At 45.9% G+C, this 144179-nt stretch overlaps 1 protein-coding gene across 1 annotated transcript; it reads right to left on the bottom strand.

The window, feature by feature from the left end:
* Positions 1 to 39595: 39595 nt before the first annotated feature.
* Positions 39596 to 143833, bottom strand: GRB14 (growth factor receptor bound protein 14). The gene is made up of 13 exons (XM_073645681.1): positions 143657 to 143833; positions 92026 to 92182; positions 88943 to 89064; positions 67576 to 67650; positions 64679 to 64816; positions 60722 to 60832; positions 58619 to 58714; positions 56249 to 56326; positions 55953 to 56069; positions 55206 to 55275; positions 50138 to 50225; positions 44159 to 44252; positions 39596 to 40002 (listed from the first exon to the last, which is right to left on the bottom strand). Exons 1-13 carry the CDS (start codon positions 143717 to 143719, stop codon positions 39856 to 39858), a joined length of 1356 nt encoding a protein of 451 aa, XP_073501782.1. The 5' UTR covers positions 143720 to 143833; the 3' UTR covers positions 39596 to 39855.
* Positions 143834 to 144179: the final 346 nt, after the last annotated feature.

The following is a 144179-nucleotide window of genomic DNA, read 5'->3' as shown; positions in this document are numbered from 1 at the left end:
CAGGTAATGTATGAACTAATTTATTTTAGGTAACCACTGGCCACCAATGAAATGTATTTAAAATTTATTGGGGACACAGTAGGGCAATTTAAATAGCAGGATCAGGCTGATGGGAACTACTGCTCCCATCGAGCTGATCCTGCTGGCACGAGTGGGCGGGGAACAGACATAGGCCGATGGGAGTAGTAGTGTCACATCGACCTATGTCTGCCTGCACGCACACACCCGCAGACATCGCACAGACACCGCGCACACCCGCACACACCGCACAGACACCGCACACACCCGCAGACATCGCACAGACACCGCACACACACTAATCATGACGGGCTGATGGTCTGGGAGGTGAGACTGACAAGCATGAACTCACATGAACCCTCTGAGGGCACCGCGGCTACTTCAAATGAACAGCTGATCGGCATCACCTAATACTTCAGCTGTTCATTTGAAATAACTGGCGGGAAAGCGCAGCACAGAACGGGAAAGCCGGCGGTGAAGTCTTTTCACTGCCGGCTTCCCCACCCGGGTCCTTCGCTCCCCGCTCCTTGGTGCGGTGCTCCCCACCCGGTCCTAACTTACAATCAGGATGGGGGGAGCAGAGGATCGGGATGAGAGGCTGCGGGGAAGCAGTATGGGGCTGTGTGATTGTTTAAAAGCCGGCGGCTTTTTACCTCCCGCCGGCTTTTTACCGCCCGCCGGCTTTTAAACAATCAGGAGAATTCTTTCAAGCTGGGATGGCATACTGATGACAGGCTGGATCGCAGCTGAGCACTGCCATCCAGCTTGTCATCCTTCAGAGACACTGCAGAGCGCAGGCATTATGGGAACTTCCGATTCCGGTATTCAATATTGTAAAAATATCGGAACTCAGTATCGGAACTCCGATACCGCGAATATCGGCCGATACCCGATATTACAGTATCGGAATGCTCAACACTACTCATCACTAATTATCATACAAGGAATGGGGATTGAATGATAGTAGTGATGAGCAATTCAGACAAAATTTAAATTACGCAGATTGCTTGAAATTGGCCAGGAAATTTGATTTTAATCAAAGTTATTTAATGTGAATTGAATGTTTCTTATTATGTTCTGGAGTCTCTACAGACCTCAGGGCATAATAAACATGAGGTTTAACGTGTGAAAAGTATATATGGGGAAAAAATTCAAAGGTGCTCACTAGTATCAAAAAAAATCCCTTCATTAAGGATAAAAAACTAATTTTATTAGATATGCATTAAAAAGGAAAATGAACAACATATACACACAACACCGTGGTGTATTCTAAAAACATAGATTTTCCCTCGCTGTCCCTAAAACCCTACACAAAATTCATTCATCAGCAGCCAATATAGCATAAAGAATGACAAGGTGACACAAAAAATGGGTCACATAACCAAACCTCGTGGTGATAAAGCAGGAAGAGACCTACTCAAAGCATACAAATCAATATCAATAAGTGTACAGTATATATGCATAATTAGTGATGTAACCAGTCACAATGGACATACCCAATGCGTAGATTTACTTAAAATGGGAAAACTTCACTAATTAATATAGTTTAATAAAAAGTAGTTATGGGCGAGTACTAAAATGCTCGGGTACTCGCTGTTCGGGTCGAGCAAATTGGAATGCTCAAGTGCTCGGACCAAGTAACGAGCACAATGTAAGTCTATGGGAAACTCGAGCATTTTTCAGGCGGCTCCCCCCGGCGGTCTCCAGAGGGCCTAAAAATTGCCCAAATCGATGCTAACAGTGCTCAAATAACATGGGAACAGCATGGGGAAGACCCCTGGAAGCATTTCTGACTCTTAGGTCAATGTTGTCAAAGGCACTAAGCCACTTTTACGGACTCACAATAAAACATACAAAAACGAAACCAAAATGGATTTTCCTGGGAAATATGTTAAGGAACATCCTTTCCAGGGTAATGACTTGTATATAAGGCAAAACAAATATACAAAAACAAAAATGCTCCTCCATACCTTGCGCTATGTTAACACTTAGCGTTTTTGACGCGTTTTTGCACTTTTGCATTGCTTTCAACCAAGACAAGTGCATTCACCAGGAAATGTCATTTTAACATTTTACAACCTTATCTGACCATGTGGTGTATGACACATAATCAGACACATCCTGTTTCATTTATGATGGAGGGACTCTGAAAGTCACAAAGCCTATTTTTATAGAGCCATAAGGTGGCCCTTACTATTCCTAAAGGGCCAGCAGTCGGCCTTCGCTATTGTTAGAGAGCCATCAGCCAGCTATGCTTTGTTGTTTCCATTATTAATGAGTGGGTCTCCTATACTGTTATTGCGTATGCAGTGAATGCAAGGGCTGCCAAAAATTTGGAGGCACTCCAATGCCCTTGGAAGAGACGTGGAGGAGGGCCTCATAAAAAAATGTTCCCATTAGAAAGGAGCGGGCCTCCTATACTTATTATGCCCATGCACTAAGTGTATGGGCTGACAAACATTTACCCCTGGGGAGTATACAAGAACATACTGTATAAAAAAAAATTTTTACGGGCATCATAAACGCCATTTAAAAAAATTATGTGGGTGTTGCATCATGGACCACGGTCACCCTGGTGATATGGTGGTGGAGGATGAGGAGAAGTAGAGTGTGTCACCCTGGCCTGGATGCCACAAAATGTAATAAAGCTGTGTCTGAGAGCAAGGGGGAGGTTCTCTAGTCAGGGGAACATTAGCATGCAGTACCTCCTGTCTCAGGCCAGTAGGGGGAGCAGGCTGCCCCTATAAAAGCTGGTGCTGGGGGCAGGGTTAGGGAGAACTGGACGACCTGTCTCAGGACTGAGACTTGTCCCAGGGCAGAGCAGGGACAGAAAGTTGTATTGCACCTAAGAGGAAGTGTGGCAGGAGGAGAGCCACAAGCCAGAGACAAGAGGCGAAGTGAGCCTGTCTTGGCAGATAAAGGACTTAATTTACCAGACTTTGGTGTCTGAGGCTGGGAGGATTCCACATCCTACAGCAGATAACCAGTCCGCAGGGGACTGTATGTTCCTTGGCCTAAGAAGCCCGGAGGCTCTGCCACAACAGAAGGGACCAGCACAGCCGTACCAGGCCGGGAGCAGAAAGGAGCCCACGTCGCAGGCCATACAGGCGAGAGTACACGGAAAGCTCGGAAACATGGGCTGTTACCCTATAAGGAGGAGATAGCCAGAAGGAGCGCAGAAAGCACGGTAGGCCTACACCCTCACCCTGACCAGGGCCAATTTCCCCATTGCTCTCAGACATCCAGGTCCCCTCCTAGCCGGGACTGTTTGTGGGTCAGTTTACCTGTTCTAGTAAAGACCCTGGACTGCAACCTGTTGTCTGTGTGCTCCTTGCTCCTCCAGCACTATCAGCACTGGGACTCTCACCACCATCACTCCCACCATCCACTACACTGCCCTGGGGCCGCACTCTTCCCGTGGGGAGTCACACCATCCCAGCTGCATACATCATCAGCCCCAGCGGTCTGCCTTGCAGCAGCGGTTCCTAATGACCGCAAATCCACGGGTGGCGTAGTCGGACATAATCAACAGCACATAACGGACTACCACTGGCCTGACCACCCTGAGCCACGGAACCGGTTGCCACTACTACTCCCATCGTTCCCCTACTGCCCAGATCCGAGTGCCCCACGGCCCAGGGGGCGAGTCAGGAGGACAAGAGCAAATAGCCAAAATCAGGAAGCGTATACCCATGTCTGGGTGTGAAAAGGTGCATGGGAATACACCTCCCAAGAAAAGACACTGAATTTGAGTTTATGTTACACTGCTATCATTCGGTGGTGTTGAGAAGTCTGACCCAATCCAACCCTTGTTCATTTTTATAAGAGTCAGCCTGTCAGCATTTTCAGTTGACAGGCGGATGCGCTTATCAGTTATAATTCCACCAGCGGCACTAAAAACCCGCTCTAATAAAACGCTGGCGGCAGGGCAGGCCAGGATCTCCAAGGCATAGGGAGCCAGTTCATTCCACGTATCCAGCTTGGATACCCAATAATTATAAGGCACAGAGGAATCACGGAGGACGTTGGTACTGTCGGCGAGGTACTCCCTCAGCATCTTCCCAAACGTTGCACTCCTTGTGAGAGTACCCCGCGCCTCAGGGCCTGTGCGATGGGAGAGTCTGAGAAAACTCTCCCAGAACTTTGACAGTGTTCCCCTGCCTCTGCTGGATTGAAGTTGTGTCTCGCTCGCCTGTACTCCTTGGTTGTCTAACGAAGTGTGCCCTCTGCCGCCAGCGTTTTCATATGGGAATTTTTTTAATAGTTCCGCAACAAGGGCCTTCTGGTACTGCCCCATTTTTGTAGACCTGTCCACCTCAGGAATAAGAGATATAAAGTTCTCCTTGTAGCGTGGGTCTAGAAGTGTCACCAACCAGTAATGACTGTCACCCAAAATTTTGAGAACGCGAGGGTCATGGGAAAGGCAGCGTAACATAAACTCAGCCATGCGTGCTAGACTACTAACAGGCAAGACTTCTGTGTACTCACCAAGAGGATGAATGACCATGCTCTCCTCCTCCTCCTCCTCCTTTCTGTCCTCTGGCCATCCACGCTGAACAGATGGTATGACAGCTGTGCAGGTAGTACCATCTATAGTGCATGAAACTAGCTCCTGTCCTTCCTCCTCCTCCTCCTCTTCCTCATTGTCACCCAATCCACGTTGGGATGAGATGAGGCTTGACTGAGTGGAATCACCCTGTATGGTTCCTTGCTCCATCTCATCGTGCTCCGCCTGCAATGCATCCTCTTTGATTGTGAGCAGAGAGCGTTTCATATGACAGAGAAGCGGGATGGTGACGCTAATTATGGCATCATCGCCGCTCACCATCTTGGTGGAGTCCTCAAAGTTTTGGAGGATGGTATATATCTCTGACATACATTTCCACTCCTGAGGTCTTATGTGTGGTGTCTGAAGTGAATACCGAAGGCCTTGTTGATGCTGGTACTCAACAACTGCCCTCTTCTGTGTAACGGGTCTGGGAGGTGGAACCTCTGTGCAACTATACAAGGGGGCAGTCCATGTAAGGAAGCGGGTGGCTCCCAGGGAAGACGGGCAGGTAGTCACGGCAAGTGACAGGGACAGTCTCTGGGTAAAAGGACGGGTACTCACGGCAAGTGACAGGGACAGTCTCTGGGTAGAAGGACAGCAGGCAGGTGGCTGGTGAGCGCTCCCAGGTGAGCGGGCGAGAGTCTCTGGACGGGTAGGTGGTCACGGCAAGTGACGGCAGAGCCTCCAGGTAGGCTAGCAGACAGGTAGCAGATGAGCGCTCCCAGGTGAGCAGGCGAGAGTCTCTGGACAGGCAGGTGGTCACGGCAAGTGACGGCGGAGCCTCCAGGTAGGCTAGCAGGCAGGTAGCAGATGAGCACTCCCAGGTGAGCGAGCAGGCTGGTCCATAGACAGACTGACAGGTGTAGGAAAGCAGACCGTCGGACCGCAGGCTTGCAAGCAGGTAAACGGATATCAGGCAGGTATCAAGCAGGAATCAGGCAGGTAACTGGCAGGTAACAAGCAGGAATCTGGCAGGTGACTGGCAGGTAACAAGCAGGAATCTGGCAGGTGACTGGCTGGTAACTGGTAACGGGACCTGAGGGCTGAAGCAGAGTGAAGGCTTTGCAACAACATTGCTCGGGCACCTCCATTTTGGAGGAGGTGCCTTAAATATGGGAGGTCCTCCGGCAATTGGCCCGGGGACTCCTTAGGACGGCGCGCGCGGTCCCTTTAAGAGAGGGGGAGCGCGCGCGCCCTAAGCACACTGCCGGGGAAGGAGCGCGTGCCGGAAGCAGCGGGGAGAGAAGTGCTGGAGGACGCCGCGCCAGGAGCGGGGAGGTGAGAGGGACGGCGTCTCTGCCTAGTACGGGGCAGAGACGCCGATGCTACAGTACCCCCCCCTTTAGGCCCCCTCTTTTTTTGGCCAGAAAGAAATTTTTCAAGGAGAAGCGGGGCGTTGATGTTCTCCCTGGGTTCCCAAGTTCTCTCCTCAGGACCAAACCCCTTCCAATCTACCAGAAAAAAGGTCTTTCCTCTTACCCTCTTGGAGGCCAGAATACTCTCTACCTCAAAGACGTCATCAGCGGAAACCGGAGCAGGAGGGGCACCTCGATTATTGGAAAAAGAGTTAAAGACAACGGGTTTGAGGAGAGATACGTGGAAGGAGTTGGGAATCCGTAGGGTGGCCGGGAGTTTTAATTTGTAGGCCACAGGGTTAATTTGCCTGAGGACTTCGAAGGGACCGATGAATCGAGGGCCCAGCTTGAAGGAGGGTACTTTGAGCCGCACATGTTTGGACGAGAGCCAAACCTTGTCTCCCGGACGGAATTGAGGCGGATCCAGACGTCTCTTATCAGCATATCTCTTCATCCGCTCAGAGGACAGAAGAAGAGCGGACCTGGTACTCTCCCAAATAGTAGAAAATTCGCTGACAAGAGACTCCGCAGCAGGGTTGTCCACAGAAACGGAGACAGGGAGCGGAATCCGGAGGTGCTGGCCATAGACAATAAAGAACGGGGACTTGGAAGAGGATTCGCTCTCGTGGTTATTATAAGAGAACTCGGCCCAAGGAAGGAGGTCCACCCAATCAGAATGGTGGGCATTAACAAAGTGCCGGAGATAGCTGGTAAGGATCTGATTGATCCGCTCCACTTGACCATTGGACTGAGGGTGGTAAGCGGAGGAGAAGTCCAGGGTGACGTCCAGCAGTTTACATGTGGCTCTCCAGAAGCGTGAGGTAAACTGAACCCCTCGATCCGACACGATGTGGAGGGATAGGCCATGGAGGCGGAAGATATGGCGAATAAAGTCTTAGCCAGCTCAGGTGCAGACGGAAGACCAGGCAGGGGAATGAAGTGGGCCATTTTAGAGAAGCGGTCTGCGACCACCCAAATGACAGTACACCCGGCAGAGACAGGAAGATCGGTAATGAAGTCCATAGCGATGTGTTGCCACGGGGCAACAGGTATGGGAAGCGGCAGGAGATGACCAGCTGGTAAGTGTCTGGGAATTTTGTTGCGGCCACAAGATGAACCAGGCAGAGACGAAGTCTACCACATCCTTACGCAGGGTAGACCACCAGTAATGCCGGGAAATGAGTAGGAAGGTCTTCTTTTGGCCGGCATGGCCAGCTAGTTTAGAAGAATGACCCCAGCGAAGAACCCTCTCACGGTCTGGAGGTGCCACGAACGTCTTGCCGGGTGGAAGACGAGTCAAATCCAAGGGGGCCACATTCATCACCTTGGAGGGGTCGATAATGTGCATAGGCTCCTCCTCTTGGTCAGAGGACAGGAAGGATCGGGACAAGGCATCAGCTTTGACATTTTTGTCCGCCGGGCGGAAATGAAGGATGAAATCGAAACGGGCAAAGAACAAAGACCACCGGGCTTGACGTGGATTAAGTCTCTGGGCATTTTGGATATATGCCAGGTTCTTGTGATCCGTATAGATGATCACCGGGTATAGAGCCCCTTCAAGCAGGTAACGCCACTCCTCCAGCGCCAATTTAACGGCAAGCAGTTCTCGGTCTCCTATGGAGTAATTGCGCTCAGAGGAGGAGAAGATTTTAGAGAAAAAGCCGCAGGTTACCATTCTCCCGGAGGAAGACTTCTGGGTGAGCACCGCTCCGGCTCCAGAGGAGGAGGCATCAACCTCCAGGTAGAACTGTTTGTTGCAGTCCGGACGGTGCAGCACAGGGGCAGAGGAGAAGGCTTGTTTCAGGGAAAGGAAGGCCTCCTCAGCTTCGGATGACCATACCTTGGGATTTGCTCCCTTACGGGTGAGCGCAGATATGGGCGCAGTCCGTGACGAGAAGTGAGGAATAAAGAGACAATAGTAATTAGCGAAGCCCAGGAATCGCTGTATCGCCTTCAAGCCCTCCGGACGGGGCCACTTTAGGACAGCAGAGAGCTTCTCGGGATCCATTCGCAAGCCTGTCTGGGAGATAACATAGCCCAAGAAAGGAAGAGAGGTCTGCTCAAAAAGGCACTTCTCGTATTTAGCATAGAGGTGGTTCTGCCTGAGCCTAAGCAGGACCTGACGAACATCCCTCCGGTGTGTGGGAAGATCCGGAGAGAAGACCAAGATGTCGTCCAGGTATACCACCACGCAGGAGTAAAGAAGGTCACGGAAGATGTCATTGACCAGTTCTTGGAAGACGGCGGGAGCATTGCAGAGACCGAAGGGCATCACACGGTACTCATAGTGTCCGTCCCGGGTATTAAATGCTGTTTTCCACTCGTCTCCCTGACGGATACGGACCAGGTTATAAGCTCCACGTAGATCCAGCTTGGAGAAGATCCTGGCGCCTTTAAGACGATCAAATAACTCAGAGATGAGCGGAAGGGGGTATTTATTTTTAACCGTGATCTGATTGAGTCCTCTATAGTCAATACAGGGGCGTAGCGAGCCGTCTTTCTTTTTGACAAAGAAGAATCCGGCTCCAGCCGGGGAGGTAGATTTCCGGATAAATCCCCTAGCCAGATTCTCTTCAATGTACTCAGACATGGCCCGGGTCTCGGCTGCAGACAACGGGTAGATACGCCCACGGGGAGGAGTGGCGCCAGGTACCAGGTCGATCGGGCAGTCATATGGCCTATGGGGTGGCAACGTCTCTGCTTCCTTCTTACCGAAGACGTCCGCATAGGGCCAGTAAGGAGCCGGGAGACCTGGTAAATTAGCTGGAGTAGGCGGAGGGCGAACTAGGCGGACCGGAACCAGGCAGGTCCTATGGCAGTCTGGACCCCATCGGAGAACTTCACCGGATCGCCAGTTCAATACGGGTTCGTGTGTCTGGAGCCAAGGTAGACCTAGCAACAGGGAGTGAGAAAGTCCGGACAACACATGGAATGAGATTTCCTCAGAGTGCAGCATTCCCACCTGCAGGGTTATGGGTTCAGTGACGAGCAGGATGGTCTCCGAGAGAAGTCTTCCATCCACGGAGGCGACTGATAATGGTTCAGCCAGGGACTTGGTGGGAATACGGTATCTCTCTACCAGAGACTGGGAGATGAGGTTTCCAGCAGCTCCAGAATCCAGGTGAGCAAGTTCAAAGTGACGGTTTTCTCCCCAAGCAATAGAGACCGGTAAAGTCAGAGACGGAGAGGGCTTACTTTTGTCTAGGACGACCTCTCCGAGCGGTCCTAGACACTGGCGTTTCCCGGCTTCTCCGGGCAGGAACGGATGAAGTGCTCTATACTGCCACAATAGAAACAGCTTCCCTCGGCTCGGCGAGATTCTTGGCGAGATTTGACCATCTTGGTCTGGTCGATCTGCATAGGTTCAGGCGAGGGCGCCCGCGGAGTGACTGATTGAGAGGCAGGTCTCAGGGAAGTGGGAGCAGAGCAAGAAAAGTCTTTCTCCCAGGTAGTCTCTTTGGCAAGTTCTTGGAACCGAATGCCAATCCGGGTAGCTAGTGACACCAGGTCATCCAGAGTGGTAGGAATGTCCCGACCAGCTAACTCGTCCTTAATTCGACCGGAAAGACCCTCCCAGAAGACGGACACCAGAGCCTCATTTTCCCATCAAGCTCAGAAGCGAGGGTGCGGAACCGTATGGCATATTGGCCCACGGTGAGACTCCCTTGGCGGAGACGTACCAGTGAGGAGGCAGAAGAGGTTTTCCGTCCAGGTTCATCGAAGACTTTCCGGAAAGCAGCGAGGAAAGACGGCAGGTCGGACACCAGGGGATCCCCTCTCTCCCACAGGGGATTTAGCCATGCCAGTGCCTCCCCAGTAAGATGGGACATGATGAAGGCCACCTTGGCTCGGTCGGAGATGAACTGGTATGCCAATAGCTCAAAGTGCAGGGTGCACTGGTTTATGAAACCCCGAGCTAAAGTAGGTTCGCCGGCAAAGCGTGGAGGTGCCAGAAGCCGAGGTCCATAGTCGGGTACCATGAAGGGACTGGATTGCGGTACCGCAGGAATGGGCATGGCTGGACCAGAGGTAGACATAGACAAGTCACACAATGCGCCTAGACGAGAGTTAACGGACCGTAGATAGGACAGTACCACCTCCTGCTGAGTTTTCTGACGTAAGACTTCCTGGTGCAGATCGGAGATCTGGGGGCCACCGGGTTCCATGGCCCGAGCAAACTGTAACGGGTCTGGGAGGTGGAACCTCTGTGCAACTATACAAGGGGGCAGTCCATGTAAGGAAGCGGGTGGCTCCCAGGGAAGACGGGCAGGTAGTCACGGCAAGTGACAGGGACAGTCTCTGGGTAAAAGGATGGGTACTCATGGCAAGTGACAGGGACAGTCTCTGGGTAGAAGGACAGCAGGCAGGTGGCTGGTGAGCGCTCCCAGGTGAGCGGGCGAGAGTCTCTGGACGGGCAGGTGGTCACGGCAAGTGACGGCAGAGCCTCCAGGTAGGCTAGCAGACAGGTAGCAGGTGAGCGCTCCCAGGTGAGCAGGCAAGAGTCTCTGGACAGGCAGGTGGTCACGGCAAGTGACGGCAGAGCCTCCAGGTAGGCTAGCAGACAGGTAGCAGATGAGCGCTCCCAGGTGAGCAGGCGAGAGTCTCTGGACAGGCAGGTGGTCACGGCAAGTGACGGCGGAGCCTCCAGGTAGGCTAGCAGGCAGGTAGCAGATGAGCGCTCCCAGGTGAGCGAGCAGGCTGGTCCATAGACAGACTGACAGGTGTAGGAAAGCAGACCGTCGGACCGCAGGCTTGCAAGCAGGTAAACGGATATCAGGCAGGTATCAAGCAGGAATCAGGCAGGTAACTGGCAGGTAACAAGCAGGAATCTGGCAGGTGACTGGCAGGTAACAAGCAGGAATCTGGCAGGTGACTGGCTGGTAACTGGTAACGGGACCTGAGGGCTGAAGCAGAGTGAAGGCTTTGCAACAACATTGCTCGGGCACCTCCATTTTGGAGGAGGTGCATTAAATATGGGAGGTCCTCCGGCAATTGGCCCGGGGACTCCTTAGGACGGCGCGCGCGGTCCCTTTAAGAGAGGGGGAGCGCGCGCGCCCTAAGCACACTGCCGGGGAAGGAGCGCGTGCCGGAAGCAGCGGGGAGAGAAGCGCTGGAGGACGCCGCGCCAGGAGCGGGGAGGTGAGAGGGACGGCGTCTCTGCCTAGTACGGGGCAGAGACGCCGATGCTACAGTACCCCCCCCTTTAGGCCCCCTCTTTTTTTGGCCAGAAAGAAATTTTTCAAGGAGAAGCGGGGCGTTGATGTTCTCCCTGGGTTCCCAAGTTCTCTCCTCAGGACCAAACCCCTTCCAATCTACCAGAAAAAAGGTCTTTCCTCTTACCCTCTTGGAGGCCAGAATACTCTCTACCTCAAAGACGTCATCAGCGGAAACCGGAGCAGGAGGGGCACCTGGATTATTGGAAAAAGAGTTAAAGACAACGGGCTTGAGGAGAGATACGTGGAAGGAGTTGGGAATCCGTAGGGTGGCCGGGAGTTTTAATTTGTAGGCCACAGGGTTAATTTGCCTGAGGACTTCGAAGGGACCGATGAATCGAGGGCCCAGCTTGAAGGAGGGTACTTTGAGCCGCACATGTTTGGACGAGAGCCAAACCTTGTCTCCCGGACGGAATTGAGGCGGATCCAGACGTCTCTTATCAGCATATCTCTTCATCCGCTCAGAGGACAGAAGAAGAGCGGACCTGGTACTCTCCCAAATAGTAGAAAATTCGCTGACAAGAGACTCCGCAGCAGGGTTGTCCACAGAAACGGAGACAGGGAGCGGAATCCGGAGGTGCTGGCCATAGACAATAAAGAACGGGGACTTGGAAGAGGATTCGCTCTCGTGGTTATTATAAGAGAACTCGGCCCAAGGAAGGAGGTCCACCCAATCAGAAGGTGGGCATTAACAAAGTGCCGGAGATAACTGGTAAGGATCTGATTGATCCGCTCCACTTGACCATTGGACTGAGGGTGGTAAGCGGAGGAGAAGTCCAGGGTGACGTCTAGCAGTTAGCAGTTTACATGTGGCTCTCCAGAAGCGTGAGGTAAACTGAACCCCTCGATCCGACACGATGTGGAGGGTTAGGCCATGGAGACGGAAGATATGGCGAATAAAGTCCTTAGCCAGCTCAGGTGCAGACGGAAGACCAGGCAGGGGAATGAAGTGGGCCATTTTAGAGAAGCGGTCTGCGACCACCCAAATGACAGTACACCCGGCAGAGACAGGAAGATCGGTAATGAAGTCCATAGCGATGTGTTGCCACGGGGCAACAGGTATGGGAAGCGGCAGGAGATGACCAGCTGGTAAGTGTCTGGGAATTTTGTTGCGGCCACAAGATGAACAGACAGAGACGAAGTCTACCACATCCTTACGCAGGGTAGACCACCAGTAATGCCGGGAAATGAGTAGGAAGGTCTTCTTTTGGCCGGCATGGCCAGCTAGTTTAGAAGAATGACCCCAGCGAAGAACCCTCTCACGGTCTGGAGGTGCCACGAACGTCTTGCCGGGTGGAAGACGAGTCAAATCCAAGGGGGCCACATTCATCACCTTGGAGGGGTCGATAATGTGCATAGGCTCCTCCTCTTGGTCGGAGGACAGGAAGGATCGGGACAAGGCATCAGCTTTGACATTTTTGTCCGCCGGGCGGAAATGAAGGATGAAATCGAAGCGGGCAAAGAACAAAGACCACCGGGCTTGACGTGGATTAAGTCTCTGGGCATTTTGGAGATATGCCAGGTTCTTGTGATCCGTATAGATGATCACCGGGTATAGAGCCCCTTCAAGCAGGTAACGCCACTCCTCCAGCGCCAATTTAACGGCAAGCAGTTCTCGGTCTCCTATGGAGTAATTGCGCTCAGAGGAGGAGAAGATTTTAGAGAAAAAGCCGCAGGTTACCATTCTCCCAGAGGAAGACTTCTGGGTGAGCACCGCTCCGGCTCCAGAGGAGGAGGCATCAACCTCCAGGTAGAACTGTTTGTTGCAGTCCGGACGGTGCAGCACAGGGGCAGAGGAGAAGGCTTGTTTCAGGGAAAGGAAGGCCTCCTCAGCTTCGGATGACCATACCTTGGGATTTGCTCCCTTACGGGTGAGCGCAGATATGGGCGCAGTCCGTGACGAGAAGTGAGGAATGAAGAGACGATAGTAATTAGCGAAGCCCAGGAATCGCTGTATCGCCTTCAAGCCCTCCGGACGGGGCCACTTTAGGACAGCAGAGAGCTTCTCGGGATCCATTCGCAAGCCTGTCTGTGAGATAACATAGCCCAAGAAAGGAAGAGAGGTCTGCTCAAAAAGGCACTTCTCGTATTTAGCATAGAGGTGGTTCTGCCTGAGCCTAAGCAGGACCTGACGAACATCCCTCCGGTGTGTGGGAAGATCCGGAGAGAAGACCAAGATGTTGTCCAGGTATACCACCACGCAGGAGTAAAGAAGGTCACGGAAGATGTCATTGACCAGTTCTTGGAAGACGGCGGGAGCATTGCAGAGACCGAAGGGCATCACACGGTACTCATAGTGTCCGTCCCGGGTATTAAATGCTGTTTTCCACTCGTCTCCCTGACGGATACGGACCAGGTTATAAGCTCCACGTAGATCCAGCTTGGAGAAGATCCTGGCGCCTTTAAGACGATCAAATAACTCAGAGATGAGCGGAAGGGGGTATTTATTTTTAACCGTGATCTGATTGAGTCCTCTATAGTCAATACAGGGGCGTAGCGAGCCGTCTTTCTTTTTGACAAAGAAGAATCCGGCTCCAGCCGGGGAGGTAGATTTCCGGATAAATCCCCTAGCCAGATTCTCTTCAATGTACTCAGACATGGCCCGGGTCTCGGCTGCAGACAACGGGTAGATACGCCCACGGGGAGGAGTGGCGCCAGGTACCAAGTCGATCGGGCAGTCATATGGCCTATGGGGTGGCAACGTCTCTGCTTCCTTCTTACCGAAGATGTCCGCATAGGGCCAGTAAGGAGCCGGGAGACCTGGTAAATTAGCTGGAGTAGGCGGAGGGCGAACTGGGCTGACCGGAACCAGGCAGGTCCTATGGCAGTCTGGACCCCATCGGAGTACTTCACCGGATCGCCAGTTCAATACGGGTTCGTGTGTCTGGAGCCAAGGTAGACCTAGCAACAGGGAGTGAGAAAGTCCGGACAACACATGGAATGAGATTTCCTCAGAGTGCAGCATTCCCACCTGCAGGGTTATGGGTTCAGTGACGAGCAGGATGGTCTCCGAGAGAAGTCTTCCATCCACGGAGGCGACTGATAATGGTTCAGCCAGGGACTTGGTGGGAATACGGTATCTCTCTACCAGAGACTGGGAGATGAGGTTTCCAGCAGCTCCAGAATCCAGGTGAGCAAGTTCAAAGTGACGGTTTTCTCCCCAAGCAATAGAGACCGGTAAAGTCAGAGATGGAGAGGGCTTACTTTTGTCTAGGACGACCTCTCCGAGCGGTCCTAGACACTGGCGTTTCCCGGCTTCTCCGGGCAGGAACGGATGAAGTGCTCTATACTGCCACAATAGAAACAGCTTCCCTCGGCTCGGCGAGATTCTTGGCGAGATTTGACCATCTTGGTCTGGTCGATCTGCATAGGTTCAGGCGAGGGCGCCCGCGGAGTGACTGATTGAGAGGCAGGTCTCAGGGAAGTGGGAGCAGAGCAAGAAAAGTCTTTCTCCCAGGTAGTCTCTTTGGCACGTTCTTGGAACCGAATGCCAATCCGGGTAGCTAGTGACACCAGGTCATCCAGAGTGGTAGGAATGTCCCGACCAGCTAACTCGTCCTTAATTCGACCGGAAAGACCCTCCCAGAAGACGGACACCAGAGCCTCATTTTCCCAGGCAAGCTCAGAAGCGAGGGTGTGGAACCGTATGGCATATTGGCCCACGGTGAGACTCCCTTGGCGGAGACGTAGCAGTGAGGAGGCAGAAGAGGTTTTCCGTCCAGGTTCATCGAAGACTTTCCGGAAAGCAGCGAGGAAAGACGGCAGGTCGGACACCAGGGGATCCCCTCTCTCCCACAGGGGATTTAGCCATGCCAGTGCCTCCCCAGTAAGATGGGACATGATGAAGGCCACCTTGGCTCGGTCGGAGATGAACTGGTATGCCAATAGCTCAAAGTGCAGGGTGCACTGGTTTAGGAAACCCCGAGCTAAAGTAGGTTCGCCGGCAAAGCGTGGAGGTGCCAGAAGCCGAGGTCCATAGTCGGGTACCATGAAGGGACTGGATTGCGGTACCACAGGAATGGGCATGGCTGGTCCAGAGGTAGACATAGACAAGTCACACAATGCGCCTAGACGAGAGTTAACGGACCGTAGATAGGACAGTACCACCTCCTGCTGAGTTTTCTGACGTAAGACTTCCTGGTGCAGATCGGAGATCTGGGGGCCACCGGGTTCCATGGCCCGAGCAAACTGTAACGGGTCTGGGAGGTGGAACCTCTGTGCAACTATACAAGGGGGCAGTCCATGTAAGGAAGCGGGTGGCTCCCAGGGAAGACGGGCAGGTAGTCACGGCAAGTGACAGGGACAGTCTCTGGGTAAAAGGACGGGTACTCACGGCAAGTGACAGGGACAGTCTCTGGGTAGAAGGACAGCAGGCAGGTGGCTGGTGAGCGCTCCCAGGTGAGCGGGCGAGAGTCTCTGGATGGGCAGGTGGTCACGGCAAGTGACGGCAGAGCCTCCAGGTAGGCTAGCAGACAGGTAGCAGGTGTGCGCTCCCAGGTGAGCAGGCAAGAGTCTCTGGACAGGCAGGTGGTCACGGCAAGTGACGGCAGAGCCTCCAGGTAGGCTAGCAGACAGGTAGCAGATGAGCGCTCCCAGGTGAGCAGGCGAGAGTCTCTGGACAGGCAGGTGGTCACGGCAAGTGACGGCGGAGCCTCCAGGTAGGCTAGCAGGCAGGTAGCAGATGAGCGCTCCCAGGTGAGCGAGCAGGCTGGTCCATAGACAGACTGACAGGTGTAGGAAAGCAGACTGTCGGACCGCAGGCTTGCAAGCAGGTAAACGGATATCAGGCAGGTATCAAGCAGGAATCAGGCAGGTAACTGGCAGGTAACAAGCAGGAATCTGGCAGGTGACTGGCAGGTAACAAGCAGGAATCTGGCAGGTGACTGGCTGGTAACTGGTAACGGGACCTGAGGGCTGAAGCAGAGTGAAGGCTTTGCAACAACATTGCTCGGGCACCTCCATTTTGGAGGAGGTGCCTTAAATATGGGAGGTCCTCCGGCAATTGGCCCGGGGACTCCTTAGGACGGAGCGCGCGGTCCCTTTTAGAGAGGGGGAGCGCACGCGCGCGCGCCCTAAGCACACTGCCGGGGAAGGAGCGCGTGCCGGAAGCAGCGGGGAGAGAAGCGCTGGAGGACGCCGCGCCAGGAGCGGGGAGGTGAGAGGGACGGTGTCTCTGACTAGTACGGGGCAGAGACGCCGATGCTACATTCTGCTCACAAATCCTTCGCAACATCTGCAGTATAGAGTTCCAACGCGTGGGGACATCACACACCAGTCTGTGAGACGGAAGCTGCAAACACTGCTGAAACACTGCAAGGGTGGCGGAAGCTGTAGCTGACTTTCTAAAATTGGCACACAGGCAGCATACTTTAACAAGCAGATCCGGCAGCTCCGGGTAGGATTTGAAAAACCGCTGAACCATGAGGTTGAGCACATGGGCCAGGCATGGTACGTGTGTGAGCTCACCTAGCCTCAGAGCCGCCACCAGGTTCCGGCCATTGTCACACACGACCATGCCTGGCTGTAGGTTCAGAGGCGTGAGCCACAGATCTGCCTGCTCTTTCAGAGCTGTCCACAACTCTTCAGAATTGTGTCTTTTTTCACCTAAGCATATTAGCTTCAGCATAGCCTGTTGCTGCTTGGCCGAGGCAGTGCTGCAGTGCTTCCAGCTGGTGGCTGATGTGGTCATTTCGGAGATGGAGGCTGAAGAGAAGGAGGAGGCTGAGGAGGATGAGGTGCAGGAGCTGTAGACCATGGGGGCAACTCTGATTGACCTAGAGCCCGCAATCCTTGGCGTCGGGAGGACGTGTTCTGTCCCAAGGTCCAACTGGGTCCCGGCTTCCACTATGTTAACCCAGTGTGCCGTCAGCGAGATGTACCGTCCCCGCCCACAAGCACTTGTCTACGTAGTTAGGTGGACTTTACCGGTAACTACGTTGTTGAGAGCACCGCTAATGTTTTGGGACACGTGCTTGTGTAATGCGGGGACGGCACACCGGGAGAAATAGTGGCAGCTGGGAACCGAGTACCGAGGGACGACCGCTGCCGTCAGGTTGCGGAATGCTTCCGTCTCCATGAGCCTAAAAGGCAACATTTCGAGCGCAAGCAGTCGTGAAATGTGAGAATTTAGTAGTGTGGCCTGTGGGGCGTTGGCTGCATATTTGTGCTTGCGTTCCAAGGACTGGGGTATGGACAACTGAACACTGCGCTGGGACAAGGACATGGACGTGCTTCCTGATGCTGCTACTTGAGAGTGTGCAACGACAGGTGCAGGGCAGGAGGCATCTTCGCATGCACCATGGACAGGGGATCGGCTTGCATGCACAACAGCGGAAGAAGCAATGGTGCCACCCGCAGACACTGTTCCTGGACCCTGGGGTTCAGCCCACAAAGTCGGGTGCTTTGCTGCCTTGTGCTTGATCATGCTGGTGGTGGTCAGGCTGGTCGTTTTGCCACCCCTGCTGATGCTGGCCTGGCAGGTGGTTCAAATGGCCTTAAAAAACAACCAGACTCGGGAAGACCTCCCTCCCCCTGTGTGCTGCTGTCCTCGCTCTGCATGTCCTCCTGCCAGGTTGGGTCAGTTACTATATCATCCACCACTAGTGTTGAGCATTCCGATACTGAAATATCGGGTATCGACCGATATTCGCGGTATCGGAGTTCCGATACTGAGTTCCGATACTTTTAGAATATCGAATACCGGAATCGGAAGTTCCCAAAATGCCTGCGCTCTGCAGTGTCTCTGAAGGATGACAAGCTGGATGGCAGTGCTCAGTTTACTGCACTTGTCATTTAGTGTTAAAGGATTTATTTAAAAAAATAATAGTGTTTTCATGCACCGTCTCTTTAAGAAAGCCGGCCTGCAATTCAGCAGCGCTACCCGACAACTTAGAATAGAAAGAATAGAGAATCACACATAGATTAGATAGATAGAAACATGTCAGTCACATATATAAGAAGTACAGTGATAGTGTTGATTACTGTACTTGTCATTTAGTGTTAAAATAAAGGATTTATTAAAAAAAAATTGGCGTGGGGTTCCCTGTAATTTTAGGCTCTAGCGGAGGTTAAGCAGACGGCTGGGGCAGATGTTTGAAGCCTGGGAAGGGGGTAATACCCACGGAGCTTCCCAGGCTACTAATATCAGCCCCCAGCTCAATACCTAGCCTTTACTAGCTATTAAAATGGGGGACCCTCCAAAAAATGACGTGGGGTCCCCTCTATTTTAATAGCTAGCAAAGGCTAGGCAAACAGCTGGGGGCTGATATTAATAGCCCAGGAAGGGTGCCATGAATATTGGCCCCCTCCCAGGCTAGAAACACCAGCCGTCAGCCGCCCCAGAAATGGCGCATCCATAGGATGCACAAATTCTGGCACTTAGCCTCGCTCTTCCCACTGCCCTGTAGCCGGTGGCAGTGGGGTAATAGGGCTGGGGTTGATGTCAGCTTATAATGCCAGCTGACACCAAGCCCAGGTTAGTAATGGAGAGGCATCTATAAGACACCCCCATTACTAACCCCATAGTCAAAGTTAAAAACAAAAAACATAAACACCCAGAATAAAGTCCTTTAATTGAAATAAACACACAATTTTTTAATGTTGTAAATTAAAGCATACTTACCATCACGCCCATTCCAGCTGAAGCCAATGTCTTCTGCAATAAAAGTAAAATAATAAAGCAACATCATCCTTACCTTTCCATGGTTCCCACGACAGCTTCAGCTCTGCTACATTGACATGACAGGCTGGATCGCAGCCGAAAGCTGCCATCTAGCAGCCATATCAGCTGGCATTATAAGCTGACATCAACCCCAACTCTATTACCCCACTGCCACCGCTACAGGGCAGTGGGAAGAGCGAGGCTAAGTGCCAGAATTGGCGCATCCTATGTGATGGAGAAAACAGAGTTTTAAATACCTGGCCTGTAGGTAACTAGTTTGAACAGCAAACTGCGGTGAATTGCTTCACTGACACACTAAAGGAAATTGTTAATGGAGGCCAGAAATGGCAGTATTTTCTGACAACGTATATATGTGATCCATTTGACAGAGAAAACACAGTGTTAAAAAGCTGGATTTCTAGCGCTCTAATATGGAAAGGACCTGGCTGTATTCTGCCAACCAACAAGCAAATGGTGGAGAAAAAACGGTGCTCTCTGGATTGCTTTCTAAGCAAATAATGAGGATTAAGATCCAAAGAAAAGTATTCCTGGCCCCTGAGACCTGGGCCTTTGTATAGAAATATCTAACAGCAGCAGAAGGCAGAATTGGAATGGAGCCTCTTGTGCTATATGCACTGCAGTCTGCTATATACACTGCCTGCCTATACACCCTGCCTGCCTGATATTTCTGCAGATGGATTAGTCCTCAAACGGACTGTTTGTTAAGATAGATATGTGTAATGTACGTGATTTTCTCCCTACACTACCTAATACACAATCAAATCTCTCCCTAATGCAGCAGCAGCTCTCCCTACACTGTCTGATCCGGAGTGACTGTGACGAGCATGGCGGTGCCAGGTCTGATATAGACCTGATGACGCTGTGCGGCCAGCCAATCACTGTAATGGCCACAAGCAACATGGCTACGGCATTACAGTGTATGGCAGGCAATCGCTGCATGTTCATTGGTTCTCTAAAGAGCGCAAACATGCAGGGAGGGGACCCGAGTTCCAGCCCGAGCAACCCGGAAATACTCGGCGAGCGCCGAGCATTTCGAGCAGTGAGATGCTCGGGCGAGCACCGAGCAGTAGCAAGCATGCTCGCTCATCACTAGAAGCGATACGTCTTCCTTCTAGGCCTTATCACTCCCTCCCAAAATCACATGACATCCTCACGTGGCATGATCCACCCCCTGGCCCCTCCACCAGCAACCCTGACTACAAATAAAGTAACTTGAGACACAAACACTGCTGAGTAGATGATAAAAATAGCAGGGGCCTAAAAGGTCTCCGTTCTGTACAGATGTGGTTTTCCCCAAAAAAGCATTGTTACACCAAAATGCCTATCAAAAAAATTATATGAACAACTGGATATTTCCAACAACGACATACTTGAGGAATACCTAGAGTTTCAAAATTCTAATAAAGTAATTTAGCAGATAATAGCAAAAAAGTAAGCACCGGGGCCTAAAAGGCCCCCAATATGCATTGTAGGGTTAATAAATATGATACACAGATTCAAGTTGAATGTATATAGAATCTTCTGTTTCTGCGTTCTTGAGATCTAGTTTGAGAAAAAATGGATAAAAGCAAGAAATGTACAATTTATTGTATTTGTATAATATTCTGCTGTCTATTTAGATGTAAAAAGTTCTTGCCCTTATTTGGGCTGTACAGAAAACTGCAGCAGTAATTAAGACTGAAGTTTTATGAAAGCCATATTGCAAAGTATTAAACGTAATGATAGCTGTAATAAACTGATTGCATGTTCAATCTTAACAGTACAAAGTAATCAACACAGAGTCCGTTCTAATTGTAATTTTCCCTGTGGCATTTTCTATTGCAAAAGATTATGCTGAAAATGATTCTAGTGATATGAAAATGGTCTGTCTTCTTGGAAGTGGTTGTAATTTTCATAGCGGTAAGTAATTATATTATCTTGAGAAGCATGTGTGCATCTTGAATACCCATAGATGATAAGCAGAATACAGTGTAAGGAGAATAATGGGATGAATGGGGCAATTTGCAAAAATATATGATCAAATATTTGACAAAATTCAAGCATGCATATGTAGAAACCTTTAGAGCTTAATCACGGCTAAACGGTACTTAAAGCTGAAGCTCACCTTCAGGCTGGATTCACACGAGCATATATTCTCTCGTGCGACAGAATCGGGCCGATTATGCAAATAACACTCAAATCAAATTCTGGCAGAGTTTGATCCAAGTGTAAGTGCCCTGTGCTCCAAAAGGTTAGACCAGTCTAGCCGCCCATCCATGGAGTTTCTTAATCTGTTGACGATCAACTTTTAGGGCAGCACCAATCCCCAAGCACCTTTTTATTTTCCCCTCAATATGGCCATGTGAGGGCTTATTTTTTTGCTGGACAAGTTGTACTTTTTAACAACACCATTGGTTTTACCATATTGTGTACTGGAAAACGGGAAAAAAATTCAAAGTGTGTTGAAATTACAAAAAAAGTGCAATTCCACAATAGTTTTTTGAGCATTTTTTTTTACCATATCCACTAAATGCAAAAACTGACCTGCCATTATGATTCTCCAGGTCATTATGAGTTCATAGATACCAAACATGCATAGGTTCTTTTTTTATTTAAGTGTAGAAAAAAAATACAAAGCTTGCAAAAAAAAAAAAAATCGCTATTTTCCAAGACCCATAGGGTCTCCATTTTTCGGGATCTGGGGACTGGTGAGTGTTTATTTTTTGTGCACTGAGCTGACGTTTTTATTGGTACCATTTTAGGGTAGATATAATCTTTTGATCGTCTGTTATTGCATTTTATTGCAATGTTGCGGCGACCAAAAAACAGTACATTGTAATTTGCTTTCTCGCTACGCCGTTTACCGATCGGATTAATTATTTTTTTATATTGATAGATCAGGCGATTCTGAATGTGGCGATACCAAATATGTGCATACTTATTTTTTTGTAACTAGAAGCTGCAATCTTTTGATTGCCTGTGCTACACACAGCTAAAGTGCTCACATGCTGCAAGCGCCAACCGCTTGGCAGCACTCATAGCAATGACAACCGCATCGGCGACCCGTGGTCATGTGACATGGGCACCGATAGGCAGGACTAATGACATCCTTTCGCCGCAGCCATGTTAAATGCCACTATCAGAGATTGACAGCGGCATTTAACATTTGAACAGCCAGGGGTGGATAACGATCAGATCAGCTGTCATGTGCCCGGAAACATGAGGGCTTATCGGCGAAGCCCGCATGGGGTGCAGGGATGTGACCTTGGATGTACTCATACATCCAAGGTCAGAAAAGGTGTTAAAGGGGTTTTCCAATGAACAAAAGTTCATTTTAATCAATAGATCTTGGAATAATAATAAGTTCCAAAATTTGATGTTTTTAAATAAAATGTTCCTGTGCTGAGATAATCTTATAAATGTGCCCCTGCTGTGTACTGTGTAATGGCCGTGTCTAACGGTACAGGCATATGGTCTTATCATACCACATCTCCGGGGTAGGGGTGGAGCAAAATAATATACAGACATTACTGCACGGGATCGCAACTGATTCTTTTTGTGAGGTAAAACATTTTCCTGCCTGTTTTTGAACAATGTTTTACTTGAAAGAAAGAATTATTTCATATTCCATTCTGTAATGTCTGTATACTTTTGCTTCCTCCCCTGCCCAGGAGATGTGGTATGATCAGACCATGTTCCTGTTCGGTCAGACACAGCCATTACACAGTACACAGCAGGGGCACATTTATAAGATTATCTCAGCACAGGAACATTTTATTTAAACATCCAATTGTGGAAGTTATTATTATTCCAAGATGTATTGATTAAAATCAACTTTTGTTCGTGGGAAAACCCCTTTAAGAACTCTACTGGACAGCCAAGAAGTGGAGACTTCAATGCTGCAATGGAGGATTGTCCTGCATAATAATCATGGTTTTCTTGAAATATGCAGACATTTTCCTGTACTACTGCTTGAAGAAAGTGTCCTCTAACTTACTGGCAGTAAGTTTGGGAGTTGATTTTGAGTCCATCTTGAACCCCAAAAAAGTACAGCTAGCTCATCTTTAATAATATCAGCCCATAGCAGTACCCCATCACCACCCTGCTGCTGTCTGAGTCAAAATGGAGGTGCCTGTTACTGATCTGGTCCCTCAAGAGTCCCTCATCAATCTATAAAACCTATTTGGCAGGATTTGTTAATATTTTAATAAATATGGTGATCTCTCAATATTCCAGTTACAGAAGAAGTTTGGTGGAGACTAGAGAAGGATCTGACCTGCTGGATTTCCAATGGCTGATCCTTTTGTACTCCAGGAAATAAGTCACCACCAGAAAAATCTGCAAGAGGACAGAAGAGCCTGGAGACATCTGGCATCAGCTATCTCATAGAGCACAGAGGAGCACTTGGCCAAGCCAAGTGTTCCTGCTGTGGAGTGGAGCTGGCAGAAATAGAGATATTGGTATTAATATGTATAGTTTTCTTTTTTCCTCATGACCGCTAATCCTAGTGATTGGGAGCAGCTCTGCTCTGTAATTGTGACACCATTACTGTGACATGTCAACAAAGATGGGAGCAGCAACGGAGAGTCAGAACAACCCGTTTAAGGGTGTGATGATGGTCATGACCAAGTAAAGGAATGTTTTCTGAACCTTGCATTGTATGCTACTATTTTCCCTTCATGGTGGGTGAGGGGGGTGTTATAATATCTGGGTTGATGTAGTTTGTATGCCAGGGCTGCTTTTTTTTGTAAGTCTTGCCCTGATGGTGGTAAACTCCTTTATGTTACTCTTGTATAGCTTCTGCTTTCCTGTTCTCCTATGAATCTCATTCTTTTCCAGTCCATTTCTTCCTCTGGAGTTATGGAGTCATGCTCGCTGACCTGAGCTAAGGCTATAGACCTGCAGTTCTCTGATATTGGATCTCACTGTGGTTCCAGAGTCCTAGAAATTGCCTTGTAACCCTTTAATGACTATTTTATTTCAGTTTTTCTCTTATCTCATTTGGACTTGAAATGAGCTTTCTGCAGATCAATGAGGCTAAATTACATCAGATCTGGTAAAGTTCTATAACTGCTAATGTATATAAAATGTTTAAGGGTGTGCTAAAACAAAAAAAAAATGTTTAAAATGCTAATCCCTATAATTTATTAAAACTATTATAATTTCAGCCCTGATGTCTAGATATTATGGCTGGTTCCTGTCCCTCTCTGTGTCGGCATATGACTAGTGAGATGTATAAAAGGGGTAAGCTGTCAATTTAATGTTAATAGCAAAGCCAAACTTCTTCCATGCCAGATAAACATCAACATTTTTAATATATACAGTAAAAAAAAATTACTTTCTCACCCCCTTGTGATGTGTTTTTTATGTCCTTCCTCATTCTCGGGTCCTCTACCAGAGGCCTGGGAGTTTGAGGGTTTGAGGGATCTGACTTGTCCCCAGCAATGCTCTTTTCTAGACAGAGTTCAGATGTTACTCCTGGGATCTGTTGTAGCCATTCTTCCAACTTAGGGGTAACTTCTCCAAGTTCTATCACCACTGAAATCACTGTTGCCTTCACCTTCCACATCTTTTCCATTTCTTCTTTGAGGCCCTGCTATTTCTCCAGCTTCTCATACACTTTCTTTCTGATGTCACTGTCACTTGGCACTGCCACATCTATTATCATTACTGTCTTCTGATTCTTATCTACTATCACGATATCTGGTTGTGATTGAATCTCACGATTCAATGGTAAGAAAGTTCTAAATTCATTTGAACTTTCTAACCAGTGACTGTTTTTTTTTATTTCCCAGAAAAACCCTAGAAAAACTTTTGAAAAATTAAAATTGTGTGTAATCAACACTTGCATCATCAATTTTAACCTGGGTTGTTCTCTGAATTAATATAAACATTTTGTAAAAAAACATTTATATATATATATGTAGCACCCTGAGGATTCGGCTGCTACAGGGGTATTACACCTCAAGCCAGAGGTGTGGTATTCCACTCCCGGGTAAGGATGGAGTGTGGGACTGAGCTCAGTAGGCTGCATGCACTACATACATCCCATTTCCGGGGACAGAACTACGGTACTCCCACCAAGTATATGTGCAGGTACGACAGCGTCTGTCCCTGGCTGGAGTGGGAGGGGGGTGGAACATCCCAGTAGTGTAGGGGCAGATAGGGGGAGTAGTCTGGGTAAAGCTAGGAGCTCATTGGGTGCTAGTCACCTGGGCTCACACATAGAGGGAGTATATAAGGTGGGCACCATCTTAGGACAGGGTCTTTTTAGCCTGAGGAGCAGAGCAGAGGAGCTCAGCCAGGAGGGCTGACAGGGAGCTGTGGCTCCGGCTGGGCCCAGCTCCAGAGCCAAGCCTGCAGAGGGAGAGAGGAGAAAAGAAGGACCCAGAGAGAAAGACAAGAAGGGAACCCCAAGATCCCAGAATAAAGACAAAAGGGTGAAGGGTTGGCGGACAAGGGTACCGGATCCCAAGCTGGCAGAGGCCAAAACAAACCTTAGCCAGGAACCGGAGGTCGTGGGCAGGATCTGCCACGACCCTCACCAAATCCACCAGAATGGCACACCGAGCATAGGGTCAGGGAAGCCAGGGAAGGTTCAACCAACAAGAGACCCGAGGGAGCCGGACACAGGTGGATCCCTGGTGGGAACGGCCAGAGAGAGAGAGAGAGAGTCAGAAGGGAGCTCAGGACCACGCTCCGGAATCGCCTGGGGGTTAGCCGAGTCCAGGACCTGGTGGACGCAGCACGGCTCGGGTGGTCACTCAAGGCCAGAGTGACCAAAAGAACACCAGTAAGTAAAAACCCTGAACTGCATCTCCTGACTCTGAGTCTTCTTTCTGCATCATCACAACCCCCATCATCCACACCTGCTGCCCTGAGGCCATACCCCTCCCGTTGGGGGTTATACCATCACTGCTGCACATATACCACCGGCCTCAGCGGACTGCTCTGCAGCGGCGGCGTCAAAGCCGCACTCAACGGGTGGCGTAGTCGACAATCAAGTTAACATCTACTGCCATAGACTGCCACTTAGTTTGACACCCTGGGCACGGACCGGGTCACCGCCACAAGGACTACTACCCCTATCCAGATCCAGCTCCGGGTATCCCTTGCACATGGCCCAGGGGGTGCGTCAACTTTTGGCGTAGTCGGCAGGATAACGTGCCCGCAACCACCGGGTACTGCGTGCCTGAAGAAAAGTTCATATTTACCATAAAAAGAAGTCTCCCGCCAATTCCGGAGGGTCCCCGCCATCGGACGCCATCTCGGATCGTTTCCCGCCATTTGCCCGCCATCTGCAGTCTTTTCCCGCCATCCACAGAGTTTCCCGCCACTGGGAAGCGGTTCCCGCCATTTCAGAAGATTTCCCGCCCTGGCAGAGCGGACGCCATTATGGGCGTGCCAGAGGGTGGCAAGAGGCCACCTCCCATCGTGGGCCAGGACCAAGAATGGCGCCAAAAACGAAGACCGCCCCCACCAGCAGAGACTGCAATGATTGAGATGTCCATCAGCGTGGGGGGTCTGCCCCTGGAACTGACAATCACCAAGTTGCCCCAGGACCGCCCTCAATGGGGGCGGAGACAGAACAAAAGAGAGAAGATGGGAGCAGCTTGGAGGAGTCTAGAGGAGCCGTACCCGGAGATGGGGGGAGAGGCAGGCAGCACCAACCCTGTGGTCAGGAGCCTGATGCAAGCTACCACCCCACAAGACCTGGTGGAGATCCTGGCACAGCTTCCCCGAGACCGGGAGCGTGCACAGACCGCGCTGGAGGGCCTCGCACGGAGGATGGCCCAGGTGCAGCGAGAAACGCTGACGGAATGGAGCAGGGAGATGGCCCAGCAGGCTGGAACCCGCCAGCGGAGCACACCACCTGCAACGAGGAGCACGCCTGCCCCTGAAGAGGATGCAGAAGGGACGGAGGCCGGAGACGACGCCGCAGAGGGAGCTGAAGAGACGGAGGCAAGTAAAGGGGACGTCACTACCCCAAGCCCAGCCACCGTAAGCCTACCCCCGCTCCCCGTCGCAGAGCCCGAAGTCCCACTGATCGTGCCCGTTGCCGCACCGCTACCGCTCCAGACTAGGCCCCAAGCAGGAGCCGCGACCACGCCCCCTGTGACGTCACGCGCCTCAACCCTGAGCGCGGCCAAGCAGGAGACGCCACCGGCCTGGTCGCAAGGCCGAGTGCCCCCGGGCGCCGCCGTCTTCACGGTGCCCTTTACCTTCAGGGTACCCCAAGCCTGGTCGCAAGGCCTAGTGATCCCGGGCGCCGCTGCCACCACCGCGCCCTCAACTTCCACTGTGCCGCACCTGGGTGAAGACTTGTTTGCCCAGCACACTTGCCCGGATGGGCAGCCCTTTGCGTGGCCACCGGAGTACCACCATCCCCGACTCCGGAAAGAAAGACCCCTGGATGAGCCCCTAATCCCAGTTCCGGCGCCCGTCAAGATGACCCCGCTCTCGTTAGAGGAGGCGCAGTTTGAGTGGGACCCCGCAGGAGGAGACCTCATCGGGTTCACTCAAGAGACCCGGGCGGCTGCAGCGGAGCGTGCGGAGTGCTGCCGCCAGCAGTTGGAAGCCTTTGAGCGAGAACGGAGAGAGAGACGGGTCCGCGAGGAGCGGCTGCAAGTAAAGAGTGCAGAACAAAAGAGCCGGACCCGAAGGAACCCCCGTGCAGCCCACGGTCCCCGTGCCACCGGGACTGTAATCAAATTCCAACTGCAGCACGGTTGGGGCTTCATCAGAGATCATCACACCCCCGGCGACGTCTTCGTGACCAGAAGAGATGTCGAGTCCCACCTACCGGAGGGACACAGAGGTCGTGACCTTTACCTGGGTGATGAGGTCACCTTCACCCGGCACCAATGTGCCAAAGGACCCTATGCCCTTCATGTACACCGACTGACAGAGAAAGAGCTGAGGTGTCAGGAGGAGCAAGAGGACCCGGACGGGTCTGAAGGGTACAGGGAGGAAGCATCAGGAGGACGCCGCTACTAAAGTACAGTAGGAGCACTGTAAATAGTTACCCGTGAAGGTACAATAACTGTTACCATTATAGTCCCCGTTGGGACCAGTGAACTGTTCCAGTGTGTCCCATCTCCCCACAGGCTGAGGACTGTGAGCAGCCATCCCTTTTTCCCCACTGGCCGAGGACTGAGAGCGGCCATATCCCTTGTAAATAGTTGCGCTTCCTAAAGTGCCCCCTACCGGTTTTATAGGAAACTGTTTTTTCTACCAGAGACTGTGGCACTTACCTGGTCACAATTTGCACAAGTGGCCAGAGGTCAAAAATGTTTTATATGAAGAGTATTATGCTGCTGATATATATATAGTGTTTTATATGTTTATGATGTTTTTGCAAAAATTTTGTATGTTTTTGGATATTTTGCTCTTTTACAGCCCGAGGACGTGCTGTGATTTGCCAGGGGGGAATGTAGCACCCTGAGGATTCGGCTGCTACAGGGGTATTACACCTCAAGCCAGAGGTGTGGTATTCCACTCCCGGGTAAGGATGGAGTGTGGGACTGAGCTCAGTAGGCTGCATGCACTACATACATCCCATTTCCGGGGGACAGAACTACGGTACTCCCACCAAGTATATGTGCAGGTACGACAGCGTCTGTCCCTGGCTGGAGTGGGAGGGGGGTGGAACATCCCAGTATTGTAGGGGCAGATAGGGGGAGTAGTCTGGGTAAAGCTAGGAGCTCATTGGGTGCTAGTCACCTGGGCTCACACATAGAGGGAGTATATAAGGTGGGCACCATCTTAGGACAGGGTCTTTTTAGCCTGAGGAGCAGAGCAGAGGAGCTCAGCCAGGAGGGCTGACAGGGAGCTGTGGCTCCGGCTGGGCCCAGCTCCAGAGCCAAGCCTGCAGAGGGAGAGAGGAGAAAAGAAGGACCCAGAGAGAAAGACAAGAAGGGAACCCCAAGATCCCAGAATAAAGACAAAAGGGTGAAGGGTTGGCGGACAAGGGTACCGGATCCCAAGCTGGCAGAGGCCAAAACAAACCTTAGCCAGGAACCGGAGGTCGTGGGCAGGATCTGCCACGACCCTCACCAAATCCACCAGAATGGCACAGGGTCAGGGAAGCCAGGGAAGGTTCAACCAACAAGAGACCCGAGGGAGCCGGACACAGGTGGATCCCTGGTGGAAACGGCCAGAGAGAGAGAGTCAGAAGGGAGCTCAGGACCACGCTCCGGAATCGCCTGGGGGTTAGCCGAGTCCAGGACCTGGTGGACGCAGCACGGCTCGGGTGGTCACTCAAGGCCAGAGTGACCAAAAGAACACCAGTAAGTAAAAACCCTGAACTGCATCTCCTGACTCTGAGTCTTCTTTCTGCATCATCACAACCCCCATCATCCACACCTGCTGCCCTGAGGCCATACCCTTCCCGTTGGGGGTTATACCATCACTGCTGCACATATACCACCGGCCTCAGCGGACTGCTCTGCAGCGGCGGCGTCAAAGCCGCACTCAATGGGTGGCGTAGTCGACAATCAAGTTAACATCTACTGCCATAGACTGCCACTTAGTTTGACACCCTGGGCACGGACCGGGTCACCGCCACAAGGACTACTACCCCTATCCAGATCCGGCTCCGGGTATCCCTTGCACATGGCCCAGGGGGTGCGTCATATATGCTTCTCTTACCGATTGCCCATTATTTTTGCATCACCATGCCCTCTTAACTTTTCATTGGGATGATGTGATGTTACTAGGGATGAATCATAATGGCCCAAGCCAGTATCTTAATGGCCCAAGCAATTAAAGAAGCACTGCTCCTCCCATCAACGTTTTTATCCTCTTAATATATTGCAATCATCATATTATATAGTACTGTATACTTACCAAAAAGGATACACTGCACTGGCGCTTGGCACTCAGTTCATTGTCCAGCTGCCTGTTTGGATAGCAACTTCCACGTGTTGCTAGAAAGAATAAAACCTATACAGAAAAATCTGAAACCAAATAGCGATATGGGAAGAGTACACAGGGGGCAGTATTACGTATTAATACTAGTATACAAAATTCTAGATTGTAATAATGCACAGTGATAAAGTAATTATAGTGCACAAATAAACTAATTCCAATAAATAAAGTAGATGAAAAAAAGAAGTTTCCTGGTAGATGTATCCCCAAATACAGGTAAATCAATAATGGTGGGGGATTGAGTGTACACAAAATTTCTAGGTTTGTCTAAAATGCTTTCCCAGCAGCTATATTAGTGGAATAAATACATCATATAAAGGGCCTTTCTAAAGGACCAAGAAAACAACAAAATCCCTCTGTTAGAATATAATAACATATGTTTATGTTCTTATGTTCTAACAACAGAGGAATTTTGTTGTTTTCTTGGTCCTTTAGAAAGGCCCTTTATATGGTGTATTTATTCTTTCATGTTTATCACTTTCTTATTATGTGGTATTATCACCACAGTCTTCTATACCATGCTTATTTAACACTCTGCCCATTAACACTATCACTAGAGCATTCATATTTTCTATGATGCACTACTCTTGTTACTTTGTGTTGTCATTATTTCCATGAAGTACTCTTACCTGATTCTGTGCTCAGTTACTCTAGCACTTTATTGCACTTTGCACTTTTATTGATAACTGTCACTGATAGAAGATCGTGCTCTTGTGCATTTCTTTTACCTCTTTCCCTCCTTCTTTATCCCTTTTCCTCTTCCCTTTCCCTGCCTGCCCCCTTCCCTGCATCCTTTTACCATCCTCTCATACATCCATGGTGATGGCCTAAAAATGGGCACTTATTACGTATTCCCCTAATATGGTCGCTGGGATATACAAAAAATGGCCGCTTACTGTGGACTTTGTAAATATGGCTGTGAGTGTGCGCATGCGAGCTGTGCTCCACTACCGCATCGCTATGTCCGGCCATCTACTATGCACGTGTACATGACGTCAGAGAGCCGGATCGGCCCAACACGCGTGCGCCGTTTTGATGGCAGTGGACAGTAGTGTCACAGCAGTGGGAGATTCGGCGCCAATGCACCTTCTTATCTGGCACTTGTGTACTGATTATAAATAGTTGGTATGGACACTACTATCAGACACTTCCCCCTTGAAAAAGCTACACGAGAAACGCGCGTCAGGGCCGCTGTTGGCGAGCTCAATTTATCCCCTTCACTATAGGTAAGCATACCTGCACTTATATCATTTACCCTCGTCTCACTCTATGTCATGGGCAATTTTGCCGTTCCCACTGTCCTTAGTTCTGTGAGACTTCTTATGCAGGTCCCTTTGCAAATTTGTGTGTTGCTTTATTGTATTTCTATACATATGGGATTATGTGTGTAGCCCCCCAACTTCTTTTTTCCTCCTTATTTGACAAATTTTTTGTACTAAATGGTTATTACCTTTTAATGAATTGTTCAATAAATGCTTTTTAATTTATACTGATGGTCCTTTTATACTCTCTTTGTTGTTTTGGAGTATGGTTTGGAGTATTCCATCACTTGACTTTTTCTCATCCACAAAGTGAGGAAGGACGATAAACTTTAGTCCCTAGCCTCCATGATGATTCTGTGCTATATGAATATTTTTTTAGTGATAATATGATGATTGCAATATTTTAAGAGGATAACAACTTTGATTGGAGTGTTACTTTAACTAAACACTGTACAGAAAGCAATCCATCCTATCTTCTAGCAGATTACACATTTATCCATACAATAAAGACAACAGTGGTGTCAACCATACTGTAAACCTTTCCTACATTTAGCAGTGGGGTGTTGAAGAGAAGCAGAGACAGAGAATACCTTTTCTACCTCTTTTATCAAGTGCCTCATTTATAGGGTAAGGGCCAGTAAGTCGGAGGTGACCTTCTGAGTTCTTTAGGCTTCATAGTAATTGCAATGATCTCTCACCTCGTAGTCCACCCAATTACAATGCTAAATCAAGTGATGATGTTTCTTCAACAGTGTTGTGGAAGACCTAACCTTTTAACTACATTTGCATCCCAGTGTTTCACCTATAAAAAAATAATTACTGTCACTTCACTGTATTCTTAGATATAGAAGCTAATATATAACGTCAGTAATGCAAGCAATTAATAAAAGCAGTAGGGTTGTTTATGAGAATTTGCATCTCCTACAGGTTTCTTACAAAATGCTAAGCACCTGCCTTACTACAATTTATTTGTGTCCTATATGTACACTATGGAATGATGTAAAGAGCTGTCTATCATCTTCTGATGATGAGTAATCGAAGAAAATACAAAATCCTTCAAGGCTTGCTGATGCTCATTAGCCACCCAAAATATATAATAAAATTAGTATTTAGATATAAATTTCCATGTAGAGGTGGAGAAGATGGCTGAACACCCTCTCTGAAGGCCCTTGTCGTTATATCTAATGTTCACTGTTTATTATTGTATGTTTTATCCTCATGTAGGCTTCAGTTTCCTGTTAGACATAGGTGGACAGGGTTAACTGTAGAGCCAGCCCATATTGGGGAAAAGTAGATGGGCACTAGGGGTTAGTTCCTGTTTTTATAGTGAGTGTTGGTTGAGCTAGAGAGAAGAAAGGACACCCTCAGTCAGTTCTGGTCATCACCAGGTGTGTGCAAAGAGCAGACTTGCAAGGGAGCACGTTTTCAGCATCCAAGTAACAGTCCAGCTCCGAAACACATAGTGGTTTTGCTTGTACTTTTTTCTCAATAAAATGTGAACATTACCATTTATGGCAAGTGGGACCATTTCACTATTGTTTGGCCATGAAGTCCTCAACACACTGAACAATAATGCCTATTCAGCAGATCGTGTTTTGTCACTTTGGATCTTCATTACACTTTAAAGTAACGCTGTGGGTTAAAAATATTCAGTGTCATTCTCCTAATATAGGGGCTGAGGGCAAGTTATTTTTTAAATCCCTTAGTCATTTCTTGCAAGGCATACATGAGGCATAAAACAGTAAATCAGTTTTGCATGGAGAGTGTAATAGCGCAAAATGGGCTTCAAAAGTCGGACTTTGTGCTGGTTACTCTGCTTCACAGAGTCTAAGAGGCTGCTTGGTTTTCGTTAATTTACCTTTTTACAGGAATCTGGTCTTTGCAGGAATGGACAGGTGGAGAGAGAAAAAGAAAAATCCTACCAGATGGGGTTAAAACCAGACAATCAACAGGTCAAGTCAAAACCAAATAATGTGGTTAAGAATAGCCAGGTCAGAATCCAGGAGACCAGGCAGAAAAAAAACATGCAAAGAGGGTAGTGAGAAAGTTGATTGTGAAAACAGAATGGAAAATGGAGTGATAAATCCAAAAGAATTGTCAGGACGAAAGCTTGTTTGGAAAAATAAAATCACAAGGATAGTTGTCACGGGTTTGCCGCAACAGAAAGGTGTCTGATTTCTTCTATTCCTGCACTGACTAGAAGCACTTCACCTTCATATTAAACAGTGCAGGTTTCTTCTAGAAGTGCAAGGGTTAATCTGTTCAGTTGAGAGCTCATGAAAGCTTTCCTGCCTTTGCTCTCGGCTGTTCAGTGTTGACCACTCCCCTCTCCTATATATACTAGCTTCTGGCAAGCAGTCATTACCAGAGCTAGCTTCATACTGCATGGTTTCAGGAGTTGGTGAAGTTTTGTTGTTTGAGGACGTGTTTGGTGGATTTAGCTAAAGACTGTTGCTTGGTTTTGGTTGTGTGCAAATCCTCTCCTTCTCCTACTTTGTTTTTTCCCCTTCCTTCACTCCCCTCTGTTGTTTGTGAGAGCATATTTGTATGATTGGTATTTTACTTTATCCGTATACATATTACCTTGCTAGTCTGGTGTGTGTATTGCCATACACTACTACTCCCCTCTTGCCTCGGTGGGGGAAGCGAACAGACTGAGGGTGGATTCAGGAGCTCAGCAAGGTATGTGGCCACGGCGTCTTCACCATTAGAAGTAATTGGGGGAACAAGGATAGTTAGAGTGCGCCTAGTGCTAGGGACAGGGAAGGAGCCCCTGGCCCTGAGATTCCTGGCAACAGAGTCGTGACAATAGTATATAGCAAGGGTCCCCAACTTGTGGTTCAGGAGCCACATGAGACTTGCAGGTCTATGATGTGTGGCTCGTGGTATGTCTGCCAGCTTGGTGCATTAGCACTAGGTCTAGCAACCAGTTATGAACAAAAGGTCTCCAGAATGTGACTTTTGTGAGTAGCCCCACACAGAAGAGCGGATTTAGATGTGCTTATACTGGCTTTGGGATGGAGAGATAAATATAGTAAGCTGAAGAAAGTATGATACTAATAGTCAAACTAGATACTTCAAGCTTGATGCAATAGTAAGGTGAGTGTGCATGATCCAGGAATACAGAATGGGCTTTAAGTGGGAACCTTTGGATGTAAGTTTATTAACCACAGTGAAAAGGGTCTCAGTTTGTTTTCTGTGGTGAAGCTTTGACTATCATAATGACGGTCACAGTGGGTTCTGAGTGTAACTACTTTGAGGTTAAGGGGTTCCTGGATGTGACTCGTGAGATGAATGTGGCCCTTAAGGTAAAAAAGGGTTTGGGACTGCTGGTATATAGCATACAATAGCTAGCACAGGGATGCAGAATGGAAATAATTAAATAAGGCACCCGTGAGCCGGCTTTGGAGCCCACCCCTCGATTGGTTCATTGACTCATTTCTCTAATCGATTGGTCAGCATATAAGATGGAAATTTGGTCAACAGCACCAGCAGTCATGCTCGCCAGATTACCAGGCGCATTGTGCATGTGCTACCCAACATCTCTTCCAGCTGTGCCAAAGACACTGAAGCAGCAGTGCCTGGCAGAGAGGATTTGCTAAGGAGCATGAAATGGTAAGTTTGAGACAGATTGCTTCTTTTAGAACATCATAATTTCCACCTGAGGATTTGATAAAATTATGTCTTTGATATACTTTAATTTTAGAAAACAGAACAAAGTAGAAATAATGCTAATAATAAAAACACCATTATTAATAGTACGAGAAAATAGATCATAAAAGAATTGACTAACAATAATAGGACAGATGGACATCATAAAAGATATCTACTGCTTGTAGCTACCCCATATAAACCATAACGGAGAAGCACTATGGGAGAGCAGTTCCCGCCCATGAGGACCCAGCTCACCTATTCATTACATAGTAGGCCATTTATGGTGTATTTTTGTATGATCTGGAAATACAGTGTCCCTTTAAAGCTCCCTCATCTCAGTGATATTCAAACATTTTACCAAGGACATGAGTGTAAATACTTAAATGGAACATGACCCGGAGATAGACAGAGAGGCAACCTGGATACTAATTAAACTATTATCTTCGTCACCCCATCCCTGATTTGAAAAAATACTTACAAATTAAAGCATTGGTCTGATTAATACCTGGATGGTCCCCTTCTCAAGGTTTGGGAATTAAGTTCCCAGGTGGATTCCGCGACAGGTCTCCAGTCCACTTCAGAGTCATCTCATTAAGTCGAGTGAACACATTACACAGTTCCATATTAAAGATCGAAAATTACAATTGGAAGAAAACTAAGGCCAGTAGAAATGTCACAAGTCCGGCAGGATAAAGTATGTTAGGGAGGAGAGGGTGGTCAGCTGTGTCGACTTCAATTTAAATGGGGTTTCTTTGCAATAACTTAGCTGCCTTATTTGCATCTCACCCCTTTTGAAAATTCTCATTACGCTTTAGAAAGTCTTTTCAGGCTCCTTTATATTAATTATAGAAATCATTAGAATAAAAAGTTAACATAATGGTTTTAAGAACAAGCTTCACAAGCGGAATATGTGCATATTTAATCCTCTGAGCTGATGAATTTTTAATCATTGTTCAAGTCCAGGTTTTTTATCTTAAAGCCTAACTTGATAACAAACCTAGCAATTGGTAGAACTAATTGGTACAGAATAAGTAAATAATTTATACAATTAGAAAAAAGCATGGCTGCTTAAAAGGTGTGCATACAGCGTGCGTTTAATGATGCCATTACGAGCCTAGACCGGTGTACGGACGCTGCTTTATGGTACGCTGCTGACATCCAGAGGCCAATGCTGAACATGCTCCTCTCATATTATTTACAGAGGAAACAAGCCAGAAGAAATTCAGAAAATCGCTTCCTTTAAATTAGCATTAATTGGAATTCTTTTGCATTCACTGTGTGCATCTGTAATAAGGGACAAATGCTCCGGAACATGCTCATATTTTCTAGTTTGCATGGTAGTACAATGGGGATTAAACCGCATGAAAGCAGTACAGTAATGACACCACTAGTCAGACCTTATTATGGCAATGCTAGCAAATGCATCTAAAAGGTAGAGTACTGTAAAATCCTTTTAATCCGGTAATTTTTGACAATCTTGCACTTGTGCACAAGAATTACAAAATAATCTGAAATCCCTGAAGCAAAAAGTTAACATCAGTGTTTCATTTAACATATGTTTCTGGAGGTTATGAATCCATTTTCTAAGGTTGTCCTATAATTAAAGCACCACTCCACAGTTTTTTCTTATGGCTGCGCTAGAGTGACACCACTAATGTAAGTTCCTTGCTCCTAGTCTTATATTTACTAGCCGCCGTCTTCATCTTTTATCGGCACCGCTTCAGCAGTTTGTGACCTGCCAGATCGCTCTAGAGTTTGCTGGATGATCCGGAAGTCACAATTCAGTGTAAGTCTATGGGAGCCAGAGTGAAGACAAAACAAGGATGTCATAGACTTACGTTGAGACAGGGACGGACATATCATTGGTGCGGCGGCCCAAGAGGTAAGGGGGCCCGCTACCACCTTTAAATCAGCAAGCAGCTTCTGTCATGGACACAAAGAGGGGCCCATACACTGTTCTTGCACAGGGGCCATCTTCTGTCTGTGTCCGCCATTGCATTGAGAGTTTGTGACCGTTACCTCTGACTTCCGGGCACTCAGAAGTTATGGTCACAAGATGGCGGCGCAGAACAGGAGCCGCCATGACAAGAGCTAAAGACGGCGTATGGTAATTATAATATCAGGGTCAGGGAACTTAGATTAGTATCACCACTCCAGCACTGACATTAAATAAATGCTGGAATGGTGCTTACAGAATATTTAATACTCAGTAACAGCCACATACTGTACATACTATAGAGACAGATCAAGTGTCTTATATATTCAGGAATTAATACTGAATTAAAGGAATTTTACTGATCTGTAGGACATTATGTTGTCATTATTTCGGAGAAGATAAAAAGGCTTTTGCTGTGCTTACCTGATTTTCATGCCTTGTAACTTTCTATCCACTCTTTTTGAATGAGCAGTTGTTAAAGAGTTACCGTTGTTTAAAAGTTTATTTCATAAATCAATAATATACATGAAAATAAGCAACTTTGTAATATATTTTATCAGAGAAATCTGATTCTTTCTCCTCCAGGATTTATTTTCACCCTTTGTTCCTTGGGAAAATCTGTCTTCACTGAATACAGATTTTATCATGACTGAGATAGGAGATGACAGTTTGTGCGTTCAAAATTTTATGGAGAGGGGAGGAGCTAGAGGAACACAGACATTCTATGGAGGGGAGGAGCTAGAGGAACAGACATTTTATAGAGGGGAGGAGCTAGAGTAACACACAGACATTCTATGGAGGGGAGGAGCTAGAGCAGGGGTCTCAAACTCGGCTGGATATATGGGCCGCGCATGGAAAAAATTTGAATTTGGGGGAGTGCATTCTTTGCAGGTCAAAGTGACATTTTTAGTGATACCATTTTTTTTGTATATACCATCTGAACATTTTTGCTGTGTTTATTTTATTTTTTTATAGCTTGGATCGTTATGGATTTGGCGATAATAAACGTGCACTTTTTTGTGTTTACTTTAGTTTATATATAAAACAGCATTATTTTTTTTTTATTTTTACAATTTTGTTTCCTCTAATTGGCCACATACAGTAATATTGTTTTACAATTAGCACCATATAGTAATTCTGGCAAACATCTAGTAATGTGCCCCATCATGGTGGTTCCAATTTTGTAATAATGTGCCCCATCCTGGTGGTCTCCATCTTGTAGTAATGTGCCCCATCCTGGTCCCCACCTTGTAGCAATATGCCCCATCCTGGTGGTCCCTATCTTGCAGTAATGTGCCCCATCCTGGTCCTCGTCTTGGAGTAACGTGCCCATCCTGGTGGTCCCCATCTTGCAGTAATGTGCCCCATCCTGGTGGTCCCCATCTTGCAGTAATGTGCCCCATCCTGGTCCCCACCTTGTAGTAGCGTGCCCCATCCTGGTCCCCACCTTGTAGTAATGTGCCCCATCCTGGTGGTCCCCATCTTGTAGTAATGTGCCCCATCCTGGTCCACACCTTGTAGTAATGTGCCCCATCCTAGTGGTCCCCATCTTGTAGTAATGTGCCCCATCCTAGTGGTCCCCATCTTGTAGTAATGTGCCCTATCCTGGTGGCCCCCATCTTGTAGTAATATGCCCCATCCTGTTGGTCCCAATCTTGTAGTAATATGCCCTATCCTTGTGGTCCCCATATTGTAGTAATGTGCCCCATCCTGGTGGTCCCCATCTTCTAAGTAATGTGCCCCACCCTGTTGGTCCCAATCTTGTAGTAATATGCCCCATCCTGGTGATCCTCATATTGTAGTTATGTGCCCCATTCTGGTGGTCCCTATCTTGTAGTAATGTGCCCCATGTTGGTGGGCCCCATCTTGCAGTAATATGCCCCATCCTGGTCCTCATCTTGGAGTAATGTCCCCCATCCGGTAGTAATGCCCCATCCAGGTCCCCATCTTGTAGAATTGTCCCCTGCGCTGTTCTTCAATCTTCACACACATAAAAAAGAAAAAAAGATTCCTCTCACCCGTCCTCCATTCCCTCAACGTCCTTTTTGCACATGCGGCCCGCAGGCACAGACCCCTTGATGATCCTGACCTGGTCCAGGAGGAGTCGCCGACAGCAGCGCTGCATTGACGCGCAGAGACCGGCTCTCTGCACAGCATTATCAATGCCAGCCGCCGGCCAATCAGAGGCCATTGGGGCTCACAATCTAGATTCCCTATCAGTATATCTTTGGAGTGTGGAAGGAAACCGGAGAACCCAGAGGAAACCCACACAAACACAGGGAGAACATACAAACTCCTTGCAGATGATGTCCTTGGTAGGATTTGTGCAAAACAAATGACAAATTGTTTAAATTCATTGGGTTCAACAATTTCTTAAAAACTCAACACAAATTTGATTTGCATCTGTAATGGTAGCCATAAGGTGACATAAGGTGACACATGGAAGAGAAACTTATTTTACTAACTAAGCAAGTTATTGTGTGCCAAATTATCAGTCCATGAGCAGAATTTTAATACATTTAGAGCATTGACTGGTGGTGAGTGCTTCCATTTGAAAAAATGATTCACAAACATCCCACAATGTATTTTATTTTAAATATCTACATCTAAAATTAAAGGGAATCTGTCAACATGATTTCATCACCCCCAAACTATTTGTATGCACACACAGCTTTCTGCCCAGCGCTACCTATTTCTGCTTGACTGACAGTCCCTATGTTGTGTGACCTCAGGCAAAGGAGTAGTCAGTCAAGCAGCAGGAGTAGGAGGTGCCCCGGTGGGCGGGAATAGAGCTGGAGTGACAGAGGATTCAGAGCTTCAATCTCATTAGCATATCAATTCAAACGCTGATTTCTCAGTAATGGAGGAATGGACTGGCCATGTAAAGGTATGGCTGGACTTGAGCTACATGTGCATATAAATTGTGGGGATAAATCCTGCTGAAGATTCATTTTAATGAACATATCAATTCATTCAAATAAGGAGAATAATCCATGTAACACATTACACATGGGGGAGGTTATTATCACTATATCATATTTTAATTAGAGAATTTGTACATACATTTTTTAGCATTAACTTTTTGACATATACCCCAGAGTATAATCACAGGTTCTCATAGACATGTTACTTGGGGCCTGATTGGTTTTTTTCTTCATATTTTTTTTTCATCTGTTCCCATCGTTATTTTTAATATCAACTATTTTGGGCACAGCATATATACAATAGCAATAATGTCTTAATACAGTGATAATTATTTACAGAATCTCATGAGCACAGTTACAGAGTAACCCGGGTACAGTAGTGCTTCAGGGTGCACGGCAGGATTCCTCTGTTCAGCTGATGAAACTCAACAAGTTGTGTGAGATCTGCAAACTTTGTGCGTCCCTCATCTAAAGTATAAAAAAGCTCTGCTCCATCTTCAATCTGTTGGATAGAAAGAGGGGGATAGCAAAATTATGAAAGTAATCTAAAGTCTGAAATTATTCTAAAATGCAATATGCAATATAATACAATTTATGCAATAGAAATCTTCTACTGTTTCCAGCTCCTATGCTAGCCAATGGGTCCCTATGGACTCCTTAACATCTCCCCTTTACTCCATGTTAATAATATACATATTATAAGTAGGCATGAGAGGACCTGTGGAAGTTCATGTTCTGGTACACGACCCAAACTTTATTCCAAAGTTCGGTTAGGATACCAGAACTGTACCCGAACTTGAATCAGATCTTGAACCCCATTGAAAGCAATGGTTACCTGAAAGTTTGAGCTGGAAAATTCTCTCCCTCTCTCTTTCTCTCTCTGTAACGGACTTGTCCCGGAAATGCAAACATTGCAACGGACTTCCGGTACAAGTCCGTGTTCGGCGTTTAGCACCGGACACTAACTGTCCGGTACAAACCCCGAACTGTTAAGTTCAGGAACGTTCATCCCTACTTACAAGTAAGAAGGGTGAGAGTGTACAAAATGTAACCAAGAATACAGTGGGGAAAATTAGTATTTGATACACTGCCAATTTTGCAAATTTTCCCACCTACAAAGAAAGAATGGAGAGGTCTGTAATTTTTATCGTAGGTACACTTCAACTGTCAGAGACAGAATCTAAAAATAATAAACAGAAAATCACATTGTATGATTTTTAAATAATTAAATTACATTTTATTGTATGAAATAAGTATTTGATCACCTACCAACCAGCAAGAATTCTGGTTCTCACAGGCCTGTCAGTTTTTCTTTATGAAGCCCTCCTACTCTGCACTCATTACCTGAATTAATTGCACCTGTTTGAACTTGTTACCTGTATAAAAGACACCTGTCCACACACTCAATCAATCACACTCCAACCTCTCCACCATGGCCAAAATCAAAGAGCTGTCTAAGGATACCAGGTACAAAATTGTAGACCTGCACAAGGCTGGGGTGGGCAACATGACATTAGGCAAGCAACTTGGTGAGAAGGCAACAATTGTTGGCACAATTATTAGAAAATGGAAGAAACACAAGATGACTGTCAATCTTCCTCAGTCTGGGGCTCCATGCAAGACCTTGCCTTGTAGGGTAAGGATGATTCTGAGAAAGGTCAGGAATCAGCCCAGAACTACAAGGGAGTACCTGGTCAATGACCTGAAGAAAGCTATGACCACAGTCTCAAACATTAGCGTTAGTAACACAATACACCGTCATGGATTAAAATCCTGAAGGGCATGCAAATCCCCCTGCTTACGCCAGTACATGTCCAGGCTCTTTTGAAGTTTGCTAATGACCATCTGGATGATCCAGAGGAGGCATAGGAGAAGGTCATGTGGTCAGATGAGACCAAAATAGAACTTTTTGGTATCAACTCCAGTCGCCGTGTTTGGAGGAAGAAGAACAATGAGTACAACCCCAATAACACCGTCCCAACCATGAAGCCTGATGAGGGAAACATCATACTTTGGGGGTGCTTTTCTGCAAAGGGGACATGACAACTGCACCAAATTGAAGGGAGGATGGATGGAGTCATGTATCGCGAGATTTTGGCCAACAACCTCCTTTCCTCAGTAAGAGCATTGAAGATGGGCTGTGGCTGGGTCTTTCAGCATGACAATGACCCAAAACACATAGCTAGGGCAACTAAGGAGTGGCTCCATAAGAAGCATTTCAAGGTTCTGGAGTGACATAACCAGTCTCCAGACCTGAACCAAAAAGAAAATCTTTGGAGGGAGCTGAAACTCAATGTTGCCCAGCGACAGCCCCGAAACCTGAAAGGTCTGTATAAGATCAGTATGGAGGAGTGGGCCAAAATCCCTGCTGCAGTGTGTGCAAACTTAGTCAAGAACTACAGAGAATGACCTCTGTAATTTCAAACAAAGGCTTCTGTACCAAATATTAAGTTCTGTTTTTCTATTGTATCAAATACTTATCTCATGCAATAAAATGAAAATTAATTATGTATAAATCATACAATGTGATTTTCTGGATTTTTTTTAAGATTTCGTCTCACAGTTGAAGTGTCCCTATGATAAAAAAGTACAGACCTCTCCATTCTTTGTTGGTGGAAAACTTGCAAAATCAGCTGTGTATCAAATACTTATTTTCCCCACTGTAGGTGCAGAAAAAGCTAATAGGGGTGGCTTTGATCATAAAGGCCGTGCACTGCAAACTATCTAGAAAGGCCATCAAGTGTGTATAAAATTAAAGGGATATACCCTTTTGCATATTTATTTATACCCTACAAATGCCTGTTAGATGTGGGTCCTACTAATTGTATGCACTCACTGTCTCCATAGATTTCAGTGGAGAAGTGGCAGCTCTCACCTCATTCCATGAGTCCCAAAGGCTTGAAAAGAGTGGGCCAACACCTATCTATTGATGTATACAAGTACAACAAATGCTCACAATAGGTGTGAGCTCTAGAAGTGAGTCCCTCTCTTTAAAGAGGTTCTTCCATTATTATTTATTTATTTTACTCACTTATATAGCGCCATTAATTCCACAGCGCTTTACAGACATCATCATCGCTGTCCCCATTGGGGCTCACAATCTACATTCCCTATTAGTCTTTAGAGTGTGGGAGGAAACCGGAGACCCCGGAGGAAACCCACACAAACATGGGGAGAACATACAAACTCCTTGCAGATGTTGTCCTTTGTGGGATTAGAATTCAGGACTCCAGCGCTGCAAAGCAACAGTGCCTATCATATATCCCCAGAATAAGTAAGAGCAGATCACACTAGAATCCCACCATTGGGACCCCTTTAATCATGACAATGAGGGTGCCATGTCTACCATTTAATTGAAACGTCAGGTGAGCATTCACATCAATGCTGATCCATTGAAAATCTGAAAGAATGACGAAGATAGAAAATTCCAGTGCCCCCATTTTTATGATTGGTTGGGGCCCCATCAATCTAACACTTCTCCTCTGAAAAGGTGATCATTTTTGATTTTCTGAAAACGCCTTTGTGACCATTTTTTATTTACCTAAATGCATATAATTTGGACTTTAAAAAAAAAAAACATTTCTGCAACTGGGTATCCTTAATAATTTTGCACTGTTTGGCTTTTACAGTGTATTAGTTTCTTTGCAAATTGCTGGCTTGTTGAATGAGTTGAAGGAGAACCCATCAGTGAGCTCCTTTAGTTGTGAGATTTTGCAACTCTTGTCTTTTTTCTGATCTCCTCTTAGCTGATTTATGACAACAAAATTCAGCTTAATTTTGATATGATCTATGATCATAAATCAGCTAAGAGGAGCTCAGAGAAAGATGGATAATAGAGATATCTGTTAAAACAAACTCACTGATGCATCCTTGGATGACAGCCAGCAATAGCCAATGAAACAGAAAGGCTATAGAAGACAAAAGGTGCAAAAATGTTAATCAAACTCGAATGCAAAAATGATTTTTAGCTCAAATTAAATGCATTTCAAGAGGACCTGTCACCAGGTAAAAAGTGTCCAGTTTTTGCTCATATTTTATTCCTGCTCTTCCCCTGAGTATTCTGTTTTCTTATTTTTTCTTTAATCTTCCATACAGTTCCCAAGATATGGGCCTTTTAATTTAGTGCTACTTTTTATTGTGTTTCTTAAGGGGGCGGTAATAATTTTGCATAATAATGCAAAACAGTCTAAAGATACGCCCCCAAGAAAGATCTCTGAGCCACGCCTCCTTCAAAAAGACCATAAAATGTAGCACTAAATAAAAAGGTCTATCTCTCTGGAACGGTATTGTGGATTTAAAAAAAACTAAAAAAAAAATGGATAAAAAAAATGGATACTCAAGGGAGAAACATGAATAAAATAGAAACAAAAATTGGACAATTTAGAGCTGGTGACCAGTCCTTTAAGTAAAAAAAAATTACAATATATTCTTTATCAGTCATATAAACAAAAAGTTAAAAAGTCACATTGCTCACTATCCAAGTCTCATAGCAACGAATGAGTAGTGAAAACTAACTATGGTCACTTTGTGATACCTTGATTTACCCCAAAATTGCAATAAAGAAAAATACAAATACTGCTGAATTGTATAATTGTATAATCCCTGAAAGGGAGACAGGAAACATGTAACTTAAGGGAGACAGGAAACATGTAACTTACTGGTAGAATTGGGAAGTGCTTGATCTTCTGCCCGTAGCACAAAGAAAGGACAAATGATTTTGGAGTACTTTGACTGTCACGGACCAAAAATACTCTAAAAAAAAAAGTCATGTGATTAATACACCGTAATAAAAAGTATTCATCAAATGGCTCTGATTGCTCTGACATTATAATTTTCCATACTAATGTATTTTTTTTAATGAAACTACATCAGATAAAGGGAATCTGTCAATATTATAAACCCTTCTAGAAGTTGTAACTTGTGGTGGGGTAGGGCACAGAGGCAGTTGCCCTCAGTGAAAAATTCTTCAGCGTGGAAAATTTAAATATAAAAAAACAAAAGAGATATCACACTGCAGTAAAGATCTGGAAAACTGCACAGGCACATGATGATGCACATGATGAGCCCCACTTTCAACATGTAGACTGACATCATAGTTGCCAGTATTTCTTGGAGTGTTTAAGTCCTGCACCCAAACCCAAGCCTTCATCCCTTTAAAAAGTGCTTTTATAAATAGTTCTACTTTTAGTCCAGTTGTCCCTGGAAATCTGGGACATTTGGCAGGTACATGATAAAGTTGGATCCTGTGGTAGAGCAGGGAGCCATTCTCCTTCAGATGTCGCAGGCTGCTGTAGGCCCATGGTCTACAAGACGTCATTGTCCTGGTGCAGGTGGTGCAATGACATCATTGATTCCTAACGCTTGTGTAATTGCAAGAAGAGAACTTAGTCATTCATAATGTAATAGGGGAGTGAATATGAGCATTTTATCATTTGGAGGGGGAACTCAGGGCATCATTTATTGGAGGGGACACTTGGGGCATCATAACTTTTTGAGGGGGCATGATTTCTTTGAAGGGGGTACTCAGGGTGCATTATTACAAGCTTAGGGGAACAATACTTGACTTGGCATTGGCGCTGGTAACATACTCAATGCCACTGCCCTCTAGATAATAAAATAGAAATATGGATTGTTTATTATCAACCTATTAGGTGGCAATTTTACCAATAGTCCAAGAAGTCCAGTAAGTGGGTGCCTACAGGTAGCTGAGGGGTGTGGAGGAATTTACATATACATACATTTAACAGTTTGAATTCATGTCAATTATGTGATCAGATGAACACCACGCCAGATTTAATGGGTGGACGCAAAGGTAGTCCGGTCCTCGGAACCACTTCTTTTTCTCTTCTCCAGTCGTGCACATTCTCTTCAGCCTCCTCACTCCAGACCAAGGGTTCTGCTGCCGAGCAAACCTCTAACGTCACTGCGCGCTGTGACGTCACTCAGGTGACACGTGTTGTGATGTACTGACATGCGCTGTAACAGCAAGACACACAGGGGGCGTCCCATGCCTAGTTGTGCCTCGTCTCCATGTCCTGGTCTGGAGTAAAGAGTCCAAAGAAAAGACCCATGATAGAGTAAGGATAAAAGAAGAGGCACTGAATTATAGACAACTGGTTGTGGGAGCAGTGGGACAGGTGAGCAGTTAGGAGAGCAGTGATGAGCAGATCGATCCACAAAGAATCTATTTTGAGTCGAATTTCCTGAAATTTGCAAGTCCCTGTGAATTCAAACAATCTGCGAATTGATTTATGAGAATCGGAAAATAAAAAGACTTGCATAATTTCAAACACTGCTGATTACTCAGAGAGCCAGCTAATGAAGTCAGGAGCAGCCAGGAAGGTTTCCCCATAATTCCTTGCAGCTCTTACATCACATGGTCTAGCCCAGCCAATCAGGGGGGCTATCACAGGAACCGAAAAAGATGAAGACTAGTGATGTGAAAGCATGCTCGTTCAACCCTTTAACCGAGCATGCCCGGGTTCTTACCGAGTATCTTCGGTGTGCTCGTATATTATGTTCGAGTCCCAGCATCTGCATCATTTACGGCCGTAAGACAGCTTCAACACATGCAGGGATTGCCTGTTTGTTAAGGAATCCTCATATGTGTTGAGGCTGTCATACAGTGATAAATCATGCAGACGCAGGGACTCGAACATAATATACGAGCACGCCGAAGCTACTTGGTAAGCACTGGGCATGCTTGGTTAAAGGGTTAAATGAGCACGCTCGCTCATCACTAATGAGGACCTGCCATTTTAGACTTTTGCAGCAAATAAAGGGAAGGAAAAAGCCTAATCAAATTGCAAATTGTAAATTTTTACTCTTCACACACTGTAAATAAGGAGGGAATTTCAATCCCCCTTTGTTTTAATGGTGCCACTAAACCAAAATCATGACACCAAGGCTTATGCGTCACAGAAAGTGTGCTTCCTGGCTTGTGAGATGGGCAAGCCATAATTTTTCTTTATTTTTTTAAAGATAAAAGAAAAATCTGTATAATCCAGAATTGTAAACACAATTGCCTAGCACACAAAGTGTGCATGTTGTAAAGAATGTATATTTTTTTTGCATGCTTCATTATTGTAATAGTAATATTAGACCCGTACACACCACCTGAATAAGTTGGTTGCCACCAGTTATGCATTTTTCTCCAGCCAGATAGGTTGAGGTCACTTGGACATTCATAAGGCTGTGTTTGCATTAAAGAACTCAAAGGGGGTTTAATTCATACCTAGTCTCGAGAACTCAATATTATATACTTATTCTCCAGTCAACATGAGGTTTTTCACCATTCGTAAAAAAATGTATTCACCGCAAATCCAATTTTTGAAAAAAAATTCAGCAAAGCTGTCAAATTTGAATTCCAAACTATCCACTCAAATCTAGAAGTGAGCATTATTATTGTTAGTTAACCATTTTCCTGACCTTGGCTGCAGCTGGTGGGAGTACGAAGTGAATAACAATCCATATTTTGGATTTTTGTACAACTCAAGGAGAATTTATTTCCGCCCTAATAAATTTGTTCATCTCGATTTGTAATTCTTAATTTATGTTGGGGTCATTGTTGCTTCTAATTTGTAGATTAATCGCTACATTTAGATGATGCATGAATACAAATACCAAAGCTGATCTTGGTTTGAAATATATCCTAAAATGGAATGATATTAACCAATTAATTCCAGGTGGAATAAAAGAGGAGCATACTGCTCAATTTTATGATTCTCATGAGTTGCAATTTTATTGGGCAATATTTCCTCAAATATGTTAGGATAGCCAACATTTTTTTAAAGCAATCGGGATGGTCGGGATCTGCAGATGGTGTTGCCTTAGTTGAGAGTCCAGTTGCTTTTTAAAAAAGCAGCACGCCACCAGCTGAGAGTTTTTATTCAGGTCATTGAACTCAAAAGTGATTTCCAATTTAGAGTTTTTCCAGATAAAAAAAAAAATCTCAAAAAAGTAAATGCAAAAAAAACATCATTTTCAACTAATAGAATTTGAATTGCTTCATAAACCATGTATTGTAAATCAGAAATTGTAGTTTTTAAAATGCAGAATTTGCATGCCCTGCTTCTAAGGACATTATTAAAGTCTTATTCGACACAGAAGAGCGGCTTTCAATAGCTCTACACGGCATTTGGAAAGTTTTAAAAGAATCAGATGAGGTTTATAAATAGAACTTCTTTTGCTTAGAAGTGGAAGGAGATAATACTGAAGAGTATGATTATGCTTTCAGAGAAACTTCAATGACTTGAGTATTGATTCATCTCTATAGGTCCAAGCTGTCAAGTTTGTGTAGTACACCAGCTGGCTTCCACTGCATAAGAGCTGAACTTCAAAACGCCTCTCTGATCCAGAAATGAAAACATTAACTCAGACACTTTCCTTACAAATTTTACAGTATATTATCCAGCAGCCAGGCTTAACAAAAGAATGTCTATTTCTGGGAGAAATAACTTGAAAAGTATGTTTGCCAAATGCCCAGTAAACGATATAATATGAAAATGCTAAAAACAATGGATAAAGAAAAACATCTACATGTCTACCCCACCATCCATCACTTCTATTAATACAAATTGCTCATCTCCACATGCAATTGTGGTGTTTAAAGGGAACCTGTCACGCTATTAACCTGCAGATATAGCGTTAATCTGCAGGTTAATAACATTATAAAGGTGCCCGGCCATTAATCTGACAATGCAACACCTGGGAGAAATGCACTTTATTTCTCCAGGAAGTTGCTGGCTTTCAGTCCCCGGGAGCCGCCGGCTTTCGGTCACTGGGAGCCGCCGGCTTTCAGTCATGCAGATATGCCTGGAGCAATTACAGTCTCCACTCACAGCGCTGACAGAGGTGACTGAAACCATACCCCGGGACTGACTGACTGCAAGCTGTGCAGTGCATCAGTGTTGAGCTGGCTGTCAGTCAATGCTGGCATCTCCTGGGAGAAATAAAGTTAATATTCTCCTGGGTGCCACATTTTCAGTACAGAGGTTGGGCACTTTCGTAATGTAATTAACATGCAGATTAAGCCTATACCTGCAGGTTAATAGCATTATCGGACATGACAGGCTCCATTAAAAGACTATGGGACTACTGGAGCTCTGTACCCAGCTATCTATGGAGTATAGGTACGAATGCACAGCCTTCACTCCATTCAGACATGGCTCTGCGGAGCCAAATTCGTGGAATCATTGGAGATCTCAATGTTGAAATATCCAGCAATCAATACGTTTTCCACTATACTATTTGGGGGAGATACGTTTTAATTTTTGGGAAACCCCTTTAAGTGAAAGAATATGGAATTAATCGTAATTTAGCTATACTCCTGCACTATTTGAATGGCATCTCTATATATTTACAGGGCTTGTTCCACAATATTAAAAGTTTGATAATGTAAAGTAAAGAATAGCTAATCTTTCATTTTTTTTAAAATAATTTCATCCTGCGTGGAAAGTTATGAAACTTTAAAAATGACTTTATTAGGGAATATGTCTTAATTCATGTATAAAAAAAATTGCATGTAAGTGGCTTCCAATACCGGCTTTTCCTTAGTCTTTTTGCCTGCCTTCAGTTATCATAAATATCAGAGCCTACTCATTTAGAGTACAGATGATGGCAGTGAAAGGGTCAGCATCTGTGTCCTCTTCTTAGTGTTCTACCTGTCACAACAATCTCCTGCAGCAAGTTATCCCTAGAATTAATGAAACACAGTAGCTGAGCTGAATTTTTCACTGCAATCATCTGTACTCCAAATGAGTATGTTCTGATATCAATACAGCTAGAAGCAGGCAAATAGACTGGGGAGAACCAGGAGTCTATAGGAATGAAGACAAATCCTCTAATAAACTGATTTGTAAAGTTTCATAACTTTTTATGCTGGACAAAATCATTGTTATTTTAATTAAAGTTTAGTCATTCTTTAAATAAACTTTCTAATATAGTTTAAGTTTCTAAACTTCACAGATGGTCCCACATCCCTCTGACATGAGAAAGAGCAAATTCATCCGCCTTTTCCATCACGGCTAATGATGACACAGAGAAGGGGTACGTCTTAGCTAGTAAACCAAGCCATACAGCTAGCCCCTTTAAAACATCAGAATTTTTGAGCAGACACAAAAGGAGGGCGGAGAATCTTCTTGCCTGTGCCAGTACACACTGGCATCATGAAGGGAGATCTAAAATCAGGTCATCATTGAATTTTAAAAAATTTAAGTATAATAGTACAAGTAATTGCTTTGCATTTTCATGTAATTTTTTCTGTTCTGGATCATTAACTTTGTAGACTTCTGACACATCAATGGGACCATAAAAGAGAAACTAGAGCTCTTGCTAGTTTTGATTCATATTGATAGTCGCCATGCAAGAGCAGTCACTCATTCATTGATAGTTGGGACTTAAATTAGACGATTCTCAAAATTATGGGTCTTTCTTTGATAGAGCACCATTTACTGAGCCTTATTATAGTATCTTTTCTCATAAAACTCTAATTTGGGCATGTAGTGTGCTCCATCGAATGCTTATTGCTTGTTATGCGGAATATGACGCCATATGAAAACATCATACTGTAGCTCGTAGAGTACAGAAATTTGTGCATTGCACATTTTACCAAAAAATCCACCTATAGAGTAACTTACCCATTTACAAGCCCTTGCTGATGTATCAATTTCTGTGCTTCATCTCTTGAGATTTTATGGTGGAACCAAGGCTGTGACATATGGACTGCTGTATATAATAATACAAAACTACATTAGTAATCATCAAGCAGGCAAACAGATGATATCTGCCCTATTGGATCATTTACTAAATATTACAGGCATGCAAAATCAAATATTAGCACTTAGAGGCGCCAACCCTTTAAAACTTTATTAGACTTTCAGAGGGAACATTGTTTGCTGCAATTATCCACAACAAAATAAAAAATTAATTGTGTGGATGATTAATCATCGTGTACGGAGGGATAACAGAGGTGATGGAAGACACGTGAGACTTGTGTCCACCGGTAGAGTAGGGATTTTGCTCTTGCAGAATTTTGTTTTATAATTTTGACCCTAATTTAAAGATTTTTCAGTTCTGGAAAACCCCTTTTAAAAATTACTAAACTGCATTTTTTATTTAATTATCTTCCAGGCATTGCAAAGTTGTGAATTTTAGCAATTTGCTTTATTTAATTATGCTTCCTTATCTCTCAAAACATAATAGTGCAGCGTAATTTCAATGACTATATTATGCTCCTTTAAAAGCTCCTTTTAACTGTTGCTCATCAATATAAGTATATTATATTCAAACTGTCTGTGCATGTAAATTCCCCTGTTTGGGTCTCTCTGCTTTCCGTCCCGTACAGACTGGAGAATTTCCATATACAGATTGTACTAATATATTGTACAGATATTGTCAATTAGCAGTCAAAAGCAATTTCTAAAGGAGCATAAACTGGGCATTGAAACAGTATTGCAGAATAGTGTTTGGAAGAAAAGGTGGCAAAATTTAAATTAAGTATATTACCAAAATGCATAACTTTATAATGCCTGGAAGATAATTAAAAGGGAGGTCCAAATTAATTAATTTTAATCCTAAATCTCGATCTATTTAATGACATAATATAAACTATTTTCTAATATACTTTTATTAAAAATTCCCTATCATTCTCTGAATACACTAACTGATTTTCTTTTTTTTCCTACTTGCTTTTTCATGACATTTTGTTTCCAGTGCATGCTGGGATACTCAAACAAAGAGTCACCAGGAGGCAGAGTCTGCGGCCACTGCCGCAGCCTCTCCCACTCTCAGAGATGAAGTATCGTCAGTGACCTTAATTTTACGGGCTGGGCTAGACCCTGCACAATGTGCACAATGACAGTGCGCTTTCTCATTGGCTCAGATCTGTAGTAACTAGCTGGTAAGAGAGCATACTGTCAGTGCACATTGTAAGAATACCCGGCATGCAGAGATCAGTGACATCACTTGCGGGAGTAGAGCTGGTCTCTGCACACTGGTTATTTTTACAATGTGCATTGACAATATGCTTTCTCGCCGGCTCGTTACTACTGATCTGAGCCAGGGAGAGAGTGCACTGTCATTGTGCACATCTCACAGTGCACATTGCATAGGGTCTAGCCCAGCCCATAAAATAAAGTTCACTGATGACGCTTAGTTTCAGGGAGCAGGCGGGGGAAGCAGCAGTGACCACAGCCTCTGCCCCCTGATGAAGCTTTGTTTGAGTGTCCAAGCAGGCACTGAGATTCTCAAACAAAACATTGTGGCGCCCTGCTGAGCATGGTGCCACAGAACCCAGAAGGATGCACGGACAGAATTCTCCACAAGAGGCCCTCACTACATGCAAACACCTCCACCTTCCACCTCATACCAGAAGAGGGAGCCCTGTTAGGGATATATAAAGGGAAGGTGGAGCCAGGCAGCTCAGTTAGTTTCTAGTTTAGTTGTTCAGTTCTTAGTACAGTGTGCTCAGTGAGAGTGAGAGCAGCACCAGGCTGCTGTGTGAGGCAAGCTAGTCCTCCAGCAGTACTGAAGCCTAGTGAGGGTCCCGAGCGTGGCCGAAGGCGAGTGGAAGAAAGGAGTGATAAAGGGGGCAGAGGAGCATACCAGGCTCACCCCAGTACCACTACCGGACACTAGGTCCAAGCCTACAGGGACCCTTTATGCCCAGTAGGGGTAACTGGAATCCCAGGAGGACTACAAGTCCCTGGCAAACCTGAAGCTAGACACATATAGGACCAGGAACCACGAAGGCCCTGACGTCCAGGGAAAGTGGTTACCAACCGGAGGTCCTACTTCAGAACAACAGGTGGAGTAGAAAAAGCAAGACAAATAAGCTAGGCACAGTTGCAGGCTGGCCAGGAGCTTACACAGAAACAGACACGGATCAGGAGGCCTTATACCCGCTCCCTGGGGAGAAGTCCAAAATGGCGCCCTTCACCTAGAGTACCCTGGACCATATCTACCAGCTGTACCAGTAAAGGTAACGAAGCAAAACCCCCTGTCTCTGTCCGTTAATCCTGCTCCGTTCTCTACCTGCACTACAATGCCGAGCACACCATTCCACCATCTATCTATCTACACTGCCCAGAGGCCCGCTCCACCTGTGGGGAGCTGTACCATCTTTAGCTGCCTTGTCACCTGCCTCAGAGGACTGCTGCAGCGCTGGTGACCTTCACCAGACACCGCAGGTGGCGTCACGAAATTCTCAGAACTTTTATTAATAAACGCTACCCCTTTTGTGCACTGTCCACCCTGGGCCAGCCACCATGATATATATACAGTACAGACCAAAAGTTTGGACACACTTTCTCATTTAAAGATTTTTCTGCGTTTTGATGACTATGAAAATTGAACATTCACACCGAAGGCATCAAAACTATGAATTAACACATGTGGAATTATATACTTAGCAAAAAAGTGTGAAACAACTGAAAATATGTCTTATATTGTAGGTTCTTCAAAGTAGCCACCTTTTGCTTTGATGACTGCTTTGCACACTCTTGGCATTCTCTTGATGAGCTTCAAGAGGTAGTCACCGGAAATGGTCTTCCAACAATCTTGAAGGAGTTCCCAGAGATGCTTAGCACTTGTTGGCCCTTTTGCCTTCAATCTGCGGTCCAGTTCACCCCAAACCATCTCGATTGGGTTCAGGTCTGGTGACTGTGGAGGCCAGGTCATCAGGCATAGCACCAGATCACTCTCGCTCTTGGTCAAATAGCCCTTACACAGCCTGGAGGTGTGTTTGAGGTCATTGTCCTGTTGAAAAATAAATGATGGTCCAACTAAATGCAAACCAGATGGAATAGCATGCCGCTGCAAGATGCTGTGGTAGCTATGCTGGTTCAGTATGCCTTCAATTTTGAATAAATCCCCAACAGTGTCACCAGCAAAGCACCCCCACACCATCACACCTCCTCCTCCATGCTTCACGGTGGGAACCAGGCATGTAGAGTCCATCCGTTCACCTTTTCTGCGTCGCACAAAGACACAATGGTTGGAACCAAAGATCTCATCAGACCAAAGCACAGATTTCCACGGGTCTAATGTCCATTCCTTGTGTTCTTTAGCCCAAACAAGTCTCTTCTGCTTGTTGCCTGTCCTTAGTAGTGGTTTCCTATCAGCTATTTTACCATGAAGGCCTGCTGCACAAAGTCTCCTCTTAACAGTTGTTGAAGAGATGTGTCTGCTGCTAGAACTCTGCATGGCATTGACCTGGTCTCTAATCTGAGCTGCTGTTAACCTGCGATTTCTGAGGATGGTGACTCGGATAAACTTATCCTCAGAAGCAGAGGTAACTCTTGGTCTTCCTTTCCTTGGGCGGTCCTCATGTGAGCCAGTTTCTTTGTAGAGCTTGATGGTTTTTGCAACTGCACTTGGGGACACTTTCAAAGTTTTCCCAATTTTTCACACTGACTGACCTTCATTTCTTAAAGTAATGATGGCCACTCATTTTTCTTTACTTAGCTGCTTTTTTCTTGCCATAATACAAATTCTAACAGTCTATTCAGTAGGGCTATCAGCTGTGTATCCACCAGACTTCTGCACAACACAACTGATGGTCCCAACCCCATTTATAAGGCAACAAATCCCACCTATTAAACGTGACAGAGCACACCTGTGAAGTGAAAACCATTTCCAGTGACTACCTGTCTGCTGCTAGAACTCTGCATGGCATTGACCTGGTCTCTAATCTGAGCTGCTGTTAACCTGCGATTTCTGAGGATGGTGACTCGGATAAACTTATCCTCAGAAGCAGAGGTAACTCTTGGTCTTCCTTTCCTTGGGCGGTCCTCATGTGAGCCAGTTTCTTTGTAGCGCTTGATGGTTTTTGCAACTGCACTTGGGGACACTTTCAAAGTTTTCCCAATTTTTCACACTGACTGACCTTCATTTCTTAAAGTAATGATGGCCACTCATTTTTCTTTACTTAGCTGCTTTTTTCTTGCCATAATACAAATTCTAACAGTCTATTCAGTAGGGCTATCAGCTGTGTATCCACCAGACTTCTGCACAACACAACTGATGGTCCCAACCCCATTTATAAGGCAACAAATCCCACCTATTAAACGTGACAGGGCACACCTGTGAAGTGAAAACCATTTCCAGTGACTACCTCTTAAAGCTCATCAAGAGAATGCCAAGAGTGTGCAAAGCAGCCATCAAAGCAAAAGGTGGCTACTTTGACGAACCTAGAATATAAGACATATTTTCAGTTGTTTCACACTTTTTTGTTAAGTATATAATTCCACATGTGTTAATTCATAGTTTTGATGCCTTCAGTGTGAATGTACAATTTTCATAGTCATGAAAATACAGAAAAATCTTTAAATGAGAAGGTGTGTCCCAACTTTTGGTCTGTACTGTATATATATATATATATATATATATATATATATACTGTCCCCAAACAGTAAGACCCACGGGGGCGCGACAACATCAAAAAGGAAGTAGGAAAAATGGAAAAGCAGTTTGATGGTGTAGTTAGGGAAGGATAGGACATTTTTAATATAGGTATATTAGAAAATAGTTTAGATTATAGCATTAATAAATAGGGATTTACAGTCAAAATTAATTTGTACGTCGGACTACCCCTTTAAATAAAAAAACAGCTTAGTTACTCTTGAAGTAATTTACATACTTAGTAAAAATGAAAGACAATGAAGTACTCTTAGTAAAACATATCAAAAGCAAGCATTGTAAGCATACCTATGTTTAGTTTTGAATTTTGAGAAGTTGTCGGGATACCATGGGTGTTGATCCGTCCACAGCTTTTTCTCTGTATGAAATATAACAAACAGTTTCATAAATAGTATAAAAAATTATGTACTGTATTTTGAAACTTATGAGCATTGTAAGTTGCCAAATTGATTGTGTGTGCGAACGGCCCAATTCATCATTTGCAGGATTTTTTAAAGTCACTTTCCTTTTTTTCCTTCTGGCATTCATTGATGTTTTTGCAAGAAATTCTTCAAAATGGTGCACATAATTCATAAATATTGCTCAAGGGAAGAAAATTCTCTTTATTTTTGTCTTTCACCTTTTTGCATTTTTTTACAGCAAAATGTTGCAAAATGAGAGCAAAAGTTTTGGGCGTTCATACAGTATATCCACTGAAGGGGGAGCTATAAAAAATGTCTGACTTTTTAAAAAGTCACAATTGATAAGTAGGCCAAAAACATCTGGAACCCCCAAACCCAGACAACAACGGTAGAAAAAAAATAGGTTAACACGTATAAAAAAAAGACTTAAAAAAAAGGTGCAAACTAAAAGAAAAATTTACAACTAATCAAAAACAGGTTAAAAATACCAAAAGCTAAAGCAAATTAAATGTGCAAATGCAACAATGAACCAGGCCCTAAATATTTTTTTATTTATTTTTTATTTATTTTTCAGTTTGCAACATTTTTTCCAGGGTTAACCGACACCCAGTATCCATGTAGGGATTATACAAACCCTCCATAATAGTCCTTCTTGTACAGCAATGGACAATGCCTCTGTGGGGTTTTCAATGACTCTGGTTTTATGGCCTGAGAAGTCCATTGCCACAAGTGAGTTTTCCGATATGCTTCTCTACAAGGGCAGAAAAATATTCAGTAAAGTCCTATAGATGTACAGTCAATAGATAAAGGTCAGGTTCTAGATATTAAAATGTATATGATGTTATAGCATTATATCTCTAAGTTGTGTCATAACATTAAGATAAATTTTGGAAAGTTTTAGACAATTATGCATTATATCACAATACATACCATCGCTGACAAATTGTGTCCATTCGGATCATTTTTTTGGTGGGGTCGGAGGTAATTTTGGTAAATCTGTTTACCATGCTGCAAATGAACACATAATGAATACATTAGTAAAAGGAATTAACTTTCTATTACTTATACTAAATAAATCTTCTAAACCTGTCTTAGAAATGTTTCCACACCCACTCAATGCAATCTTTTGTCTGGCTGTAAGACAACTGGTTGCAGCAGGATCCTCCCCCCACTGCCTTGTCTGCAGTAGAACATAAATATTGTTAAATCCCAGCATTTTGTCCCTTTCAACAGTTCACCAGACAGAAATGGAGGAGATTAGCAGTAAGTTAAACCCTGGGTCTTCTGCAGAAAATCTTACAGATTGACAAATAATAGCGACGTTGGGAAACGTGGTCAACTCTGTCACCCCCTTCTGCTTGGCTGTCGAGGCAGCTAAGGAGTCTATTAAAGAACCCCATTGTGTGCCTTACTTGTTCTCCTAATAAACTCTTCATAGGGGATCAGTAAAATTGCAATACAACACAATACAGAAGTATTGTAATATATTGTACAAGCAATCAAGTCGTCATATGTCAAGTCCTTTAGGGGGACTAAAAAAAGTGAAAAATGTCAAAAATAGTTGAAAACATGTAAAAAAAAATTACAAATTCTGTTAATAAAAAATACAAAAAAGCAAACATATTTTGCATCCAGAATAGCCCAACATTGTTTAAGTATCACATTAATAATCCTACATATTGAACAACATACAAGAAAAAAAAATAAAAGTGCCCAATTTTCCATTTTTGGTCACCAACCCTCGTAAAAAAAATATGGAATGAAAAGCAATCAAAAAGTCATATGTCCCTGATAACTATAGCTTGTCCAACATGAAACAAGACCTCACTTGGCTCAGTTGACAGAACAATAAAAAAATATAGTTTTCAAGTTATATTTTTTTTTGCCAAATTTTTATTATTTAAAAAAACATGAAAAACGTTATAAATTGAGATTCTCTTTAATACCAATAAAGTCAATGTTTCTGCACAGTGAACGCCTTAAAAACGAAAACCACAGAATATTGGAGGAATTTAGTTTTTTCCTTATTCCTTTCCACGTATATTTTTTCCCAATTTTGAAATAATATTATTTTTGTTTGGGTGATTTTTTAACAATTTTTAGGGAGTGTATTATAGTTATAGTCAATAAAGTGAGTGATAAAACATAACAGAATGATCTAAAACTTGTTCAATTAAACAAGTAAGTAAGAAGTTCTATCCAAATAAGAATCAAGAGAGAAAAAAGGGTAAGTGCAAGAGGAAAAGGATGTGGAAGGAAAAGTTAGGAAAGGTAGAGGGGAAGGGGAAGGAAAGAAAAGGGCCAAGGGGAAGGTTGGATCAGATAAACGTGGAGAGTCAGGACAGGGGAAAAGATCAACCTTATTGAAACAATATTTATAACAAAACACTTTTCAATTTGCTTAGTTAAATATGTAATTGTACTTCTTGCCATATAATATTTTTTCCCAATTTTTCATACATTAAATAGCAAATAAAATAGGACCAACTGAAAGTACAACTCATAAAAAACTAGCCCAAATACTGCCATATTAACTTGAAGATTAAAAAAAAAAAGCTATGAATCGTAGATGAAGGAGAAAGAAGAAAAGAAATATTGTCAGAAGTGGAAAGGGGTTAAATGAGACCTGTGTCATAGTCAGAGTCTTATAAAGGTGGGCAAACCAGAAGAGCGGAGAAATATTATTATAATCATTACTGATTGACCATCAATCCCACACACACTTTGGGAAACTCTTTGAACCAAATAGGACACTATACTCCCTGCTGTATATAGTTTATATGCACACATTATACAATTTATATTCTGTGTTCTTCAGTTAAAAATTAAAGGAATGTGTTTCAGCTGACTGTGGGGTCTGACAAATAGAATTCCAGAGGAGGCAGCACTGTGCCAAGTACAACTATGTCAGGAGTTGGAAAACTATTTATATGACCATCAATCGGACAGATCAGGTCAAGGTAATAAAGAGTTTGATCTGAAATTCCAAAGTCAGAGGACAACAGGTTCTAGAACTCTAACTGGATCATTAGTCAGATCTGAATGTCTTAGTATAAACTCAATTATATCCCCTATGCTTTGTTATAGACAGTAGTCAAAATATTCTGAATAAGTTTCTTCAGCCTCAAAAAAATCACGGACTCCTTAATTATTTTTTTTTACGGACAGGACAAAAAAGTGCCTTATTTTTATGAACTGGATGGAATTTCTGCACGGTTGGCAACCCTGGATCTGCTGCTACAGGGCTTATGGAGCTCTGTCATATCTGTACAACCAGGTTGCATGCTAGGAACACGTTACCTTGTACAATCGTATTGCTGTCACCCAGCAGCTTTTAGCCTCTTCGCTCTCCGCGCACAGCATTTTCATCTCCTTGGCTCCTCCTGTCTTGTGAGGCTAGAAAGCCACAGCACATTTTGATTAATGCATGTCTTGCAGGCAAAACCTGTTGAAATAAAAGTCACTAAAATCCTCCTATGTAAACAGCCAAGGCACAAATACACTTTTGTTCTAGAACAGAGCTTTGCATTCTAATAAGCTTTTTAATTTTAAAGTGGTATTCCTATCACAGCCATTAGTGATGAGCGAGCGTGCTCGTTTAACCCTTTTGCCGAGCAGTCTCGGGTGCTTTACAAGAATCTTCGGCATGCTCGTATATTAAGTTTGAGTCCCTGCATTTGTGTGATTTATGGCTGTTAGTCAGCCTCAACATATGCAGGGATTGCCTGTTTGTCAGGGAATCCTCACGTGTTGTGGCTGACTAACAGTCTTCAATCATGCAGTCGCGGGGACTCGAACCTAATATACTGTACGATCATGCCGAAGATACTTGGAAAGCACCCGAGCGTGCTCGGCGAAAGGGTTAAAAGAGCACGCTCGCTCATCACTGACAGCCATCTATAACATAGCCACAGGATATAACATAAATATCTTGTAAGTGGAAGTCCCCAATCCACCCCCATTGGAAGAATTGGGGTCTCCCAAATTGTTTGACTCTTTCTATTACTAAACTTGAATCAGTCGGTAGCCGGATGTGCCAACCACTAGCAGAACAAGGTTTAGGTGACTATAGGGGCAGGATATGCCATTGGTCCCCAAGTATCAGACATTTAGAGCATATACTTTCAGATATGGCATGACGGTCTCACGATATGCCATAAATGTCTGAGATAGGAAAACACCTTTAACCTCTTCTTGGCAAATGGAAACTCCTAAACGTGGACCACCATAAATGGTTGGGGCAGTCACAGCACAAGCCAGAAACCAAGCCTCTGCCATTAGTGGTAGGTGTCAGCTGTAATATACTGTTGCTAACACCTTGAGGCAGGGATCGGAGACAACTATGGTCCCAGCCGATTAATCTCTTAGATGCCATGTGCAGAAGCTCCTGTGACATTTTAGCAGTAAGACAGAGAGGTGGATTCTTTCTCATTCTGTAAGTAGTACCCCTTTAGCTCTTGGGGAGCATCTTGGTTTCCATTCCAGCTGGGACCCAACAAATGTCCTCAACCCGCTATCTTACTACTGCCCATAGTTTCCAACATTTCCATTTGTACAATAGATACATTTAAGTCCTGCCCAAACCAGGGGGAAAGCCCAATTTTGCATGTGATTTATTTGACCCCTGCCCCTTTTCAGTCCATGGCATGCACAGATCTGCTGGGATTGTCTCCAAAAATCTGGAATAGTTTTGGCATATTTGTGACTGTGCTTGCCAGAGACCAGTCTCTATAGGATAACTGTCAGCATTACACGGACAGGCAGGCTACACTGAAATGCAGAACTAAAAGTACATATGAACTTTTGCTGGAATTTAGTTTTTCTCTTGTAATGCATCTAAAATTAGATAAGATAAAAGATAAAGCAAAATTCCAGATGGTCTCCATCATAAATATCCTACCACACATGTTGTATACAGTAACTATGTGTCACTGCTGGATTTAGCTGATGCACCATGGAGACAGACTACAAACAAACCCTTTGTGTAGTCTGGTTCTGCAGTAATGTCTAATTCCAATTCCTCTTTCATTACTTCTTTCTAACCAATTCTGGGGCACTGTTGAAATATTTGTAATCTGCTGGTTATTTTTATTCCCACACAAGCACCGAAGGAAGCGAGGGGGAACACCCACTAAGCTCTGAACATGAAGCTTCACCTTCAGACATGTCAGGGAGATCAGGTCTTAAAAATAAGATATGCAATAGAGGATATTAGCTTTTTTAAGTACATAGACAATTTTTTTTTTAGATTTTTTTTTTTTTAACAGAATTAAGCAAAATAGATATGATGAATATCAACGGGGGGGGGGGGGGGGCAATTGAAAAATTGGGGTGATATCACTTTCCTCATTCTGCTGTAAATAATTGAGTTATTATGTTAATAGCTGGAAAATGGTACTGTACCTTCAGGCAAAATCCATAGTCTGTGGGAGCTCCATACATTTTTCTTGTAGACAGTAGCATATATATGTTACTCTGGCTCAAGTCACTGAAAAATTGGAGGTGTCTGGGGTCCTAGAAAGAAAAAAATGTTAGAGTATCAGTATAATATTTTTGTAATATACTATGAACTTTACTTTTTGTTTTTCTGAATTGATTTTAGTAGAAACAGTGATTAATTAAATGTGTGGGAGAATCGTGGGGTGCAATGTTTAGGTGACTTGGGTGTCATAAAAAGTCCTGAGAATATTCCCTGAAGACAACCACATTACAGACTGTCCTATTGCTGGGGGACTACCTAAAATCTGGGGTGCAACAATTCAAAAAGTTTTCAAATTCCCTGCAGTGTCTCCACAGGGGAAATTAAGCATTACACAGTATCATATGAAATCAACAGTCTGACTGTGTAGTGATGCATCCATTCTCTGGTCTAGATGTGGGCTATTTTCTGAATATTACAGTACTATGATTAAAATTAAAATTTGCCACATATGAAGAGTTATAAAGTTCAGAAAAATAGATAAAATAAATTACTGTACTACTGTCCTTAACAGTTCTTAAAAATGCTCACGCTGTGTATTATTTATTTATCATTTACTGTTGTTTTGTGCTGATTTTTGGAAACAATATAATTTTAGAACCAGAGTTTATTTAGGCTTCCATGCTATAAATCTCCTAAATAGATTTGTAATTAAACTATAAAATTCTGATTGCATTCAGTCACCACAAGAGGGAGCTATGGAGCTTAATGCATACAGCAATAAAATAACATTTGATGTGTAAATGTATGCAGTGAGATCCCCCTAGTGGCAGCCACTGACAGAATTTTATCTTATTGTGTGTATACAGGGAATCTGGGGCTCTATATCAGAGAACAGGAACTCTAACTGCCATAAAGATATATGATGAAATTATTCAGCAGAAAGTTTTTGATAAAAAAAAAAAAATCATGCTAAAGGTGAACATTCACTTTCAAATCATTTAGTTTGACATTAAGACAAATTCCAGAATTTCCAGGTATTCTGTCCAATCTCTTATGTATTTTCAAATATACAACTCTAGGCAGACATACCATCGATATGTTAAATATACATAATTTATAAAGTACTTATGAATATCTATGTTTAAGTAAATAAATGGATTATTAGTTGAAATAACTGAGGTTTCCTGAATTCATGATAGTGAATTTCCATCAGTCGTGGAAGAAACAATGCTGGCTGACTCCTGCATAACCCTGACTCCATGGATTATTAAACAGGCAATAAGCATTGTTTTCTGCCAAGTTTGGATGGTAATAGGGCAAAACATCCCTTGCAGTATTATGTATTCATGTTAAAGTTTTACTAATAAAGTTTGTGGTCCTGTTTTACTCAACTTTTACCCTCTCCGGCAAAGGCAGGAAACAAAAGATCAATAGGTGGCTTCTATATTGCATAGCATCTTGAAGCTGCCAGTATGTCCATGGTTATGTGTATTAGAATATATATTTGGTAGATATTTGTGTGACTTCTATGTTCAAGCATAAAACATTTCTAAGCAAAGAAGATAGTTGTGATTTAAAGAAAAGTAAAATTTCAATTTGTTCTATTTAATGCCCATCACTGCTTAAATTCCCTAATAGGACATATTGCACCATAGGGTAGTGTCTGTCACGGGTTTACCACAATAGAGAGGGACCAGAAAACTGCTGTGTCTGATTTCAAGTATTCCTGCACTGATTAGAAACACTTCAACATCATATTACAGTGCAGGTTTCTGCTAGCAGTGCAAGGGTTAATCTGTTCAGTTGAGAGTTTCTGAAGCGTTCCTGCTTTAAGGGTCTCAGCTCTTCAGTGTTGGCCACTCCCCTCTACTATATATACTCGTCTCTGGCAATCATAGATTGCTAGTGTTAGTTTTCATACTGCCTGGTTCTGGAGATGGAGATGCTGGTGGTTAAGGAGGCATTTGAAGTGTTGTTCTAAAGACTGTTGCTTGGTGATTTGTCTGTGTGCATATCCTCATCCTCTCCTATTTGGTTTTCCTTCCTTTACTTCCCAGTGTTCCACTCTGTTGTCTCTGAGTGCATATTTGTATCATTGGTATTTTCAGTTATCCCTGTTCGTCTTCCCTTGTTAGTCTGGTTTGTGTATTCTTATACACTACTACTCCCCACTTCCCTGGGTGGGGGAGGGAACAGATAAGGGCTGATTCAGGAGCTCAGCGGGGCACATGGCCCTGGCGTTTTCACCATTAGAAGTAATCTGGGGAGCAGGGATAGCTAGGGTGCTCCAAGCTTTAGGGATAGGGAAAGAACCCCTGGCCCGGGATATCTGACAACAGTGTGGTGACACTATCTTTCTTCTATCTTGGATCCAGCAGGACATTCCCTGAATCAGGAAGTTGTCCCAAAGTCAAGAAAGGTCAGCAGTGTGTCCCTATTTCAGCTCTATTGGCATCCTCAGTGCTGGAGCAGGAAGCCAATAGTCCATTCTACTTCTGTCCCATAACACATCAGAACTAGTGATGAGCGAACGTGCTCGGAGAACGTGTTTTCCGAGCATACTTGGGTGTTATCCGAGTAACTTGTAGTGCTTGGATAATATGTTGGAGTCCCGGTGGCTGCATGTTTTGCAGCTGTTAGACAGCTGCAATGCATGTGGGGATTGCCTATTTTTTAGTCAATCCCCGCAATGTGTTGAGGCTGTCTAACAGCCGCAAAACACGCAGCCGCAGGGACTTGAACATATTATCCAAATACTACAGGATACTTGAATAACAACATGTTCTCCGAGCACGTTCGCTCATCACTAATTAGAACTAAAAAAGAAAGCCCTATCTATCAAGCTTAAAATATGATTAAAATACGACCAAAACCCATCTTAAACTTACTAAACCATGATTTAAAAAAATGCTTACATTTTCTGGACAATCTAATCAACTGAAAAAAGAAAACAGAGATGCCACGATCAAGAAAAAAAATCTTAACTACTTAAAGCGAAAGACTCATCAGGACAAAAGTGTCCAGTTTTTTGCTCTGATTTTATTCCCACTACACAAATGAGTATTCTGTTCTTTGTTCTTGTTTTGTTTTTTGTTTTTTAAATCTGCCATATGTTTCCAAAAATATAGACCTTTTTATTTAATAGCAATTTTAATGGTCTTTACAAAGGGATGTTGCTTAGAGAGTAATACAATAGAGCAGTCAAAAGACATGCCCCAGAGGATCCTGTGACACCCTTGGTAAAGACCAATAAAACTAGCACCAAAAAAAGAGACCCTATTTCTGGAACTGTAGGGTAATAACAAAATAATGGCAAGCAGTGGCAATAAAATAGGAGCAAACACTGGCCAATTTTGACCAGGTGACCAGTCCTCTTAAATGGGGTATTCCAGTAATTTTATAGTAATATCCTATTCTCAGGATAGGTCATCAATATCAGATTGGTGGGGGTCTGACACTTGGCAGCCACAGAAATCAACTGTTATCAGCTCCGATAATGGCAGGATATAAACATTGTACGGGGCGATACACCACAACTCTGTACACTGTTTAGTGGCCACTGCCAAGTATGGAAGACCAGCGCCTTTTCTCTTCAATGGGTGTTCAACCACTTATACAGATTACATCCAACAGCTGATTCTTTGGGGTTGCCAATTTTCGGACCCCCACCAATTTGATATTTATGACCAATCCTTAGGATAAGCCATCAATATAAAAGTAGTGGACAACTTTAAAGGGGATTTGCAAACCATGTAAAAATGTTGAAAACCATGCCTGGTTTTTCCAAAAGCAGCATAACGCATGTCCACAGAATGTGTATTATATTGCATCTTTGCACCATTCTTCATATTTTCTTACCCTGGACACCTACTTTAAACATTCAGTAAGATTGGAAAAAAAATGTAAGTTTAGGTTTTTGATGTCTGCATTTGCTTTACCTTAGATGTTCCTTTTGTGGAAAAGTATAGTCCAGAGCGTCGTAGCACAAAATACAGTTTCTTCCATGACTTTTTCCCTTTCTCTGACATGTACAAGTAACTGTGCACTTCAGGATATGTGGTTGTACTAAGAAACATCTATATAAAGAGCAAACATAAGCAACAGACCTTGTATTAACAAGTTTACACATCCACCAACAGCCATGCCTACCAACCCCCCAATACACATCAATGCTCAGTTTCATTGAGCGTTCATATATTCTGTCAGACACTTTTGGTGGCAGCTAGAGATGAGCAAATAAATTTGTAGGACCTTGATCCTGCGGCCACGTCCGTATTCCGTGGCCTCCGGACAGGAGCTCCGTAAACCAACTGGCATCCATGGCTCCTCTTTTGATTAGATGTCTTGGCACAACATCATTATTACAACGTGACAAACACACAATGGTGTGCCAGGCTGGCTAATCAAAAGAGTCGGGGATGCCTGTAAGGATGGAGGTGGTTATCAGGGCTCCCATGACCGTTGGACCAGGATCCTGCGAATCAATTCACTCATCTCTACTGGTGACTTATGTCACATAAGAACAAAAGGATCTGGCACTGGAATTTCATGTGCCCCATCCTTTTCTCCAATATCATACGTTGTCGCAAAGTTGGGAAGCCCTAAAATACATCACATGGACAGCCAGTCTTGGCAAAAATAGGGTCACACCATACCACAAAGTTTAGGGTAGGAACACAAATCAGCTCATGTGCTATGAAATAAAAAGAATCAGGTGAATTGAGTTCATTGGCACAATGCAAGTGATGTTTCGTTCACAGAAAATGATCCTGGGATTGTGTGACCCCTGGTTAAAAATTATTTTTGGAAGAGAAAGTTGAGTTTTTTACAAGACACTTGTAATAGTGGGGAAGGGCGTAGCCTTCCCTTGGTACTGAGATAGTTAAAGGAAGTGTTCCTGAAGTTAGACAAAGCTAAGGGGTTAGCTTCAGTGGTCTAGTCAGTAGAGTAAAGGGGGAACTTAGTGCCCTGATCAAGCCTTGAGTGATATAGAGCTTGCTCCTGGCATAATTCATTGTGGGCTGCAGTACCTGTAAACAGCCACAAGATGCCACTGTTCTGGGTGCAGATGTCAGGTTGAGTCTGCTAGCAGGGTTACAGACAGTGATGAGTTAATGCTGTGTGATGACAGCTCACCGAGGGTGGGCACTTTAGGAAAATTCTTGCTTAAGTTTCCAGAAAGCAGGAGGAGTCACTCAGTAAGAGATAGGACAGAGAATCCTACAGGCAGCCTGAGTATATTGGCTGCTAGGGTAGACGGGAGCTCCATACCCTCAGACAGTTGGATCACCAGTGTGCAAGTCTCCCTACGCGAGAGCACGAGTCCTGTTAGCCGGCCGGAGAAACTCATCAAAGGTAGTGAGGACCCGAGGCACTTCTAGTCTGCAGGAAGCAGAGGAAGAGAAATAGGACTCCAGGCAAAGACGTGGGGGAGAGATTGGATCCAGATCACTGTCAGTATTACAGAAGAGTCTCTTGGGCTGGAGATAGAGTCACAGAGATGCTTCACTTAAAGAGGGAACCAGGGCTGAAGATGTTGCCAGCGCCTGTGAGAGAGATGATAGCCTGTCGGGCCTTATCCATTATATCTGCCTGTAAATATTGTATATATTCCTCTTCCCCAAGTAAAGTTCAAGTTCTGGTTAAGGACCTCGTGTCCTCTGAATTTATTGCTGCCCTGGTCCCAGAAGAGAAATGCCTGGAGACAGCCGCGATCGGATGGCTTGAAGTAAGTGAAGAGCACCACATACACAGCCACACTTCAGAGGGAGGACACGTATTGCCTGTAGGGTGCCATAGCGAGAGGGGGCTACAGCTCGCCCACGACTACCTCGCTGGGGCACCTTACACACTCTTAAAGAAACCACAGAGTAACCAGTATTGAGAAGACACTGTCCAACCGTAAAAGTTATTGTCCACTTGAACTTGATTTTATCACGTGTTGTCGACATGATTTTTTGACACTTACTAACACATAAGTATTAGGGTAGGATCACACAACTGTATATTCTCTCATGCGAGAGAATTGAGTAGATTATGCAAATCACATTCTGATCAAACTCTTATTAGCATTTGATCAGAGTGGGATCCAATTTTCTCGGATGAGGAGAAGATGGAGGAAAAAAATGTCTCCATTTTCTCCATTCTGTCAGTCCACAGAAATCTAGCTGGACTCAGATGTCATGTAAGTGCAGCCCAATGATTTCCACGGACTCATTGACTTGTATCGCTGAGTGTGAGCCAAATATAGAATCAAACTCGGGCATGCAGCGATACTGTCCGAGGAAAAAATTGTACTTGTGCACGGCCCCATAGAAAAACATTGGTCTCAGTGAGATCCTATGTTCTGTTAAATTGCACTTTGACCGATAGTGCGGTAGTCCGCACGAGCCCTTAAAGGTTCTCCTCGTCACAGACCGTACAGCACTCCTGTCGAAAAATGACTGCTAGTGGGGGGATCATGTGACCAGACCTGTTTCTCAGCCTCCTCCAATTAAAAACACTTTGCTGTTATTTTAATACTTGGAGGAGGTAGATGGACAGGTCTCTTCACATGCGCCTCCATCAGTCATTGGGAGAACAGCAGAGCTGTGAAGTCTGTGAAGAAAGAGGAGAACCTGTAATGCTTATTAGTGATGCCGAAATCACATCCACAACATATTTGTTAAAATATAGATAAAATGGACAACCCCTTTAAGTAATATCCATTCTAGTAGAATGCATTGTATTACAGTTGATTTATGCAGTTATAACTGGAGGTGGATAAAATGAATGACATTGTGCATGTAGCCCCAAACTAACGAAAATGTAAAGTTTCTATCAGATCATTACTCACCTTTAATGTATCTAAGGACTTTACTGTACCATTATCTTCATTAGAACAAGACAGCATTAAGTCTGGAAAATAGTCCTATTAGGGCGAAATGATTAAAAACGTATAATGACTCTTACACATAGACTGTATATTCATACAGTACAATATCGGCACTAGAATTGTGGTGCAGCCGTAAACTCAACAGTGCAACCAAGATCCTATGAATGTTACACAACTAAAGCTGTGCTGTATTTCTAGCTTAAGGGATCATCATATGTCCATATTATACACTGCTCAAAAAAATAAAGGGAACGCTCAAATAACACATCCTAGATCTGAATGAATGAAATATTCTCATTGAATACTTTGTTCTGTACAAAATTGAATGTGCTGACCACAAAATCACTCAAAAATCATCAATGGAAATCAAATTTATTAACCAATGGAGGCCTGGATTTGGAGTCACCCCCAAAATTAAAGTGGAAAAACACACAACAGGCTGATCCAACTTTGTTGTAATGTCCTTAAAACAAGTCAAAATGAGGCTCAGTATTATGTGTGGCCTCCACGTGCCTGTATGACCTCCCTACAACGCCTGGGCATGCTCCTGATGAGGTTGCGGATGGTCTCCTGTGGGATCTCCTCCCAGACCTTAACTAAAGCATCCGCCAACTCCTGGACAGTCTGTGGTGCAACGTGATGTTGGTGGATGGAGCGAGACATGATGTCCTAGATGTGCTCAATCGGCTTCAGGTCTGGGGAACGGGCGGGCCAGTCCATAGCTTCAATGCCTTCATCTTGCAGGAACTGCTGACACACTCCAGCCACATGAGGTCTGGCATTGTCCTGCATTAGGAGCAACCCAGGGCCAACCGCACCAGCATATGGTCTCACAAGGGGTCTGAGGATCTCATCTCGGTACCTAATGGCAGTCATGCTACCTCTGGCGAGCACATGGAGGGCTGTGCGGCCCTCCAAAGAAATGCCACCCCACACTATTACTGACCCACTGCCAAACCGGTCATGATGAAGGATGTTGCAGGCAGCAGATCACTCTCCACGGCGTCTCCAGACTCTGTCACGTCTGTCACATGTGCTCAGTGTGAACCTGCTTTAATCTGTGAAGAGCACAGGGCGCCAGTGGCGACTTTGCCAATCGTGGTGTTCTGTGGCATTTCTTTGGAGGGCCGCACAGCCCTCCATGTGCTCGCCAGTGGTAGCCTTACTGCCATTAGGTACCGAGATGAGATCCTCAGACCTCTTGTGAGACCATATGCTGGTGCGGTTGGCCCTGGGTTGCTCCTAATGCAGGAAAATGCCAGACCTCATGTGGCTGGAGTGTGTCAGCAGTTCCTGCAAGATGAAGGCATTGAAGCTATGGACTGGCCCGCCCGTTCCCCAGACCTGAATCCGATTGAGCACATCTGGGACATCATGTCTCGCTCCATCCACCAACGTCACGTTGCACCACAGACTGTCCAGGAGTTGGCGGATGCTTTAGTCCAGGTCTGCGAGGAGATCCCACATGAGACCATCCGCAACCTCATCAGGAGCATGCTCAGGCATTGTAGGCACGTGGAGGCCACACACAATACTGAGCATCATTTTGACCTGTTTACATTACATCAAAGTTGGATCAGCCTGTAGTGTGTTTTTCCACTTTAATTTTGGGGATGACTCCAAATCCAGGCCTCTATTGGCTAATAAATTTGATTTCCATTGATGATTTTTGTGTGATTTTGTTGTCAGCACATTCAACTTTGTACAGAACAAAGTATTCAATGAGAATATTTCAGTCATTCAGATCTAGGATGTGTTATTTGAGTGTTCCCTTTATTTTTTTGAGCAGTGTAGGTCCGTTCTATAAGGGGTCAAAATAGGGATGTGTGACAATTCTATATGCCTACAATGCCAAACAAAATATGGCATATGCAATAGGACTTTGAATGTTCGAAAGTATTTTTCCCCAAAGAGTTCATCCAGAACCCAACACAGACAGTACAACAGCACAATGAGCCATAGTGATCAAATTACCCCTATGTCTGTATAAATGCCCCTGACCATGTGAATGGCCCCTATGTCTGTATAAATGCCCTTGACCATGTTGATGACCCCTATGTCTGTATAAATGTCCCTGACCATGTGAATGGCCCCTATATCTGTATAAATACTCCTGACCATGTAGATAACCCCTACTTCTGTATAAATGCCCTTGACCATGTGAATGGCCCCTATGTCTGTATAAATGCCCTTGACCATGAGCATGGCCCCTATGGCTGTGTAAATGCTCCTGACCATGTAGATGACCCCTATGTCAGTATAAATGCCCCTGACCATGTGAATGGCCCCTAGGTCTGTATAAATATCCCTAGGCCCTGACCATGTGAATGACTCCTATTTCTGTATAAATGCCCAAGTGAATGAGACTCTTCATCAGTTGAAAATCAATGGTTCTTTGTGTAGCCATAAAGTACACTCTATCATCTTGTTCCTATGATGGTCACCAGTGGTGTTTTTTGTCATAATGCTAAAATAATGCTAAAATAGCTCATCTTTTCCTTTCTCCAGCCTCACACTTCACATTTCTTAACTAGCCTTCCCTTGTATAAAGACCTTTTTCTTTCTTGTCCTTCGACGTGCTAGTAATTGGGCACCACGCTATACCTTTTCATTGAACTACTTTTTGTACAAATCATGTCACCTTTTCAGTGGAAAAAGTTATAAAAAGCAAAATCTATCGGCACAGATGTTACAAATGTCACCAAAATATCATGATCTGCGCTAGACTAACTTAATGGAAACAAGTGATATAGAAAATAGAAGAAAAAAAGTGGAGGTGTTGAAGAGAGGATGAATCGGGAGGGCATATCACTCCACTTACTCCTCATATGCCAGGGGGGTCTCGTTGTTGGTTAGAGCATCCACACCTTTTGATGAAATTGAAAGCCATATCGACAGTGAAGGCCAATACATTTTTGTAATCTGTAAAATTTATGAACAATTATGTATAGTGGCCATGTATATACCACCTCTGTACTCAGGGAAGAAGATCCAGGAGGTGATAGAGTTGTACAAAAGGGATATGGGACTACCGTTATTAATTATTGTCGATTTTAATAATGTGCTGGATGAGGGATGGGATAGGCATAAACAGGGAATAGGAAAAGGTGGCCAGAAATTGACATCATTTGGGAACTATGTGAAAGAGCTTGGAATGGTAGACCTGTGGAGGGTAAGGAATGAGGATGTGGTGTGTTACTCCTGCTACTCATGGATCTCTCTCACGAATTGATTTGGCGCTGGGTAATGAATTGTTGACACAATTGATTTGTGAAGTGGAATATCTCCCGAGAGTGTTCTCGGACCATAAACCTCTGGAGCTGCTTATTAAAAAGACTGGGGGTAGATCGTGCTTCGGTGGTATGTTGCTCGTTGGCACGCTTGGCGCTCCCTGAAGAAGGAAACCGCAACTGTTTCCGAAACGCGTTGGAATTTGGTCCTCTCAGCTATCCTTAGCTGCTTCAGCACGTGATCGTCACGTGACCGTGACGTCACGTCAGGTCCTGCTCATTCCGCCTGCCCCACCACAAGCAAGCGCGCCAGCGAGCAACATACCACCGAAGCACGAGTCACCGGCCGGGACTCTGCTTAGCAACACTACCAGTCAGAATCGCCTTGCGTGCCTTGCCTCAGGACTTTCGGATACCGCCGAGGGAAATCACCTCTACAGCCACGCACTGACAGCATATTCACTGAAGCAGCTGTATCCCACTCATGCTGCACTAAGGTATTGCAGGCACTGCAAATGCACGGACTGTGCACCTACCAGAGGTAAGACTCTCTTCACAGGTCTCGCCAATACTGATGACTGCGCATTATATTTAGACCGCGGCATCTGATATTGGAAACTACCCCTATGCGCCTTTTTCTCTCCCGCAACAGCCGGAACAGTATCAAGCTGCTACAAGGGTCTGCTAGGAACAATTTATGCCCGCACTATCTATCCAGCTCTGACAATCCTGGAAATAGGGCCATACCATATTGACTGAACATACTCTCCATACATCTGTAAGGATCCATGTGGATCCCCTCAGTATAAACCACAGCCTCTGAAGGAGGAAGCCTAATTCTTGTAATACCTTATCAGCCTACTACACACCAAAGCACATACGATCAGGTATTAGTATCACCATACCAATAGGCACTTTTCTACAGATACACCCCTATACCCTATCAAATAATGGTTGTACCTTTCATATTCCAGTGTTCAGCACCTCTGCACTTTAATTTGCACAGCTCTGCAACACCAGGCACTATTACGGGGACCTTCCTCTCACTACCCCATTCGGGTAAGTACCGCACTGTAACGGGTCTGGGAGGCGGAACCTCTGGGCTACTATACAAGGGGGCGGTCCTTGTAAGGGAGAGGGTGGCGACCAGGCAGGCAGTCACAGCAGGTGACCGGGACAGTCTCTAGAAGAACGGGTAGGAGGTCACGGCAAGTGACCGGGGCAGTCTCTGGATGAACGGGCAGATGGTCACGGCAAGTGACCGGGGCAGTCTCTGGGTGAACGGGCAGATGGTCACGGCAAGTGACCGGGGCAGTCTCTGGGTGAACGGGCAGATGGTCACGGCAAGTGACCGGGACAGTCTCTGGGTGAACGGGCAGATGGTCACGGCAAGTGACCGGGGCAGTCTCTGGGTAAAGGGTTGGTACGACCTGTGGCGGCTGATGGTAGACGTGAGCTCCCAGGTGAGCAGGCGAGAGTCTCTGGATAAACGGGTGGTCACAGCATGTGACGGCGGAGCCTCCAGGAAGACCAACAGACAGGCAGCAGATGAGCGCTCCCAGGTGAGCGGGCAGAAGTCTCTGGACAGGCGGGTGGTCACAGCACGTGACGGCAGAGCCTCCAGGTAGGCTAGCAGGCAGGCAGCAGATGAGCGCTCCCAGGTGAGCGGGCAGGAGTCACTGGACAGGCAGGTGGTCACAGCACGTGATGGCAGAGCCTCCAGGTAGGCTAGCAGGCAGGTAGCAGATGTGCGCTCCCAGGTGAGCGGGCAAGCTGGTCCATAGACAGACTGACAAGAGTTGGAAGGCAGACCGTGGGACCTCAGGCAATCAGGCAGGTAGTTGATGTGCGCTCCCAGGTGAGCGGGCAAGCTGGTCCTTAGACAGACTGACAGGAGTAGTAAGGCAGACCGTCGGACCTCAGGCTAGCAGGCAGGTAGCAGAATGTCAGGCAGGAATAAGACAGCAGGCTGGCAGGAATCTGGCAGGTATCTGGCAGGTAACTGGCAACGGGACCTGAGGGCTGAAGCAGAGTAGTGAACAGTGCAACAACATTGCTCGGGCACCTCCATTTTGGAGGAGGTGCCTTATATATGGTGAAGTCCTCCGGCCATTGGCCGGGGACTCCTTAGGACGGCGCGCGCGGCCCCTTTAAGAGGGAGGGAGCGCGCGCACCCTAAGCACAGTGGCCGGGAAGGAGCGCGCGCTGCCAGCAGAGCGGGAGGAGGACGCCGGGCTCGGAGCAGAGAGGTGAGGGGAACAGCGTCCCTGCCTAGCAGAGGGCAGGGACGCCGACGCTACAGTACCCCCCCCTTTAGGCCCCCCTTTTTTAGGCCAGACAGAAATTTAGCAAGGATGAGAGGGGCATGGATGTTCTCCCGGGGCTCCCACGTTCTCTCTTCAGGACCAAACCCCTTCCAATCTACTAGAAAAAAGGTCTTCCCTCTTACCCTTTTGGTGGCCAGAATGTTCTCTACCTCAAATTCGTTTTCAGCGGAAACCGGAGCAGGAGGCGTGCCTGTAGACTTGGAAAAAGAGTTAAGTACCACAGGTTTGAGGAGAGATACATGGAAGGAGTTAGGGATCCGCAAGTTGGCCGGGAGTTTCAATTTATAGGCCACCGGGTTGATCTGACTGATGACCTCTAGAGGACCGATGAACCGAGGCCCTAACTTATAGGAAGGAATCTTGAGCCGGACATACTTGGACGAGAGCCAGACCTTATCCCCTGGACGGAATTGAGGAGGATCCAGACGTTTTTTGTCAGCATGTCTTTTCATACGCTCGGATGACAGAAGGAGTGCGGACCGGGTACTCTCCCATGTGGAAGAAAATTTGTTAACAAGAGATTCCGCAGCCGGATTGTCCACCGAGGTGGAGACGGGAAACGGGATCCGAGGATGCTGACCGAAGACTACAAAAAACGGGGATTTGGAGGAAGATTCGCTCTCGTGATTGTTGTACGAGAATTCGGCCCATGGCAGGAGATCCACCCAGTCAGAATGGTGGGCATTAACGAAGTGCCGGAGGTAACTGGTCAGGATCTGATTGATCCGCTCCACTTGACCATTAGACTGTGGGTGGTAAGCGGAGGAGAAGTCCAGGGTGACGTCTAGCAATTTACAAGTGGCTCTCCAGAAACGAGAAGTGAACTGTACCCCACGATCCGACACGATGTGACGGGGCAGGCCATGAAGACGGAAGATGTGGCGGATAAAGTGTTTAGCCAGCTCGGGTGCAGACGGGAGGCCTGGCAGGGGAATGAAGTGAGCCATCTTGGAAAAGCGGTCAGCGACCACCCAAATGACCGTACAACCGGCAGAGACGGGAAGATCAGTTATGAAGTCCATCGCTATATGCTGCCAGGGGGCAGCAGGTACTGGCAGAGGAAGAAGGCGACCGGCTGGCAGGTGTCTCGGAACTTTGTTGCGGGCACAGGACACACAGGCAGAAACAAAGTCTATTACATCCTTGCGCAGGTTAGGCCACCAGTAGTGCCGGGAAATAAGCTGGAGGGTCTTTTTCTGACCGGCGTGGCCAGCTAGTTTAGACGAATGACCCCAGTGTAGGATCTTCTCCCGATCAGGTACCGATACGAACGTCTTACCGGGAGGGAGACGATTTAGACTCACGGGAGCCACCTGCATTACTCTGGCGGGATCGATGATATGTTTAGGTTCTTCCTCGAGATCAGATACCAGAAAGGATCGGGACAAGGCGTCTGCTTTAATGTTCTTGTCAGCCGGGCGAAAATGTAGAACAAAGTCAAAGCGAGCAAAAAACAAGGACCACCGGGCTTGGCGTGGATTAAGTCTCTGGGCATGCTGGAGATAAGCCAAGTTCTTGTGGTCAGTGTAAATTATTACCGGATGAAGAGCCCCCTCGAGTAGGTAACGCCACTCCTCCAATGCCAGCTTGATGGCCAATAACTCTCGGTCTCCTATGGAATAATTGCGCTCTGAGGAGGAGAAGAGTTTAGAGAAGAAGCCGCAAGTTACCATCCTCCCGGAAGAAGATTTTTGAGTAAGTACAGCTCCGGCTCCAGAGGAGGAGGCGTCAACCTCCAGAAAGAACTGCTTGTTGCCGCCCGGACGATGCAGCACCGGGGCGGAAGAGAAGGCCTGTTTTAAGGAAAGAAAGGCCTCCTCTGCTTCGGGCGGCCACTCTTTGGGATTAGTACCCTTACGGGTGAGCGCGGAAATTGGGGCAGTCCGGGAAGAGAAGTGCGGTATGAAGAGGCGGCAGTAGTTGGCGAAGCCCAGGAACCGCTGAATGGCCTTCAACCCCTCCGGTCGGGGCCATTTCTCGATGGCAGACAGTTTCTCTGGATCCATTCGTAGGCCGGTCTGAGAAATAATGTAGCCCAAAAACGGAAGCGAGGTCTGCTCAAAGAGGCACTTCTCATATTTAGCGAAGAGGTGGTTCTGCCTGAGCCTGAGCAGGACCTGACGAACGTCCCTCCGGTGAGTCTGGAGATCCGGAGAGAAGACCAAGATGTCGTCCAGGTACACCACAACGCAGGAGTAGAGAAGGTCCCGGAAGATGTCATTGACCAACTCTTGAAAGACGGCAGGAGCGTTACAGAGACCAAAGGGCATTACCACATATTCATAGTGGCCGTCCCGGGTGTTGAATGCAGTCTTCCATTCATCCCCTTGACGGACACGGACCAGGTTGTACGCCCCACGGAGGTCCAGTTTGGTGAAGACTCTAGCCCCCCTCAGGCGATCAAATAATTCTGGAATGAGCGGAAGGGGGTACTTATTCTTTACCGTGATCTGGTTAAGGCCTCTATAGTCTATACAGGGACGGAGAGAGCCGTCCTTCTTTTTTACGAAGAAGAAGCCTGCTCCCGCCGGGGAGGTAGATTTCCGGATGAATCCCCTGGCCAAATTCTCCTCAATATATTCGGACATCGACCGGGTCTCAGCAGCGGACAATGGGTAAATACGCCCACGGGGAGGAGTAGTACCGGGTAACAGGTCGATAGGACAGTCGTATGGTCTATGAGGGGGTAATGTCTCTGCCTCCTTTTTATTAAAGACATCAGCAAATGACCAATAGGGAATGGGAAGTCCAGGTAGATTAGTTGGGGTAGGAGAAGGACGGACGGGATGAACAGGAACCAAACAAGTCTTATGACAGTCCTGTCCCCAGCGAAGGACTTCTCCGGTCTGCCAGTCAAGCACGGGTGCATGTCTCTGGAGCCAAGGTAGACCTAGTAAGAGGGCGTGAGAGAGTCCAGGCAGAACATGAAAAGAGATGCTCTCAGAATGCAGCATTCCCACCTGCAGAGTTACGGATTCGGTGATGAGTTGGATGGGACGTGGTAAGAGGCCCCCATCCACAGCAGTGACAGATATTGGTACAGCCAGAGGTTTGGTGGGAATGCGGTATTTTTCTACCAGGGACTGTGAGATAAGATTCCCGGCCGCTCCAGAGTCAAGTTGGGCTAGTTCGAAATAACGATTCTCCCCGCAGATAATAGAGACTGACAGTAGCAGAGATGGAGAGGATTTATTCTTGTCTAGGTTGACCTCTCTGAGCGAACCTAGACACAGGCGTTTCCCGACCTCTCCGGGCAGGTACGGATCCGGTGCTCCTTACTGCCACAGTAGAAGCAGCTCCCTTCGGCACGGCGTAAGTCCTGACGGGTTTTGACCATCTTGGTCTGGTCGACCTGCATAGGCTCAGGAGAGTGTACCTGGGGAGAGACGGATTTCTGAAAAGTAGGAGCTAGACGTGGAAACCTCCTCTCACGGGTGACCTCTTTGGCACGCTCCTGGAACCGTAGGTCAATCCGGGTGGCAAGAGTTATTAGGTCATCGAGAGTGGTAGGAATGTCCCGACCGGCAAGTTCATCTTTAATACGGCCGGACAGACCCTCCCAGAAGACGGATACCAGAGCGTCGTTATCCCAGGCCAGCTCTGAGGCAAGGGTACGGAACCATATGGCATATTGGCCCACGGTGAGACTTCCCTGACGGAGGCGTAGCAGAGATGATGCGGATGAGGTCTTCCGTCCGGGTTCGTCGAAGATTTTCCGGAAAGCCATGAGAAAGGCAGGCAAGTCGGACACCAGGGGGTCTCCTCTCTCCCATAGAAGATTTAGCCAGGCCAGGGCCTCCCCGGTGAGATGGGACATGATGAAGGCAATTTTGGCCCGGTCGGAGTTAAACTGGTGGGACAGGAGTTCAAAGTGCAGGGTGCACTGATTTATGAAGCCCCGAGCCTGGGCGGAGTCGCCTCCGAAGCGAGGAGGTGCAGAAAGCTGGGGTCCGGGATAGGATACCATGGTATTGGTGGGCAGCGGAGCTGCCGGGTTGCGAGTCATGGCACTGGCAGTGGTTGCTGGTGGAGCAGTCAGAGTGTCCAGACGAGAATTGACATTCCGCAGGTGACCCAGGATGGACTCCTGTTGGGACCTCTGACGGGACAGTTCATGACAGAGGTCCGAGAGAAAGGGAGCTTGGGTGCCACCGGGTTCCATGGCCCGAGCAAACTGTAACGGGTCTGGGAGGCGAAACCTCTGGGCTACAATACAAGGGGGCGGTCCTTGTAAGGGAGCGGGTGGCGACCAGGCAGGCAGTCACAGCAGGTGACCGGGACAGTCTCTAGAAGAACGGGTAGGAGGTCACGGCAAGTGACCGGGGCAGTCTCTGGATGAACGGGCAGATGGTCACGGCAAGTGACCGGGGCAGTCTCTGGGTGAACGGGCAGATGGTCACGGCAAGTGACCGGGGCAGTCTCTGGGTGAACGGGCAGATGGTCACGGCAAGTGACCGGGACAGTCTCTGGGTGAACGGGCAGATGGTCACGGCAAGTGACCGGGGCAGCCTCTGGGTAAAGGGTTGGTACGACCTGTGGCGGCTGATGGTAGACGTGAGCTCCCAGGTGAGCAGGCGAGAGTCTCTGGACAAAAGGGTGGTCACAGCATGTGACGGCGGAGCCTCCAGGAAGACCAACAGACAGGCGGCAGATGAGCGCTCCCAGGTGAGCGGGCAGAAGTCTCTGGACAGGCGGGTGGTCACAGCACGTGACGGCAGAGCCTCCAGGTAGGCTAGCAGGCAGGCAGCAGATGAGCGCTCCCAGGTGAGCGGGCAGGAGTCACTGGACAGGCAGGTGGTCACAGCACGTGACGGCAGAGCCTCCAGGTAGGCTAGCAGGCAGGTAGCAGATGTGCGCTCCCAGGTGAGCGGGCAAGCTGGTCCATAGACAGACTGACAAGAGTTGGAAGGCAGACCGTCGGACCTCAGGCAATCAGGCAGGTAGTTGATGTGCGCTCCCAGGTGAGCGGGCAAGCTGGTCCTTAGACAGACTGACAGGAGTAGTAAGGCAGACCGTCGGACCTCAGGCTAGCAGGCAGGTAGCAGAATATCAGGCAGGAATAAGACAGCAGGCTGGCAGGAATCTGGCAGGTATCTGGCAGGTAACTGGCAACGGGTCCTGAGGGCTGAAGCAGAGTAGTGAACAGTGCAACAACATTGCTCGGGCACCTCCATTTTGAAGGAGGTGCCTTATATATGGTGAAGTCCTCCGGCCATTGGCCGGGGACTCCTTAGGACGGCACGCGCGGCCCCTTTAAGAGGGAGGGAGCGCACGCGCGCCCTAAGCACAGTGGCCAGGAAGGAGCGCGCGCTGCCAGCAGAGCGGGAGGAGGACGCCGGGCTCGGAGCAGAGAGGTGAGGGGAACAGCGTCCCTGCCTAGCAGAGGGCAGGGACGCCGACGCTACACACACGTGCTCATACTTAGTCCTCTTATCAGGATTAACCACTATCCTCATATCTAAAAAAACTTCCTCCCTCTATCTAGGGCCTACCACCAACCACCATTAGCTCCAAATCTACAGCACTACTTCTAGCAACAGGACTTAAACTCATCAAGCCGGATACACTCAACTCTTTAGCATTGGAGGACAAATCATTCTTCTATTTTCGTCCTTAATTATATTTTATCAATTTTAGCTGTACAATTTTATATTAATAAAGTGTCTTTTAATCATCCATTTTTAATTATTTATTTTTTAGCTCATTTATCCAGCAGTTCAGCGTAAATTCAATATATTATATGAGATCTATAAACTGTTGGTTAAGCAGGTAGCACCTAGACTAAAGGGGGTCTTTGAGGAGGCTTTGGAATGTGGTGAACTGCCGTTGTCCATGAGGGAGGCTGTGGTAGTGGTCATCCCTAAGGAAGGTAGACATCCGAAGTTGGCAGAGTCCTACAGGCCCATTTCATTGCTGACAGTGGATGTAAAAATTCTGGCTAAAATTATGGCCAACCGATTGGCGGGTGTGGTGCAAGATCTTATCCACGCAGATCAATCTGGATTTATGCCGGATAGATCTACAGCAATAAGCATACGTAGACTCTTCCTTAATCTGCAGCTGCCGTCGGATAACGGGGGTTGTAGGGTGGTAGCATTGTTGGATGCACGTAAAGCATTCGGCGCTATCTTTGGAAGGTGTTGGAGTGCTTGGGATTTGGACCAACCTTCATATCGTGGATATGGCTGTTGTACATATCCCCGACTGCTAGGGTCAGGGTTAATGGGCAGACATCCAGACAATTCGCTTTTCATAGGTGGACCAGACAGGGGTGTCCGCTGTCTCCGCTGCTTTTTGCATTGGCAGTGGAGCCCTTGGTGCAGACAATTAGAAAGGCAGCCTCGGTCAAGGGGTATAAATATGGATCTATAGAGGAAAAAAAAGCTTTATACGGAGATGATGTGCTGCTTTTCCTGGAAGACCCTGATAAGTCCTTGCGGGGTGTGATGAGCATCCTTGGGAGATTTGGGGGCTATGTCGGGCCTGCAAATTAATTGGGAGAAATCTAACATTCTAGCTGTGGATTGTAGTAGTGAAGACCTTAGGATAGAGGGGGATGGTAGTAGGTTGGCAGTTGTGGAGCAGTTCAAGTACCTGGGCATTCAGGTATCGCTCCCGCTCTTGAACTACAGTACAGACCAAAACTTTGTACACACCTTCTCATTTAATGATTTTCTGTATTTTCATGGCTATGAAAATTGTACATTCACACTCAAAGGCATCAAAACTATGAATTAACACATGTGGAATTATATACTTAACAAAAAAGTGTGAAACAACTGAAAATATGTCTTATATTCTAGGTTCTTCAAAGTAGCCACCTTTAGCTTTGATGACTGCTTTGCACACTCTTGGCATTCTCTTGATGAGCTTCAAGTGGCAGTCATCGGAAATGGTTTTCACTTCACAGGTGTGCCCTGTCAGGTTCAATAAGTGGGATTTCTTGCCTTATAAATGGGGTTGGGACCATCAGTTGTGATGTGCAGAAGTCTGATGGATACACAGCTGATAGTCCTACTGAATAGACTGTTAGAATTTGTATTATGGCAAGAAAACAGCAGCTAAGTAAAGAAAAACGAGTGGCCATCATTACTTTAAGAAATGAAGGTCAGTCAGTGCGAAAAAGTGGGCAAACTTTGAAAGTGTCCCCAAGTGCAGTTGCAAAATCCATCAAGCGCTACAAAGAAACTGGCTCACATGAGGACCACCCCAGGAAAGGAAGACCATGAGTCACCTCTGCTTCTGAGGATAAGTTTATCCGAGTCACCAGCCTCAGAAATCGCAGGTTAACCGCAGCTCAGATTAGAGACCAGGTCAATGCCACACAGAGTTCTAGCAGCAGACACATCTCTGCAACAACTGTTAAGAGGAGACTTTGTGCAGCAGGCCTTCATGGCAAAATAGCTGCTAGGAAACCACTGATAAGGACAGGCAACAAGCAGAAGAGACTTGTTTGGGCTAAAGAACACAAGGAATGGACATTAGACCAGTGGAAATCTGTACTTTGGTCTGATGAGTCCAAATTTGAGATCTTTGGTTCCAACCACCGTGTCTTTGTGTGACGCAGAAAACGTGAACGGATGGACTCTACATGCCTGGTTCCCAACGTGAAGCTTGGAGGAGGAGGTGTGATGGTGTGGGGGTGCTTTGCTGGTGACACTGTTGGGGATTTATTCAAAATTGAAGGCATACTGAACCAGCAAGGCTACCACAGCATATAGCAGCGGTATGCTATTCCATCCGGTTTGCGCTTAGTTGGACCATCATTTATTTTTCAACAGGACAATGACTCCAAACACACCTCCAGGCTGTGTAAGGGCTATTTGACCAAGTAGGAGAGTGATGGGGTGCTACGCCAGATGACCTGGCCTCCACTCACCAGACCTGAACCCAATCGAGATGGTTTGGGGTGAGCTGAACCGCAGAGTGAAGGCAAAAGGGCCAACAAGTGCTAAGCATCTCTGGGAACTCCTTCAAGATTGTTGGGAGACCATTTCCGGTGACTACCTCTTGAAGCTCATCAACAGAATGCCAAGAGTGTGCAAAGCAGTCATCAAAGCAAAAGGTGGCTACTTTGAAGAACCTAGAATATAAGACATATTTTCAGTTGTTTCACACTTTTTTTGTTAAGTATATAATTCCACATGTGTTAATTCATAGTTTTGATGCCTTCAGTGTGAATGTACAATTTTCATAGTCATGAAAATACAGAAAAATCTTTAAATGAGAAGGTGTGTCCAAACTTTTGGTCTGTACTGTATATAGACCTGAATCTGATCCCACTACTGGGTAAGTTCAGAAGCAAAATGGGGGCGTGGTGTAGATTACATCTATCAGTGGTGGGAAAGACAAATCTGATTAAAATGGTGCTGATGCCCCAGGTGCTGTACGTGCTGCACAATGCCCCCATATGGTTACCTAAACGGTGGTTCCGTACAATCAATTCTATATTTAGGGATCTTGTATGGGGAAAAAAACAACCGAGGATTAGATTGGAAATATTACAGAGGCCCAAAAATGAAGGCGGGCTGGCATTCCCGAGCCTGTGGATTTACTATCTAGCAGCTCAGGGTCAACAGCTGAGGGGATGGAGAGAGACAGAGGGCACGGGTTCGGTGTGGCGGATATTGACTCGGGTACTGGGGAGAGATCCATTGGTTCAAGGATTGGAGGCAGGTAGTTTTAGGAAACTGGGACTGTCATGCCCCACTCTGGCCCTGATACACAAGGTATGGGAGGAGATTAAAAGGATTAGGGGAGTGGAGGCCAAGACTAATTATTCCCCTATATGGCAAAATGAAAAACTGCCGGAGTTTGACAAAATGGAGGAATTTAAAAACTGGACGAGGAAAGGGATTCAATACATGGCCCAATTACAGGACTCGCGAGGACTAGTGACTTTTGAGAAACTACAGGAGGAATATGAGTTATCTGAGATCTGTAGATTCCAGTATAGACAGTTCTGTCACACTTACATAGCGCAGGGTAAGACGGTTTCTATGAGGGTCCAAAAAAACATATTGGTGAACTATGTGTGTAGTGATGGGGGAACAAAAGGAGTTATGTCAGGTATTTATAAGGACTTAATGCACATCTTTTTAATCAATTATCCGATTAAGGCTAAAGGAAAGTCTGAAGACGAATTGGGACAGATAGAAGAGGATAAGTGGGAGGCGATTATGGAATACATACCCCAATTGTCACTGAGTGAGCCAAGTAGACTCTCACAAATATATGTGCTCCATAGAGTATACAGGACCCCTGAAAGACTATATAGGGCAGGACTGAGACAGACTTCTGGATGCCCTCGTTGTCTTGCTGATGGGGCCGGTATCTTACATATGTTGTGGCAGTGCTCCAGACTGGACTCATACTGGACAGCGGTTATTAACACTATGGAGGGAGTGTATGACTGTAGAATTGAGAGGGATCCTGTGGTTGGCATTTTAGGTTATGTGGAGGAGATCCAGATTCAAAATCAGTTAAAATTGGCGATAGCTAGGTTGTTATACATTGCACGTAAATTAATTGCCAGGCATTGGATAAATGAAGAACCGCCGATGATACAAGAATTTTTTAGACAATCAAACTTTATTGTAAAATATGGAAAAAGGTATTTATGCCAAAAGAAAAAGGGAAAAAACGTTCAATGCATTGTGGACACCGTGGGTGGAGAGACGATCATCCCGAAAGGAGGATGTACTTCTGAGTATTTGTTGATGTTTTTATAAGGGAGGGGAGGGAGAGGATGCGCTGTAATTGAAAATATGTGACCTTATTGGATATTGTAATGTCTGGACTATGTTTCTTTGTTTGAATTTCATTAATAAAAATGTATCTGATTTAAAAAAAAATAATTATTGGGTATCCAAGCTGGACATGTGGCATGAACTGGCTCTTTACGCCTTGGAGGTCCTGGCCTGCCCTGCCACTAGCGTTTTGTCAGAGCGGGTTTTTAGTGCCGCCAGTGGAATTATAACTGATAAGCGCATCCGCCTGTAAACTGAAAATGCTCACAGGCTGACTCTTATAAAAATGAACAAGGGCTGGATTGGGCCACACTTCTCAACACCACCGAATGATAGCAGCATAACATAAACTCAAATACAGTGTCTTTTTTGGATGGTCTAACTCTATCCTCATGCACCTCTGTCTTCACACCCAGACATGGGAATACGTTTCCTGATTTTGTCTGTTTGCTCTTGTCCTTCTCCGCATCCTCATACTCCACCACCATATCACCACTATATGTACCATATCAACATATATACGTCTCTTGCAAGGGGCATTGTAGTTCCTCCAAATTTTTGGCAGCCGTTACGTCACTGCATAGGCAGTATGGGAGACACACTTCCTAATAATGGGAACTGTAACATACCTGGCGGCGTACTTGCATAGTGCACCATCTCCCACTATGCAAGATTGCAGTCTTAGCCTTCAGTCCAGTTTGTAAGTCGTGCTCCTGTTCATACTGTGTGCATGCTCTGGTCTGATTGCTTAGGGCGGCGGCCCGGTTACTTCCTAAATCTTATAGCTGTGGTGGGCACACTTCTAATGCTTCCCCAGCCTATTGCTGTGAGTCACTGGATATTTAAACCCACTCCACCTTGGAGCAGGTGCCTGAGCAACTCTAACATTCAGTATGCTCCTTGACTCTGAATGTGCCAGGTCCCGTTCTGTTTCTTGCCTGTCCACCAACCTGGGGGCTATATTCCCAGGCCTGTCTGAACTATGTCTTAGCCTGTTTGTCCGCCATACTGGGGGCCGTATACCCAGACTCGCTCCTGTATCTTGTCGCAGTGTCAGTTCCTGTCTGAAAACTCTCCTAGCTTGTTTGTCTGCCATACTGGGGGTCGTATACCCAGACTCGCTCCTGTATCTTGTTGCAGTGTCAGTTCCTGTTTGTACACTCTCCTAGCCTGTTTGTCTCTGTGTCCGTACCTTCCCTTTTCTTGCAGTCTCTGAACCTGCACCTACTCCTACTCGTTGTCTCTGTACTTCTGTTGTGAGTTTGGAGTCCACTCGCTACTTCATTGCAAGTACCTTGTGTGTATCTTGTTCTGCTTGTCCCTTCCAGTCTGTTCTGTGAACAGAGCCCTGTCCTCTCTGCTCTGCCTTGTTCACCGCTCCGGCGGTTCCTTCCTGCTCAGCCTTGTCCATCGCACCTGCGGTTTCGCTCTGCTCAGCCTTGTCCGCCGCACCTGCGGTTTCGCTCTGCTCAGCCTTGTCCACCGCACCTGCGGTTTCGCTCTGCTCAGCCTTGTCCACCGCACCTGCGGTTTCGCTCTGCTCAGCCTTGTCCACCGCACCTGCGGTTTCGCTCTGCTCAGCCTTGTCCACCGCACCTGCGGTTTCGCTCTGCTTAGCCTTGTCCACCACACCTGCGGTTTCGCTCTGCTCAGCCTTGTCCACCGCACCTGCGGTTTCGCTCTGCTCAGCCTTATCCACCGCACCTGCGGTTTCGCTCTGCTCAGCCTTGTCCACCGCACCTGCGGTTTCGCTCTGCTCAGCCTTGTCCACCGCACCTGCGGTTTCGCTCTCCTTAACCTTGTCCACCGCACCTGCGGTTTGGCTCTGCTTAGCCTTGTCCACCGCACCTGCGGTTTGGCTCTGCTCAGCCTTGTCCACCGCACCTGTGGTTTCGCTCTGCTCAGCTTTGTCCACCGCACCTGCGGTTTCACTCTGCTCAGCCTTGTCTACTGCACCTGAACCCGTCTCCCAGTCTGTACTGGCCCCAATCCAGCCAGCAATCCAACCTGCTAGTACCTCCCTGTCTTCACTCCAGCCGTGCTTGCCAGTGCCCACCAGTCTGCATACCAGCCATGCTTGCCAGTGCCCACCTGTCTGCATACCAGCCATACTTGCCAATGCCCACTTGTCTGTATGCCAGTCTAACCTGCCTGTTCCTGCATTCCCCGGTGTTGGTCAACTACTGTGACCGGGGTCTGACCTGGAGTCGCACCTGGTCCCTCTGTTCGGTTCCTCCTTGGTCCACGGAGTCGATTAAGCCACCGTGCGACCTTGGTCGGATCGGGTTGATACTTAGTTATGCCCCTCCAGGCACTCCTCGGTTCATGGTACAGCAGGATCACTAATCACGTACACGCCAGTCAGTCCGGGCGTGTGCATAACAGGAACATTGTTTTCAGGAGGCCCTCCGACCTCTACGTCTCTTGCAAAGGGCATAGTTCCTCCAAATTTTTGGCAGCCATTGCTTCACTGCATAGGCAAACAGTATGGGAGACACACTTCCTAATAATGGGAACATTGTTTTCAGGAGGCCCTCCAACCTCTATGTCTCTTGCAAGGGGCATTGGAGTTCCTCCAAATTTTTGGCAGCCATTGCTTCACTGCATAGGCAAACAGTATGGGAGACACACTTACTAATAATGGGAGCATTTTTTGCAGGGGCATTGGAGTTCCTCCAAATTTTTGGCTGCCGTTGCAGTCACTGCATACGCAATAACAGTATAGGAGACCCACTCGTTAATAATGTGAATAACAAAGCATAGCTGGCTGATGGCTCTCTAACAATAGCAAGGGCTGACTGCTGGCCCTTTAAGAATATTAAGGGCAGCCTGATGGCCCTATAAAAATAGGCTTTGTGACTTTCAGAGTCCCTCCATCATAAATTTAGCAGGATGTGTCTGATGATGTGTCACACACCACATGGCCAAATAAGGTTGTAAATTGTTAAAATGACATTTCCTGGTGAATGCATTTGTCTTGGTTGAAAGCAATGCAAAAGTGCAAAAACGCATCAAAAACGCTACGTGTGAACATAGCTCAAGGTGTGGAGGAGTATTTTTGTTTTTGGTTATTTATTTTGCCTTATAAGTAAGTCATTACCCTGGGAAGGATGTTCTTTAACATATTTCCCAGGAAAATCCATTTTGGTTTAGTTTTTGTATGTTTTCTTGTGAGTCCGTAAAAGTGGCGTAAGGCTAAGTGCCCATGATAATACATACAGTTCATGGAAGCAGCAGTAGTCTATATCCCATACGGGAGTCATCAATATTATGCTCAATAAGTATTTGCATATCCAGGACTACTAGAATGTGGACATATAATAGGCTAAATCGTAAGCAAAACATATGTTAGAAACAAGGAGAGAAATAAACGATCAAAAAGCCATACACATAAGTGCCCACGATGCAGAAATGCTCCGGATTTTTCCTGAGCGTTTCTGCATCTCCCTGGCAGAAAAAAACGCATGCAGATTTTAAATGCATTTTTCCTGTCAGGGACAAGCATAATTGAAGCGTTTTGATCATGCGATTTCGCATGCGGGTTGTCAAGCGCTTTCCAAGCGATTTTAGCATCACTTGGAAAGTGCTTGACAACTTGGTCACACTATATAAATCCATGCAATCGGCATGGATTTATATAGTGTGACTGTAATAGAATGGTAAAAACTAAATATTATACTTACCTTCTGATGGCCCCGAGTCTCCTTATCCGATGCGTCCTTTCTTCCCGGTGTCTCGCGGTTGTGTAAAAGGACCTGCCATGACGTCATTTAGTCATGTGACGGGTCACGCGACCGCCGATGTCAGCTTAAAAAACGCATTGTGGGCACACAGCCTAATACCTCTGACAACTTTGTTGACAGCAGTGACCTGGGAGTCAGAAATGCTTCCAGGGGTCTTCCCCATGCTGTTCCCATGTCATTTGAGCACTGTTCACATCAATTTGGGCAATTTTTAGGCCCTCTGCAGACCGCCGGGGAGAGCCACCGGAAAAATGCTTGAGTTTCCCATAGACTTACATTGGGCTCGTTACTCGGCTCATCACTAGTGTTCATCTGTTTTGGGTTTTTTTATGTTCGTCAATGTGGGCAAGGATTGGGGTTTTAGATGTTTTAAGGTGCATTCAGACGTTCATGTACAAATCGGTCAGAGATTGAACTGCAATACATGGACTAGTGGTGAGTCTCCCAACCCAAGCATGACAGCTTCAAAGAACTATAAAAAGCTGTCATGCACGGATCGTGAGACCCCCGCCAGTCTGTGCTTTGCTGTCCAATTTTGGACCAATTTGTACAGACGTCTGAATGCGATCTTAGACTGATTCATCAACTGCTACATTATAAAAAGTTGTTACATTTTTACGCCAATGTATTCCAGTCCTCCAATTCCTAACCCCACCAGGACTGTTTTTCTGTATGTCTAACATTTTGGTGCAAATTTTGCTACATTTTAGCAAAACGTGACTTTTTGTTCTAAAAAGGTACCAAAAATAAAAGGTGAAAATGAAACGTTTTTAAGCAAAATTCTTGAACTGCGTGCGCCATTTTGAAACAAATTGAGCAAAAAACTTCAGCAAATACCAATTAAACAGAAAAAAAAAAAAGAAAGTAAAAAAAAAATGAAAATATTGATTTGAGCCCAATGTCTATAAATGCTGTGGAATATGTTGAAGCTATGTAAGCCGTATTAATAAAACTGTATAGGTCAATAGCTCTTATAATGTCCAGATTCCACTTAATATATCTTATCCTATAAAAGATCATCGCTTTCTTGCATTGTTTGAGCGCTCCATGGGATGATTAAGTGCATTTATGTGAATAATAGCTTTTGTAGGTTATATGAGGACACGTTCCTGTCTGTCTATTTACTCTAAGATAACATATAAAATGGCATCTATTGTAACAATCTCTGTTGCTGACCAATAATTATTCTCATAGAGGGCCTTGTTGGAGGCATGTTTCCTAATGTGCCAGACATACTGCTGTAGCAGTGCTGGACTTATAATTTAATTACTTGTTGTTTTTTTGCCATCAAAGATGCAGGGTTTTCTTTAAGAACCCGATATTATACATCATGAAATAACGCAATGAAATAGTATCCTGAAAAGTCTTATATTCGTATACGTTGGAATATGAGGAGGTGTATAGACTTGTTTTTTGGTCAAAATTAACCATGATTTGGCCTACCCCCAATGACTGTCGCTAAGATTAAAGGGACCTTTTCATGTCTCACGTCTCTTAGTTATATAGGATTTTGCAAGTTGCCTTTTTAGAGAGAAAGAAGACTAGAACTATAGTGCCACCTATTGGAAGTAGAAATCCTAAAAGTCAATATCGACCACTTAACGAGCCTTGTCACATGACTTAGGATAAAAGCCAAACCAGAATCTCAATTTGCACACACCTGTTTCGGGGTGTTGCCCATCATCAGTGCAAAGCATGAGATCTGATTAGTCTGTATGAGAGGCCTCTGACTGGGGTCTAAGGGGTTCCTATGTATATAGGAAGTGGTAACATCTCTCCTTGTGGAGTGACATTCCTGACATTCTGACGTAAGGAGGCTTATAAGCCATACAATGATCTTCTGGGAAGTTAAATATGCAAATTGCCTCTTCAGAGAGGAAGAGCACTTGAACTCTAGTGCCACCTATTGGAAGTAATAAACCTAAAAATCAATATTGACCCTTTAACGAGCCTTGCAATATGACTTAGGATAAAAGCCAAATGAGAACACTTGTTTCAGAGTGTTGCCCCTCCTCAGTACAAAGTGTGAGATCTGATCTGGCTATATGGGAATTCTCTGACTTAGGTCTAAGGGGTAATGTTACCCCTTAGACCCCATATGTATATAGATAGTGACAGAGTATTTTTCTTTATCTTTACTATATAGATAGTGACAGAGTATTTTTATTTATCTTTACCTAGTAGAGACCAAACAGTGACAGGAAGTTGCATACAGAACCTGAGTATATGGGGTATTACATTATTTTCCTGTCTTACGTCATAGATGGTGAACATCCTACCTCCGGACTTTTGAAAAATTCATATTTCACGTAATATTTCCTGAAGCAAAATCTGCAGTCTTCCTCCATGTCCCACTTTGACTGCACATCGATCACCAGTTCATGATCTTCTATAATTCTTTCTGGAAATAAATAATATTGTATTATATTGTCGTCCATTGTGACCAAATCCATTTATAATGGGGTTGTACATGATCTTATCTAAAAGAAAAAAAAAAATTATAAAGAGAGGTTCAGGCAAAGTTGCAGGAGTCATATAAGTAAGGGTCAGTAAGGACGCCCACCAGTCCTTATTATGTCTTTATTTATTATGTGCTAATTTGATATTGTCTTTGATTTATGTCAAATTAGTCAGTTCAGGTCATTAAAATAAGCATAGCCGATACTCATTAACGCAGAATCATCCAGATAATGTACAGTATTCATCGGTAATACACAAGATGTTAATACAGTAAATGAGGTGTCCCAAAACAGAAATTTGTGGCACATCCATAATGGACCTTCTGCAAGCCAAAGCAAATGCCTTTGGGGTGGCTTAGGTAAATGGTAAGCATGCAAAATTATTGGTAGCATCAGGGGTAAATAAAAAAATTTCGAGAAAATAATAGAGACAACTCTATGAACAAATCTTTGAAGGTACTTTTAGGGGTCATGCAGATGAGCGTATAAATCGGACATGTGATGTGCAATATTTGGTCGGACAGCACTCTGACCCATGTTAATCGAAAGGGCTGTTCAGAATTATTTTTCTCTCGGTCCGACTGTCCATCTGAAAAAAATTGCAATATTCAATACTTTATTGCATACATCGGATGAGACTCGTCCATTCAAGTCTACGGGTGTGTAAAAAACAATCGGACCCAGGAACAACACAATATCCAGGTAATGTTTTTCATCATTTTATCCAGCGACACAGCTTGGGGGAGGCAGGAATTATGCCCTAGGTGTTAGAAAAGGGCACTAACCTACTCTGCATTAGCTGGTGTGACACTGGTATGATATATGAGGGGAGGTATGTGTCACTCAGGTTGCTCTACTGTGTGAACTGAAACCTACTAAATTTCTACCAGCATGTTATATGCTGGGGGTTAACTCTCTTAAAGGGTGTGGTTTTATGGGAATGGCAAAGAGGATGGGAGGCCATTCCCCTACCTCCCCTCAGGGTGTGGCTGAGCGAGGTTTAAATGCTTAGTCCTGTTTTTTTTTTCTGTTGTGTAACTTCAGCTCAGAGAGGAATTGAAGGTGCTACAAACTGGTGCAGGGTGAACCCGCACACATCTGGCCTGTGTTACCATTTGTCTTTTGTTTTATCTTTATGCCAGCAAGGCTGAGTTTATTTTGGCTGAAGTCTGCAGTGCTTTATGCTGACATAATAAACCTGCAGACGAAACCGTTCCTGTGTCTACTTACGACTGCAGCCGAGTGTGAGTCATCTTGCTACACATGGTATTTAAATACAAGGCTAAGGCAGCAAATGATTGACAGTGGATCTGTCACTAGATTTTACAATAAACTCTGAGTACATTGTTAAATAGGTATTTTAGACTGGATGAGGCTGGCATACTTGCTTTGAAAATCAGTTTTAGGATGGCTGTGTAATTCTTTTAAATGTTTGAACTCAATCTCCAACTACCCAGCCTGATTGACAGCTCTATAGTGCCCCTTCTCTGTCCAGCTGTTGAGATCTCATACTGCTCAGTGAAAGCTGCAGCTGTCAATCAGGCTGGATGGGCAGAGATTGAATTAATATAAGACAGCTGAAAAAACAAACAAAAAAAGGAGTGCCAGCCGACGAGCATGGTAGGTCCACACGGGGAATAGGGGAGTTAAAGGATTTAAGCTCCACTTACTTCGCAGGGATGAGAAAGATTCCTATCCCCACTTCTTCCAAATCTCTCCTCCTTGTACATTTGGAAATGTAATGGAAGTTAAACCATATACTAGAGTGATTGCCAATCCAGCAAGAGACTCGCAGAAATAATTTGATAAAAATAGTTTTACAGCTTAATAACAAATAAACAAACCAAATTTATCGTTTTCAGGTTTCCCCTTTATGAGGATAGACAAATAACTTTCTAACTGCTTTATATACTACAGTGCATGACTTCCTGAGACGTCCCTCACAGGAAATGACATATCTTCATCCTGTTTATACTGTCATCATTTAAAATATCTATATATGTTATAAAAAATAAGAAATATTATCAATAATAATAATATAAAAAAAAATCCTTCAATTCCTCTACCCCTTGAGTGGACCTACTGTGCTCGTCGGCTGGCACTCCTTTTTTTGTTTGTCTTTTCAGCTGTCTTAGGCTATGTGCCCACGATCCAGACGTAGCAGTGTTTTGGACGCAGAATATTTTTGCTGCGTCCAAAATGCTGCGTTCTATTGAATGAAGGTAAATCTGCATGTGTTCACTGAACCATGAGGACATTCTAGTGGTCAAATTTGTCTTGCATAGACTAGCGACTCCGCAAGAGAATTTGACATGCTGCGGTCCTGAAAGATGCGCCGCATGCCAGGGTCTGTGAGTGATCCGCAGCCTCTGATGCACATATAGTGGACATGGGACTTCTAGAAATACCATCCACTCTGCTGTAACATCTGGCCGCTGATCATGGGCAATATGGAGCCTAATTAGGATGCCCGGACCCGGTAGCAGCAGGCTGATTGAGCTGTAACAAAGTTGTCCACATTCAAGATATCTATTTAGTGTGTTTTGTTGGTTTTTCTTCCCCTCTTCCCTCCTCAGAAGCACTCCTTTTCAGCCTTTTTCTTGCTTTTTTCTTGAATTAATATAAGTGGACTCATAATCTCTTTTATTCTTTTGCTGGACTCATTAAATGTTCATCTTAATTTCAGTAATATTCCGCCATTCTGACATGGGTTTTCAAAGTAAGTACAACAGCCTCATTGGGTCTAAGAAATCTATGAATGCAGTTTGTATTTTGATTTCTGGTGAAAGATCTGGTGAAAAGTCATGCTCTAAGCAGGATAATGGAAATAATGTACTAAGAAAGATTAGTTGTATTAAATCACATTTCCTTATTCTCATTGACATAGGAACACAGCCACTAACCTAGATACAATGTAGGCAGCTGCTCAAACAAGGTCCAGTTCTGGTCATCTATATAATGGTTCTTTTGAATCAGAAGTTGGCACACATTCACAGCTGTGGTGTCATTTGGCACCTCCAGGGCTCTGCTGGTCCCATCTTCACTGTAGACTTTAATTACCTGGAATAGTATCAAACATATTTCTATTTAAATGTGTAAATACTTTATGTCTGATCAGTGGGGGTGCAATAGCTGGCAACTCCACTAAAGAGCTGTTCTTGGTGTCGGCGGCGGCCGGAACTGCCCAGTTACGGAGCTGCACAGCACCATCTACTGTATAGTGGCCGCGGCCGGGTACTGCACATCTGCCTCCTATTCAAATCAATAGGGGGTGCATGTGCAATACCCAGCCATGGCCACTATTCCGTTGACGGAGCTGTGCTGTGCAGCTCCAGCTGCTGCAGATCCGGAGAACAGCGAGGGTGTCGGGAGTCGCACCCGCACCGATCAGACATCAATGACCTAATCAATGTTAAAGTAGTGGACAACCTCTTTTATTCTTTCTGCGTTTTTTTCACAAATAGGATGCACTGAGAAAATGCAAAAAAAAAGACAGTAAACAAGTTTTGCTGGGTTTTTGCAGCATTTTTGCAGCATTTTTAGTGAATAAAATACCTTAATTATACATGTACTATAGACGAATCAAACACGTAGTCCAAACCATAATATCGCTGCAAAAAAGCAGCAAATAGATGCATTTTATACACAGTGTTTTCACTGCCAAGGGGGAAGGTTTTGGCTTTAGAAAAAAAAAACGCTGCATGTGAACAAAGCCTTAAAGTGCATAGGTGCTGAGTTATTGTCCCGCTATACGTTGTACAGAACTGTGCGGTTACGGCTCTGCACACTGCACATCTGACCACCATGGCAGCTGCAAATGACACTTTCAGTCTTGGAATCAGTGTGAGGTCTCATCCGTCAGACCCCATCCAATTCTATTCCAGATGTAAACCTCTTTTAGCTTGTAGATTTTTTGCTAGCTATATTAGTATATTACAGATGCCCAGTAATCCAGATAACACCGAGCCTTAATATGAATTTGAATTAGTATGATTAATTCCTCAAAGCTGACTTTTATTGAGCTCCAGTCCTACATATGCAGACCATTTACTTCTCAAAAAATGTGTACAGTTGTCATTAACGTCTTCTATTCTCTGACCTTCACATTCTCATTTCTCAACCCCTGTCATTGCCATGGATTTCCTTGAAAACATCACAATGCAGCCCTTGTTTCATCCTAGTTCCGGGTGACATGTATCAAGCAGGGGATGGTATAATTAGTCATGCTCAACACACACTATAAGCTTTTTATTGCTAAAGGTCTTTTTTAACGTCTCGTTCCATTTTCTTCTTTTGTTTTGTTTAACTTTGATGATTAGAAATTTCTGTACAAAACTTCTGTGTTTTCCTTTTGTTTGTCTTTCCACAATTAGACGGTGAAGTCAAGTAAGGCATATTATTACATTATTTGAGGAAGATAGAACACGGAAGATATGTAGCACTAAAATAGAAACACCCATATACTTACCCATATATCAGATACGTCTTCTATGGGTAAGTAACTAACTGGAAAGTAAAGCAACTCTACATTTTTCCATAACAGAAAAATAGTATTATCCTCTCTTAATTAGACAATGAATTCCAGCCATAAATATATATGTATGTGGCACCCCAGGGGTCTGGTTTCCACAGTAATGCAATATTACGTCTGAGAGCAGGTGGGAGGTCTCTTGGTCAGGGATCCTATGCATGCCACACCTCCTGCCCAGTCCTGGGAGGGGAAGGACTTCCCCTATATAAACCTGGGGCTGAGGCAGGGTTAGTGAGTAGAGAAGAAGTAGAGACAGAGAAGAGAAGCAGATATAGGAAAAGAACATCAGGAGCTCTGTGGGAGCAGTGCTATAAGGAGTCAGGGGCTGGCAGCTGCAGAGCTCACCCTGACTGAGAAGCTATCACCGGACCCGGAGTCCGAGGCTGTGGGGACTAATCTTTACCCAGCAGCAGAAACCGCCCGGCAGGGGATTTCAGGTCCTCTGGCCAAGGAACCCAAAGGCACGGTCACACGCGTGGGACCAGCACCGCCGTCGTGGAGCGGACGCCACTAGAAGGCCCCGAGTCACCGGCCATACGGGTGAGCACCACACGGTACACTCAGGGACGTGGGCTACTTATACCCGCCTCTAGCAAGGTAGCCAGAAGAGTACAGTCAGTTTGGGAGGCCTACAACTCCGCCTGACCAGGGGAGATCCCATCTGCTCAAGGACTGACCAGGCCCCGATCGCTAGCCAGTACTCCGGGAGGGTCTATCTTTGTCACCAGTAAAGACCCTGAATTACACCGCATCGTCTCTGAGTGATTCCTGCTACCCCATCATCCACGTCGGCTGCCCTGAGGCCATACCCCTCCCGTTGGGGGTGATACTATCACGCTGCACAATCCTACCACCGGCCTCAGCGGTCTGCCCTGCAGCGGCAGCTCCTTCGCTGCATTCAACGGGTGGCGTAGTCGTCCAACATCTACCGCTAATACAGCGCCACTTAGTCTGACTCCCTGGGCACGGACCGGGTCACCGCCACGAGACTACAACCCTCAACAGATCCGGCTCCGGGTAAGCTCCCGCGTGCGCAACGCTGCGCGACACAGGCCCAGGGGTGCGTCATATATATATATATATATATATATATATATGTATATATATATATATATATATATATATACCCACACACACACAGTGGTGTAACTAGAGTACAATGGACCACAGTGCAAAATCTGGACCTAGACCCCCCTGCATGTTGATCCGATGTATGGGCCCTTGTAGTGTTCTAAATTCTATAATGACACAAAAGTTTGCCCCCCCCCCTTCATTACGTAGTAATGTTCCCAATACTAATATCCCACATTCTGGGCCCCTTGCAGATATATATGACAGTTAGTGATGAGCGAGCATACTCGCAAGTGCACAGGAGGAGGAGAAGGTGAGCTGTGACATCACCTATTGTGAATGGTGGATCTTGTGTTATCTACTATCTACTGCTATCTATAGGTAACATTACAGCTCACCTCCTCCTCCTGTACAATGACTGATAACACCTATTGATGAGCGAGCATACTCGCAAGTACTCGGTACTCGCCCTAGCATCTCAGTTCTCGAGATGCTCGGAGCTCGCCGAGTACTTGCAAGATGCTCGGGTCCCCTCCCTGCATGTTTGGCGCTCTTTAGAGCGCCAATCAACATGAAGGGATTGCCTGCCACTCACTGTAATGAAGCAGCCATGGTGTTTGTGGCATTACAGTGATTGGATGGCTGCACAGCGTCATCAGGTCTATATCAGACCTGGCGCCGCCATGTTTGTCACAATCACTCCGGAATCAGGCAGTGTAGGGAGAGCTGCTGCTGCGTCAGGGAGAGATTTGGTTGTGTATTAGGTAGTGTAGGGAGAAAAACCGTACATTACACATATCCATCTTAACAAACAGTCCTTCTGAGGACTAATCCATCTGCAGAAATATCAGGCAGGCAGTGTATATAGGCAGGCAGGCAGTGTATATAGCAGACTGCAGTGCATATAGCACAAGAGGCTCCATTCCAATTCTGCCTTCTACTGCTGTTAGATATTTCTACACAAAGGCCCAGGTCTCAGGGGCCAGGAATACTTTTTTTTTGGATCTTAATCCTAATTATTTGCTTAAAAAGCAATCCAGAGAACACCGTTTTTCTGCTCCATTTGCTTGTTGGCACTGCAGAATACAGCCAGGTCCTTTCCATATTACAGCGTTAGAAATCCAGCTATTTAAAACTGTGTTTTCACACGGATCACATATACAGTACAGACCAAAAGATTGGACACACCTTCTCATTTAAATATTTTTCTGCATTTTCATGACTATAAAAATTGTACATTCACACTGAAGGCATAAAAACGATGAATTAACACATGTGGAATTATATACTTAACAAAAAAGTGTGAAACAACTGAAAATATGTCTTATATTCTAGGTTCTTCAAAGTAGCCACCTTTTGCTTTGATGACTGCTTTGCACACTCTTGGCATTCTCTTGATGAGCTTCAAGAGGTAGTCACGGAAATGGTTTTCACTTCACAGGTGTGCCCTGTCAGGTTTAATAAGTGGGATTTCTTGCCTTCTAAATGGGGTTGGGACCATCAGTTGTGTTGTGCAGAAGTCTGGTGGATACACAGCTGATAGTCCTACTGAATAGACTGTTAGAATTTGTATTATGGCAAGAAAAAAGCAGCTAAGTAAAGAAAAACGAGTGGCCATCATTACTTTGAGAAATGAAGGTCAGTCAGTCTGAAAATTTGGGAAAACTTTGAAAGTGTCCCCAAGTGCAGTGGCAAAAACCATCAAGCCCTACAAAGAAACTGGCTCACATGAGGATCGCCCCAGGAAAGGAAGACCAAGAGTCACCTCTGCTTCTGAGTAGAAGTTTATCCGAGTCACCAGCCTCAGAAATCGCAGGTTAACAGCAGCTCAGATTAGAGACTAGGTCAATGCCACACAGAGTTCTAGCAGCAGACACATCTCTTCAACAACTGTCAAGAGGAGACTTTGTGCAGCAGGCCTTCATGGTAAAATAGTAACATACATAACATAGTTTGTAAAGCCGAATAAAGACTTGCGTCCATCAAGTTCGACCTGTTAGTTCTGTAATTGCTAAAGTTGATCCAGAGGAGGGCAAAAACCCCAAATGATTTGGCCAATCTTCACCTGAGGAAAAATTCCCTCCCGACTCTGAAACCAGCAGTCAGAATAAATCCCTGTATCAACCTACTATTTTATTTTATTTTTAAGTATATGCTGAAATCTGCCTGGTATCTAGAAATGCATCCAGTCCCCGCTTGAACTGGTGTAGTGAATCCGACATTACCGTCTCCTCACTCAGTGAATTCCATATTCTCACTGCTCTTACCGTAAAGAACCTCTTCCTATGCTGGTGCTGAAACCTTTTCTCTTCCACTCTTAGTGAGTGCCCTCTTGTTACCGTAATATCCCTCCCTTTGAACAAATCCCGGGCAAGATCTCTATACTGTCCCCTAACATATTTGTACACATTTATTATGTCCCCCCTCAACCTTCTCTTTTCCAGGCTGAATAGTCCTAGTTTTGCCAACCTCTCTGGGTATTGCAGTCCCTCCATTCCCTTTATTAATTTTGTTGCCCTCCTTTGCACATTTTCAAGCTCATTTATATCCTTTCTATATATTGGGGCCCATAACTGAGCACAGTATTCCAAGTGTGGTCTGACCAGTGCTTTGTGTGGAAGAACAATGTTCTCATCCTTTGCAGCTATACCTCTTCTGATACATCCCATTACCCTGTTTGCCCTTACAGCAGCGGCCTGACTTTGGGCACTCCAATTTAGTTTGCTATCAATCAAGATGCCCAAGTCCTTCTCCATCTCTGAATTCCCCAATGATTTCCCATTCAGTGAGTACTGGTGACTTCCATTTTTCCTTCCCATATGTATGACCTTACATTTCTCCTCGTTAAACCTCATTTGCCATTTAATGCTCCACCTACCCAGCTTATCCAAATCCCTCTGTAGATCTGCACTGTCCTCTTTTGTATTAATTGTTTTACATAACTTTGTGTCATCTGCAAATATTGATATTTTACTATTTATCCCGTTGACTATGTCGTTAATAAAGATATTAAATAACATTGGGCCTAGTACAGACCCCTGTGGTACCCCACTAGTGACGCTTACCCAATCTGAGTATATTCCATTTATAACCACCCTCTGCCTTCTATCCTTTAGCCAGTTAGCTACCCACTTGCAGACATTTTCCCCCAGCCCCATCATTCTCATTTTGTATACCAACCTATTATGTGGCACGCTATCGAACGCTTTTGAGAAGTCGAGATACACGACATCCACTGGTTCCCCCTGATCTACTCGAGAGCTAACCTCCTCGTAGAAGTCAATCAGGTTTGTTTGGCAGGAGCGATTCCTCATGAATCCATGTTGGTTCGGGATTAAAAGATTATTAGCATCAAGATGCTCCGTAATTGCCTCTTTAATGAAGCTTTCAAAAATTTTGCCCACAACGGACGTCAAACTCACCGGCCGATAGTTTCCGGCGTCACTTTTCGCTCCCTTTTTGAATATTGGCACTACATTCGCCTGTCAAGTGGCACAGACCCAGTCTCAACAGAGTCCTTAAATATAAGATATAACGGTCTGTCTATCACATTACTTAGTTCCCTTAGTACCCGTGGGTGTATGCCATCAGGTCCTGGTGATTTGTTTATTTTAATCTTACTGAGGCGTTTCTGTACCCCAGCTTGGGTTAGATTTGTCATACTTAGTGGAGGATTAAGCTTGTCACTTCTCATTTTTCCTGTTAGTTCGATTTCCTTTGTGAAAGTTGTCGAAAAAAAATTATTTAATAGATTAGCTTTATCCTCATCTTTCTCTATGATTTTGCCTTCCTCACTTTTTATCGGTCCAATATTATCCGATTTAATCCTTTTACTATTTATATACGTAAAGAACAGTTTGGGATTTGATCTACTTTCCCTAGCAATACATCTCTCTGTTTCCTCCTTCGCTATTTTTATTTGTTTTTTACAGGTTCTCGTTTTTGCCTTGTAACACATTAGTGCCTCCTTACTGTTTTCCTGTTTTAATCTCTTGAATGCCTCTTTTTTGCTATTTAACGCCCCTTTTACGTTCTTGTTCAACCATATTGGTTTCCTCTTATTTCTGGCCCTTTTATTCCCATACGGTATATATCTCTCGCACTGAGTATTCAGATTTCTTTTGAAGGTTTCCCATTTACTATTCGTATTCCTTTGATTAAGAACTTTGTCCCAGTCAATAAGTTGAAAGCTTTCTTTCAGCTGATCAAACTTCGCCCTCCTAAAGTTTAATGTTTTTGTTGTGCCCTTATTGATAACCCTACTGAAGGGCATTTTGAAGTCGATAATATTATGGTCGCTAGTACCTAGGTACCCCCCTATCTGTACCTCAGTTATTCTATCAGGCCTATTAGTCAATATTAAGTCCAACACGGCCTTCCCTCTCGTTGGTTCCTGCACTAGTTGGGAGAGATAATTATCCTTAATATTTGTCAAGAACCTTTTTCCTTTCTGAGATCTACAGGTTTCTGTTTCCCAGTCAATATCCGGATAGTTGAAATCCCCCATTACAATCACTTCATTATGTTTTGCTACTTTGTCTATTTGTCCTAATAGCAGATTCTCATTCTCCTCTGTTATATTGGGTGGCTTATAGCAGACCCCCAGTAATATTTTATTATTATTTTTAGTTCCCTCTATCTCTACCCACATGGACTCGACCCCCTCTTCTCCCTCTCCTATATCTTCCCTTAGTCTGGGTTTTAGACATGACCTTACATATAAGCAGACTCCTCCGCCTTTCCCCTGTTTCCGGTCCCTTCTAAATAAACTATAATCTAATAAATTTACCGCCCAGTCGTAGCTATCGTCTAGCCAAGTCTCTGTTATACCTACGATGTCATACCTCTCCTCCAATATAAGCGCCTGCAGCTCATCCGCGTTATTGGTCAGGCTTCTTGCGTTGGTCAGCATGCAAGATAAAACTTTGGGGTTATTTAGCATCCTATTCTTCTCTAACGATCTAACTGTACTATCCCCACCCCCCTCTCCACCCTCATTATATTCACTTCTCCCCTTCCCCCTTGCTTGCCTCACATCCCACCTATTTCCTTGGTTTCCCCCCCCCGTCTCTAGTTTAAAAACTCCTCCAACCTATTAGCCATCTTCTTCCCCAGCACCGCTGCACCCTCCCCATTGAGGTGCAGCCCGTCCCTACGGTAGAGCCTGTAGCCGACCGCGAAGTCGGCCCAGTTCTCCATGAACCCAAACCCTTCTGCCTTGCACCAACTCTTTAGCCACTTATTCACCACCCTAACTTCCCGTTGGCGCTCCTGTGTGGCTCGCGGGATTGGTAGTATTTCTGAGAAAACTACCTTGGAGGTCCTTGCCCTAAGCTTCCTACCTAGGTCCCTGAAATCATTTTTAAGGACCCTCCATCTACCACTCACTTTATCATTGGTGCCGATGTGGACCATGACCGCTGGGTCTTCGCCAGCCCCACCCAGTAACCTGTCAACCCGATCCGCGATGTGCCGGACTCGAGCGCCAGGGAGGCAGCACACCGTTCGGCGATCCCGGTCTTTGTGACAGATTGCCCTGTCTGTCCCCCTAATAATAGAGTCACCCACTACCAGAACCTGTCTTGCCTGCCCTACACTTCCCCCCTCCCCCTCATTACTGGAGCATACACTCCCCCGGCGGTCAGAGGATCTGTCGTGCTCCAATAATGCCGGTTCTGAACCAGCCTTCCTATACTTCTTCCCTCTATCCCTCCTAACTGTTATCCAGCTCCCTGCCTGTTCAGCCTGCACTTCCCCTCTATGCTCCACCCCCAGTATTGACCCATTGAGTGTCTGCTCGGTGAGCAGCAAACTCTGTTCCATGTTGTCGATGCTCCTCAGTACCGCTATCTGAGCACTTAGATCCAGAATTTGGGCTTCCAAGTGCACGATATGCTCACATCTCTCGCAGCAGTATGGATCCTCGAGCGGTTGCTCACGGAATGCATACATTGCGCAAGATGTACACTGCACGGCTCCGGCCAAAATGGACGTCATTCTAAATATGGGGATACAGTCAGTATATATATACAAGTACAAAACACAATTATTTATATATAGGTGTATGGACGGGGATCAATTAGGGATGTGCAAGTGTATCAATTAGATATCGGCGGGGGATCAGTAAAGTATGGACGGGGGATCAATTAAGTATCAAGTATGGACGGGGGAATCAGATAAGTAGGTCAGGTGGATTAATTAAGTAAAAAGTAAAGTAAAGAAAGATGAAATACAGACAGCAATTCAGTCCAAAGTCCTCCCTTCCAAACTCCCTGAATCCAAAGTCACTTTCACCTCAGTGCACTTCCTGCTAGGAAACCACTGCTAAGGATAGGCAACAAGCAGAAGAAACTTGTTTGGGCTAAATAACACAAGAAATGGACATTAGACCAGTGGAAATATGTGCTTTGGTCTGATGAGTCCAAATTTGAGATCTTTGGTTCCAATCACCGTGTCTTTGTGTGACGCAGAAAAGGTGAACGGATGGACTCTACATGCCTGGTTCCCACCGTGAAGCATGGAGGAGGAGGTGTGATGGTGTGGGGGTGCTTTGTTGGTGACACTGTTGGGGACTTATTCAAAACTGAAGGCATACTGAACCAGCATGGCTACCACAGCATCTTGCAGCGGCATGCTATTCCATCCGGTTTGCGTTTAGTTGGACCATCATTTATTTTTCAACAGGACAATGACCCCAAACACACCTCCAGGCTGTGTAAGGGCTATTTGACCAAGAGGGAGAGTGATGGGGTGCTACGCCAGATGACCTGGCCTCCACAGTCACCAGACCTGAACCCAATCGAGATGGTTTGGGGTGAGCTGAACTGCAGAGTGAAGGCAAAAGGGCCAACAAGCGCTAAGCATCTCTGGGAACTCCTTCAAGGTTGTTGGAAGACCATTTCTGGTGACTACCACTTGAAGCTCATCAAGATAATGCCAAGAGTGTGCAAAGCAGTCATCAAAGCAAAAGGTGGCTACTTTGAAGAACCTAGAATATAAGACATATTTTCAGTTGTTTCATACTTTTTTGTTAAGTATATAATTCCACGTGTGTTAATTCATAGTTTTGATGCCTTCAGTGTGAATGTACAATTTTCATAGTCAAGAAAATACAGAAAAATCTTTAAATGAGAAGGTGTGTCCAAACTTTTGGTCTGTACTGTATGTTGTCAAAAAATACTGCCATTTCTGGCCTCCATTAAAAATTTCTTTCAGTGTGTCAGTGAAGCAATTCACACCAGTTTGCTGTTCAATCTACTTACCTACAGGCCAGGTATTTAAAACTCTGTTTTCTCCGTCACACGGATCACATATAAGTTCGCTCCAAACTCAGTCATTTGTACTGAGCGTGGAAGATACTGTCCTCCATTTGAAAAAGGCAAGGCACGTGGCAAGGGACGGGAAACTGGACGTGATGGTAATGGTGCATGCAGAGGCCGAGGACAGCGCCATGGGCAAGCTAAAATTGTGCCACAACAAACACCTAAATCTTCTCGCCCAACCTTCCTGTCCCAATTCCTAGGTGACCGCAGCACACCACTATTGAATCCAGAGCAGTGTCAAAAGGTTGTTGGTTGGAAAGCGGATAATGCTTCCAGTCACTTAGCCACCACCACCACCACCCTGTCTTTCACACGGTCAAGTCTCAGTAGCCGTTAGTATGGACCGCATATTCCTCACCCTGATCCTCCTTCCTCCCACCATGCCGAGTGCCCGGAGACAACTGATCCCACACTAGGATACTCTGAAGAGCTGTTCACTTTTCCATTTATAGATTCGGGCCTCTCGCTCGGTCCACTTGAAGCGGGGCAAAAGGAGATCGCATGTAGCGATGCCCAAATATTTGAGCAGCTACGGTCACAAGAAGGCGACGGTGGGAAAGTGTCACAAGAGGTGGACGATGATGAGGCACAATTGCCAGAAAGTCAGGAGGAGGACCAGGGTGCAGAAGTAGAAGAAAAGGTGGTGGATGATATAGTAACTGACCCAACCTGGCAGGAGGACATGCAGAGCGAGGACAGCAGCACACAGGGGGAGGGAGGCAGAGTACCCCAACAGGCAGGAAGAAGCAGTGTGGTGGCCGCAGACAGAAGGAAGGCAACCGTTCCTCGTAACACCAACACGAAAGAAGTTGCCAGTACAACTGTTAGGTCTTCCCGAGTCTGGTTGTTTTGTTAACCCCAAAAAGGCCATTTGCACCACCTGCCAGGCCAGCATCAGCAGGGGTGGCAAAACAACCAGCCTGACCACCACCAGCATGATCAGGCACATGGCAGGAAAGCACCTGACTTTGTGGGCCGAACCCCAGGGTCCAGGAACAGTGTCTGCGGGTGGCACCATCGCTTCTTCCACTGTTGTGCATGCAAGCTAATCCCCTGTCCATGGTGCATGCGATGATGCCTCCTGCCCTGCACCTGTCGTTGCACACTCTCAAGAAGCAGCTGTTATAATCTGCAACAAGTACTAAGGAAAGAAAGGGGAAAGCTATCCCTACAGTAAGACTAAGCTGAATCCCTACGATGTAGCGGGCTGCCTGTTCCTTGCGAACAGACCCGCCTTAGTCCTTGGCTAGTCTGAATGTAGATCTATAGCATAAAGGATGGGGTCCCTAAAAGAACTAAGGACTGGAACAAAAATAGAACACCTTCTGAACAGAGAAGGTTGTTGCAGAACACAAAAAGATAAACTGACAAAAAGGTACTAGAGGTCCCAGAAGGACCAAACAAACTGACAGAGATAGGCACAGTAGCACCTGGCTAGCAAAACAGTCAAACAACACTGAAGTCCAGCAAAGCCAAAAGGGCGGACCTGGAATATAAAGGCAGATGGTCACGTGACCGCAAAACACAAGATGGAAAAAACAAACAGGAGGGTTCTAGCAGCAGCATCAGGAAGCACGTCCATGTCCTTGTCCCAGCGCAGCGTTCAGTTGTCCATACCCCAGTCCTTGGATCGCAAGCGCAAATAGCCAACGTCCCACAGGCCACACTACTAAATTTTCACATTTCACGACTGCTTGCGCTCAAAATGTTGCCTTTTAGGCTCGTGGAGACGAAAGAATTCCGCAACCTGATGGCGGCAGCTGTCCCTTGGTACTCAGTCCCCAGCCGCCACTATTTCTCCCGGTGTGCCGTCCCTGCATTACACAAACACAGCACGTGTCCCAAAATATTAGCCGTGCCCTCAACAACACAGTTACCGGGAAAGCCCACCTAACCACGGACACGTGGACAAGTGCTTGTGGGCAGGGACGGTACATCTCGCTGACGGCACACTGGGTTAACACAGTGGAAGCCGGGACCCAGTCGAACCTTGGGACGGAACACGTCCTCCTGACGCCAAGGATTGCGGGCCGTAAGTCAATCAGGGTTGCCCCCACGGTCTACAGCTCCTGCACCTCATCCTCCTGAGCCTCCTCCTCCTCTTCAGCCTCCATCTCCGGAATGACCACATCAGTCACAAGCTGGAAGCACTGCAGCACTGCCTCAGCCAAGCGGCAACAGGCTGTGCTGAAGCTAATATGCTTAGGTGACAAACCGCACAATGTTGAAGAGTTGGGGACAGCTCTGAAACAGCAGGCAGATCTGTGGCTCACACCACTGAACCTACAGCCAGGCATGGTCATGTGTGACAATGGCCGGAACCTGGTGGCGGCTATGAGGCGAGGCGAGCTCACAAACGTACCATGCCTGGCCCATGTGCTTAACCTCGTGGTTCAGCGGTTTCTAAAATCCTACCTGGAGCTGCCGGATCTGCTTGGTAAAGTACGCCGCCTGTTTGTCCATTTTAGAAAGTCACCTACAGCTTCCGCCGCCCTTGCCGTGTTTCAGCAGCGTTTGCAGCTTCCGGCTCACAGACTGGTGTGTGATGTCCCCACTAGAGATGAGCGGTGTTCGACTCGAACTGTTCGCCAATCTCAAATTCGAGCTGTTTTGAGCGGTGTTCGAGCCATTCGGCGAACACGAACGATTTGAAAAATATCCGGCTGTTCGAGGTTATGTTCGATAACTGTTCGTGCACCAAAATCATAACTGGATTTTTTCACAGTAATGCTGATAATCAATGTTAATACGCAGTTTGAGTGTACAGCGGGGCGGGGGGAGGGGCAGGGGATGGATCTCTGCATAAATAATGAAGATCTCCATTTTTTTTTCTCTTTCCCGCATTTACAGTGGGGAGGTGCAATCTGTCAGCCTATCAGCAGCGCACACAAGGAGCAAACTGCTTTTTTTCACACAAGCAAGGGCATGTGTCATTGGCTGTGTATGTCACATGTCCTTGCCCTATAAGATCCAGCCATTTTCCCCATCGCCACCATTTTCTCACTGCTGCAGCTGCGTGTTAGACAGCACCGCTGTTGCTGTGTGCACTATACTTTCAGTGTTAATTTCAAGCCAATTTTCTCAAAAATATACAGATAGCTTGGGAGTAGGGAATAGTTGTGATTGCAGTCCTTTTGAGGACTAGGTTACAGCATTTCCTACAACTTTTAGCATGCAGGTCTGTGTTCTTAAATAGACAGCTTGGGAGTAGGGACTAGTTGTAATTGCAGTCCTTTTGAGGACTAGGTTACAGCATTTCCTAGGACTTTTTGCCAGGCAGGTCTGTGCAAGTGTTTTTCACAGCATTTGGCTAAATATAGCTAAGCAAATCCTTTTTGGCCTCTTGCAGTGTGTGTTAGTCAGTGGAGTAGCATATCTGTGTTGCAAGCTACACCACCTGTGTATAGAATACAAATTTCTTTACTGCACCTAGCCAAGTAAAATCTTGTGGGCATAGCATCATTCTATTAGGCCATCTATACTAAGCTCCACCAGCTTGCAAATTACTAATAATTTTTATCTGCATTCTAGCTCGGAAAATAATTTTGGGCTTGTAGCAGTGTGTGGGACTTATTTTATTAGTCCATCTATACTAAGCTCCACCAGCTTGCAAATTACAAATAATTTTTAGCTGCATCTTGTCTGGAAAATAATTTTGGGCATAGTAGCAGTGTGTGGTACTCATTCTATTAGTCCATGTATACTAAGCTCCACCAGCTTGCAAATTACAAATAATTTTTATCTGCATCTAGCTCAGAAAATAATTTTGGACTTGTAGCAGTGTGTGGGACTCATTCTATTAGTCCATCTATACTAAGCTCCACCAGCTTGCAAATTACAAATAATTTTTATCTGCATCTAGCTCGGAAAATAATTTTGGGCTTGTAGCAGTGTGTGGGACTCATTCTATTAGTCCATCTATACTAAGCTCCACCAGCTTGCAAATTACAAATAATTTTTATCTGCATCTAGCTCGGAAAATAATTTTGGGCTTGTAGCAGTGTGTGGGACTCATTCTATTAGTCCATATATACTAAGGTCTACCACCTGTGTATGTAATAAAATTGCTTTACTGCATCTAACCCAGCCAATCCTTTTGGGCTAATACCACAGTTTGGCCACTCAGCTCTGCTCGGTTCCCATCCATCATTTTTTGTGCAAACAACTTCAGAAATGTCAATTAGTTAACCACCAAAATGAGTGGAAAAAGGCCTGCTGCTGGTGGAAAGGGGAATAGGCGTGTTGGGAAGGGAAAAAAAGGTTGTGTCCGTGGGGTAGGTGTTAAAGCAACAGTAACATCTGCAGAAGAAAGACCATCTTCCAGCCAAACTAAGATGTCTACTTCTTTTAGCGGACAATGTGATAAGATCCCTTTCTTACGGCCACGCCAATCGCTACAACTTCTAGATGAGGCACAAAAACAGCAGGTGCTTCAACGGATATCAAGTGCTCCTTTAAGTGGGCTCTCCTCCACCTCAACTTCAACATCACAAATACTCCAGTCCTCAGAGGTGTCACCACAATCGCACTTGCTTCCTCACAGCTCCCAAGTCTCCAGCTGCCCATCTGAATATGGGGTAGAACAGATGGTTGAGTCTGCAGAGCTGTTTACTCATACTATAGTCTGGGAATCAGAGGTCGGCTCCAGAGCTTCTGTGAATCCAGACGAGGAAATGATCTGCACTGATGCCCAGAATCTTTATGAGTCGGATCCAGGACCAGACGCAGAAGGTTCTGACCATAATGTAGACCCTCGTTCCCAAACTGTAACTCCTGTTGATGGAGACAATGAGGAAGACGATGATAAGACTCAAATACCTGATTGAAGCGACAACTTTAGTTTTTTGTCAGGGCAGGAAGAGGTTGGCTCTGAGGACGACGGGTGTGAGAACACATAGGGGAGTGATGACGAGGTTGCAGATCCCACTTACTGTCAACCCACAGTCAGCCAGTCGATGAGGTCAGCAGAGGAGGTGGAGGAGGATGCTAGTGACGACGAGGTCAGGTTGCGCCTTCCTGGACAGAGACGTTGTACTGGAAGCACGTCAACAACTGCATCCTCAAACACAACTCTGCCTCTGACCACAAGTCGTGGTGGCTCTTCAGGTCGCATGGGTGCTAAGCCTTGCAAAGCCTGGGCATTTTTTCAGATCGAAAAGGATGACCCAACTCGTGTTATCTGTAACATTTGTCACCAAAAGCTAAGTAGAGGCCAAAAAATCCATAGTTTGAGTACTTCATGCATGAACCGTCATATGGATATGAAGCATAAGTTGCAGTGGGAAGCTCACTGTGCTACAATGCGGCCTAGCCGGCCGGGCCAACCACCGTCTGCCCCATCTTGTGCATCCGCGGCCTCTTCATCCTCTGTGACTGGGGGGACAGCAGTCACACCTGTTTTGGGATGCAGACCTGCCACCTCTTTACCCACAACAGCTAGCGTGATTGGCAGGTCATCATTTTATTTGGAGGTGGAAACACCAGCTGGTGTTGAGCGCTCTCTGACATCGAGAGCACCACCTTTGGATCAAGGCAACCTAACATGTCTGCCTGCATCTTCCTCACAGACCGGCAGTTTGCCGGGGACACCCTTCTCAACCCCGTCTAGGCACAACAGCCAGCCCTCGGTCCCTCAGATGTGGACAAGTAAAAGACCATTTCCTCCTAGCCATGAGAAAGCTAAGAGGTTGAATTTCACCATCTGCAAGCTCTTGGCTATAGAAATGCTGCCTTTCCGCCTGGTGGACACAGAGGATTTTCGAGACCTTATGTCCGTCGCAGTGCCCCAGTACCAGATGCCCAGTCGGCACTACTTCTCAAAGAAAGGTGTGTCTGCGCTCCACCAGCATGTCGCACACAACATCACCGCTTCTTTGAGAAACTCTGTGTGTGACAGGGTGCATTTCACCACAGACACTTGGACGAGTAGGCATGGACAGGGGCGTTACATGTCGTTGACTGGGCACTGGGTAACTATGGTGACAGCAGGACAAGGGGCTGCTGTCCAAGTCTTGCCGTCCCCACGAGTTGTGCGTCAATCCTCTTTATCTCGAAGTTCCTCCACTGCTTCTGCCTCCTCAACCTCCTCTCGGTCCTCCACCTGCACCCAAAGCATGTCTGGTCATGTCACACGCTTTCTAACTGCGCAGAAGGGATCCTGCACACCTCCTTACTATGCTGGCAGCAGGGCTCAACGTCGTCAGGCGGTTTTTACTTTGAAATGTCTGGGAAATGTGAATCACACAGCTGAGGAGTTGTGGTCAGCTCTGGAGAACCAGTTTCATGAATGGTTGTCTCCACTGGACCTGAAACCAGGGAAGGCCGTGTGCGACAATGCTGCAAACCTCGGTGCGGCCCTTCGCCGGGGCAATGTCACACACGTGCCTTGTATGGCTCACGTGTTGAACCTGGTTGTCCAGCAATTTTTAGCCCACTATCCCGGACTAGATGGCTTTCTGCAGAGGGCACGGTCGCTGTGTGCTCACTTCCGCCGTTCGCATCCCGCAGCTCAGCGACTTACATCTCTACAGAAGTCGTTGGGCCTGCCACTTCACCGGCAAAAATGCGATGTGCCTACCCGGTGGAATTCAACTCTGCACATGTTGCAGCGACTGTGGCAGCACCGACAAGCCCTGGTGCAATACGTTCTGACGTATAGCCTGGGCCAACGGGATCCAGAGGTGGGGCAAATCACGCTGGAGGAGTGGTCTCAGATCAGGGACCTATGCACCCTTCTGCACAGTTTTGAAATGGCGACGAAGATGTTTAGTGCTGACGATGCCATTATCAGCATGACTATTCTGGTGATTTACATGCTGTAGCACATGTTAAACAGAATACGGAGTCAGGTGGTGCGACAAGAGGAGGTGGAGGAAGTAGAGGAGGAGGAGTTGTATGCGGAAGGGCTAACATCTGCAAGGTCCAGACAGTCGGCAGCACCAAGGCGGCAGGCATGTGAGGGTGGGGGAGATGGATTTACCAGGGCGCATGGTAGCAGCCAAACTAGTGAGGAAGGTGCAGGAGCCCAGGAAGAAGTGGAGGATGAACTGATGGAAGACTCATCAGATGAGGGAGACCTTGATCACATTTCTGTTGTGCGAGGTTGGGGGGAGAGGGCAGAGGAAGGAAGCATGATTGTTACCTCGCCACCAACACAACAGGGACTTGGTTCTCCTGGATGCGCAAGACACATGAGTGCCTTCTTGCTTCACTACCTGCAACATGACCCTCGAATTATCAGAATTCGAAATAATCCTGACTACTGGGTTGCCACACTCTTAGATCCCCGGTACAAAAGTAAATTTGCCGAAATAATTCCTGCCATAGAAAGGGTTTCACGCACGCAGGAGTATCAGCAGAGACTGTTGCAGAATCTTACATGTGCTTTTCCACAAAACACCAGTGGTGCATGTAGTGAATCTCACAGTTCTAACTTGCCAACCGTGGGACTGTCGAGTGTTCAGCACTCAAACCATAACAGAAACACAGTATCTGCTGGTAACAGCAATTTTGCGGAATCATTTCACAGCTTTTTTAGCCCATCCTTGGCAAGGCCACAGGAGACAAGAAGTCTGACACATAGTCAACGCCTAGAGACGATGGTACAGGAGTATCTCCAAGTAAACATCGATGCCAAGACTGTGTCACTGGACCCTTGCTCTTTTTGGGCTTCCAATCTGGATAAATGGCCGGAGCTCGCCACTTACGCCTTGGAGATCTTGTCATGCCCCGCAGCCAGCGTTCTCTCTGAACGTGTGTTCAGCGCTGCTGGTGGTGTGCTGACAGATAAGCGCACGCGGCTGTCCACTGAGAATGTAGACAGACTCACGTTCATAAAGATGAACAAATCATGGATCCGCAAGGACATTTCTACCCCTGTGTCATCCTGGGGAGAGTAAAAGCTTGAGGATTTCGTAAAATCACCTCACCAACCATTTTAAACTTTCAAATTACTAATAATTTTTAGCTGTATTTTGTCTGGAAAATAATTTTGGGCCTGTAGCAGTGTGCGGTACTCATTCTATTATGCCATCTATACTAAGCTCCACCAGCTTGCAAATTACTAATAATTTTTAGCTGCATCTTGTCTGGAAAATAATTTTGGGCCTGTAGCAGTGTGCGGTACTCATTCTATTATGCCATCTATACTAAGCTCCACCAGCTTGCAAATTACTAATAATTTTTAGCTGCATTAGACCATTATTGAGTGGCCCAGCCAGAGCCCTGAACTAAACCCAATTGAGCATCTCTGGAGAGACCTGAAAATGGCTGTCCACCAACGTTCACCATCCAACCTGACGGAACTGGAGAGGATCTGCAAGGAAGAATGGCAGAGGATCCCCAAATCCAGGTGTGAAAAACTTGTTGCATCATTCCCAAGAAGACTCATGACTGTACTAGCTCAAAAGGGTGCTTCTACTCAATACTGAGCAAAGGGTCTGAATACGTATGACCATGTGATATTTCAGTTTTTCTTTTTTAATAAATTTGCAAAAATTTCTACATTTCTGTTTTTTTCAGTCAAGATGGGTTGCAGAGTGTACTTTAATGAGAAAAAAAATGAACTTTTTAGAATTTACCAAATGGCTGCAATGAAACAAAGAGTGAAAAATGTAAAGGGGTCTGAATACTTTCCGTACCCACTGTATATGTCCCCAAGCCTGGTATATATGTCCCCCATCCTGGTATATATGTCCCCATTCCTGGTATATATGTTCCCCATCCTGGTATATACAGTGGAGAAAATAAGCATTTGATACGCTGCCGATTTTGCATGTTTTCCCACCTGCAAAGAAATGAGAGGTCTGTAATTTTTATCGTAGATACACCTCAACTCTGAGAGACAGAAAATAAAAACCAGAAAATCACATTGTATGATTTTTACATAATTAAATTGCATTTTATTCCATGAAATAAGTATTTGATCACCTACCAACCAGCAAGAACTTTGGCTCTCACAAACCTGTTAGTTTTTCTTTAAGAAGCCCTCCTACTCTTCACTCATTACCTGTATTAATTGCATCTGTTTGAACTCGTTACCTGTATAAAAGACACCTGTCCACACACTCAATCAATCACACTCCAACCTCTCCACCATGGCCAAGATCAAATAGTTGTTTAAGGACACCAGGAACAAAATTGTAGACCTGCACAAGGCTGGGATGGGCTACAGGACAATAGGCAAGCAGCTTGGTGAGAAGGCAACTGTTGGCACAATTATTAGAAGAGGGGAGAGACACAAGATGACTGTTAATATTCCTCGGTCTGGGGCTCCATGCAAGATCTTGCCTCGTGGGGTAAGGTTGATTCTGAGAAAGGTCAGGAATCAGCCCAGAACTACATGGGAGGACCTGGTCAATGACCTGAAGAGAGCTGGGACCACAGTCTCAAACATTACCATTAGTAGCACACTACGCCGTCAAATCCAGCAGGGCACACAAGGTAAACCTGCTCACGCCAGCATATGTCCAGGCCTGTTTGAAGTTCACCAATGACCATCTGGATGATTCAGAGGAGACATGGGAGAAGATCATGTGGTCAGATGAGACCAAAATAGAACTTTTTGGTATCAACTCCACTCGCCATTTTTGAAGGAAGAAAGATGAATACAACCCCAAGAACAGTGTCTTAACCGTGAAGCATGGTGGAGGAAACATCATACTTTTGGGGGTACTTTTTTGCCAAGGGGACAGGACGACTGCACCGTATTGAAGGGAGGATCGATGGGATCATGTATCGTGAGATTCTGGCCAACCACCTCCTTCCCTCAGTAAGAGCATTGAAGATGGGTCGTGCCTGGGTCTTCCACAATGACAATGACCCGAAACACAAAGCCAGGACAACTAAGAAGTGGCTCCGTAAGAAGCATTTCAAGGTCCTGGTGTGGCCTAGTCAGTCTCCAGACCTGAACCCAATAGTAAATCTTTGGAGGGAGCTGAAACTCAATGTTGCGCAGCAACAGCCCCGAATCCTGAAAGATCTGGAGAAGATCTGTACGGAGGAGTGAGCCAAAATCCCTGCTGCAGTGTGTGCAAACCTTGTCAAGAACTGCAGGAAACATCTGACCTCTGTAATTGCAAACAAAGGTTTCTGGACCAAATATTAAGTTCTGTTTTTCAATTGTATCAATTACTTATTTCATACAAAAAAATGCTAATTAATTATGTAAAAATCATACAATGTGATTTTCTGGTTTTTAATGTTAGGGAATGTCTCTCACAAGTGAAGTGTACCTACGATAAAAATTACAGACCTCTCCATTCTTCGTAGGAGGGAAAACTTGTAAAATCGGAAGTGTATCAAATACTTATTTTCCCCACTGTATGTCCCCCATCCAGGTATATATGTCTCCCATCCTGGTATATATGCCCCCCATCCTTTTGAATATGTTCCCCATCCTGGTATATATGTCCCTCATCCTGGTAAATATGTCCCCAATCCTGGGCATCATCCAGGTAGATATCTCCCCCATCCTGGCATATATGTCCCCAATCCTGGGTCCCTTTCTGTTCATCATTTTGCCTCTGCAAAAATAACACATTCTGCTCACCTTACTCTGGTCCCTCTACGTGCGACATCCTCTTCCGTAGATGGCGCAGAAGCCAGCAGCTGACATTGACGTGCCTGCTATGGTGACACATAACATCACTGTCATGTGATGTCAACGCTTGGCATGCCAACATCAGTTGCCTGCCTCTGATTGGCCGGCGGCGTGTATTGCAATGCAGGGAACTTCTGGTTCCCTGTACTGCAATACACTTCAGCTGGATGTGCACCCGAGGATGCACAGCCAGCTGAAGTATGTGCTGGTGTCGGCAGGCCCCTCTGCAACCACGATCATGACACCCCTGTACACACATATATCAAAATTACCTTCCTGCATGATTGCATTACTGCAAAATACAGAACAGAATAGTGTCAAGCACTACCATGTCCAATGGATCTATCGACATAACTGCTGTATATTGGTCCACTTCCGTCTAATCCGCTATCTCTCAGATAACTCTCTTCTCGACCATTTACAATCCGGTTTCCGCTCCTCACATTCTACTGAAGCTGCCCTCACTAAAGTCTCTAATGATCTACTAACAGCTAAATCCAATGCTCACTACTCCCTGTGGTTTCTCCTGGATCTCTCTGCCGCATTTGACACTGTGGATCACAAGCTCCTCCTCACTATGCTCTGCTCTATAGGCCTCAAGGACACAGTTCTCTACTGGTTCTCCTCCTAGCTCTCTAACCACTCCTTCATGGTATCTTTTGCCGGCTCTTTTTTCTTCTAACCTTCCCCTTACTATCAGGGTTCCACAAGGCTCAGTCCTAGGCCACCTCCTCTTCTCTTTGTATACCTCCCCTATTGGACAAACCATCAGCAGATTTGGTTTCCAGAATCATCTCTATTCGATGACATCACGTCTTCACCTGACATCACCCCCACTCTAATACAAAATACCAGTGCTTGTCGTTCTGCCGTCTCTAACACCATGTCCTCCCTCCATCTGAAACTGAATGTCTCCAAAACTGAAGTCCTTGTTTTCCCTTCCTTTACTAACCTAACTATACCTGACTTTTCAATTTCCTTGGGTCCCACCACCATAACCAAGCAGCAAGCTCACTGTCTTGGAGTCATATTTGACACACAACTTTTCTTTATTCGACATATACAATCACTCACTCGCTCATTTCACCTGCACATTAAAAACATCTCCAGAATCCAACCTTTTCTCACCTTTAATACTGCAAAAACTCTTACTGTCGCTCTCGTCTGGACTACTGCAACTCTCTTCTAATTGGTCTCCCTCTAAACCAGGGGTCTCAAATACGCGGCCCGCGGGCCGCATGCGGCCCCTCCGGCTGCTTCATGCGGCCTGCAGGCACATAGACCCCATAACGATCGCGGCTCTCTCCAGCAGCCGCCGCCATCAGTGCCGTAGTGCAGTGTATTGTTGTGCAGAGACTCTCTGCACAGCAATACCAGTGTCAGCCGCCGGCCTGCAATATGGCGACCTGGATGGGGGACGTGTCTGCAATATGGGGACCTGGATGGGGGACGTGTCTGCAATATGGGGACCTGGATGGGGGACGTGTCTGCAATATGGGGACCTGGATGGGGGACGTGTCTGCAATATGGGGACCTGGATGGGGGACGTGTCTGCAATATGGGGACCTGGATGGGGGACATGTCTGCAATATGGGGACCTGGATGGGGGACGTGTCTGCAATATGGGGACCTGGATGGGGGACGTGTCTGCAATATGGGGACCTGGATGGGGGACATGTCTGCAATATGGGGACCTGGATGGGGGACGTGTCTGCAATATGGGGACCTGGATGGGGGACGTGTCTGCAATATGGCGACCTGGATGGGGGACATGTCTGCAATATGGGGACCTGTTCAAAAGGTGTATAGAAAAAAAAAATGGTATCCCTAAAAATGTCACTTTGTCCGGCAAATAATGCGGCCCCCCAAATTAAATGTTTTTCCGTGTGCGGCCCATATACCCTGCTGAGTTTGAGACCCCTGCTCTAAACAAACTCTCTCCTCTCCAATCCATTCTGAATGTGTAGCGCCCCGAGGGCTCGGCCGCTACAGGGGTATTGCACCTCTGCCAGAGGTGTGGTATTCCACTCCCGGGTAAGGATGGAGTATGTACCAGGGCTCAGTTAGCTGCATACAGCACACTCACCCCATTTCCGAGGGACAGCTCAACGGTGCTCCCACTAGACAGAAATGCAGGTACGACAGACCATGTCCCTGGCGGGAGGGGGGAGGAATACCCAGTGATGTAGGAGCAGATAGGGGACGGTTCCTGAGCGTAGGTAGGAGCCCATTGGTTGCTGGTCACCTGGGCTCATGGCTAGAGGGAGGTATAAAAGGTGGGCACCATCTTAGGACAGTCAGTCAGTTCAGTTCAGTCTGTTCAGTGAGAGGAGAAGACAGGGAGTAGAGGCTCTGTAGGAGCTCTACTCAGGAGAGGGCCTAGTGAGAGGCCGAGGAGAGGTGAAGGGGAGCTGTGGTTTCGTTTCAGCCCAGCTCCATGAGAAAGAAGAAAGGAACAGAAAGGAACAGAAGCAAGAAGAGAAGTATCCAAAGTGTGGAAAGGCTCAGAAACAAGAAGGTGGAAGGGACCCTAAGAACCCATGAGAATACAGGGTGAAGGGTCAGGCAGATTAAGGGTACCGGATCCCAAGTTGGTGGAGGAGAAACAACCCTCAGCCAAAGACCGGAGATCGTGATCATTTATTGGTGCGACACCTCATCAAACCTGCTAGGAAGGCACCATATAGGACAGTGGGGAACGGGGCCCATGTTTACCTGCGCAGGTCCACGGCAGCTGGACAAAAGTGGGTCACTGGTGAGGCAGGCCAGAGAAAGGAAAGAAGGGGGTCCTGTGCCATATTCCTGAACTGCCTGGGGGTTGACCGAGCCCCTCACCTGGTGGACGCAGCACGGCTCGGGGAGTCATTGCCAGCTGAAGTGACGTGGATATTAACTGTGAGTAAAGACCCTGGACTGCAGTATGTTGTCTGTGTGCTTTTTCGCTCCTCCGGCACTACCGGTACTGGGACTCTCACCACCATCACTCCCACCATCCACTACACTGCCCTGGGGCCGCACTCTTCCCGTGGGGAGTCACACCATACCAGCTGCATATATCATCAGCCCCAGTGGTCTGCCTTGCAGCGGCGGTTCCTAATAGCCGCAATCCACGGGTGACATAGTCGGACATCACTAAAAACATCTAAAAGACTGTCACTGGTCAGACCACCCTGAGCCACGGGACCGGGTCGCCACTACTACCCCCATCGTCTCACTACTGCCCGGTTCCGAGTGCCCCACGGCCCAAATCAAGTCAAATGCCACAGCCAGAGTCGTATTTCTATCAGGCCGTTTTGCCGACGCCTCTACCCTGTGCCAGTCATTGCACTGGTTACTAGGGTTGAGCGAGTATGTTCTGTCCGAGTATGCTCGGGTCGAGCTCCAAGTATTTACAGCTGCTCGGTGATAAGGTTAAATCGCTCCCGTGTGCATGATTTGCAACTGTTTGGCAGCTTTATTACATGTGAGGAATGTGTAAGAAATAGACATTCCTCACATGTAATAAAACTGTCAAACAGTTGCAAATCATGCACACAGGAGCGATTCAACCATATCACCGAACAGCTGTAAATACTCGGAGCTCGGCCCGAGCATACTCGGCGAAAGGGTTAATAGAACATACTCGCTCAACATTACGTGGTTACCCATTTGCTACAGAACACAATACAAACTCATCTCTCTCACCCACAAATCTCCCCACAGTTCTGCACCGCCCTAAATCTCAACCCTCATTTCTGTCTATCACCCCCCCCCACTCCCATGCCCTCCGTTCTGCAACTGATCTAAGACTGACATCCTCCTTAATCTGAACCTCACACCTCCGGCTCCAAGACTTCTCTCGTGCCGCGCCAGTTTTCTGGAATGCACTGCCCCTAATGATCCGACTGATGTCTGGCCCCCACGTGCTTTAAAAACACATCTGTTTAGACAAGCCTATCACCTCAACTCACCGACCTAACTCTCCCCTGTTCCCTCCTAAATATTAATCTTAATCTGCCCCTGCGTATTCATCTGCACACGGAAACTGCCCTTAGACAGATACATGTTCTACCTATTGTGTCCTCACTTCTCATATAACTGTTGAAATATGATACATTGTATTGTTTTTATTGTCTGTACATGTCCCTACTTAATTGTAAAGTGCTGTGGAATATGCTGGTGCTATATGAATAAAAATGATTATCATTATAGCAGTTATATTTTCCCCTCCCCACTGATACCTCTCCACCATATTTCCTTTTAGGCTATGTACAAACAATGTAATTTAGACGCTGAGTTTTCCCAGGCGAGGCCACTTCAGAAAAATGCCGGTGAGGGGTTCTCCTGAAGTGGCTTCAACAGTAATTTTGCCATCGTTCTTGCAGCGGCTCTGTCATCAGCATCTTTTATCCTATATTGGGAAGTAAAGAGAATGGATGATTTCCTAGCAGAAATTGCTTTGAAAAGTTGCAATATTTTTGCACTACTTGCACTTCCTTCCAGCTCCGCTAAAATGGGCGGGATGGGGGCACTGCAGAGGCGTGATATCACAGCTTGTCTAATTCATGAAGAGCCAAAAATCTTACTCCAGTCAGGGACTGAAGTAAGATTTGTGATGAGGCACATTGGAGGCTCCTCTCACTCCTACATGCCCCCTCACCGCAGAGAAAATCCCCGGCCTCTATGAATCGAGGCCTTTGTGTGCCTATAGCCTTAGTGTTTGGATGGAGAGTTTTTTTCAATCACAGCCCAAAAGACATCTCTATACCCTATTGGTATGCTACCCACTAGACACGTAAAGAGGCATATCAGGACGGTTGAGCTGTCTTAGTTCCCATGATGAGTATTTGCTGAGCTTTTGATTTTGCTGATTTTCTGCATTATTTCTGCACCTATTAAGTTACTTACACTTTTCATTGCGTTTTTAGTGCATTTTTTACCTGTACATTTTTATTGCATTTTTGTTCCCTTTTGTTGTTTCATATTTTGAATAAAACTTTGTTTTGGATACTTCCTATTACTTAGCTTTGATAAAACTTTATTGATAAAATTATGTGTGGATTATATGTGTTTTCATTGCATCTCTGCAGTGAATATGCATTTTTTACCTTTGGATTTTCCTCATCTCATTCATGTCTATGGGGAAAATCTTTGGAAACTTAAACTATAGGGCGTAAATAAAGCCCAGACCAATGAAGTATATTGAGCCTAAAATAATTTTATTACAATATAAAATTATGACAAAATACAACAATATAAAATACAGGTGCTGCTATGTATACAATGACTGATAACACCTCTATGTACAGTAGATAACACAGGATCCACCATTCACAATAAGTGATAACCTCTAAATACAGTAGATTCTATCAGTCATTGTACGGGAGGAGGAGGTGAGCTGTGATATCACCAATTGTGAATGGTGGATCCTGTGTTATCTACTGTATATAGAGGTGTTATCAGTCATCGTACATGAGGAGGAGGAGGTGAGCTGTGACATCTTCTATTGTAAATGGTGGATCCTGTGCTATCTACTGTATATAGAGGTGTCATCAGTCATTGTACAGGAGGAGGAGGTGAGCTGTGATATCACCTATTGTGAATGGTGGATCCTGTGTTATCTACTGCATATAGAGGTGTTATTAGTGATGAGCGAATACTAAAATGCTTGGGTGCTCGATGCTCGGGTCGAGCACATTGGAATACTCGGGTGGTCGACCCGACAACGAGCCCAATGTAAGTCTATGGGAAACTCGAGCATTTTTCAGATGGCTCCTCCCGGCGGTCTGCAGAGGGCCTAAAAATTGCCCTAATCGATGGAAACAGTGCTCAAAGGACATGGGAACAGCATGGGGAAGACCCCTGGAAGCATTTCTGACTCCCAGGTCACTTCTGTCAACAACATTGTCAGAGGCATTACGCCACTTTTACGGACTCACAATAAAACATACAAAAACGAAACCAAAATGGATTTTCCTGGGAAATATGGAACATCCTTTCCAGGGTAGTGACTTGTATATAAAGCAAAATAAATAACCAAAAACAAAAATGCTCCTCCACACCTTGGGCTATGTTCACACGTAGCGTTTTTGATGCATTTTTTCACTTTTGCATTGCTTTCAACTGTGACAAATCCATTCACCGGGAAATGTCATTTTAACATTTTACAACCTTATCTGGCCATGTGGTGTGTGAGATATCATCAGACACATTGTGTTTCATTTATGAAGGAGGGACTCTGAGAGTCACAAAGCCTATTTTTATAGGGCCATCAGGTGACTTTTACTATTCTTAAAGGGCTAGCAGTCGGCCCTCACTATTCTTAGAGAGCCATCAGCCGGCTATGTTTTATTGTCCCCATTACTAAAGAGTGGGTCTCCTATACTGTTATTGCGTATGCATTGAGTGCCAGGGCTGCCCAAAATTTGGACGCACCCCAATACTACTTTGAAAATTTGGATGCACCCCAATACCCCTTTGAAGAGACTTAGAGGAGGGCCTCCTGAAAACAATATTCCCATTATTAGAAGGTAGGTCTCCCATTGTGTTTGCCTATGCAGTGAATGCAGGGGTTGCCAAAAATTTGGAGGCTCTCCAATGCCCCTTGGAAGAGACGTGGAGGTCAGAGGACCTCCTGAAAACAATGTTCCCATTATTAGGAAGTGGGTCTCCCATTTTGTTTGCCTATGCAGTGAATTCAAGGGTTGCCAAAAATTTGGAGACACTCCAATGCCCCTTGGAAGAGACATGGAGGTCAGAGGGCCTCCTGAAAACAATGTTCCCATTATTAGGAAGTGGGTCTCCCATTGTGTTCGCCTATGCAGTGAATGCAAGGATTGCCAAAAATTTGGAGGCACTCCAATCTTGGAAGAGACGTGGAGGAGGGCCTCATAAAAAAATGTTCCCATTAGAAAGGAGCGGGCCTTCTATACTTGTAATGCCCATGCACTAAGTGTATGGGCTGACAAACATTTACCCCTGGGGGGTATACATGAACATACCGTATAAAAAAAATTTTTACGGGCATCATAAACACCCTTTAAAAAAATTATGTGGGTGTTGCATCACGGACCACGGTCACCCTGGTGATATGGTGGTGGAGGATGAGGAGAAGGAGGAGGACAAGAGCAAATAGCCAAAATCAGGAAGCGCATACCCATGTCTGGGTGTGAAAATGTGCATGGGAATACACCTCCCAAGAAAAGACACTGGATTTGAGTTTATGTTACGCCGCTATCATTCGGTGGTGTTGAGAAATCTAGCCCAATCCAGCCCTTGTTCATTTTTATAAGAGTCAACCTGTCAGCATTTTCAGTTGACAGGCGGATGCGCTTATCAGTTATAATTCCACCCGCGGCACTAAAAATCCGCTCTGATAAAATGCTGGCGGGAGGTCAGGACCTCCAAGGCATAGAAAATCAGTTCATTCCACGTATCCAGCTTGGATACCCAATAATTATAAGGCACAGAGGAATCATGGAGGACATTGGTACGGTTGACAAGGTACTCCCTCAGCATCTTCCCAAACTTTGCACTCCTTGTGATAGTACCCCGCGCATCAGGGCCTGTGCGATGGGAGGGGCTGAAAAAACTCTCCCAGAACTTTGACAGTGTTCCCCTGCCTCTGCGGGATTGAAGTTGTGTCTCTCTCGCCTGTACTTCTTGGTTGTCCAATGAAGTGTGCCCTCTGCCGCTAGCGTTTTCAGATGGGAATTTTTTTAATAGTTCCGTAACAAGGGCCTTCTGATACTGCCCCATTTTTCTAGACCTGTCCGCCTCAGGAATAAGAGATATAAAGTTCTCCTTGTAGCGTGGGTCTAGAAGTGTCACCAACCAGTAATGACTGTCACCCAAAATTTTGAGAACGCGAGGGTCATGGGAAAGGCAGCGTAACATAAACTCAGCCATGCGTGCCAGACTACTAACAGGCAAGACTTCTGTGTCCTCACCAAGAGGATGACTGACCATGCTCTCCTCCTCCTCTCTGTCCTCTGGCCATCCACGCTGAACAGACGGTATGACAGCTGTGCAGGTAGTACCGTCTATAGCGCATGACACTAGCTCCTGTCCTTCCTCCCCCTCCTCCTCTTCCTCATTGTCACCCAATCCACGTTGGGCTGAGATGAGGCTGGACTGTGTGTAATCACCCTGTATGGTTCCTTGCTCCATCTCATCGTGCTCCATCTTCAATGCATCCTCTTTGATTGTGAGCAGAGAGCGTTTCAGAAGACAGAGAAGCGGGATGGTTACGCTAATTATGGCATCATCACCGCTCACCATCTTGGTAAAGTCCTCAAAATTTTGGAGGATAGTACATATGTCTGACATCCATCTCCACTCCTGAGGTCTTATGTGTGGAGTCTGAACTGAATACTGACAGTCTTGTTGATGCTGGTACTCATCTACTGCCCTTTTCTGCTCACAAATCCTTCCCAACATCTGCAGTGTATAGTTCCAATGCGTGGGGACATCACACACCAGTCTGTGAGCCAGAAGCTGCAAACACTGCTGAAACATGGCAAGGGCAGTGGAAGCTGTAGGTGACTTTCTAAAGGCGGCATACTTTAACAAGCAGATCCGGCAGTTCCGGGTAGGATTTGAGAAACCGCTGAACCACGAGGTTAAGCACATGGGCCAGGCAAGGTACGTGTGTGAGCTCGCCTCACCTCAGAGCCGCCACCAGGTTCCGGCCATTGTGATGTGGCACCCCAGGGGTCTGGTTTCCACAGTAATGCAATGTTATGTCTGAGAGCAGGTGGGAGGTCTCTTGGTCAGGAATCCTATGCATGCCACACCTCCTGCCCAGTCCTGGGAGGGGAAGGACTTCCCCTATATAAACCTGGGGCTGAGGCAGGGTTAGGGAGTTCAGAGGGAGAGTTCAGCCAGGAGGGCTGACAGGGAGCTGTGGCTCCGGCTGGGCCCAGCTCCTGGGCCATGCCAGAAGTAGAGACAGAGAAGAGAAGCAGCTATGGGAAGAAACAACAGGAGCTCTGTGGGAGCAGTGTTACAAGGAGTCAGGGGCTGGCAGCTGCAGAGCTCGCCCTGACTGAGAAGATTTCTTACCGGACCCGGAGTCCGAGGCTGTGGGGACTAACTCCTACCCAGCAGCAGAATCCGTCAGGCAGGGGATTTCAGGTCCTCTGGCCAAGAAACCCGAAGGCACGGTCACATGCATGGGACCAGCACCGCCGTCGTGGAGCGGAAGCTACTAGAAGGCCCCGAGTCACCGGCCATACGGGTGAGCACCACACGGTACACTCAGGGACGTGGGCTACTTATACCCGCCTCTAGCAAGGTAGCCAGAAGAGTATCGTTAGTTTGGGAGGCCTACAACTCCGCCTGGCCAGGGGAGATCCCATCTGCTCAAGGACTGACCAGGCCCCAATCGCTAGCCAGTACTCCGGGAGGGTCTATCGTTGTCACCAGTAAAGACCCTGAACTACACCGTACCGTCTCTGAGTGGTTCCTGCTACCCCCATCATCCACGTCGGCTGCCCTGAGGCCATACCCCTCCCGTTGGGGGTTATACTATCACGCTGCACAATCCTACCACCGGCCTCAGCGGTCTGCCCTGCAGCAGCAGCTCCTTAGCTGTACTCAACGGGTGGCGTAGTCGTCCAACATCTACCGCTAATACAGCGCCACTTAGTCTGACTCCCTGGGCACGGACCGGATCACCGCCACGAGACTACAACCCTCAAGAGATCCGGCTCCGGTTAAGCTCCCGCATGCGCAACTCAGCGCGACACAGGCCCAGGGGCGCGTCAGTGACACACGACCATACCTGGCTGTAGGTTCAGCGGTGTGAGCCACAGATCTGCCTGCTCTTTCAAAGCTGTCCACAACTCTTCAGCATTGTGCGGTTTGTCACCTAAGCATATTAGCTTCAGCACAGCCTGTTGCCGCTTGGCCGAGGCAGTGCTGCAGTGCTTCCAGCTTGTGACTGATGTGGTCATTTCAGAGATGGAGGCTGAAGAGGGGGCTGAGGAGGATGAGGTTCAGGAGCTGTAGACCATGGGGGCAACCCTGATTGACATAGGGCCCACAATCGTTGGCGTCGCGAGGAAATGTTCCGTCCCAAGGTCCGACTGGGTCCCGGCTTCCACTATGTTAACCCAGTGAGCCGTCAGCGAGATGTACCGTCCCCGCCCACAAGCACTTGTTCATGTGTCCATGGTTAGGTGGACTTTCCCAGTAACTGCGTTGTTGAGGGCACGGCTAATGTTTTGGGACACGTGCTTGTGTAATGCGGGGACGGCACATCGGAAGAAATAGTGGCGGCTGGGGACCAAGTACCGAGGGGCGGCCGCCGCCATCAGGTTGCGGAATGCTTCCATCTCCATGAGCCTAAAAGGCAACATTTTGAGAATAAGCAGTCGTGAAATGTGAGAATTTAGTAGTGTGGCTTGTGGGGCATTGGCGGCGTATTTGCGCTTGCGTTCCAAGGACTGGGGTATGGACAACTAAACGCTGCGCTGGGACAAGGACGTGGACGTACTTCTTGATGCTGCTACTTGAGAGTATGCAATGACAGGTGCAGAGCAGGAGGCATCTTCGCATGCACCATGGACAGGGGATTGGCTTGCATGCACGACAGCGGAAGAAGCAATGGCGCCACCAGCAGACACTGTTCCTGGACCCTGGGGTTTGGCCCACAAAGCTGGGTGCTTTGCTGCCATGTGCCTGATCATGCTGGTGGTGGTCAGGCTGGTCGTTTTGCCACCCCTGCTGATGCTGGCCTGGCAGGTGGTGCAAATGGCCTTTTTGGGGTTATCGGCAGAGTCTTTAAAAAATAAACAGACTCGGGAAGACCTAATAGTTGTACTGGCAACTTCCTTCGTGTTGGTGCTATGGGAAATGGTTGCCTTCCTTCTGTCTGTGACCACCACAATGCTTCTTCCTGCCTGTTGGGGTGCTCTGCCTCCCTCTCCCTGTGTGCTGCTCTCCTCGCTCTGCATGTCCTCCTGCCAGGTTGGTCAGTCACTTTTATCATCCACCACCTCGTCTTCACTTCCGCACCTTGGTCCTCTTCCTGACTTTCTGGCAATTGTGTCTCATCATCGTCCACCTCTTGTGACACTTTCCCACCGTCACCTTCCTGTGACCGTGGCTGCTCAAATATTTGGGCATCACTACATGCGATCTCCTCTTGCCCCGCTTCAAGTGGACCAGGCGAGAGGCCCGAATCTATAAAAGGAAAAGTGAACAGCTCTTCAGTGTGTCCAAGTGTGGGATCAGTTGTCTCTGGGGGCTCGGCATGGTGGGAGGAAGGAGGATCAGGGTGAGGAATATGCGGTCCAGACTCATGGCTACTGAGACTTGACCGTGTGGAAGACAGGGTGGTGGTGGTGGTGGCTAAGTGACTAAAAGCATTATCCGCTATCCAACCAACAACCTTTTGACACTGCTCTGGATTCAATAGTGGTGTGCTGCAGTCCCCTAGAAATTGGGACAAGAAGGTCAGGCGAGAAGATGTGGGTGTTTGTTGTGGCACAATTTCGGCTTGCCCACGGCCTTGTCCTCGGCCTCTGCATGCACCATTACCATCCAGTTCCCCGTCCCTTGCCACATGCCTTGCCCATTTTAAATGGAGGACAATATCTTCCACGCTCACTACAAATGACTGAGTTGGGAGCGAACTTATATGTGATCCGTGTGACGGAGAAAACAGAATTTTAAATACCTGACCTGTAGGTAAGTAGTTTGAACAGCAAACTGGTGTGAATGACTTCACTGACACACTAAAGGAAATTTTTAATGGAGGCCATAAATGGCAGTATTTTCTGACAACGTATATGTGATCTGTGTGACGGAGAAAATTTAGTTTTGAATACCTGGCCTGTAGGTAACTACTTTGAACAGCAAACCGTGTCAAAAACTTCGCTGACACAGTGAAAAAAAATTGGAATGGAGGCCAAAATGGCAGTATTTTCTGAAAACGTATATGTGATCCGTGTGACAGAGAAAACACAGTTTTAAATAGCTGGATTTCTAGTGCTGTAATATAGAAAGGACCTGGCTGTATTCTGCAGTGCCAACAAGCAAATGGCGCAGAAAAACGGTGTTCTCTGGATTGCATTTTAAGCAAATAATGAGGATTAAGATCCAAAAAAAATTATTCCTGGCCTTTGAGACCTGGGCCTACGTCTAGAAATATCTAACAGCAGCAGAAGGCAGAATTGGAATGGAGCCTCTTGTGCTATATGCACTGCAGTCTGCTATATACCCTGCCTGCCTATATACACTGCCTGCCTGATATCTCTGCAGATGGATTAGTCCTCAGAAGGACTATTTGTTAAGATGGATATGTGTAATGTACGGTTTTTCTCCCTACACTACCTAATACATAAGCAAATCTCTCCCTAGCTCAGCAGCTCCCTTCACTGTCTGATCTGGAGTAACTGTGACGATCATGGCGGCGCCAGGTCTGATATAGACCTGATGACGCTGTGCAGCCAGCCAATCACTGTAATGCCACAACCACCATGGCTGCGGCATTACAGTGAGTGGCAGACAATCCCTGCGTGTTGATTGGCACTCTAAAGAGCGCCAAACATGCAGGGAGGGGACCCGAGCATCCGCCCGTGCATTTTGCAAGTACTCTGCGAGCTCCGAGCATCTTGAGAACTGAGATGCTCGGGCGAGTACCAAGTACTTGCGAGTATGCTCGCTCATCACTAGGTGTTATCAGTCATTGTACAGGAGGAGAAGGTGAGCTGTAATGTTACCTATAGATAGTAGTAGATAATAGATAACACAAGATCCACCATTCACTATAGGTGATGTCACAGCTCACCTTCTCCTCCTCCTGTGCAATGACTGATAACCTCCATATACAGTAGATAACACAGGATCCTCCATTCACAATAGGTGATGTCACAGCTCACCTCCTCCTCCTGTACGATGACTGATAACACCTTTATATACAGTAGATAACACAGGATCCTCCATTCACATTAGGTGATATCACACCTTGCTCCCCCCTTCCCTTACAGTGACCTTAGGCCAGACTAGTGCATGCTCAGATAACGCAGCTATACAAAGAAATAGGGTCTAAATCAGTCTATTACTGCTAATGTCCATGTGAGGAACAAAAGTAGGCAGGGCCGGTGTCAGCACCCGGCGCACCCGGGCAAGTGCCGGGGCCCTGAGCAGGCGGAGGGGCCCACTGCCATTGGGCACCCGCCGCGCTATGGGACCCGTGAGCAGTGCGGTGCCGGTGTCAGCGACCGCCACCCCACGCCCCCCCCGCTTGCTCAGGACCCCGGCAGCCGGCACAATACTTACCCCTCCCCGTGCCTCCGCAGCGTCTTCCGCGTCCTCTGACTGTGACGTCTCAGGTCAGAGGGCGCGGTGATGTCTTTACACCACGCGCGCTCTCTCCTGACCTGTCACAGTGCAGAGCGGGAAGACGCGGGCGACGCTAGAGTCCGGAGCAGCGCCAGCAGCAAGTAAGAAGTGAGGTGAGTATTGGATTTTTTTATTTTTTTCATGTATGGGGGCATGGGGCATTATATGGTGGGGGGGTGACATCCTGCATGGGGCATTATAAGGGAGGTGGGGGGTGAGACATCCTGCATGGGGCATTATAAGAGGGGGAGGGGGGAAGTGACATCCTGCATGGGGCATTATAAGGGGGGGGGTGACATCCTGCATGGGGCATTATAAGGGGTGGTGACATCCTGCATGGGGCATTATAAGGAAGGGGGTGTGTGACATCCTGCATGGGGCATTATAAGGGGGGGTGACATCCTGCATGGGGCATTATAAGGAGGGTGGGTATGTGACATACTGCATAGGGCATTATAAGGAGGGTGGGTATGTGACATACTGCATGGGGCATTATAAAGGAGGGGGTGGTCTGACATCCTGCATGGGGCATTAAAGGGGGGGAAGTGACATCCTGCAAGGGGCATTATATGGGGGGGTGACATCCTGCATGGGACATTATATGGAGGGGGGAGAGGTGACATCCTGCATAGGGCATTAAAAGGGGGGGTGGCATCCTGCATGGGGCATTATAAGGGGGGTGACATCCTGCATGGGGCATTATAAGGGGGGAACAGCCTGCATGGAGCGTTCTATGGGGGCCAGTATTCTGTATGGAGTGTTATATGGGGGTCAGTATCCTGTATGGAGCGTTATATGGGGACCAGTATCCTGTATGGAGCGTTATATGGGGACCAGTATTCTGTATGGAGCTTTATATGGGGACCAGCATCCTGTATGGAGCATTTTATGGGGGCCAGTATTATGTATGGAGCATTATATGGGGACCAGTATCCTGTATGGAGCATTATATGGGGACCAGTATCCTGTATGGAGCATTTTATGGGGGGCAGTATCCTGTATGGAGCATTATATGGGGTCCATTATACTGTATGGAGGACTATACTGTCCGATCTGCACTGTGCGCTGTGAGGATTCGCCGGTTTCTGAGCTATTGTGGAATTTACAATAGATATCGCTCATGTAATGTAGTAAGTGAAATCTTTGCATTGTAGTATATATATATATATTTCTCTGTGGTATCTGTGCATCATGAATCGTGGTATGTGCTAAAGGGGCCCACTGAGACTCTTTCGCCCAGAGCCCACAAAAACCTGGAGCCGACCCTGTAAGTAGGAGTCTTAAATTAATGTGAAAATTGCAAGGTTTTTTTTGCATTTTTTAGAGAGAAAAAATAGCTAGAAATTTGAAAATAAAATGTATTTTACATAAAAACTCAATTTTAAAAATAATTCATTTTCTGGTGACACATTCCCTTTAATGGGGGGTTAAGTTGACGGCCTCTCCACAAGCTAGGTGCTAGCAGCACCGCTACCCGCCATTGCCAGCCGCCATTGCCAGCCAGACACCGGATATATACCGGCTTCCACTTGCTTATCCAAGCCAGCACTATTTGGATTAAGAGATTACCTTCAAAAGGGGCCCTACCGTCTTGAGCATACAGCCTAAATCCCACACATATATACCATCCAGTAGAAATAGCGACTGAATTGAATAAGGCCGGTTTGGGCCGAAATGTCTCGCTGTTCGCTATACTCGCTATATTGTCGCCACCCACCTCTGATTTGGTTAAAGTATCTTCATTTTTGCTGTTCAAATAAATTACACCTTTCAAAAATATGAGAGTGTGATGAATTAATTTTAATGTACATTCCCTTTAATGGATTTTTATAGATACAGTACATGCAGTGGAGGCTTCTTTGTTTGCTTAGATAAGAATACAATAAAATGATGTTTTATTACAGTGCAGACAGCAGACAGCTCACATAATATGGGACTGGGTCCACAATACCGGCAGCACCTACAATTCTACTGAAATTAACCAATATCGTCTTTCTTGTATCTTCGCTATTGATCTAAGCTCATATTAGCAGAACCATGGAAGGATATGGAAATTCTGGTCACCTGGGCTCAGTGGTTAACACTAGGGTCCTGGGCTCAAATCCCACCAAGGACAACATCTGCAAGGAGTTTGCATGTTCTCCCCGTGTTTGGGTGGGTTTCCTCCGGGTTCTCCCGTTTCCTCCCACACTCCAAAGACATACTGATAGGGAATGTAGATTGTGAGCCCAATGGGGACAGGGATAATAATATCTGTAAAGTGCTGTGGAATATGATGACGCCATATAAGCAAAACATTATAATAATACTGTCACTAAGTCCTAATTCATAAACACTGGTGTATGTCATTCTTCATGAAATGTGCGCTTGAGCCTTATTTAGAGACTTGCACCTTTCAATAAATTCAGAACATCGTTCAAGTGTGGTGCTCCGGCACAAGCAATGTTACTCTAGTTGTGTATATTTCTTTTGTGATCTATACTTCTTTTGTGGTGTGAATCGTGAGGAATTTGTTGGTCACGATTGTCCTCACGCCTCCGCTGCTGGCAGAGTTCTTCACACTTGAGAGTTGGCGGATCTGGCTGAGTTTGGTGTAAAAATAAAAAATAAAAAGTCCCCAAATTTTTTGAGACATGTCAGGCAGTTTTAGGAAAGCAAACTAGTGAAAACAGATTGATAAATCAGCCCCTAATTCTAAAGGTGAAATATCTCTATGGCCAGATATTCATCAATTGTAACACAGATCTCTTATAACATCCATTGCACGAAGATGATTTGTAACCGTCAATCAAAATCTCCGAGGAATTGTGTCTAAATTTTTATTGAATGTCGATTACTTTTTTTGTACTTATTGTGTAATTAGGTTGCTTCGAAACATGAAAAACACACAGCACAACAGTGCAAATCCACACAGGACTAATTCACTGTAGACTTTCCACAGTGGAAAATCAGCAATGGAAATCACCCCAAGTCTTGCAGATTTTTAAATGCTGGAGTGAAAGGGTGTGTGCACATGATAAGTATTTGATGCAGAAATTTTGACATAATTTCTGCATGTCTTGGCAGGAAAATCTCTGCGTAACGTAGGCACATTTTTGACGCGTTTTTCATGCATTTTTTCCGTGCATTTTTGCTGCAGATTTTTCCACACATCATGTTTTCTTCTTTTTCTGCAGTTTTTTATGCAAATTTTCAGCGGCCTTTTGCAGTACCAGAAAAGTCTATGAGAAACCAGAGTTCTTAGTTCACACATCATAGGTTTTTTGTTTTGTTTAGGATTTTGTGCCTTGCATTTTTTTTTGGAAAATAGAGCATGTCACTTCTTTCAGCGTTTTTTTCAGCATTTTTTCACCTATAGGAAGTAATGGGTGGGGAAAAAAAACGCTGAAAAACCATATAAAAAATTAATCAAAATTTGTAGAATGGGGTTCTTTTTTTCACAGAACTTTATGTACAGTTAGGTCCATATATATTTGGACAGAGACAACATTTTTCTAATTTTGGTTCTAGACATTACCACTAGAGATGAGCGTTGTTCTACTCGAACTGTTCGCCAATCTCAAATTCGAGCTGTTTTGGGCGGTGTTCGAGCCGGTCGGCGAACACGAACAATTTGAGAAAAATTCGGCTGTTCGAGGTTATGTTCGATAACTGTTCGTGCACCAAAATCATAACTGGATTTTTTCTCAGTAATGATGAAAATTAATGTTAATACGCAGTTTGAGTGTACAGCGGGGCGGGGGGAGGGGCAGGGGATGGATCTCTGCAGGAACAATGAAGATCTCCATTTTTTTTTCTCTTTCCCGCATTTGCAGTGGGGAGGTGCAATCTGTCAGCCTATCAGCAGCGCACACACGGAGCGAAGTGCTTTTTTTCACACAAGCAAGGGCATGTGTGATTGGCAGTGTATGTCACATGTCCTTGCCCTATAAGACCAAGCCATTTTCCCCGTCGCCACCATTTTCTCACTGCTGCAGCTGCGTGTTAGACGGCACCGCTGTTGCTGTGTGCGCTATACCTTGTTAATTTCAAGCCAATTTTCGCACAAATATACAGATAGCTTGGGAGTAGGGAATAGTTGTGATTGCAGTCCTTTTAAGGACTAGGTTACAGCATTTCCTACGACTTTTATCAGGCAGGTCTGTGCTCTTAAATAGATAGATTGTGGGAGTAAAGACTAATTGTAATTGGAGTCCTTTTCAGGACTAGGTTACATCAGTTCCTATCAGTTTTTGCCAGGCAGGTCTGTGCCAGTGCTGTGCAAGTTTTTTTCACAGCATTTGGCTGAATCTAGCAAAGCTAATCCTTTTTGGCCTATTGCAGAGTGTGTTAGTCAGTGGAGTAGCCTATCTGTGTTGCAAGATATACCACCTGTGTATAGAATACCAATTTTTTTACTGCACCTAGTGAAGTAAAATCTTTTGGGCATAGCATCATTCTATTAGTCCATCTATACTGACCTCCATCAGGTTGCAAACTGAATATAATTTTTTTCTGCATCTAGCTCTGAAAAAATATTTGGGCTTCTAGCGGTGTGTGGGACTTGGTCTATTAGTCCATCTATACTGACCTCCATCAGGTTGCAAATTAAAAATAATTTTTTTCTGCATCTAGCTCTGAAAAAATATTTGGGCTTCTAGCAGTGTGTGGGACTTGGTCTATTAGTCCATCTATACTGACCTCCATCAGGTTGCAAATTAAAAATAATTTTTTTCTGCATCTAGCTCTGAAAAAATATTTGGGCTTCTAGCAGTGTGTGGGACTTGGTCTATTAGTCCATCTATACTGACCTCCATCAGGTTGCAAATTGAATAAAAAAAATTTCTGCATCTAGCTCTGAAAAAATATTTGGGCTTCTAGCGGTGTGTGGGACTTGGTCTATTAGTCCATCTATACTGACCTCCATCAGGTTGCAAATTAAAAATAATTTTTTTCTGCATCTAACCCAGCCAATAGTTTTGGCCTAATACCACAGTTTGGCCACTCAGCTCTGCTCGGTTACCATCCATTGTTTTTTTGTGCAAACAACTCCAGAGTTGTGAATTAGTTAACCACCAAAATGAGTGGAAAAAGGCCTGCTGCTGGTGGAAAGGGGAATAGGCGTGTTGGGAAGGGGAAAAAAGGTTGTGTCCGTGGGGTAGGTGCAGAAGAAAGACCATCTTCCAGCCAAACTAAAATGTCTACTTCTTTTAGCGGACAATGTGATAAGATCCCTTTCTTACGGCCACGCCAATCGCTACAAATTCCAGATGAGGCACAAAAACAGCAGGTGCTTCAACGGATATCAAGTGCTCCTTTAAGTGGGCTCTCCTCCACATCAACTTCAACATCACAAATACTCCAGTCCTCAAAGGTGTCACCCAAATCGCACTTGCTTCCTCACAGCTCCCAAATCTCCAGCTGCCCGTCTGAGTATGAGGTAGAACAGATGGTTGAGTCTGCAGAGCTGTTTACTCATACTATAGCCTGGGAATCAGAGGTCGACTCCAGCGCTTCTGTGAATCCAGACGAGGAAATGATCTGCACTGATGCCCAGAATCTTTATGAGTCGGATCCAGGACCAGACGCAGAAGGTTCTGACCATAATGTAGACCCTCATTCCCAAACTGTAACACCTGTTGGTGGAGACAATGAGGAAGACGATGATAAGACTCAAATACCTGATTGGAGCGACAACTTTAGTTTTTTGTCAGGGCAGGAACAGGTTGGCTCTGAGGACGACGGGTGTGATAACGCACAGGGTGATGATGATGAGGTCGGAGATCCCACTTACTGTCAACCCACAGTCAGCCAAGAGATGAGGTCAGCAGAGGAGGTGGAGGAAGATGCTAGTGACGACGAGGTCAGGTTGCGCCTTCCTGGACAGAGACGTAGTACTGGAAGCACGTCAACAACTGCATCCTCAAACACAACTCTGCCTCTCACCACAAGTCGTGGTGGCTCTTCAGGTCGCATGGGTGCTAAGCCTTGCATAGCCTGGGCATTTTTTCAGATCGATAAAGATGACCCAACTCATGTTATCTGTAACATTTGTCAGCAAAAGCTAAGTAGAGGCCAAAAAATACATAGTTTGAGTACTTCATGCATGAACCGGCACATGGACATGAAGCATAAGTTGCAGTGGGAAGCTCAGTGTGCTACAATGCGGTCTAGCCGGCCGGGCCAACCACCGTCTGCCATATCTTGTGCATCCGCGGCCTCTTCATCCTCTGTGACTGGGGGGACAGCAGTCACACCTGTTTTGGGGCGCAGACCTGCCACCTCTTTACCCGCAACAGCCAGCGTGATTGGCAGGTCATCATTTTCTTTGGAGGTGGTAACACCAGCTGGTCTTGAGCGCTGTCCGACATCGATAGCACCACCTTTGGATCAAGGCAACCTAACATGTCCGCCTGCATCTTCCTCACAGACCGGCAGTTTGCCGGGGACACCCTTATCAACCCCGTCTAAGCACAATAGCCAGCCCTCGGTCCCTCAGATGTGGACAAGTAAAAGACCATTTCCTCCTAGCCATGAGAAAGCTAAGAGGTTGAATTTCACCATCTGCAAGCTCTTGGCTACAGAAATGCTGCCTTTCCGCCTGGTGGACACAGAGGATTTTCGAGACCTTATGTCCGTCGCAGTGCCCCAGTACCAGATGCCCAGTCGGCACTACTTCTCAAAGAAAGGTGTGCCTGCGCTCCACCAGCATGTCGCACACAACATCACCGCTTCTTTGAGAAACTCTGTGTGTGACAGGGTGCATTTCACCACAGACACTTGGACGAGTAGGCATGGACAGGGGCGTTACATGTCGCTGACTGGGCACTGGGTAACTATGGTGACAGCAGGACAAGGGGCTGCTGTCCAAGTCTTGCCGTCCCCACGAGTTGTGCGTCAATCCTCTTTATGTCATTTTTCCTCCACTGCTTCTGCCTCCTCAACCTCCTCTCGGTCTTCCACCTGCACCCAAAGCCTGTCTGGTCATGCCACAAGCTTTCTAACTGCGCAGAAGGGATCCTGCACACCTCCTTACTATGCTGGCAGTAGGGCTCAACGTCATCAGGCGGTTTTTACATTGAAATGTCTGGGAAATGTGAGTCACACAGCTGAGGAGTTGTGGTCAGCTCTGGAGAACCAATTTCATGAATGGTTGTCTCCACTGGACCTGAAACCAGGGAAGGCCGTGTGCGACAATGCTGCAAACCTGGGTGCGGCCCTTCGCCGGGGCAATGTCACACACGTGCCTTGTATGGCTCACGTGTTGAACCTGGTTGTCCAGCAATTTTTAGCCCACTATCCCAGACTAGATGGCCTTCTGCAGAGGGCACGGTCGCTGTGTGCTCACTTCCGCCGTTCGCATCCCGCAGCTCAGCGACTTACATCTCTACAGAAGTCGTTGGGCCTGCCACTTCACCGGCTAAAATGCGATGTGCCTACCCGGTGGAATTCAACTCTGCACATGTTGCAGCGACTGTGGCAGCACCGACAAGCCCTGGTGCAATACGTTCTGACGTATAGCCTGGGCCAACGAGATTCAGAGGTGGGGCAAATCACGCTGGAGGAGTGGTCTCAGATCAGGGACCTATGCACCCTTCTGCACAGTTTTGAAATGGCGACGAAGATGTTTAGTGCTGACGATGCCATTATCAGCATGACTATTCCGGTGATTTACATGCTGGAGCACATGTTAAACAGAATTCGGAGTCAGGTGGTGGCACAAGAGGAGGTGGAGGAAGTAGAGGAGGAGGAGTTGTATGCGGAAGGGCTAACATCTGCAAGGTCCAGACGGTCGGCAGCACCAAGGCGGCAGGCATGTGAGGGTGGGGGAGATGATTTTACCAGGGCGCATGGTAGCAGCCAAACTAGTGAGGAAGGTGCAGGAGCCCAGGAAGAAGTGGAGGACGAACTGATGGAAGACTCATCAGATGAGGGAGACCTTGATCACATTTCTGTTGTGCGAGGTTGGGGGGAGAGGACAGAGGAAGGAAGCATGATTGCTACCTCGCCACCAACACAACAGGGACTTGGTGCTCCTGGATGCGCAACACACATGAGTGCCTTCTTGCTGCACTACCTGCAACATGACCCTCGAATTGTGAGAATTAGAAATAATCCTGACTACTGGGTTGCCACACTGTTAGATCCCCGGTACAAAAGTAAATTTGCAGAAATTATTCCTGCCATAGAAAGGGATGCACGCATGCAGGAGTATCAGCAGAGACTGTTGCAGAATCTTACATGTGCTTTTCCACAAAATACCAGTGGTGCACGTAGTGAATCTCACAGTTCCAACTTGCCAACCGTGGGACCGTCAAGTGTTCAGCACTCAAACCGTAACAGAACCACAGTATCTGCTGGTAACATCAATTTTGCGGAATCATTTCACCACTTTTTTAGCCCATCCTTTGCAAGGCCACAGGAGACAAGAAGTCTGACACATAGTCAACGCCTAGAGACGATGGTACAGGAGTATCTCCAAGTAAACATTGAAGCCACGACTGTGTCACTGGACCCTTGCTCTTTTTGGGCTTCCAATCTGGATAAATGGCCGGAGCTAGCCACTTACGCCTTGGAGATCTTGTCATGCCCCGCAGCCAGCGTTCTGTCTGAACGTGTGTTCAGCGCTGCTGGTGGTGTGCTGACAGATAAGCGCACGCGGCTCTCCACTGATAATGTAGACAGACTCACGTTCATAAAGATGAACAAATCATGGATCCGAAACGACTTTTCTACCCCTGTGTCATCCTGGGGAGAGTAAAAGCTTGATGATTGGTTAAAATCACCCTACCAACCGTTTTAAGCTTTCAAATTACTAATCATGTTTATCTGTATCTTGACTGGAAAATAATTTGGGCTTTGTAGCAGTGTGCAGCACTGATCCTATTAGGCCATCTATAATAAGCTTCACCAGATTTAAAATTAAAAATAATTTTTAGCTGCATCTAGCCCGGAAAATAATTTTGGGGCTCCGAGATGCGCAAGACACATAAGTGCCTTCTTGCTGCACTACCTGCAGCATGACCCTCATATTGTCAGAATTCGAAGTAATCATGACTACTGGGTTGCCACACTCTTAGATCCCCCAAACTTTTCGATCAACCTTTTCATTTTAATAAAGACCAAAAAAATGGTCATTTTTGAAATTATAAGCATTAGCAGGTTGTTAGAAACTGAAATCAAACAGTTTTCAACTCAAAACTTTATTCTAGGTGATGTTACATTTTCACATAGGACCCCTTGTTCGAAAGGAGCTTCTGAACTCTCTCGTCCATTGAATTTGTCAGGTTTTGGATGGTTTCTGCTTCAATTGTTTTGCATGAGGACAGAATACCCTCCCAGAGCTGTTGCTTAGATGTGAACTGCCTCCCGCCATCATAGACACTCCTTTTAATGATGCTCCAAAGGTTCTGAATGGGGTAGAGGTCAGGGGAGCATGAGGGTCACACCATAAGTTTGTCCCCTTTTATGCCCATATCAGCCAGAGATGCAGATGTTTTATGTGCAGCATGAGATGGTGCATTATCATGCAGAAAAATGATCTTGCTGTGAAATACACGGTTCTTCTTCTTGAACCATGGCAGGAAGTGCTGTTTGAGAAAATCCACATACATTATGGAGTTCATCTTTAGCGCCTTCAGGGATCCTAAAGGGGCCGACAATCTCTCTCCCCATGATTCCAGCCCAAAACATTACTCCACCTCCTCCTTGTTGGCGCTGTAGCCGTGTTTGCGTGGGGTGTCCATCAACCAGCCATCCTCCACTCCATTCATCTGGACCATCGAGCGCTGCACGGCACTCATCCGTGAACAAAACAGTTTTGAAATCAGTCTTCATGTAATGTTTGGCCCACTGGAGCCGTTTCTGCTTGTGTGAAGTGGATAGAGGAGGTCGACAGGATGGCATATGCACAGCTGCAAACCTCTGAAGGACCCTGCATCTTGTTGTTCGGGGGACGTTGGAGGCACAAGCAGCTTCAAAAACTTGTCTGCTGCTATGACAAGGCTTTTTTGCCGCTGCTGTTTCAACCTGACGTAATTGCCTGTAGGAAAGAGTCCTCAATTTGCCCTTATCAGCACGCACACGTGTGTACTGTGAATCAGCTACATACTTCTTGATTGCCAAGACACTTCATCCTGATCATCGCACAATGTTGATTGTAGTCATGCCTTGACCTAAACACTCCACAATTTGTTGCTTCTCAGCAGCCGACACATCCTTTTTCTTTCCCATTTTGGCAGAAAATGTAGGCTGCTTAATAATGTGAGAGAGCCTTCTTAAGTAGTCTTGCCTTTCATTGGACACACCTGCCAAACTAATTAGCACAGGTGTCTGCAATTGCTTACAGTGATATAAAGAGCCCTGACACACATCACCATCAATGAGTTTAACTGACAAACAAACAAATTCTTCCCTTATCACTCCTAAACACTTTTTGCATAATAATTTGGAACGCGGTGTACATGTGCTTTTCCACAAAACACCAGTGGTTCACGTACTGAATCTTACAGTTCTAACTTGCCAACCGTGGTCTGTATGGAATTGTTCAATAAAGGGCCCAAAATTAAGATAACATAGATGGGAGAGGTCTCTATGAATAGGAATTCCTAAGTATTTGATACCCTGTGAGGGCCAGGCAAAGGGAAAGTTGGACTGGATGGAATCCTATATGGATTTAGGGAGGGAGACATCGAGGGCCTCAGACTTCGCTGCATTGATTTTAAAATTTTACCATGTAACAAAGTGATCTATTTCAGCCATAACAGCAGGGATGGATATATGTGATTGAGTGATATATACTAGGACATCATCAGCAAATAGAGAGCACTTGTACTCGGTGCCTCCCACCTCAATCCACCTAATATTGGGGTTATGGCGAATTGATGAGAGCAGGTGCTCCGTCACTAGGATGTATAAGAGAGGGGACAGAGGACATCCCTGCCTTGTCCCATTGGTGATTGTGAAAGGTGATGAAAATGTTCTGACGCACCCCCTGGGCCTTGGGACACCCGGAGCCGGACCCTTTTTGGTGGATGCTGGTGGTTGTAGTCTTCGTGGCGGCGATCCGGTTCCGTGGCTCAGGGCGGTCAAACCAGTGGCGGAACTATTTATGTGGTTTTGATGTTTAAATGTCCGACTACGCCACCCGTGGATTGCGGTCAGAGTGAACCGCCGCTACAGGGCAGACCGCTAAGGCTGGTGTTGTGGGTGCAGCAGAGCGTAGCATAACTCCCCACGGGAGGAGTATAGCCTCAGGACAGTGTATGCGGAGGATGGGGGTGATGGTGCAGGGCAGCAGCAGTAACGACACGGAGTCAGTGATGCAGTTCAGGGCCTTTACTCACAGTTCTTATTATCCAGACCACGTCTGCAGGTAACGGCTGCCCACGTCGTACTGTGCTCACCAGGTGAGGGGCTCAGACAACTCCCAGATAACTTTGGAGCGCTTCACAGGACCCCCTTTGTGTGTCCTTTGTCTGGCCTTTCTTACCAACACTTCTGTCCGGCTGCCTCGGGCCTCCTCTTGGTAAACTTGGCGCCAGTTTCCCTGACCCTATGTGGTGCCTTCCTAGCGGGTGGAGCAAGGGGCTGCGCCACATAAAATGTCAGAGCCTCCGGTTTCTAGCTGAGGGTCGTTTCCTGCCTCCACTAGTTCGGGGACCGGTCTCCCCCTTTGGCCTGACCCCTCCACGCAGGTGGATTCGGGCGTGCGGTGGCGACTCGCCCGTCCGCACCCCTGGGATCCCTTCATTCCTCGTTCCTGGAGCCTTCTCCGCTCCTCTTCCTTCCTTCTCCCTCTTGCAGGCCTGGGCCTCTGTTACTAGGCCCGCCTCCGGAGCAGAGCTCATGCAGAGCCCCTGCTCCCTGCCACTTCTGCTCAGACTTCTCTGCACTGAACTAAGATGGTGCCCACCTTTTATACTCCCTTCTCAATGCACCCAGGAACTGCTTCCTCCCTGCTCCTGCACTGCAGGGTTCCCCTTCCTCAGTGTTCCCTCCCCCCACTCCAGCCAGGGACAGGGACTGTCGTGCCCATCTCAGGGGCATATTGGTCGCCTTGCCCCACGGCAATGTGGTGTAATGCATGCAGGTGTCGGGTCCTGATCCACACTCCATCCTTATCTGAGAGTGAGATATCACACCTCTGGGTGAGGTGCAATACGTCTGTAGCAACCGAGCCCTCGGTGCTACAGTTCCATTTATCTTCAGCCTAGGTGACGTATTGTGATACAGGGCCGTGATTTTGGCTATAAAAGGGTCCCCTAGACCCCTACCCCAAGCTTTTTAAGAGAATCATATATGGCGTGCCAGGAGACTCTATGGAATGCTTTCTCAGCATCCAACGAGAGTATCTACTTACAAATTTTTAACTGCATCTAGCCCAGGAAATACTTTGTGCCTAGTAGCAGTGTCTGCTAGTCAGCGGATTATCCCGGCTGTTAAGCAAGCTACACCACCTGTAGTTTGGACACTTAATTTTTTCAAAGGAAATGCTTCGGGACCACGGGATACTTAGTGAAGAGCATCAGGAGGCACCCCAAGGCATAGGGGCTGGGACTGGCACTAGGATGCCTTGCGGTGGACAGCCGAGCTCGATCCTTATAAAAGCTTTTTAACTGCAGCAGCTTTAGTGGACGCTACTGGAGCTGGAATTACGCGGCTGCTGGCATGAGACTTGCCCTCCAATAGATCCTTGTAAATGGATTTAAAGTGTATTCATTCAAATTAGAGGGACAATTTAAATTAAAAAGCTTAGAGCTGCCTCCACCACAGTGGGGCTCTCTCGACCCACCAGCGGACAGGCACCAGTATTGGGACAGGGGGGCTGGCCGTCAGGGTTCACCGCGGCTCTGGCACAAACCCGGCGACACGGAGGTGGCACGGGCAGGAGCGGACTGGCCGTCTCGGCTTCTCACTTTTTGGATTTTAGAAGGGCATGACATGCCTATATCTGTGTCTCCCCCTCCTTTTACTCCTCCACCTCTTTTCTTTTCGCATGACTATATGTACTTGTCACTTTTCCATGTGTTAGTTGTGTCTTCTGAGCAGTTTGTCAGCTTTTGGACACCTTTGAAGGTGTTTTCTATGTGTTTCTATGTGTTTTTGTTTGCCTGCCATTGGTTTTAACGGTGTTCAAAGGTGTTCGACGAACAGTTCGACGAACAGTTCGGCGAACACACGGGTGTTCGACGAACCGAACCGAACTCGAACACTACGGGGGTGGCTCAACACTAATTACCACAATGAATTTTAAACAAAAGAATTCAGATGCAGTTGAAGTTCAGACTTTCAGCTTTCATTTGAGGGTATCCACATTAAAATTGGATGAAGGGTTTAGGAGTTTCAGCTCCTTAACATGTGCCACCCTGGTTTTAAAGGGACCAAAAGTAATTGGACAGATTAAATAATTGTAAATAAAATGTTCATTTCTAGTACTTGGCTGAAAACCCTTTGTTGGCAATGACTGCCTGAAGTCTTGAACTCATGGACATCACCAGACGCTGGGTTTCCTCCTTTTTGATGCTCTGCCCGGCCTTCACTGCGGTGGTTTTCAGTTGCTGTTTGTTTGTGGGCCTTTCTGTCTGAAGTTTAGTCTTTAACAAGTGAAATGCATGCTCAATTGGGTTGAGATCAGGTGACTGACTTGGCCATTCAAGAATATTCCTCTTCTTTGCTTTAATAAACCCCTGGGTTGCTTTGGCTTTATGTTTTGGGTCATTGTCCATCTGTAGTATGAAACGACGACCAATCAGTTTGGCTGCATTTGGCTGGATCTGAGCACACAGTATGGCTCTGAATACATCAGAATTCATTTGGCTGCTTCTGTCCTGTGTCACATCATCAATAAACACTAGTGACCCAGTGCCACTGGCAGCCATGCATGCCCAAGCCATCACACTGCCTCCGCCGTGTTTTACAGATGATGCGGTATGCTTTGGATCATGAGCTGTACCACGCCTTCGCCATACTTTTCTCTTTCCATCATTCTGGTAGAGGTTGATCTTGGTTTCATCTGTCCAAAGAATGTTCTTCCAGAACTGTGCTGGCTTTTTTAGATGTTTTTTAGCAAAGTCCAGTCTAGCCTTTTTATTCTTGATGCTTATGAGTGGCTTGCACCATGCAGTGAACCCTCTGTATTTACTTTCATGCAGTCTTCTCTTTATGGTAGATTTGGATATTGATACGCCTACCTCCTGGAGAGTGTTGTTCACTTGGTTGGCTGTTGTGAAGGTGTTTCTCTTCACCATGGAGATTATTCTGCCATCATCCACCACTGTTGTCTTCCGTAGGCGCCCAGGTCTTTTTGCATTGATGAGTTCACCAGTGCTTTCTTTCTTTCTTAGGATGTGCCAAACTGTAGATTTTGCCACTCCTAATATTGTAGCAATTTCTCGGATGGGTTTTTTCTGTTTTTGCAGCTTAAGGATGGCTTGTTTCACCTGCATGGAGAGCTCCTTTGACCGCATGTTTACTTCACAGCAAAACCTTCCAAATGCAAGCATCACACCTCAAATCAACTCCAGGCCTTTTATCTGTTTAATTGAGAATGACATAAAGAAGGGATTGCCCACACCTGTCCATGAAATAGCCTTGGAGTCAATTGTCCAGTTACTTTTGGTCGCTTTAAAAACAGGTTGGCACATGTTCAGGAGCTGAAACTCCTAAACCCTTCATTGTGGTAATGTCTAGAACCAAAATTAGAAAAATGTTGTCTCTGTCCAAATATATATGGACCTAACTGTATATGCATAAAAGAGACAGTGAAAAAAATGCTGAAAAAACGCACCAAGAACACATAAAAAAAGCACCAAAACTGCAAGAAAAATCCTGAGCAAAATGCTCTTGAAGATCAGGTTTTGCTACAGAAAATTGACGCAAAAAAAAAAACATGATGTGTGAACATAGCCTAAGAATGAGTGACATCTGCAGCAAAAACGCTGACAGAATTGACGTGCCGCGGATTTAAATCTGCACCAAGAGACAAATAAGCAACGTGTGCTTGAGACTTCAGGATTCTCAGCCACTTTTTTGGCATCAGGTTCAGGTTTTGTGCCAAACCTGTGCAGAAAAAAATGCAACAAATCTGCACTGTGTGCACAGACCCAAAGGGTTAGATCTGCTCTATAAATCTTGTGGAGTTCAAATCTGCAGTCGGTCATTTTCTGCTGCGGATTTTCTCTGCAGTGTGTGGATTTTACTCCATAAAGTCTCCTCTCCAATCCTGGTACTATAATACGCAGAGGATTTTCCAGATGGAAAGTGCATTGTGTATCTGCCCCGTATGTGCACACACTTAATTGCAAATTGATGTCCGTTTGTTGTGCCTTTTTTGGTGTAAACTTCTACAAGTGAGTCTGGTTTAGGACTTATTAGAAGTAAAGTACATTGAACACCACAGCCAGTAAATGATTATATGTTAATGATAAACCATAGACAGAATCATTCATAATGTTACAAATTAGTAATGAACACATGCAGCCAACAAATAAGAAAGAGGAGAATAAATAAAACTAAACCAAAAAAATCTGCGCCCTCCCCTTCACCCCCATCAGTCTCATATACAGTGTTAACTGGGTCGTAATAATATGATATGGACAAGTGTCAGCTTCCATTTGGCTATGTGCACAGAGACTTTTAGGCTACCGTCATTGGCTCCATCGGAGTTAACACATGAAGTCCTGGAAACGGTATTCAGACTTTTGCGCTGACGGTGTCATTGACTGTAACGGACTGTTTGTATTATTACAGTCAATGGCCGCATCAGCAGAAACGTCCGAAACCCAATTTCCAAAGCTTCAGATGTAAGCCCCAATGGAGCCACCGACAGTAGCCGAAAATGCAATATGAAAATAGCCTTAAGTGCATTACATATAAAAGAGTGATCACAGAGAGAAAACCTCTCCATCAACAGCCCATTTTCACTATGGGTGGGGGAGCCTCAATTATTTAATATATGAGCTAATGTTGTGTTTTGTCTTAATACCAGATTTTTTACTGCTTCACAGCGTTTGTTTGCAGTATTTTCGGTGTGAAAAACACCAACGGCCCCAATGTTATTCACTGGGGCCGTGCAGATGAGCGACTTTCTTCACTGACCAAATCTGGTGACAAAAGTTGCTGCATGCGCTAGTTTCTTCCGATGAAGCTCGGGCATTCAAACCTAAACAAAAATGGAGGAAGAAAACGGAAACAAATGGGTTAACCTGCGCTGCCTTCGAAGACTGATGAGAAGACAGGAATCCAAGTATTGAGGTTTATTTGTCAACGCATTTCGAAGTATTAAAACTTCTTCATCCATCGCTGTTTCGAAGTATTAAAACTTCTTCATCAGGACAAACCACGATGGATGAAGAAGTTTTAATACTTCGAAACACGTTGACAAATAAACCTCAATACTTGGATTCCTGTCTTCTCATCAGTCTTCAACGGCAGCACAGATTAACCCATTTGTTTCCGTTTTCTTCCTTGATTTCACCTCGTGGCTCTGCCTGTCTTTTTCAATGGTTGTGTGAACACAACTCTACCAGGTGTGCATTTTTAGTAATCATTTTTCCCTGTATAAGACCCTATTGCGCTTTTTGTCATTCTCTAGTTTTACAATTATCAAAAACAAAAACTGCATGACGTACGGAGACACAGTACAGCATCCGATTTTTACGGATTCATTGCATTTCTGTAACATAAGAAACTGTAAAAGTTAATAGCTGCTGCTGTAAAGAATAAACAGCACACGGATGACAAGTGAGAAAAAAAAAAATCTTCCCACTTTTCTGGATGAAGCTCGGAACGATTTTTTTATATGCTTGTGTGAACCTAGCCATTAAATGAGATCAATTCCATAAAATCGGACGTCTGATAAATAATCTAAACTGTGAAATAGACATGTATTAATTCCACGCTGCAGTAGAACAATGAGGAATATCACGTGAACAGAAGAAAAATACTGAGCAGAGTCCACATTTACGTTTTGAGGAACAAAAACTGATAACTGATGTAAACAGAAGTAAAGGTGTGCGGAGTCCAAGGGGTTTCTAAAATGTGTCAGTTTTTAGAACTGAAAAAAAAGTTTTGCACAATGCGTTTTTTTGTTTGTTTTTTCATCCGTTAAAAAAACAGACACATTGGAACCCAGACAGACTTCATAATAATTAATAGGATCCATCAGTTATACAATAAATCCTTTTTGGACATTAATTCTGTTTGTTTCTAGCACAGAACAAACAGAATGTCCGAATGGAAGTGTGATCAAAAGTGAACTTAAAGACTACTTTAATTAAAAAATAAATAAATAATAAAAACACAAGAATTTTAAGAAACATTGTAGCGGAGTTACGTTTGATGTTTTACCCAACGCTAGCCGTGAAGGTTAATTTGCAGTCCCAAGTAAATATACAACACTCTCACCTCTGCTACATCTACAAAGTAGTTTGCACTCTGATTAAATAACTTGTAATCCTGTGGAAGACCGCAGATAATATATATCGTATCAGTATGAGATGTTATAAATGGCAAACTCAGCTCTGCTGCACCTGCACAGAAAGAAGTAGTGCGGGAAGAATGATACAATAGTAATGAATATAATAATAATAATAGTTATAAAACTAAACCGTAAATAGAGACTTTACTGTACGTCCCTCCTGTAAAATCATTAACAGAACTTGTCATGGAGTTAAAGCAAGGCAAATATTGAGATGTCCTACCCTTTTCTGAAGCACCAAGGGGGTGATTGCTGGCAGTGTCACTCTCCTCGCATACAGACTCATGTTTGCGCTTCATAAAGTAGTTTACACTGGGAGGAATAGTCCAGGATGTGCAGTCACGTCAGATATGGCACTAACACTACACAACTAAATGACTCTGATCCCAACTCTACTCCGAGCCAATTAACACGAACTGTGGGAGAGCCAATCCCCGGCCGGCCCTGCGTTCCTCTTTTGTCCTTGGAAGCACATTCTGATACATTCTGATACTTTGTTTATAATACTTAAGAAAAGCTGACGACAATCGCTGCCATTCTGTAATATCAAAGCATCTATTGTCAGGAGAGATTTCTGCTCAGACATCCATTGGCATGAATGTAGGACTGTTAACCCTCACAGTGTGTGAAGAGTAAAGGTCTGTGCACACGTTGCAGTTTCGTCACATTTTTGTTGCGATTTTTCACAAAACCTGAAGGATTTCCTAGTAACAGCAAAGTGAATGAGTTTCCTGAAGTCTCATGCA

This window comes from Phyllobates terribilis, unplaced genomic scaffold (assembly GCF_046119375.1).
Source record: "Phyllobates terribilis strain yellow unplaced genomic scaffold, ASM4611937v1 Scaffold_9__5_contigs__length_417890890, whole genome shotgun sequence".
Lineage (NCBI taxonomy): Eukaryota > Metazoa > Chordata > Amphibia > Anura > Dendrobatidae > Phyllobates > Phyllobates terribilis.
The sequence above is the reverse complement of the archived record's forward strand: the minus strand, read 5'-3'. Positions and strand labels throughout refer to the sequence as shown.

What these genes read in the sequence shown, in the direction of transcription:
- GRB14 (XM_073645681.1), bottom strand. Translation starts at nt 143,719, where the DNA reads ATGAGTCTGTATGCGAGGAGAGTGACACTGCCAGCAATCACCCCCTTG. An exon ending in CAGCAATACGATTGTACAAG is followed by an intron (nt 56,327 to 58,618) that starts GTAACGTGTTCC and finishes GTTCATTTGCAG; the next exon opens with CATGGTAAACAGATTTACCA. An exon ending in AAGAAGGACTATTATGGAGG is followed by an intron (nt 55,276 to 55,952) that starts GTTTGTATAATC and finishes TATTTCATACAG; the next exon opens with AGAAAAAGCTGTGGACGGAT.